The sequence below is a fragment of the Bos taurus genome, chromosome 1 (genome assembly GCF_002263795.3).
Source record: "Bos taurus isolate L1 Dominette 01449 registration number 42190680 breed Hereford chromosome 1, ARS-UCD2.0, whole genome shotgun sequence".
Lineage (NCBI taxonomy): Eukaryota > Metazoa > Chordata > Mammalia > Artiodactyla > Bovidae > Bos > Bos taurus.
Window position 1 is genome coordinate 97,511,589 of NC_037328.1, and position 144,179 is coordinate 97,655,767.

General features: G+C 40.6%; 5 protein-coding genes and 4 non-coding genes across 16 annotated transcripts; 4 read left to right on the top strand and 5 right to left on the bottom strand.

Moving 5' to 3' along the window:
- Positions 1-443: 443 nt before the first annotated feature.
- Positions 444-30,216, top strand: LRRC31 (leucine rich repeat containing 31). The gene is given in 10 exon segments (XM_059888690.1): positions 444-3,089; positions 10,200-10,338; positions 12,281-12,453; positions 17,475-17,642; positions 18,157-18,324; positions 19,106-19,205; positions 19,207-19,268; positions 22,456-22,623; positions 25,872-26,039; positions 29,224-30,216. Coding segments are annotated over 10 exon segments (1,782 nt in total). The 5' UTR covers positions 444-2,809; the 3' UTR covers positions 29,580-30,216.
- A 1,117-nt stretch (positions 30,217-31,333) lies between these two features.
- LRRIQ4 (leucine rich repeats and IQ motif containing 4) lies at positions 31,334-51,434 on the bottom strand. Of its 2 annotated transcripts, XM_059887205.1 has the most exons (7): positions 50,810-51,434; positions 49,926-50,170; positions 44,912-45,970; positions 39,429-39,602; positions 38,069-38,207; positions 36,383-36,579; positions 31,334-31,834 (listed from the first exon to the last, which is right to left on the bottom strand). In XM_059887205.1, exons 3-7 carry the CDS (start codon positions 45,929-45,931, stop codon positions 31,685-31,687), a joined length of 1,680 nt encoding a protein of 559 aa, XP_059743188.1. In that variant the 5' UTR covers positions 45,932-45,970; positions 49,926-50,170; positions 50,810-51,434; the 3' UTR covers positions 31,334-31,684. The 2 variants fall into 2 exon arrangements, with proteins under 2 accessions (XP_059743188.1, NP_001178314.2); NM_001191385.2 differs by lacking the exons at positions 49,926-50,170; positions 50,810-51,434 and adding an exon at positions 48,520-48,846.
- TRNAY-GUA (transfer RNA tyrosine (anticodon GUA)) lies at positions 49,104-49,193 on the bottom strand. The gene is given in 2 exon segments: positions 49,104-49,139; positions 49,157-49,193. It is a non-coding gene; the product is annotated as a tRNA-Tyr (tRNA).
- Positions 51,344-69,790, top strand: LRRC34 (leucine rich repeat containing 34). 2 transcript variants are annotated; one of them, XM_015472638.3, is made up of 11 exons: positions 51,345-51,492; positions 56,946-57,066; positions 57,551-57,669; positions 57,766-57,830; positions 58,945-59,028; positions 62,299-62,427; positions 64,313-64,408; positions 65,681-65,835; positions 66,198-66,353; positions 66,981-67,107; positions 68,726-69,790. In XM_015472638.3, exons 1-11 carry the CDS (start codon positions 51,393-51,395, stop codon positions 68,927-68,929), a joined length of 1,356 nt encoding a protein of 451 aa, XP_015328124.1. In that variant the 5' UTR covers positions 51,345-51,392; the 3' UTR covers positions 68,930-69,790. The 2 variants fall into 2 exon arrangements, with proteins under 2 accessions (XP_015328126.1, XP_015328124.1); XM_015472640.3 differs by lacking the exon at positions 66,198-66,353 and having other exon boundaries at positions 51,344-51,492.
- Positions 69,791-74,633: 4,843 nt separating this feature from the next.
- On the bottom strand, positions 74,634-92,551 carry MYNN (myoneurin). Of its 4 annotated transcripts, XM_005201694.5 has the most exons (9): positions 92,485-92,548; positions 91,668-91,887; positions 91,230-91,526; positions 86,785-87,575; positions 85,647-85,806; positions 81,688-81,866; positions 80,749-80,832; positions 79,786-79,872; positions 74,634-78,138 (listed from the first exon to the last, which is right to left on the bottom strand). In XM_005201694.5, the coding sequence occupies exons 3-9, from the start codon at positions 91,493-91,495 to the stop codon at positions 77,876-77,878; spliced, it is 1,830 nt and encodes a 609-aa protein (XP_005201751.1). In that variant the 5' UTR covers positions 91,496-91,526; positions 91,668-91,887; positions 92,485-92,548; the 3' UTR covers positions 74,634-77,875.
- Positions 92,552-92,638: 87 nt separating this feature from the next.
- Positions 92,639-98,132, top strand: ACTRT3 (actin related protein T3). 3 transcript variants are annotated; one of them, XM_005201673.5, is made up of 5 exons: positions 92,639-92,784; positions 93,038-93,193; positions 95,473-95,616; positions 96,183-96,423; positions 97,000-98,132. In XM_005201673.5, exons 2-5 carry the CDS (start codon positions 93,178-93,180, stop codon positions 97,916-97,918), a joined length of 1,320 nt encoding a protein of 439 aa, XP_005201730.1. In that variant the 5' UTR covers positions 92,639-92,784; positions 93,038-93,177; the 3' UTR covers positions 97,919-98,132.
- TRNAV-AAC (transfer RNA valine (anticodon AAC)) lies at positions 94,488-94,560 on the bottom strand. The gene has a single exon. It is a non-coding gene; the product is annotated as a tRNA-Val (tRNA).
- Positions 98,133-101,202: 3,070 nt separating the features above from the next.
- Positions 101,203-101,644, top strand: TERC (telomerase RNA component). Its single transcript, NR_001576.1, is given in 1 exon segment — positions 101,203-101,644.
- A 15,693-nt stretch (positions 101,645-117,337) lies between these two features.
- On the bottom strand, positions 117,338-117,444 carry LOC112448275 (U6 spliceosomal RNA). Its single transcript, XR_003036646.1, has one exon. It is a non-coding gene; the product is annotated as a U6 spliceosomal RNA (small nuclear RNA).
- Positions 117,445-144,179: the final 26,735 nt, after the last annotated feature.

Here is a 144,179-nt window from a genome sequence, read left to right on the forward strand (position 1 = left end):
AATGCCAGCCATTGGTTTTCCCAAAGAGCTTTTAAGTGAATGCCTCTGATTAAGAGAGAAGAGGCAAAACCTCAGTTTTCTTTTGTGGCTATAGTCTAATTATGCTATGATCTGAAAGTTCCCCAAATTCAGTTTCCAGGGTTTGTCTACCTTCACCGTGTAAAACCCAGCACAGAGATGAGGGGGAAGCCAGAGTTTGAGTTGCTTGAGTTGCTGTGAGAAAGCCTGAGAATGTTCAAGTTTGTATATAAAGAGGAATTTCCCCAAGACATTTTGAAAGTATTTCTAAGCATGAGCATGGTAACTGACTGCTTAACCCACAGTGTACCAAGAAATAGGCGGGTGCTTTCCCCTTTGCTCTCACAAGCCCGCCTTCCTCATACTTGGAATTTTTCTGACTCCCTGTTGGCTCTCAGCAGCTTTCTTCTCCTTTCTGCTTTTCTCGTTCCCCACTGTGTGTTGTTTCCTCTGCGTAGTTTCTAACCCTTCCTGGCTCCTGGCCCTTCGCATTCTGCTCTGTCATGTCCTCGTGTACACAGAGAATCCAGCAGGGCCTCACCAGCCGGGCAGGGTTTCTTGTGGGTAAATGACCACATCCTGGAACACCATCCAGCAGTGTTTTCTTAAGACTTGGGAGTTGAAGTCACAACATTTAAGGAGGAGGGAGAAAAGGGGAAAGCATTTACTGGGATTGCTCTCCAGAGAATGGCTGTGTATACACTCCAAAAAGTGAAATTGAGTGAAAGTGACCATGGAGGTAAGTCTTGGGTGGGTGCCAGAGCAGCAGTGAAAGGAAAAGGGCCCTTGGGTGATGGTGGAATTGAAACGGGGCAGGCATGGCTGCAGGTTGTGGCTGGATTCACAAGCTGAAGGTCTCTCCCACCTAACCTTCTGAGGCTTGGTCAGCTGTGGGGCTGTAGCTGGACAACTGTCTGGTCCTATGGCTGGCTGTTCCTGTATAAACCTGGGCTGAATCCTGCTCTAGTTTGAAAAGACCAAAAAAAAAAAAAAAAAATACCCCTAACTGTTACTTCTAAAATAGTACTCCAGGGGACTTCCCTGGCAGTCTAGTGATTAAGACTCTGAGCTTCCACTGCAGGGGGCATGGGTTCCATCTCTGATCAGGGCCAAAAATAAATAAATAATTAAAGTAGCACTCTAGGTATTAGGAACATTCCATCCCTCAAGCATGGAGGTGGGCTCTGCAAGGTCATTGAAAATCCCCTGTGTGCAAAATGTTTCTTGAACCATTCTGGAATGCAGTATTACAGAAAGACCTATTTTATAGGGAGGGAGCCATGAACATTGTTATTTCAAGAATATCTATTAGGCCCTAGCCTAAGGACAGAATGTAAACTTTAATAGCAGAATCTAAAATTCCATTTATAGTTTTATCCCTTTAGTTTAAGTCTTTAGTACTTAATTGCTTTGCTCAGTTGTGTCTGCCTCTCTGCAGCCCCATGGACTGTAGCCCTCCAGACTCCTCTGTCCATGGGATTTTCCAGGCAAGAATACTGGAGTGGGTTGCTATTCCTTATTTCAGGGGATCTTTCCTACCCAGGGATGGAACCAGTATCTCTTGTGGGTCTTCTGCATTAATAGGCATATTCCTTATCACTAGCACCACCTGGGAAACCCTGTTTCAGTCTTTAATCCTCCCTTAAAATGTAAGGAGATCCCAGGAGGGACTATAGATTAAACCTTCATGAATCTTGAGCCTCAAGTCACACCAGACCCACCCCTAACCTCCATCCCCCACATCCCTTGCTCCAGGCACCCAGAATCCACTCCTAGAGGCAACCCCAGGCTCCTTTAGGTCTTCATCTTCTTCTTCCCTTCGCTCAGTCGTGTCTGACTCTTTGCGACCCCATGGACAGTAGCCTACCAGGCTCTGCCGTCCGTGGGATTTTCCAGGCAAGAATATTGGAGTGGGCTGCCATTTCCTTCTCCAGGGGATCTTCCCAACCCAGGGATCGAACCCAGGTCTCCTGCATTGCAGAGAGATGCTTTACTGTCTGAGCCACCAGGGAAGCCCTCATACCTGGAAGCTTTTGAGCCTGATTTTTCCTACCTGGGACACTTTCCCTTCTCTCTTTTTAACTATCTCAAAATTGAGGTAACGTCACTCATTGCTCAGAGTTGTGCTCCAAGCCAGGCTTAGTCCAATGGTGGGTCCCCTGACCACAGGGGTCTCTCCTCCCTGACGGCCCTTGTCCCAGGGTAATTGTTGGCATATGGGGCCATCTTTCTACCAGGTTAAGACTTAAGTAACATGAGCTGTGTCTTGTTGGTCATTGACTCTCTTGCATCAAGAACAGTATCTGGCCCAGAGTACGTTCACTTCGTGGAGTGAATTCATTCCTGACTGCTGATGTGTTTTTATGGGAACAAGTGCAGGGCTGAGTAGTGAAGGTGAAAATGCCGAGAGGAAAAGAAACAGCATGCCAAGAGATGCACCTGGAGTTCCTGAAGCAGTTTCCTCTGGGTGACAGTTTGCAAAGGGCCGGGGAGCTTAGAGGCATGCCAACTTCTCTACAATCTCTCAGAAGGTAACTATGACTGTTGAAATTTAAAAAGTATCGACACATTCAATGCACTTGTTGAAGAGGTGTTTAAAGAATCATTTCTCACAATAAAATAGGGCTAAGTTTCAAACTCAAATTTGCTTAGGATTTGTATCTGCTGCCATCTGTTAGTTCCAGGATCCTGGGATACGTCCTTCTTATTTCTATGTTAAACATTACCAGCAATAAGAACAGAAAGGGGAAACAAAAACCTGTGTAGGGAAGTTGGATTTCACAGAGGCTTGATGGTCTTATTCTCTTCTCTTTCTGAAATCCTAGAAAACAGAAAACCACAGGAAGATGGCTTATTGAGAAAGACCCTATTCAACTTGACCATGAGTCAAACAGGGAAGAAAAGTTCCTCAGATGGAGAAACTACACCCCAGGCTCCACTTGTCAACGAGAGCATCAGGGGGTCAAAATCCAGGTTCCCCAAAGCTGGAAGCAGAAAAGAGAGCATTGACCCTAAAACAACTGATTCCCAACCCTAGGACAAGACACTGAAGACAATCTCTTTAGACGCTAGTGAGCTTCTGCCTGATATTTCTTAATTTTTTAGATCAATTTTCTCCCCTAAGGGCTTCCCCTGTGGCTCAGAGGTAAAGAATCAGTCTGTAATGCAGGAGTTGCAAGAGAAGTAGTTTCGATCCCTGGGTTGGAAAAATCCCTGGAGGAGGGCATGGAAACCCACTCAAGTATTCTTTCCTGGAGAATCCCACGGACAGAGGAGCCTGGTGGGCTACAGTCCATAGGGTCACAAAGATTTGGGCATGACTGAAGTGACTTAGCATTCTCCCCTAAAGAGATGACATGAGTTAAATGACACCTAATATAATGAAATCTGTTCTAAACATTTATTTTGTTGAATATTTTAAATAATTTGCTCATTTTACTTTTAAATTATCAAAAGTAATTATGTTGCAGAAAGGTTTAGAGAAAAATACGCAGTTTCCTTTCATTTTAACACAAAGTGCTATCTCTTCAAGATTCTTTTCAGATTCTTTTCATATGCATATATTTATGGTCAACCAACCCTATGTGCCAGTCACTTATTAGAAATACAGCCATGAAAATATTGAGTACCTCCTATGTGCCAGTCACTTATTAGAAATACAGCCATGAAAAAGAGAACCTCATGTACACAAAGAACGAAAAGCAGGCATACTTTTTGTGTGATAAGTCATATGAAGACCAATAAGCAATCTAAGGAGATAGTGAATGATGGGCTGGGGTAATTTTAGATGCAGTTGGCAGGAACGAGTTTCTGATTTAGTAACAGAAACTCTGAGTGGAGATCTGAAAGGCAGCCACGTAGAATGAATGAAGCCAGCCATATAGATATTTTAGGGAGTAGCTTTCCAGGCAAAGGGATCTGTAAATGCAAAGGCCCAATATGGGAGTGAGCCTGGAGTGCTTGAGAGCTGGCCCAGGAGGTTAGGGATGCTGAAGGAGGATGAGAGAGGGATAGAGGATGAGAGTAGTAGGAGAGGTGCTGCTGCTGCTGCTGCTGCTAAGTCGCTTCAGTCGTGTCTGACTCTGTGAGAACCCATGGACGGCAGCCCACCAGGCTCCTCCATCCATGGGATTTTCCAGGCAAGAGTACTGGAGTGGGTTGCCATTGCCTTCTCCAAGTCAGAGAGCTAGCAGAGGCCAAACGGACATACTTTGTACAGTTAGAAGAGCTTATAAAACCCTCCTGAGCTGTGATCCTACTTCTGGGATTTATTATACTGTTCAGTTCTCACATGGTTACATGACGTTCATGTGCCTACTTTTGACAGTGGCATAATATTCCATTCCATGCCTATGGCATAATTACTTAAGTTCCTTTTTTTGCCCTTTGGGGAATATCTGGCTTTCCCTCTCCCTTGTTTTCTGCTTCACTGTGTTACACTAAACAGCTGAAAGTTCCCAGCACAGAGATTACAAATTCAAGGGTTATGAAAATATTGCCTCTCTCTCTCTAAACTCATGACACATACAGTGTCATCAGTATATTATTCAAATAAACGTATTTTTAAAACATTTATGCTTTTCATGCAAACACACATAAAAGAGAGAACAGTATGAGTCCCTGATTACCACCCTCTAACAATTATCAACCCACGGCCAGTCTTATTTCATTTATACCTACCCCCATGTCTGTCAGATTATTTGCACCAAATACCAGAAATATCACTTTACCTGTGAGCAGTTTGAACACATTTTTGAAAGTAGAAAATTAAGAAGTCTATCTTTAAAAGAAGGTAATCAGAAGGTTGTTGCTATGTTCTAAAGCATGATTTGGAGCTTTAGGAACATGGTTAATGGATACCCATGTAGTAGTGCTCAGTCATGTCTGACTTTTTTGCAACCCCATGGACTGCAGCCTGCCAGGCTCCTCTGTCCATGGGATTCCACAGGCAGGAACACGGGATTGGGTTGCCATTTCCTCCTCCAGGGGATCTTCCCAACCCAGGGATCAAACCTGCATCTCCTCCATCAACAAGCGGATTCTTTACCACTGAGCCACTTGGAAAGCCCCAGTGGATACCTATTATCATGATTAAATTAACAGTGCGGTCAGCTGGTTATCTCAGCTGGCCAATACCAGCCCCTCAAGATGTGTGCGGTGTCTCTATTTTCATTTCATTTCTCCCCAAACTCAGTGGCCCCTGGAGTTACATGAATTGTCCCCCAAATGGCTCTGGGGCCTAGCTGGTCCTCTCTGTTGCCGTCCTGGATTTCTTGTCTATTGCATGGACCGCTGTTTCCTACCTGGTTTCTCTCCTCCTGGTCTTGCTCTCTTGCCAGCCTGTCCCCAACACTTCCGCCAGGTGCTCTTTCTAAACCACAGATGTCTTCCACCAGTTTGAAATTCTTCACTGAGTCTTTCTTGCCTTGAAGAGAAAGTCTATATTCTCAAGCATGATCTTCATGGTGTTTGTGGTAAGCTGAATATCTCTTCACGGCCTCTGCCTTCCCCCAACCTCACATTCATCCTCTACTGCTGATATTGTGATTTGCCTGCAGTTTCCTGATCTGGCCACCTTCCCCCGGAGTGGTTCCCTGTGCCGAAAAAGACCTTCCCTGTGTCTCTACCCTCCCTCTGCACCCCTCCCCTTATTCCTCCCTCCTGACCGCCCACCTGGCTGACTCCAACTCATCTTTAAGGTACAATTTATCTACCACTTTCACTTAGGCTTCCCTGGTGGCTCAGACAGTGGAGAACTTGGCTGCAATGCAGGAGACCTGGGTTTGATCCCTGGGTTGGAAAGATCCCCTGGAGAAGGAATTGGCAACCCGCTTCAGTATTCTTGCCTGGAGAATCCCATGGACAGAGAAGCCTGGTGGGCTACAGTCCATGGGGTTGCAGAGAGTCAGACATGACTGAGCGACTAATACTTTCACTTGGAAGTTTGCCAAGACCCATCCCAAGAACTGAAGCACTTACTGTCTCTACCCTGAGCCACCTGGCACCCCTGCTGGCCTCCACCATTGTACTTCTCCTCTGCACTGTGACTGTGGCTCTTTCATCTGTCTCCTCCATCAGACAGGTAGCTCCTTGATAACAGGAACTTGTTATCTTGATTCCCTGTACCACACCACCCACGTTACAAACAGATAATCATGTTTTATGAGACCATTAGGATTCTTGGTTGTAAACAACAGAAGCCAACCTCTCCAGGTTTAGCTTGGAAAAGAACCTAATGAGAAGATCCTGCTTGGCTCACAGAATCTCCCCAGAAGCAAGAATTTGGTTCAGCAGAACAGCAGCCAGAAAAGGCCCCTAATTGAGCAGGCCACGGAGCTGCTCACATGTGGTCACTTTGCCCCCTCCACGGAGCGCCAGCCCTCCATTAGCAACAGCCAACCTGTAGCAGATCTGACTCATCTGTTATATATATTGAGCTGTGACATAAGATATTTTTTGAAGGAAAATTTTCATAGATTAAAAAAAACATACATATGGTATGTAAGGCGATATGTGGGGGCCTCAAAAATGGGTACTCATATTTGTACTTAGGTGTTATAAAGATTTATCATCTTGATTTTGGTAATTGAGGAACTATAAAGCTAACATTCATTCATTCACTCATTTAGCTATTTGTTCATTCAACAGTGTTTACAAAGTATGTATCATGTCAAAGGTATTGTAGAGTCCCATCTTCCTGGGAAGATTCAGCAACTTTAATTCACTACATGCCTGATAAATGAACCAGGTGGGAATTATAATTTCCATTTTATAGATTAGTAAACCAAGGCTCAGAGAAGTTAAATGACTTGGTTACCTGACAGACCCATGAGTTGATTTAGGTTTTCCAGTTGTGCTGCCTTGGACTTGCCAATCATATAAAACATATATTACAGAGCACGCAAGTAGGATGTGGTCTGCAAAGGGATTGCAGAATCTGTCAGTTGGTTGGTTGTTGGGCTGCACCCCGCTGGCCTGCAAATCTTGTAGTTGCCCAGACTTAAGACCAAAGAAAAAGCCTGGTGACAGCAATAGAGACATCAGTGTTCATTGGTTAGGGGCATCTTACACAAAGGTCCTGGAGTTACACCCCACCATGTGTGACAGACAACAGGCAGAACATGGCAGCAGTCTTTGATATTCACCAGGAGAAGGAGGCTACCATCTATAGGGGAGGTGGGCTCATCAGTAACCAGGGAAACCAGCAGCTGGGGCAGGGGGCAAGCAGGCAGGCAGTTACTGATTAAACCCTGTAATTAAGAGGATTGGTGAAAGTGAAAGTGGAGAGTGAAAAAGTTGGCTTAAAGCTCAACATTCAGAAAACGAAGATCATGGCATCCGGTCCCACCACTTCATGGGAATAGATGGGGAAACAGTGGAAACAGTGTCAGACTTTATTTTTGGGGGCTCCAAAATCACTGCAGATGGTGACTGCAGCCATGAAATTAAAAGACGCTTACTCCTTGGAAGGAAAGTTATGACCAACCTAGATAGCATATTCAAAAGCAGAGACATTACTTTGCCAACAAAGATTCATCTAGTCAAGGCTATGGTTTTTCCTGTGGTCATGTATGGATGTGAGAGTTGGACTGTGAAGAAGGCTGAGCGCCGAAGAATTGATGCCTTTGAACTGTGGTGTTGGAGAAGACTCTTGAGAGTCCCTTGGACTGCAAGGAGATCCAACCAGTCCATTCTGAAGGAGATCTGCCCTGGGATTTCTTTGGAAGGACTGATGCTAAAGCTGAAACTCCAGTACTTTGGCCACCTCATGTGAAGAGTTGACTCATTGGAAAAGACTCTATGCTGGGAGGGATTGGGGGCAGGAGGAGAAGGGGACGACAGAGGATGAGATGGCTGGATGGCATCACTGACTCGATGGACGTTAGTCTCAGTGAACTCTGGGAGTTGGTGATGGACAAGGAGGCCTGGCGTGCTGTGATTCATAGGGTCGCAAAGAGTCGGACACGACTGAGCAACTGATCTGATCTAAGAGGATTGGATAGTCATGTGAGGGAAGCAGGGCCTGGTCAAGTAGGGGATGGATAGAGATCAAGAGAACAACCATCCTTAATGGCCTGACAATACATACATCATTGGTGGTGGTGACCTTGGAGAAACAATTTATTTGGCCAGGTGAGTGTGGCAACTAGAATGTAGAGGACTAATTGGTAACTGTTGAAGAAGTGGGGCCAGCAAGCACACTCCACTCTTTTCAAACATTTGACAGTAAAGGAAATGATTGACAGAACAGTGGCTTGAGAAGAAAACAAAGAAAAAGAAGGCTTGGTGAAGCTGGAACTTGAGCATGGTTGTAGGCTGAACCTACAGAGATAAAAAAGCTAAAAGACAAAAAGGAGTGCAATAAGACACAATGCAGAGAAAAAATTTTTAAGCACAGAAATTTGAAAAGCACACACACATAATGGGCTTTCGAGCAGATTGTTCTGGGTTCAAATTCTGACTCTGCTGCTGACCAATTAACAATCTGAGTCTTGGCTTCCAAATCTATGAGACGGTGTGCTGATGACTCCTTGCATCAAGTGTACACAATATGTTCTGTCCTCACTGGCATGTAAGAGGCAGTCCCCTCCTCGTCCCCCTCATCCATAACTCTCCTCTGATCCACCCCAAATTAGGGTTGTCAGAAAAAGAAAAATACTTGCATTATTTGGGATGTACTTTTACTAAACAATGATTCTTTGTTTACCAGAAGTTTAAGGTTAATTGGACATAGTATTTTTGTTTTTCTTAAATCTGCAACCCTACCCAAAATAAAATACCTTGTATACAACTTACTATAATAAAAATTGAAGGCCAGAGTGAAGAGGTAAACGGGGGGTGGATGATGCTTCCTCTTACTGGTAGAATGTGGCAACACCAACCATCCTATCAAAGAGGTACAGCCTGTAGGCGGTTTTCTTAAGAATGGCAAGCCACTAGACCCGCTGCAGAAGAGAGATGGAGTCTATTATCCTGCTAATATTTTAGTCTAAATTTACTACTATGGTAATGCTGCTATCTTTTCATTTTCACTGGTGCCAATATATTTCACTTTTCTCTATATGATTTGTATACTTTTTTCTCAGGGTTAGTAGAGTATTACTGTACATTTGGAACTTATGCTTTCCTACTGGATTCCAGTGTGCATACTGTTTGTATATATTTTATTTATTTATTTGGCCTAACCACACAGCATGCAGGATTTAAGTTCCCTGACAAAGGATTGAACCCATGCCCCCTGTGGTGGGAGCCTGGACTATTACTATTGCACCAACAGGGAAGTCCCTATATGTGTTATCACTACAGGACCTCATTAAAGTCACTGTCTGTACATGCTTATTCATTTTGTCTTACAAAAGTAAAGTATGTTTTACACGTGGCTTACATGTTGACACATGTAGTAGTAGACAATAAAATTAATTATTAATAAAATTAATACAGTCCATGGGGTCACAAAGAGTCAGACACGACTGAGAGACTAACACACACACAAAATTATAGCTTTTTATTTTTATTTAATCTTTTTAAATGTTAGTGACATAGTACAGCATTATTACAGAGGAACTTGGCAAGGGTGTCACATATGTCCCTAAAAAAAAAAGTACCTAATAACAAAGACAAATGAGGTTTTCTGAATATATTCTCTGGCAGGAGTTGAGAAAATACAAAAGCTCTTCTAGGCACTACTGTCTCTGGATTTGTTAGTTGAAGGGTCTAGGAAATGAGCAGCAAGTGCTTCACTTGCTTCCTTTAGCCATCTGAGGCTCATCAGGGGGTCTGCAATGTTCCCCTTTCCTCGTCTGTCCTGTTAGGAGGCCAGCATGTGGGCACGTCCCCCAGCAGTGCGTTCACCAAAGATGTCTGTGCATCCTTCCACCAGAGCTGTCTTAAACGCCGTGCTAACAAGTTTACCGCTTCGTCTAGGAACATGATTCAGTCTCCATGCAAGAAGCCCAGGTCAGGCCATGAAAGAAAAGCCCCTGAGCTCCTCAGGCTCCATTGTAGGAAAAGGGTCCCTAGAGCAGCCAGTGTTGAGCACCAGCCACAGGGACAGAGGTCAGGTTTTGTCCCCTTCTGAGTTGAGGTTTCACAAAGAACTAGTTCACAGTTGTCTGTCTTCTCACGTGTCTCATCTTTTTACTGTCATTCACGGCAAATTCTTCGTTATTCTTATCATACAGCCAAGACTCTCACTGCAGAAACAGAACTGGGATCCAGGATGGAGGAAGATGAGCGGTTTCTGCAGAAGCTCGGCAGAAAGGCCGTCAGCAAGTGTCTGGACCTGAACAACTGCAGACAGACAACAGCGGATGTGAGGAACACGGGTCTGTATGGAGTTGACCTTATCCAGGGGCACGGGGGCACAGAGGGCTGAGATGAGCAGGCAAACGCTCCATCCTCACTTGGTAACCCGAGGTCTGCAGGGTGGCCTAGAGAATTCGGGAAGAGCAGCTACATCACTATTAAAAAAAAAAAGTCAGTTGATTCTTCCTCAAGTTTCAAAGATTTGAGCCCAAATTTAGGAGGGAGCTTTGTTTTTTCCTAAGCGCTTTTACCTCTCCACTAATTAGCTCTCTCTGAAACTCATCTCCTCCTGTATATGATATGAACTCATCCATAAAACCAAGCCCTGCTGGGAGTTTAAAGGGGCATCATGTTGTCTGTGGAATGAAGAGTATCATTCCCAGTGATTATTGCTCACACCTTTTTTTACACAAAACAAGAACTACTGTTTGTGACACTCCTGCAGGAATTTGATTGCAAAGAACCCTCTCCCCAAAATACCATCATCACCTTCTTAAAGATTCTCTTTTTTTGGACATCTTAAGTCAAGTATTTAATCACATTAAATGTGTCTACCAACAGAGGAATCAAAAGAACTGCGTTTTGAGTGAGGGGGCGCTGTCCTTGACTATTTTAATTAAAATCCATGCCATTACATTTGAGACAGATCTCTTAACAGGAAACTGTAACCGTGCCTGTGGTTCTCAAATGCCTGTGTACATGTCAGAATCTTGCAGAACCTGTGGAAATGCATAAACTTGAGTCCAATCCAAACCCACTAAACTGAAATCTTCCAGAGCGGGTCCCAGGAATCCTAGTTTTTTGCCTTCTAATGTGTTCAATAGACTTTCGTACTTTGTAAAGTTAAGATCATGGTAAACAAAATTAAATTGCTGAAGTGCTTTGGGCTTCCCTGATGACTCAGACAGTAAAGAACCTGCCTGTAATGTGGGAGACCTGGGTTCGATCCCTGGGCTGGGAAGATTCCCTGGAGAAGGAAATGGCAAACCACTCCAGTATTCTTGCCTGGAGAATCCCAAGGACAGAGGAGCCTGGTGGACTATAGTACATGTAGTTGCCAAGAGTAGGACATGACTGAGTGACTAACACTTTGAACACTGGTAAAAAGAAAACATAAACATATTTTTTTGCCCCTAAGTGCGTCTTCAGAATTTCTTCAGAATGGTGGAAGGTCAGGAATTGCTGTGCCTGTAACTCTAGAAGCTCACCATGTGAGGTCTAACTGCTGCCACTATTTTTACATCCAAGACAGATTTAAAAGCAAGCAAGCAAAGACACCTTCCAGCCTTGACTTTGGCATTTCCACTCAAGTCTTGTTGCCGCAGGAGATAAAGATAACCTTGGAGAATTTTATTCACAGAGAGTAACTTCATTTTTCGTGAGCAATGGAGGAGACTCAGAGAAGGTTCTGGTCAGGCTTTGTACCTGTCTAAACCTCCACATGTTGGCCCATGTAGGTATAAAAGGAGTTTTGTAAGATGGTGATACCCAGGTGATCTAGATAAGAAAAAAATAGTTAACGGGCACTGTCTGAGCAGTCCTGGCCAAAAGAGTGTTCCCCGGCCTTCGGCCTGAGGATCCAATAGAATGACAGAGAGATGGTTGTTAGAGGGCTTGCAAAATAAAAGGACCAGGATACACATTGTAGTGACGGCGGTAGTAACAGTTGTAGCTGAATTGCCATTTCCTCTACAGTAAAGGAACTCTTATGAAATCTCACAGAAACACCACTGCCTTTTCAGAATGCAGTTATTTGGCAGAAATAAAAAAGGTCCCAAGAAATAGGATATGTAATATCACAACGTCTCCAGTTGCACACCTGAGGGAGCCCTGCTGTGCGGAAAGTCAGCCTGTCCATCCTCCTTCTCTCCTGTTACAGAGCAACAGGCATCAGATGAATCCTGCTTACTACAGATCACAAATTCCACATGTAAATCTGTCTTTTCTTGTGTTCACTTCTACTTGCTTTGCTGCCTTCTCTCCCAGACTTGGAAAAACTGGATATTTCCTGGAATGATGTCACACGTGGAAACCTCCATGCACTCACCCAGCAAATGCATCTTGTCAGCAAGTTAAAAATCCTGAGGCTGAGTAGTTGCAGATGTACCGCTGATGATGTTTGGGCACTGGGTATGATGAATGCTTCCCTTGAGAGAGTGCTTGCCTGGAAGGATCTCTGCAATCCAAACCCTCAAGGGCAAATTACCTGGGTGACCACTCCCCTTGGATTCCCATGGACGAGGACGAGAGCGCTGTCAGTACATGATGAAATGCTGTGTTGAGCATTTGCACTTTCTAGAGAACTATGTAACCTGTACCCAGAATTGCGCTAAGCCCTGGGATAAAGAGGGGAACAGGCTGACCAAGCCTCTGGTCTCAGGGAGTTTAAATGGAAATGATAATTGCAAAATTTGCTCTCTCTGGATCCGTTACCTCATCTGTAACACAGAGAAGTTAGGATAGATAAATTAAGATCCTTTCCAATCTCAAAATGCTTTTCTCTTTTCCCATTCCTATTTTTTAAAAAATTGATCAAAACAAGATTTTTCAAATAAAAGCAATGGTTTAAGTAGAACCAGAACCTCAATTAAGTTAGTTTTGTATGTTGAACACTGAATAACCTAAAACGTAGGCTAAAATTTGTCATGCTGCTAACCCAGCTGCTTTACTGGAACGCTTGCTGATTTTAGATGCCAGACATACTTTTTTAGTCTTCTTTTCATCTCAAGTCTTTATTTCAATTATGTATTTGATCATTTACATCTCGGCAAAGATTTCTGTAAAAGCAACAAAATTTATGCCAATGTCTTTTCTCTAAACTGGAGGAGGAAATGGCAATCCACCCCAGTATTGTCAGAAATATCCCATGGACAGAGGAGCTTTGTGGGCTACAATCCATGGGGGTCACAGAGTCAGACACGACTGAGCATGCACAGATGCACTTCTTTCTAACCATTCCCTAGAAAATGGCCAGATCCTAGTTCAAATCCTGGTCCCACTTCTAACTATTTTTGTGACCATGGACTAAACAACCTTTCCCAGCCTTGGTTTTATTATCTCTGAAATGAGGATGATATCCACCTCAAAAAATTGTGAGAATTAAATAATTTTTATAAAGTACCTACTACATGCTTGACACATAGTAGGCACTCAATAATCGATAATGCCTTCTTTCCCTACTTCCCCATCCAAAATTACCTTTCTGTGGTTTTCTATGATCAATTTAGCCTCACAGGTTCAGTTCAGTTCAGTCGCTCAGTTGTGTCCGACTCTTTGCGACCCCATGAATCGCAATACACCAGGCCTCCCTGTCCATCACCAACTCCTGGAGTTCATCCAGACTCACATCCATTGAGTCAGTGATGCCATCCAGCCATCTCATCCTCTGTCCTCCCCTTCTCCTCCTGCCCCCAATCCCTCCCAGCATCAGAGTCTTTTCCAATGAGTCAACTCTTCGCATGAGGTGGCCAAAGTACTGGAGTTTCAGCTTCAGCATCATTCCCTCCAAAGAAATCCCAGGGCTGATCTCCTTCAGAATGGACTGGTTGGATCTCCTTGCAGTCCAAGGGACTTTCAAAAGTCTTCTCCAACACCACAGTTCAAAAGCATCAATTCTTCAGTGCTCAGCTTTCTTCACAGTCCAACTCTCACAGCCATACATGACCACAGGAAAAACCATAGCCTTGACTAGACAAACCTTTGTTGGCAAAGTAATGTCTTTGCTTTTCAATATGCTATCTAGGTTGGTCATAACTTTCCTTCCAAGGAGTAAGCGTCTTTTAATTTCATGGCTGCAGTCACCATCTGCAGTGATTTTGGAGCCCAAAAAAATAAAGTCTGACACTGTTTCCACTGTTTCCCCATCTATTTCCCATGAAGTAATGGGACCAGATGCCATGATCTTCATTTTCTGAATGTTGAGCTTTAAGCCAACTTTTTCACTCTCCTCTTTCACTTTCATCAAGAGGCTTTTTCATTCCTCTTCACTTTCTGCCATAAGGGTGGTGTCATCTGCATATCTGAGTTTATTGATATTTCTCCCGGCAATCTTGATTCCAGCTGGTGCTTCTTCCAGTCCAGAGTTTTTCATGATGTCCTCTGCATATAAGTTAAATAAGCAGGGTGACAATATACAGCCTTGACATACTCCTTTTCCTATTTGTAACTAGTCTGTTGTTCCATGTCCAGTTCTAACTGTTGCTTCCTGACCTGCATACAGATTTCTCAAGAGGCAGGTCAGGTAGTCTGGTATTCCCATCTCTTTCAGAATTTTCCACAGTTTATTGTGATCCACACAGTCAAAGGCTTTGGCATAGTCAATAAAGCAGAAATAGATGTTTTTCTGGAACTCTCTTGCTTTTTCGATGATCCAGCGGATGTTGGCAATTTGATCTCTGGTTCCTCTGCCTTTTCTAAAACCAGCTTGAACATCAGGAAGTTCACGGTTCACATATTGCTGAAGCCTGGCTTGGAGAATTTTGAGCATTACTTTATTAGCATGTGAGATGAGTGCAATTGTGGGGTAGTTTGAGCATTCTTTGGCATTGCCTTTCTAGCCTCACAGGTTAGCAGCTGGTTATCATGTAGCAGAGTCTCAAATTTAACATACTGTTACTCACGCATGAAAAGAAGTATAGTTTCTTTATTTTGGACTAATCTAATCTTTTTCATGATCCTCCAACCTAAAGGAACCAGAGATTAAATTTTTTTTTTTAATGTTTAAATTTAATTAATTTTAATTTTATTTTTGCAGGCACTGGGTCTTCGTTGCACAGACTTTTCTCCAGTTGTGGCAAGCAGGGTCTACTCTCCAGTTGCAGTGCGTGAGTTTCTCACTGTGGTGGCTTCTCTTGTTGAGGAGCACAGGCTTTAGGGCGCTCAGGCTTCAGTAGTTGTGGCACAGGAGCTTAGTTGCCCCGAGGCATGTGGAATCTTCCCTGACTAGGAATCGAACCAGTGTCCCCTGCATTTCAAGGAAGATTCTTTACCACAGACCACAAGGGAAACCCAGCAAGTGGAATTTCTACCCTGGGATTCACTCCAAACTCATCTCGTCCAGCAGAGTCTGCAACCTTGTCACTGATGTTTTGTGTCCTCTTCCCTCTCCTCAAGAATTTATCCTCTCTGGAAGGACTTCTGTATCTTCTTTACCAGGAGGAGCTTTCTTATCATCCATACTCTGCTTAGCCTTAATGGCAGATGGGGCATAAGAAGAGTAGGAGAGTAAATGGTTTATTGTTAAGAAAGCATAAATCAGGAGTCATTGCAACATTATTACACCTGTTACAATTGCTTAGTGTAGGATGGCAAGTGTATAGTGCTCCAATATTAGATGTACTACAGACAATCATGCCCTTTCTCCCTGATCCTGGACATGCCTCAGGGCTATTCAAAGCCACACCCCATTGACTAGCTGCTGCTGCTAAGTCGCTTCAGTCGTGTCTGACTCTGTGCGACCCCATAGATGGAAGCCCACCAGACTCCCCTGTCCCTGGGATTCTCCAGGCAAGAACACTGGAGTGGGTTGCCATTTCCTTCTCCAATGCATAAAAGTGAAAAGTGAAAGGGAAGCCACTCAGTTGTGTCCGACTCTCAGCGACCCCATGGACTACAGCCTACCAGGCTCCTCCATCCATGGGATTTTCCAGGCAAGAGTACTGGAGTGGGGTGCCATTGCCTTCTCCACATTGACTGGCAATGGCATACAAAATGATACATTTATCGGCTTATGTTGTTAAACTTCCTGAAGAATTTGCATTTTTAAGTGGGGCTCTTGGACTCCAAAAACCTTAAAGTGAAAGTTGTTTAGTCAAGTCCAACTCTTTGCAACCCCATGGGCTGTACAGTCCATGGAATTCTCCAGGCCAGAATACTAGAGTGGGTAGCCTTTTCCTTCTCCAGGGGATCTTCCCAACCCAGGGATCGAACCCAGGTATCCCGCATTGTAGGTGAATTCTTTACCAGCTGAGCCACAAGGGAAGCCCGAAAAACCTTAAACCATAGAATAAATAATCAGTGGCAGAAGTTCACACCCAGTATCCAGCAGTAGAATAGAGGTTTCTGGACTCAGTGGACCTTCCAACACTCTTAACTGGTGTTCGGATTGACTCCACATGTTGAGAAAGTACATTTTCCGTGTGTGCAGCTCACCATTCTGTTCTGCCCCCAAAGCAATGACAATCATTCCTAAGGGCTGACCCCCCATTCTCTCCCGGCTTCCACTCTGTAGCCCTCAAGTGTTTCCTGTGTGAAGTGGTCCCGGGAATGTTAAGTTTCATCCCTGCTCACCGCATCCTTCTTTACCCCAGGGCTGTCATGAGCTGCTTGCATCCTAGGGCATTATGAGCTGCTAATGCCTATTGTGCTCTCTTACTCATTCCTCCCTGCCGTGGTTGGATCAGTTGTATGTGACATTCTTGATGTCAGAGTGAGCTTTTCCTCTGTGATGGCCAGTGCCCTGCTTTTGCTCCTACCTCTGGCTGAAATATAACAGTGTTTATGTTGGGGAATAAAATTATGGGTGATTTAAATCTTCATGTTTTATTTTCTAAATCTTTTATATTTCTACCTCTGGACAAGCTTCTCAGCAATAATGATCCCTAAAGAGGATGGATGAGAGAAAGTAGATGGACTGGTAGAAATATTTACTACCATAAAAACGATTTGGTAAAATCATGGTGGTTCAGGTAAAGAATCTGTCTGCAATGCAGGAGACCTGGGTTTGATTCCTGGGTCAGGAAGATCCCCTGGAGAAGGGAATGGCAACCTACTACAATATTCTTGCCGGGAGAATTCCACAGACAGAGGAGCCTGGCGGGCTACAGTCCGTAGGGTTGCAAAGAGTTGGATACAACTGAGTGACTAAGACACACCCATACACGCATCTTACCGACAGGTGGATTTTTTTTTTTTTTTTTTTTTAACAAGTTTTGCTTATAAGCGTGGTTTCAGAACTCTGGCTGTGCCTAGAAGCTCACCCTGCTGGTCATGGGTAGGAACTGGGTCCTTTTCTCCTCCCTGTTCCCTGGCATCTAACCAGGACCTGGCCCGGCTTCAATAAATGATGGTTGTATTGACTTTGAAATGAATTCCCTGCTTTGTGAACCTGGCAACCAACCTGATCTTTGGACCATTTTTTTTTTTTTAAACAGGAGAAGCACTTAAAGTGCTGCCTGAACTTGAAGAGTTGAATTTGTCCTGGAACAGTAAAGTGGGAGGAAACTTGCCTCTGATCCTCCAGACGTTGCAACAAGGGAGGAAGATACAAACACTTGAGCTCGTGGACTGTACCCTCACATCAGAAGATGGGGTGTTTGTAGGTAAGTAGAATTTGGTAGAGTCCTTCCCAGGGAAAATGTGAAGATGCCCATAACTGGAGAGCTTGGGAGCTGATATGGCCATGTTTCCTCTCACCCTGAATTGAAAAAGTAGCTCACTATATCCCAGGTCACATGAAGATGTAACACTCCCCCCACCCCACCCCCACCCACCCCAACCTTCATACCCACATCTGTTTTTTTGGCTGTGCTGGGTCTTCATTGCTGCAAGTGAGCTTTCTCTAGTTGCAGTAAGTGGGGCCACTCTTTTTGCAGAGCACTGGTTCTAGGGTGCATGGGCTCAGTAGTTATAGCTTGTGGGCTCCAGAGCACCGGCTTTAGTATTAATAGTTGCAGCTTGCAAGCCTAGTTGCCCCATGACATATGAAATCTTCCCAGACCAGGGATGGAACTCGTGTCCCCTGCATTGCTGACAGAGTCTTAACCACTGGACCACCAGAGAAGTCCCACACCCTGCATCTTTACTGAGTTGTTCTTTGGATTTCTTTCCTTCCAGGTCAGTTGCTACCTAGACTGCAAAACCCTGAAGTACTCGATCTTTCTATTAACAGAAACATTGGTGGCAGTCTCAATAGTATTGCTCATGGACTAAAAAGTACTTCAAACCTGAAAGTCTTGAAGTTACATTCATGTGGATTGTCACAAAAGAGTGTCAAGCTACTAGGTGAGTTAGCAATGACTGAAGCTTCTATATAATTTTATTTTATGTTCAATTTTTTAAGCTGTTAGGAAATATAACAAACTAGAAACAGAGGTTAGGTTGGGGAACGAGATCATGGGTAATTTAAATCTTCAAGTTTTATTGATTTTCCACGTCTTTTACAGTGAGTATGTATTTTTACAATTACAAAACTAAATGGCCAGCTCCGAAAAGGCCAGGGTATTTTAGATTTGAGAGAGACAGTGAGCAAAATAAAAGTGTGCTACTAAAGCTCTCCATTTCTCTCTTACTTTTGAAAGTGCCAGCATTATTTTATGCTTAGTAGTAGGAAGGAATTGGTGCTGATAAAAACAACTTCAGTGACATCTGTAGTTAAAATTTACTCTGCTATATAGAGTACCCACATTACATGAGAATACGAAGTGAAATGTATTTTTATCCTTGCATCTTCTAGAGCCTGTCCTATCCTTCTCCTTGGCAGTTTAAGTCTAGAATGCTGCTAATGTACCAATGCTCAAGGATAGTACAGGAAGAGCCATTAGTTGCAGAAATCTGAGCAAAAGCACTAGCAATCAATGCAGGTCATAGGGAGAGTGTTTGAAGCCATTGTCAGGTCCAAAGCGGTTAGTGGTGCAAAGCAGACAGTTATCCCTCCATTTGGGCTTTTGTCATCACAGTGTATGTATTTTCTTAGTCTCGCTTCTCCATGCCTGCCCCCTGCCCTGCTCCACTCCTGCTGCCTGTCCTGTAATATGTCAGAGTGGGATTTTGACCTTCTTTGTAGATGCTGCCTTTAGATACTTGTGTGAGCTGAGGACACTAGACCTTTCCTGCAACAAGGAGTTGGGTGGAGGGTTTGAAGACATCACAGGGCTGGCCACGCTGGAGCCTGGAGGGGCTGGATGTCCGCCAGTGCTCGCTGACGGCTGACGACGTGTTGTCCCTGAGCGGGTAGGTGCTGCAGAGCTGAGGGAGGGCTCTCAGAGCCTTGGCATATGTTTGAAGTGAAGTGAAGTCGCTCAGTCGTGTCCGACTCTTTGCGACCCCATGGACTGTAGCCTACCAGGCTCCTCCGTCCGTGGGATTTTCCAGGCAAGAGTACTGGTGTGGGTTGCCATTTGGGAAACTGGCAAATCTGAGATGTACTGTTTATGAAGTTACTGGGAGGATCACATCATAAAAGTTCTGTGAATGTCCCAATATAGTATTTGGCAAATATTAGGTGCCCAATAAATGTTGTTGTTCAGTTGCTAAGTCATGTCCGACTCTTTGCGACCCCATGGACTGCAGCAGGCCAGGCTTCCCTGTCCTTCACCATCTCCTGGAGTTTGTTCAGTTGGTGAATGTTAGTGAATCTAAACTCCTATACACATCTGTGAAGGATAGATGTGGCACTCGAGGAAGAAATCTGAATTCCTGTGGCTGTTTAGAAATGAACCTGTTAATGTCACAAAGCATATTACAAAGAAGGATGTAGAGGGAAAGCCAAAACGAAGGGTGTTGAGGCACTCTCTCTCACAAGTTATGCCAAGGCACTTAGATAAGATGAAGTTACAAAAAGTCCATGGACAGTGCATAATTACAGTTTTAGGTCAGTCACTACCTTTACTTTCCTACCACAGATACAGTCCTGTAACAGGCAACATATATGCAATTTCCCCTAACAAACAGCAAGCATAGCCATAGAGATGAAGGGTTTTATTCCATCTGCAGCCACAATAAACCTTCAGGATATACCCTGAATCTGACCATGGCTCACTGTTTAGACCTCTACCTCCTGCTCCAGCCCACTGTCAGTTCATGCCTAGATTACTGCAAGAGTCTAGATGGCTTTCCTGCTCCTCTGACTCTGACTGCATTCTCTATTTCTTTCCCCCGTCAACTTCTCCAACTACACTGTGCTGACTCCCACGCACACCAGCCATGCTCTGCTTTCTCTCTGAACTATGGGCTCCTCCTAGGTAGGGATGGCTTTCTTCAGTATCTCTCTATTGCTTGTGCACAAGGTCTGGCATGTAGTTGGCACCCAGCAAATGCTTGTTGAATGTATGACTGAATGAATCAATCAATAAAGAACGAGAAAAAGAAATTTTTGTCATTTTTCATACAATTGGGGGAAGAAAACAGCAAAATAGGTCTTTGGGTCTAATATCAATTTTTTTAGCCCTGCTAATTTGTTTCTTAGATGCTTATCCTTCAATTTGGGAAAATGAGATGAGTTCGAGTCTTTCATGAAGATTTAAAAATAGTAAACAATACCTTTTTGAGCTTCAAATGGAGAGTGTGATGGGATCAGCATCTCTTTTACTTATGAGTGTCATACCTGTGGAGACACTCCTGAATTATCAGTCCATCGGATTCCAAATAGTGAATTTCCCCTGCTACAACTGAATAACACAAAACCTCACATCTCATCCTGCTGCTCGGATGAAGATTAAAGTGCTAGAGGACTTGAATTGTCACCGCTAGTGCAATGGAGAGATTAGCCTCTATTATCTGGATTCACAGCCACCAACAGGAGTAAATGGCCCCAGAAAGGTAATGGTTATTTAGTAAGAATTTCATGGTCCTCCTGCTTAATTTTAAAAAGGCAGAATTGCAAATACATCCTGTTTTCTACCTTGTGATGTTAAAGAATTGAATGGTTCTTTTATCTGACCATCTCAATGGCTTCAAAGAAAGGGAATTATGGATCACTTAGCCAATGATATCTGATTAATCATCTAATTGTTCGATGCCCTGTGCTGCAGGCTAAGGGCAATTCAGAGTCAGGAGCTTCAGTTTGGAAGGGGGCAGAAATAAACCAAATACATGGTGGAGATCCCCTGGAGAAGGAAATGGCAACCCACTTCAGTTTTCTTGCCTGGGAAATCTCATGAACAGAGGAGCCTGGCGGGCTACAGTTCATGGAGTCACAGAGTCAGATGCAACTGAAGTGACTTGGTACACATGGTGAATACAACGTGCTGTGGGCATCAGATGAGGGAGAGATGGTTGCATCTATGGGATCACAAGTACCTGCCCTCTTTTTTCCTTTCCTTCCCTTCCTTTCTCCTGTCCTTCTCTCCTTCCACTAATGTTTGTGCCTCAGATTTCCAGACTCTGATGCACATTCTGGGCAGGAAGCAGCCGCTGCACAGAGTTCACCTTCAGTGAGGGAGGGCGGAAGATTTGCATATGAACAATAGATACACAAACAAGTCACGTAATAGGGGTGGTGGGAGGAAAAGAGAATAGGATGATGTAATTGTGACCACAGGGTTCCTGTGGCTTTGGTGGCCCTGGAAGGCTCTGAGGAGGTGAGTCAGCCCCACAGGGGTCCCAGGAAACTCTATTTCCCACACTGGGAAGAACTAGGGCAAAGGCCTGAAAGAACAAAAAGCAGCAGAAAGACAGGGAAACAGGGGTCCCTCTTGGCACAGCAGGGGCCCTCAGGACCCCACTCTGGTGCTGTTACCAACAGACATCTGGTTATTATTATTTTTTTTAACCAATGTACATACCTTAATTTAAAAAAAAATGTAGCCACATGTGGGATCTTAGTTCCCCAACCCGGATTGAACCAGGGCCCCCTGCATTGGAAGCGTGCAGTCCCGACTACTGGGCTGCCAGGGAAGTCCCAACAGACATCTGTTCTAATTGCTTGATTTCATTGCCTTCCTAGTACTTCTGACTTATATTCTGAGGAAAGAATGATCATATCAAACATTCACTGAGCAGTTAATGTGAGCTGGGCACTGTACCAGGCACTTTATTTATACCAAGTCATTTTATCTTCCCGTTGTCTCTATGGAGTAGTTATTGTTCTTATTATCATCGAGAAAACTGAGGCTCAGAGAAGTTAAGCAATTTACCCGAAGTCACACGGTTCTTTAGCAACAAACAGGATGAGAACCCAGTTTCCTCTGTCTCCGAAGTCTTTGCTCTTTACTTCCAGCCTGGAGAGAGGCTTAGAGAAGAGCACAAGCTGCATGCTGGGGAAAGTGGCTGGCGTGTGTGGTGAGGAATGGTGTGTAAGGAAGGGCAGGGGTCACATAGGCAAGAGCCATGCTTGTTGATCAAGAAGACTGTGGCACTTCCCGAGACCCTTTGTGAGATGCTGCCTAAGCCATGTCACCCCTGATGTTTTAACAGCTCAGGTTATCCCTTTACTCTCAAGTCTTCAAGAATTGGATTTATCTGCCAACAAAGAGATGGGCAGCTATTCTGAAAACCTACTCAGCAGGCTCCGATTTTTACCAGCGTTGAAGTCATTGATAATCAGCAACTGTGCTTTGGAGAGTAAGACTTTTACTGCCCTGGGTAAGCGATTCTCTGGGTACCTGCAGACACTGGCACAGTAACACCCGAAAGGGAGACCTCTGTTTCCCTCCAAGTGAATTTCATTCCAAGACTCAGCCATAGGCACATTGAAGTATCAATCCGTCTTCTTTTCAAGAAATACGCTCTTTTAAAAGTGACTTTCAAGGCCACACGGATGATTTCTGGCTTTTGCAAATTTAACCTTTAACATTTAAAGTGTGCAGAGTTGACCCTTTGTATCCAGGGGTTCCAAATCCGTGGATTCAACCAACAGCAGGTCAACAATAATTTGGAAAAAATTTCTGGAAAAAAAATTTTCAGAAAGCTCCAAAAAGCAAAACTTGAATTTGCCTCATTCAGGCAACTATTTATATAGATAGAATTTATATTGTGTTAGGTATTATATAGGTGGTGCTAGTAGTAAAGAACCCACCAGCCAATGCAGGAGATATAAGAGTTTCGAGTTCAATCCCTGGGTTGGGAAGATACCCTGCAGGAGGTCATGGCAACCCACTCCAGTATTCTTGCCTGGAGAATCCCACGGACAGAGGAGCCTGGTGGGCTACAATCCATAGGGTTGAAAAGAGTTGAACACAACTGAAGCGACTTAGCACAGCACAGAGATGATTTAAAGTATATATATGGGAGGGTGTGCATATATTATGTGCAAATACTATGCCCACGTTACATAAGGGACTTCAGTATGGATGGGTTCTGGAAACAATATCCCTGTCTATACTGAGGGATGGCTGTATAACCAACTTTGGAGGTTCACATTTGTAGTACCTTGTAATTTCACTGAGGTCAATATAAATTGGGATTGCTGTGAGTCTGATGGGCCATCAGAAGGCATAACTCTTTTCAATTATAGCTACACAATCAAAAAATCATAATCAAGTAGATATTACACTAAATTGCATCATGTGACATGAATCTATAGATAGTCCCTGACTTACAACAGTTTAACTTAAGAGTTTTTGACTTTAAGATGATGTAAGGGCTTCTCTTGGAGAAGGCAATGGCACCCCACTCCAGTACTCTTGCCTGGAAAATCCAATGGACATAGGAGCCTGGTGGGCTGCAGTCCATGGGGTCGCACAGAGTCAGACATGACTGAAGCGACTTAGCAGCAGCAGCAGCAGCAGCAGCAGCAAGGGCTTCTCTGGTAGCTCAGCTGGTAAAAAATCCGCCTACAATGTGTGACACCTGGGTTTCATCTCTGGGTTGGGAAGATACCCTAGAGAAGGGAACAGTTACCCACTCCAGTAATCTAGCCTGGAGAATTCCATGGACTACATAGTTTATGGGGTTGCAAAGAGTTAGACATGACTGAGTGACTTTTACTTTCTAAAAGCAATATACATTCAGTAAAAATCACACTTAGAAAATTTTGATCTTCCCCTGGGCTAGTGATACATAATGTGGTATGATACTCTCTCATGTCATCATAAAGGCAAACTTAACAACCACTCTATACCCAGACAGCTCTGTTTTTCACTTTCAGTATAATAGTCGATAAAGTATATGAAATATCTAACACGTAAGTATAAAATAGGGTTTGTGTAAAATGATTTTGCCCAACTGTGGATGAATATAAGTGTTCTGAGAATGTTTAGGTAGGTTGTGTGCATGTTTGCTAAGTCACTTCAGTTCTGTCCAACTCTTTGCAACCCCATGGACTGTTGTAGCCCACCAGGTTAGGCAAAGCTATACTGATGACCTAGGTGTATTAAATTCATTTTTTACTTAAGATATTTTCAACTTATCAGGATGCTGCTGCTGCTGCTGCTAAGTCGCTTTAGTCGTGTCTGACTCTGTGCGACCCCATAGATGAAAGCCAACCAGGCTCCGCCGTCCCTGGGATTCTCCAGGCAAGAACACTGGAGTGGGTTGCCATTTCCTTCTCCAATGCAGGAAAGTGAAAAGTGAAAGTGAAGTCACTCAGTCGTGTCCGACTCTTAGCGACCCCATTGACTGCAGCCTACCAGGCTTCGCCATCCATGGGATTTTTCAGGCTAGAGTACTGGAGTGAGATGCCATTGCCTTCTCTGTATCAGGATGCAATCCCACCATAAGTCGAGAAAGATCTGTTTTATTCCATTTGAATTAAGAAGTAAACCAACAATAAAAAAGAAGTAAATCAAGTAAATATACACATATTTCTCTATATCATTTTTAGAAGAAAAAGTTCAATTTCTTATTGATAGGTCTCTATCATATGAGTGGGAGAGGTGTTCTTATTAGATATTATAAAAAGAATATATATCTACCCCTCAAACATTTTTTAGAAAGAAAATATAAAATGTAATTAATGACTATACCTTGTGAATAAGTTGCTCTGGTTAGTTTTAATGTTAGGGGAAACTGGGAACTATGCAGAAAATCTTTCAATTTCCTTTAAACATCTTTCCAAGATACACTATTTCTTCCTTGTTTCTGTAACTGCAGTTAAGTAAACACAATACATTTTGGTGTTTCAGAGTTCTAGGAAGGTGTGGCCTTGTCTCAGTTTCAGAAGCCAGTGGGATATGTAAAACCAGGACACACTCTGGAAATATTGACTAGATGAGAAAACTGTTTATCTCTTTCTCCTTCTTAAACGTGAGATGAAGGAGAGAAATGCCAGTTGATAGTGAATTAACCATTTAACCAAGTTTTACTTTTCTAAAGTTTCCAAATTTCTTCCAAATGAAAATAGAAAACATAAATTGAATCCATGGATTTCAGGCAGGAGAAACAAGGAATTGTGGAGGGTACTGCCCACACCCAGAAATGATGTCCCTCTTTCACCCAGTTCAATCCAAAGACTGCTGGATCTCAGGACGCCCCTAGTGGTCCCTGGGCTAAGATTCCACACTCCAATGCAGGGCACCCAGGGTCGATCCCTACTCAGGAACTAGATCCCACATGCTGCAACTAAGATGTCTCTGAAAGTGAAAGTGCTAGTTGCTCAGTCATGTCTGACTCTTTGTGACCCCATGGACATAGCTCACTAGGTTCCTCTGTCCCTGGGGATTCTCCAGGCAAGAACACTGGAGTGGGTCTTCCAGGGGATCTTCTCAACCCAGGGATAGAACCCAGGTCTCCCACATTGCAGGAGGTTTCTTTACCATCTGAGCCACCAGGGAAGCCCACAACTGTCTTAACTCAGTGATAATATGTTGCCTTAGCCTAGGTTGCTCAAGTTCAAAGTTTATGACCTCTAAGGAAGTCTAAGTTATTACTATTCTTATCGCTGTCAATTTCAGCTGAAGCCTCCATTCACCTCCCTGCTCTGAAAATAGTCAACCTTTCTTGGAATACGTGTATTGGCGGTAACCTGAAGCTGCTCCTGGAGACATTAAAGCTTTCAATGTCTCTTCAAGTGCTGAGGCTGAGCAGCTGTTCCCTGGTGACAGAGGACATGGCTCTCTTGGGTTTGTATCTTCTGGTTCCAAAGCTGTCCTGACACTCAGAGCCCAGTGTGCCTGCCCTGCCAGCCTGGGGGAAGGGAGGCAGAGGAGGCAAGGAGGCCTGTGCACATTCTCTGCTCCCTGACATCTGCTTGGGAGAAAGCTGGTTTGTGCTCAGTCACTGCAGTCATGCCCAACTGCTTGCAACCCCATGGACTGTAGTCCAACAGGCTCCTCTGTCCACGGCATTCTCCAGCAAGAACACTGCAGTGGGTCGACATGCTCTCCTGCAGGGGATCTTCCCAACCCAGGGATCGAAACTGCATCTCCTGTATCTGCTGCATTGCAGGTAGATTCTTTACCCACTGAGCCACCTGGGAAGCCCTAAAATAGACACTGCTGCTGCTAAGTCACTTCAGTTGTGTCCGACTCTGTGTGACCCCATAGACGGCAGCCCACCAGGCTCCCCCATCCCTGGGATTCTCCAGGCAAGAACACTAGAGTGGGTTGCCATTTCCTTCTCCAATGCATGAATGTGAAAAGTGAAAGTGAAGTTGCTCAGTTGTGTTTGACTCTTAGCGACCCCATGGACTGCAGCCTATCAGGCTCCTCCGTCCATGGGATTTTCCAGGCAAGAGTACTGGAGTGGGGTGCCATTGCCTTCTCCGAAAATAGACACAGGCAATTCTAAAACCAAATACACAGTAGAGACTGGTTCATAAAATGAGATGGAGGAATTCCTTGTGGTCCAATGATTAGGACTTCATGCTTTCACCTCTGAGTGTGCAGGTTCTATTCCTAGTTGGGGAACTAAGATCCTGCAAGCCACCAGGTGCAGCCAACCATTAAAAAAAAGAAAAAGGAGATAGATACAGATATGGTGGTGGAAGAAGGGTTATCTGACATAGGATAGAAAGTTGGAACCGGATGTGGACGGGCAAGGCTCCTTGTCCTTGGGAGGGCTGTGCATGTGTGGATTTTGTTTACGCCTATTCCTGGCTTTGCTCAGCTGGGTGTAGTTTTTTCTGTTCACCTGGTGTTTCCTGTGGATGAATTATGTGTAAGCAAACAAGAAATTCGTGTTACGTCCACACTGTTCTCTGATATTTCAATCTAGTTGGAATAAATACGTGTTTTCAAAACAAGTGTTATGGCCAAACACTGTAATTAGAAGATGGGGACAAATCACTGTGATTTTATTTTGGATTTCCCTAATGACTAATGGGAGAAGGCGATGGCACCCCACCCCAGTACTCTTGCCTGGAAAATCCCATGGACGGAGGAGCCTGCTAGGCTGCAGTCCATGGGCCGGCTAAGAATCGGACACGACTGAGCGCCTTCACTTTCACTTTTCACTTTTCACTTTCATGCATTGGAGGAGGAAATGGCAACCCACTCCAGTCTTCTTGCCTGGAGAATCCCAGGGACAGTGGAGCCTGGTGGGCTTCCGTCTATGGGGTCACACAGAGTCGGACACGACTGACGCAACTTAGCAGCAGCGGCAGCAATGACTAATGAGGCCTTCCCACGTGGTGCTAGTGGTAAAGAATCTGCCTGCCAATGCAGGAGACACAAGAAACGTGTGTTCAGTCCCTGGGTCGGGAAAATCCCTTGGAGAAGGAAATGGCAACCCACTCCAGTATTCTTTCCTGGAGAATCCCATGGACAGAGGAATCTGGCAGGCTACAGTCCATGGGGTTGCAAACTGGTCAATTGATTTTTGACAAAAATGCAAAAGCAATTCAGTAAGTCTTTTCAACTAACAGTGCTTGATTAACTGAGCTATCATACACAAAAATACTAACTTCAGCCTATATCTCACAACTTGGACAAAAATAACTCAAAATGGATAAGCAAAATGTAACTGTAAAACCTTTAGAATAAAATCTAGGAAAAATACTTGGGAACTTGAGTTTTGCAAAAAGTTTTTAAGATATAACACAGAAAGCTCTGCCCACCAAATTAGCAAATTGATAAATAGATCTTTATCAAAACTGTGAGTTATGCTATGAAAAAGATACTGTTAAGGGGGGGTGAGAGGAAAATGTAGGTAAGTTCTTTACCACTGAGCCGCCAGGGAAGCCTCCATTGGTCTATGCATCTATTCTTTTACCAATTTCATACTGTCTTGGTTACTAAAGCTTTAGAGTAAGCCTTGATGGGAATGGAGCATCCTGCTTGGTCTGGAAACCATGATGTGTGGCAAATGATTGAAGGGCCAGGGCATGTTTAGTCCTAACAGGGGGACATTGAGGGGACCTGTTGTCCAACACTGCATGGTTGGCACGTGGTGGGAGCTGAGATTCCCAGCAGATAGGCAGTGGCAAGGTCAGATGGGACCCAGAGGCATGGCTTCCTCCAGCTGAGAGCTGCTTCCCTCTGCTGGGGCAGCCTGAAAGGGGCCTAAGGCAGAATTGGGCTGGTCCCCCTTAGAGAGGCTGTGAGAGGGATTCTTCTCTGATCATCCATCTAGAGGTTGAATGAGGAGCCCTCCAGGGTCCCTTCCAGCTCTGAGATTCTGCCCATCTCATCTCTGTAACCCATTCCTGCTTTTGGCTGAAAAGGGAAGCACATGTCTGCTCTGGCTGTCTCTCCTTGCTCCTTTTCTTAGCTTCCTCATTAACTATTATTTATTAAGAGCCATTTTAGGTAGCACTGTGATACTACCTAATGTGTGCTATTCAAAGGAAAAATTGGCCCATGTGTGAAAGGTTCTAATTGACCCATGAATTAGAAATTATCCAAGTATATTTTGTCCATGGAAAGTACTCAAATAACTGTTGAATAAAAAAATGAATAAATAAACAATGAATAATGAAACAGCATTAAACAGCAAGAAGCCTATTCACAAATGATCCTGAGTTAAAGCCAGTGAGCAGTCACTCCTCACATTTAATTAGAGAAAGTCTGCAGCAAGAGCTGGGGCTCCAGGAGAGCAGAGAGCATGAACTCAACCAGAAAAGACATTCTTTGGGTTGGAATTTGGAAGGAGAAAAAAATCCATTTTCAAGCTGTACATGGAATGCAGAGAGGTGTTACCAGAGTAATTTTAAATGCCCTGAAAAAAAAACTGCTAGCTAATAACATTCTATTACTTAGTGCCACTCTTATTACAAATCCTGGAGCCAGTGTGTTGTGTTATTGGAAGTGGGAAACAGTTGCACTAGAAAGTGTTCTTGGCTTTTAGCAGAGTGATTTTGTTTTTCAGCATCGGTAATTCAGACAGGTCACCTGGCCAGGCTGCAGAAGCTGGACCTGAGTTATAACGACAGCATCTGTGAGGCAGGATGGACCATCTTCTGCCAAAACCTGTGGCTCCTCAAGGAATTAACTGAGCTGGATATCAGCCTTCGGCCATCAACTTTTAGGAAGTGCGGACAATGGTTTAGACACTTGATAAGTGCCGTGACCAAACTTCCCAAGATCACTGAGGTAGCAACGAAGAGGTGGCTTCTCCCAGCTTCACAGGAGGAGGAACTACAAGGCTTTGACCAAGATCACAGAAGCAGCATTCACTTTGACCATGGTGGGTTTCAGGAAGCTGACTTTCCAAGGCTCAACTAAGCTACACGTCACCCAAAGGAAGAAGAAAAGAACATGAATGAATCCTGGTGAAGTCAAAGGAATACCAGCTTCTGGGCTGTTTAATGTGATTTATGTTACAAGAGCTTTGTAAATATATGCCTAGGATAATCTAATATGAACATGCCTTTATGCTCTATTTTATGAAACAATGGTGACATTTTTCAATGGGTTTTCATTTGTTTGGATATATAGTTAGTTCACTTTCTATTTAGAAGGACTGACAAAATGTTTAGATTCCAGTAACGCATTTCCTTTTTTCTTTCCCTAGAATTTTCTGCCTCTTTTACTAAATGTTTTAAATATAAGGGTGTGTATTTATGTGAGTGTGTAAAATGTGAAAGGCACTAACTGTGGAACATTTTAATATTATCTTTATCATTATATGTGTCTCAATGTGGTCTGATGGAAATGTAATTTTCATCAGAAAGTATGCCCTTCAGTTGTTTATTGTTTTATGTTCTCTTGCCTTTTATCTCAGATACAAACCATGAATACAAATAACGGTCAATGACACACAGATCTTCATTAAAAGTAATCAAAAATTCAACACCCAGTAACAAAAACATACCTTGTTAAAGTAAAATATTTTGTTGCTAAAATAAACAAATTAACATATTATTAATATTTCTGAGCATTTCTTTGACATGGAATTTGCCTCATAAAATCTATTTAATTCATTAAAATTCCTGTGTTGCTGTCCGTGATTTGGGAAATTTCTGGTTTTCTCTTACTAGAGCATGAAATTCATTGCATGGCAGAGGGATCTGCTCACACATTTCTATTCTGATATATTCTAATCAGATTATGTTTTGCTTTTTTCTTGCTACACTAATAATTCACATTATAATCATTGCTTGAAGGACATGTTGAATTTGAAATCAATATTATTCCAAAAGAAAAAGTCATCAGGGTGAGGGGGTCTTGATTAGTATAAATGGGGATGTTTTAGGTAATAATTCTTCATTTCTCTGAATAAATGTTCGGAGCAACTTTATTCAAACCAGCCAAAAACTGGAAACAGAGAAACACCTTTCAATGGGTGAATGATGAGCAAACTATGCAATACCGCTCAGCAACCAGAAAGGATGAACTATTGTTACATGCACCACTTGGATGGGCTGGAAGTGAATTATGCAAAATAAAAAGGCCGGTCCCCAAATGTTACTTACTATGTGATTCCATTTATATGAGCCTCCTCAAATAACAAAACTACAGGTTAGGGGCTGGAAGAGAGAGAGGTGGTAGGTGGGACTGAGAGTAATAGCACAAGTGGTGATAGAACAATTCTGTATCTTGATCGTGGTGGTGGCTACACAAAAGCTACATGTAAGAAAATTGCACTGGACTACACACACACACACACACACACACACACACACACACACACACACACAAGTGACCAGTGCGTGTATAAGTGATGGAATCTGAACAAGCTCTGTGGATGGTACTTCCCATAGTCATGCAGGATGTCAGCACTGAGGAAGGGTGAAGGGTGCGTGGACCTTTCTGTACATTTCTTTGGAACGTCCTATGAATTGTTTCATAATTAAGAGTTTTTAAGGTAGACATGATAGTATAGTGAACCTCCATGTACCTATCACATGCTTTTACAATTACCAATTTATGGCTGATCTTGGTTCATTTTAGGGCTTCCCTGGTGGCTCAGACAGTAAAGAATCTGTCTGCAATGCAGGAGACCTGGGTTCGATCCCTGGGTAGGGAAGATCCTCTGGAGAAGGAAATGGCAACCCACTCCAGTATTTTGGCCTGGAAAATAATCCCACGGACAGAGGAGCTTGGTGGGCTACAGTCCATGGGGTCGTAAAGAGTCAGACATGACTGAGTGACTAAGCACACATATTGGTTCATTTGGATCATTTACACTTATCTCTCTCTGATATTATTCTGAAGCAATTCCCAGACATCAAAGCATTTTATCCATAAACATTTCAGTAAAAGAATCTTTATTTTTCTATGTAACTGTAACTCTGTGAGTAATTTTTGTATGATAGGCATCTAATTCCTAGAGATTTTGCCTTCTTAATCCACCAGGTTTCATTACCTCAATTCGTACATTTATAGGATTATTTATTTTTCTTTACAGGTTTTCCTTTTACATCTTTCTTTCCTTTCTTATCTTTTGGAGAATTCCTTCCCTTCTTTTGCAATTTTAGCAGTTCTTCAAATCTCCCAAGTCCTTTGCGTACCATCATTCCACGCCACCAAGCCTGAATCTGAAAATAAGAACAGCATCAGCTCACATCACAATGGACTGGGGACGGTTACAGCTCTTTGTTCTGGTATGCGATATGTGATTTTCAAAATACGGAGAATGGAATATAGCTAGAACTCTAAACCTTATCTTCTCTCTTTTTCAGTTGGCCAGTCATCCAGGCAAAGACCTTTTTTGAAGTATTTGGTGCTCTTACATGCCAGGCATGGTTCTAGGGAAACAGCAGTTGAATTATCAGTATCACTTAGTCGGTGGAGCTCACATTCCAGTGAGGGGAAAAGACGATAAACAAGAAACACATGACTGTATAATCTGACAGATGGTGACAAGTGCCACGGAGATAACAGTGCACAGCAAGGGGAATGGGTGTGCCTGTATTCTGCCTTCTCTCTTGTTCTGGGACCACCTGTGCTCCTACCTACAGGTAATCATCGCTTGTTCTTTTTTTTTAATTGAACTTATTTTATATTGGGGTATAGCCAATTACTATTTTGATAGTTATAGGTAAACAAAGAAGGGATTCAGCCAAACGAATACAAATATCCATTCTCCCCTAAATGCCCCCCTACCCAGGCTGCCACATAATACTGAGCAGAGTCCCCTGTGCTATACAGCCCTCACTTGTTCTTGAGATCTTCTTTCCTAATATCCACTCAGGAACATCCCTTCTCTAGTAGACTCTTCATACCTGCCAGTGGCTCCCCATTTCTCTCAGAATAAAACTCAAGTCCTGGTCTCTTGCCTTCTGAGACAGCCCATGCTTTCTCTGTGGAGTGTTTCTCCCAAGGTCCTTTTCACCTTTTGAGACCAAGAGCATTTTGTCTGTGGAATGTGTATATGTGTGTGCTCAGTCAGTTCAGTCCTGTCCAGCTCTTTGCAACCCCACGGACTGTAGCCCACGAGGCTCCTCTGTCCACGGGATTCTCCAGGCAGGAATACTGGAGTGGGTTGCTGTGTTCTTCTCCAGGGGATCTTCCCAACCCAGGGATTGAACCTGCATTTCCTGCATTGCAGGCAAATTCTTTACTGACTGAGCCACCAGGGAAGCCCATAAATGGACAAATCAATGAATTTGCATAAACTGACTACACTAGGGTAACCAGCACACAGATTGAGAGACAGAACACCACCAGAACCAAAGAAGACCTCAGTGTTACGTAACAACCTAAATGGGAAAAGAATTTGAAAAAGGATATTAACACATGTATATGTATAACTGAATCACTTTGCTGTAGACCTGAGATCAACACATTATTAATCAACTAGGCCCCAATATAAAATAAAAATTAAAAAAAAATAAAAAGAAGCAGCAGCTAACAGAGCAAGATCAGATGGAAGGAGACTAAATAGAGTAAGTGGCTACTTTCGTAGTCCAGTGAAATGGAAGAGCAGTCTGAACCCTACCAGGGTTTTCCTATCTAAATACATGTTTTGACCAAAAAATAAAATAAAATAAAATCCCTATAATACACACACACACACACTCACACACACACACACATACACACACACAACTTTTGGCAACCTCAGTTCTCCTTAGCTTGAACTTTTTTCCAATACCACTTAATCACTTTCTAACATATGATTATGTTAGAAACAACATAATCACTTTCTAACATCACTTAGAAATCACTTTCTAACATATATTATGTGTTACACTTCATGTTCTTACTCTCACCACATCAGGCTTTAAGCAATAGAGGACAGAAATATTTGCCCATTTTGTTCAGTAATGTATTTCCAGTGCCTAGAACGGTGCCAGGTACATAGTTGCAGCTCAGTAACTGTGTTGAATGAATGAATGAATGAGGTGGGTGGAGGTATGCTGTTTTATATAAGGGGGCTTGAGGACAGGTGTATGGATATTTGAAGAGACTGAACTAAGTGAGGGCCACAGTCTTGCCCACACCTGGGGGGAAGCACCTCTGGACAGAGAGGCAGAAGCACGCACGAGGCTTGAAGTAGAGCGAAAATGGGAAGGATGAGACGGAACCTGAAAGCAGCAGACCAGCTAAGGTGGTGACTTTCCAGGGCAGCAGCAGTGCCCAGGAGAGGGATTCTGGAAATTCACAAGGCTTTTTGCGTGTTAAGATTCAACAGAGTTCAATTGTGCACCCCTTACTTTGGTCCACAGAGACTTTCCAAGCTTGTGCAGGCTTGGATATGTTAGAAGCAACTCATTTCCAGAGCTTAAACTCTCATCCGTCCCCCTCCCTAAAATGTGTCTGACAAGGAACACAACTGCTGACCCTCCAGTCCCACCTCAAGTCCCACTGCCCCTTCACAACTCCCCATTTGGCAGCCCCTCATCCATTTGAATCTGACCAGGGTGGGTTGCCCAAGACTCCAAAAACCTTGGGGGCACTGAAAAAGGGATAATTCAAAACAGTTGTATTGATGTTGGCTCTAAGGACTGGATAACCAATCCTTTTATAAGAGAGGTGATTTCCAGCTCTTTGCCTTCAAGAAAATTGAAGTTGATTGGTCAGCTGAGAGCCTACTATCTAATTTCTGGGGGCTATATCTGGAAGGAATTCAGAGATGTGTGAAGCACTGCCATTTAAAGCAAAACAATACAGGCAAACAAATTTTTTCCATTCTTTTCCTTGTCAACTTATGAATTTGAACAAGCTTTCTCAGCATTTCTTCTGTAAAATAAAAAATAGGAATGGAACTGATGCCAAACCCTATTTCATTCTAGCAATAAGTAATATTTATGCAAGGACATATAAACTCTTAAAAGTCCTTTGGACTGCAAGGAGATCAAACCAGTTAATCCTAAAGGAAATAAACCCTGAATATTCACTGGAAGGACTGATGCTGAAGCTGAAGCTCCAATACTTTGGCCACCTGATGTGAAGAACTGACTCACTGGAAAAGACCCAGATGCTGGGAAAGACTGAAGGCGAAAGGAGAAGAGGACAGCAGAAGATGAGAAAGTTAGATAGCTTCACCAACTCAATGGACATGAATTTGAGCAAGCCCTCGGAGATAATAAAGGACAGGGAAGCCTGCCTTGCTGCAGTCCAGGGGGTCACAAAGAGGTGGACACAACTTAGTAATTGAACAACAACAATATATAAACTATGTGAAAAAAAATCTTTCCAAAAATCCTATATATCAAATAATTGAATATCAAAATTTATACCAGATTTTATATTGTTTTGGTCAATTTTATACTACTACTAATTGCACAAAGACTCAATCCAGAATGTTAAAATGCTATGATCATAGAAAAAAAGTTTAATTTACATAAAACTTTTGTAGCCTAGAAATATGAAAGGCGATCTGTAAATTATTTAGATTATATACACACACACACACACATATTAAGGTCAATTCTAAAGGGAAAGTAGAATGGAAATACATGTTCAAGAAGAAAAATAAATGACAAAATTTTTGCATGTCAAGTAAGAGTTTGTTCAAATATTTTGTAAATTGATGTTTACTGATATCAAAGTCAATCCTTTGCAATGACTAAACTTAATGACACAAAAAGGTCTAATCTCAATTTTAAAATGTGCAAGAGGGCACATTGTTCAAAATACTTCTAGGAAGTATCCTAAAAATGGTTAAGTAATTTCATTCTTCCAGTGTAGTCATCCCTGAGTATATACATACTAAAATTAATATTTCAATACAAACTACTTTTCTTTTGTATTACAGTTTGGGCATCATTTTGATTTATTAAAATTATGTTTATGGTAGTTTATGTTATCTATGAGTCTAATTTAAAAAGAGTAAGGGAAGTTTCACATAATATTTATTAGAGAAGGGAGGGTGTAAGGTCTGATTTGATTGAGGGCCATTGATAAAGAGTCTTACAAACCAAAGACTAATTTTTATTCGGGGTAAAATGGAGAGTTGTTGATTTCAGCAAAGTACAGCAAGATTTGACCTAGGTTTCAACAGCGTAGGTCTGACTGCTCAGTGGAAGAATATATGGTAGGGGAAGCAGGCAAGTAACAAGGGACACTAGTTGGAGGACTAATGCAGTCATCTGGGTGTGAGATGACGCAGGCCTGGACCAGCTGAACGGAGAATACTGAATACTGATTGTAGTGGACACATTCCTGGGCTCTGGGGTATCCTTATGTCTCCACTGGCTTAGTAGGCAATGAAGATCTTAACCCTTTGAAGCTATGTTGGTGGCAGAGCACAACTCTGGCCTCTAGACCTGTGCTCCACAGTGCTTTCATTTTTAACTTTTCAGGCTTATCTGACTGAGTTAACATAAGCCTTTCACTCCAGTGATTAGTCCAACAGTTTTAGATCATTTAGGGGTTTGAAGTTTTGGTTTCTTTTGCCTGTTTGTTGGCTTCTTATCTGACAAAGAGAAAAGGAACAGAAAAGACAAAAACATGCTAGGATTTTTGTTTAAAAATCTCTTGCTTAGGCCTGGGGATGTAAAAATATTCAATAAGTAAGAATCACAATTCTCAAAATGTAGATGTGCAAAGAGCAGCCCTATAGGATAATCTGTAAAGTTTAGCAATACCCTACTCCGAGCAACTGTGAATATGTTATTCAAAATCGTTGCTTATTTTACCTTTGTTGCCAATTCTTTCATATTTCTCCTTTCTCTAAGGTATTCCCACACAGCTTCAGTGCCTTTGGCACACACCGACATTGGGGGTTCTTCCATGGGGTTGCCCGTTAGTGTCAGAACTTCTAGATTCACTAGACTATCCAAATTCTCTGGAAGATAAGTGATCAAGTTGTCCTCGAACCGTAATTCTTTCAAAGCTGAAATTAATTTTTAAAAAATAATGTCTTAAAAACTAGCAAAATTAAAGCATGCATTGCTTAGTCCAAACACTTTGAAATGTGTATGTCCTGTTAGACCATGTAACAAAAAAATTTAATGTTTTATAACAACTCAGAGTTGTTGAAGTCAGTGTAAATAAGTGTTAGAGACAGGAAAATAGTAAATACTAAAAAATGTTGAGACTGTTCCATTCCTCCAGAGATTAAGGACAGAATCAGGAGATGACTAAGGAGTGTCGCAGATCCAACCCTGTGGCCATGCTTTTTTTTGAATTTATCTTTTGCTGCGCCGGGTTTTGGTTGCTGCATGTAGGCTTGCTCTTGTTGCAACAAGTGGGAGCTACACCCTAGCTGTGGGGCGTGGGCTTCTCTTTGCAGTGTCTTCTCTTGCTGCAGAGCACTGGCTGTAGGGAGCTTGGGTTTCAGTAGTTGTGGTACATGGGCCTACTTGCTTGTGGGATCTTCCCAGACCAGGAATTGATACCGTGACTCCTGCATCGATAGGTGGATTCTTAACCACTAGACCACTAGGGAAGTCCTGCTGCCAATCTTGGAATGGCCCATGAGTAGGCAACAGAATCCACTCATATTCCTTCATCTTTTTTTCATTAAAAAATAGTCACAGTTTTAAAATATATCTATAAACCTGAAGATTCAGCACAATATGGCAAATAAACATTTTTTAAAATCTGGTTCTAGGAGGATCTCAGCAAAAACCTGTTATTTTACAAACACAGAGTGGTTTAGCCTAGTGGAAAATCTTTGCATATTCAAATATGAATGATGTATGATTTTTCATGGCAATCAAATAGGTCCACCCCCCTCAGCCCCAACTGCCTTGCTAATATTATTACTCTGGGTCAATCCTTTTCCTTTCTCTCATAAGTGACTTAGTGATCTAATGCAAATTTACTACAGGATCCCCAAGCCCAAATTCTGGCAGATAATAGGTATTCAGTAAGTTCTGGTTCACGGTATAATGGCTATGAGGATGAATGCCAATCTTCAAAGCAGTTGATATTTTCTTTTCAATTCCCAATAAACTAACTGCCTTTGTGTGGCTTTTAGCTGTACCAATCAGGTACATCGCCTTCCCCATATCACCAACTAAGAAGCTCTGCAAGGAGATTACGGGGTAGGTCTAAACTCTCAACATTGAAAAGTGAAGTTGCTCAGTCATGTCTGACTCTTTGTGACCCCATGGACTGTAGCCTACCAGGCTCCTCCGTCCATGGGATTTTCCAGGCAGGAGTACTGGAGTGGGTAGCCATTTCCTTCTCCAGGGGATCTTTCCAACCCAGGGATTGAACCAAGGTCTCCTGCACTGTAGGCAGAAGCTTTTACCGTCTGAGCCACCAAAGAAGTCTCCTCAACATTCAGACTGATCTTTAGTAGTACAAGGATGCCTTCCATCATGGGAAATGCTAGTCAAACTCCACTGGGTTGTAGATCTACAAAGATTTCTCACCTTGTGCTTGGCAAATAGCATCTGGGAGTTGCTTAATTAGATTGCAGTGGCAATCAAGAATTTCCAAGTTAGGCATTGATCCCAAGGATACAGGCAGGTATTCGAGATGATTGTTCTCAATATACAGCTCTTTAAGATTCTGAATAACAGAAGAGTATGTTATCATACCATAATAAAAGAATTATGGTAACTAGAATCACCTATGAGTTCCCATGTTCTTTCAATGAGAATATTATTCATTAGGATTAAGGGGAAAACACATTTAAAGAATCATCAACAAAAAAAATATAATTATTCTTAGTTAAGCCATTAGTCATGGTTCCAGGTATGTAGGGAAAAGAGAACATGGGAATCTAGTGTTTATTTGTTTCACTATAACTTAATGCAGAAAAACAATTTGGATCATTTAAATACAAATATAATTTGTTCCCTTTTAATAGTTAATTATCTGTGGCAGTTGCTATAGAACTGCAATTGCCTCAGTTATCAATCCAGCATTGCCCATGCGGAAGTAGCCAAAATGTACAGAGAACAGGTTGACTATTTTCAGATTCACTGGGTAAAAATTTAATGTTTGCATTTCACCCTAAAATTCTGGAGAGTGTGGCATGACACGTATAAGGAGCAAATTGATGAAAGGAGTTCTGTGAACACAGAGCAAAGGAACCAAGAATTAGGAACAGGTGAGAAGTACCCGCGCTGTGTATGTCATCACTCAGTCCATGGCTGGGAGCTATGTAGTGGCTTACACCTACTTGATTATTATTAAAAGTGTAGCACCAGGAACATGAAAAAATCATGCTTTAAAGCATGCATACATAAAGACACATTGGTATAGCTACTTTGAATAATGTTATGTTGCTCTTCTGGGGTTTAGCATAGTTCTGTGGACCCATCTTCAGCATGAACCTGTTGCAATGGTTAAATAAACCATGATATGCTTTCCACCATGCAGGAAGGGGAATCAGACTCATGCAAAATGCAGATTCCTGGCCACATCATCTATATGACACTTTAACTTCAAAGTAGTACAACTTTCAGAGAATACTTTTTAAAAGTGGAAATTAATTGGAGAGTGATATGGCTCAATTTTGCAAATAAAACATGCCAAACCACACAGAAGGAATGAGTATGCCCTGACATATACAAGACCAGTCACAATAAAATGTTCAAGTGTGGATCCTGTGGTTGTTCAGGAAGACAGTGGAAGCCTCAAAGTGTAATAATGACTTGTTGGGAGCTAGAAATCTAGTATAGATGATTCCACATGCAACCTGTGAGAATACAACCATGTTTTCTCATATCAGCCAAGGAATCAGTGGGCATATACTTCTTTGCCTGCTCATTTGGGGAGGCTTACCTGTAGTCTCTTAATGCATTCTGGCAGATGGGTAAGCTTGGCTCCCTCATCTTGGCCAATGTATAATTTCTCTAAAGACGCTAAAGAAAGGATCTCTTTTGGAAATGAAGAGAACTGATTTCCCGTTAGTCCAAGAATCTTCAGTTTTGAAAGTGAACCGAAGTCTGAAGGTAACTGGAAATATTTCAAAAAGATAAGTTTCAGATCAGGATTATTTTTAAAAGTAAGAAAATAAACTGGGCTTTTAGTTTTGAGGAAGATTTTTTTTTTAAAAAAGGGAGAAATTTAGCGTCTCCGGCAGATGCAAAGTTGGCCCATATGTTTGCATCTATGGTATTTGTACTTGTAGATCAAAAGTCTGGAGTTCTACTTTTCCCCCAACCTCTGTGCTCTTTACTTGCATGCTCTGGATAAAGTTAGAGCAATTTTTAACCTATGTTATTGCAAATTTTTCAACTATGGTATAGCAAATGCTTGACACTACTGAAAGAAAAAGTACAAAGCTTATTAGTATACTATTGCAACTATAATATTCATAATTAATTCAGTTATTGGCACTGATCAATTTAGTGACGTAATATCCATCCTAAAAGGCTTTAGGTCAGCAATTTTGAAACCTTAGTTAAAATACCAGTTGGAAGGAAACAATGAAGACCATTATAATCATATCTTCTTCCCTGCAGTGAATCACAAGGCTATGTGCCCTGGTATTAGGCAGGCATTGCACAGATTCCTAGACTTTCAGAGTTGGAAGGCCTTAAAAAGGTCCCTGTTCTTACCCTCTTCTATGGTGGTTGGATATGTTACATAGCTAGCCATCCAGCTCTTACTTAAACACTACCTCCTGGGATGAAAAGATCATTGGATAAAGACCACTTGGATTTCCTTCTACATACTCAATTTCCTTCTCCTGTCAAAATCTGTGTCACTAATACATCCCCTATTGACCTCTTGCTGGACCTCTGGAACCACATGGAAAATCTCATTCTTTAAATACATGACACAATCACCCTACTGAATAAGTTATGTAGATGCCTATTTTCTTGTAGGAAAAAAAGGCCCAACTCTTGAATGTTAATAACTTAATTCATTTTGAACCACTTCTGTTACCTGGCTTGATTCTTCACTGGGCAACCTTTCCTCATAGGTCCCTGCTTAAACCTTGGCTTTCCTTCCACCCATTCCCTAACCTGCCATTCTATTTTTCATGAGAATGGTTAGTAGAGTTCAGCTCAACCCAACCTCTCCCTAGATGGGTGGAATAGGTAAATAATTAGTGAATAGATTATCCCCATAGTAGGCTTTCTTTTGACCTATAGGCAAAAGTTTCAAACACTTGGAATAAACCATAAGGCATTTTCCTCTTTGTTATGTAAGGTGAGGGCTTATTTTCTTAAAAAGTTATAAAACATTTTCAGTTTTATTTACATCTAGAAAAAGAAAACTCAGAACAAGTCAATGTCCAGAGAAACTGATGTTTAAGCTTTCCTTCTTTGCTATTTCAAAATTCTTCATCAGGCCCTTAGATCCCTTCAATGCAAAGTGTCTGCATTTAGTGCAGTCCTAAATAACAGGGAAAGATTTATCAACTTAACCACTTCATTATAACCCAGTCATTTTATTCGTACTGCTATATTCTTAGTTCATGGGTTTAGCATTACTTTTTCAAAAGCCCACTGAATATCTAAAGATTTTTTTCCCAAGATATTCAAGAGCCAATAATTAATACCATCATAGTCATATTATAGCAGAAATAAATTTGGATGTACAGAAAGCCTGCAGAGAATCAGGTGAGAACAATTATTGCTGACAGTATAACTGAGCCGTAGCCATTCTGAAACTTGAGTTTTCTCCCTTAATTGTGTGCATGTAAAGTGTTGCCTGCCAAATCAGTAAACAAAGGATGTAGCAACCATTGAGCCACTGCAACCACTGGACCATGAACCCTGAGGGAACTCAGGATGGGAAGAACACAATACTGGCCTTAGATAGCTAAGGCTCATATCAAAAGAATGATTTCAATGAAGTCATTGAAATACATGATTTCCACGAACCCAGACTCTTGCATCTTCCCATATATAGAAAAGTACTGAATTCATTAACTTGAGAATTTGGTTTTCTTTAGGGATGAATGTTTTTGTTTTGTTTTTGTTTCTTGACTGTACCTGGTGTTAGTTGTGGCATGTGGGATCTAGTTCCCCAATCAGGGATTGAACCTGGGCCCCTGCATTGAGAGCACAGGATCTTAGCCACTAAACTACCAGGGAAGTCAGAATTTGTGAATTAATTTCTTTAATTAACAGTTAAATCATATGAAGTTTTGACTACGTGTTCTTTGTTGTGAAAAGTCCTACATATCCTGGCTCCTCCCTTATCTCGGTGGAGCAGTCCCTCTGAGCTATCTGAGAGGCTGCTTTCTGGGCTTAAGTCCTCAGTTCTGTCCACCAAATAAAACACAGTACTCAACTTTTAGGTTGTCCATCACTTTTGCAGTCAACAATAGGAATGGACCATACACATAAAATCCATGTAGGTTTACATGAAAAGTCAGCTATTTTTGTCTCCACCTAGGCAAGAAAAAGCTACTGGCTAGGCTTCAAGTGCCAAAAGTCCATGAGGTAAATTGGGGTGGGAGAGAGAAAGTGAAAAGTGAAAGTGAAATCGCTCAGTCATGCCTGACTCTTAGCGACCTCATGGACTACAGCCTACCAGGCTGGTGGGAGAGAGAGAGAGAAGAAGCTGGCTTAAAGGTCACATGTCATTAGAGAGAGAAATGACTGGGAGGTTCCTAGAGGAACTGGAATAATAGGAAATTTAGAAAGGAAGACAAAAAACACAGTAATACCATCATAAGAACTGAAGAATCATAAATGCTGGTACATGGAAATTTCCATGTTCAACATAGTAACACTGAACATATCCACGTTTCGGTGCAGTCTGACTTGCAGTAAAGCTTGGTATTGGATGAGGCTAATCTTTGAACTGTGGTGTTGGAGAAGACTCTTGAGAGTCCCTTGGACTGCAAGGAGATCCAACCAGTCCATTCTGAAGGAGATCAGCCCTGGGATTTCTTTGGAAGGAATGATGCTAAAGCTGAAACTCCAGTACTTTGGCCACCTCATGCGAAGAGTTGACTCATTGGAAAAGGCTCTGATGCTGGGAGGGATTGGGGGCAGGAGAAGAAGGGGATGACAGAGGATGAGATGGCTGGATGGCATCACTGACTTAATGGACGTGAGTCTGAGTGAACTCCGGGAGTTGGTAATGGACAGGGAGGCCTGTCGTGCTGCGATTCCTGGGGTCGCAAAGAGTCAGACACGACTGAGAGACTGAACTGAACTGAAATCTTTGGTGATGGACAGGGAGGCCTGGCATGCTGCGGTTCATGGGGTTGCAAAGAGTCGGACACGACTGAGCGACTGAACTGAACTGAATCTTTGCTAATCACACACACACATCTGTGTGTGATTCTCTCCTCCACCCTGACCTCTTAAAAAGTCACAGGAGAGGATTAGGTATCATTCATGACTCAACAGGATTTAAGTGAACTGTGTTATACTTCCCAAGGGCACTTTCTATTCTGATACTTTCACTCCCACTATGGAATGACAGACTTTGCTCACTGTAACAGGAATTCTTACATCGGCAGCAGAAGAGTTGGGGATGGGCAGAGGCCTTCTCGTAGAACCTCTAAAATCCTCCAAGATGGGTTGCTACCTATAATAAGTCGAAATTAAGTACTAGATCCTCTTCCCAAATCTTAAAGTCAGCATCAAAATGTTTACTTCCAGTTTTGAAACTCTCTAACAATGAGGAAAACAAAACAAAAAATCCCAAAGTTCTAAAAGTTGAAAATCAAGTAAAAGATTCAAAAAAAAAAACACAAAAAACAACTTTAAAGCTACGACTTTTATAATGTATGAGATACACATTAAGAGTGTTGTTCACAACCAGGAAAAACAGACATGATATTTGGTTAGCGTTGTTGGTTTCTAAACCTTCTGTTCTTTCTCTCCAGAATAGTCTTTTGCTTTTAACAGAACTCTGTTCTTTCAAATTTTCAAATATTAAAAAACAATAAGGGGCTTTCCTGGTGGTCCATAGGTTAAGAATCTTCCTTGCAATGCAGGGGACATAAAATATGTTTTATATGTTGTGTATGTAGTTTTGTGTGATTAAAGATTTCTATGTGGCATAATATTCTGTAATTTGGTATTTTACTTTTAATAAACATCACAGTTTTGAGATCTATCCACATTGGCACATACAGCTCCAGTTCACTTAAATTATTGTATAGTATTCCATTTTATAAATATATCACAATTTACTTGCAAATTCCTCTCCCAACTGACATTCACATTATTGCCCATAAGCCATGATTATTAACAATACTATGATGAATGTCTGAACACACCACCCTGCACACGTATGGGAGAGCTTCTCTGGGGACTGATCTGGTTTTGCAGATATCTGATTTTGGAACATTAGGGCCTAAGGTTGCATGTGTCAGAACTCTGGAAGATGAACCCTGCAGTCCAATGCTATGGATTGGTATTCTGACTCTATCACGTACAGGTGTGTGGCCTTGACACATTAAAAGCCCCATGCCTCACTCTCCTCCTATATCATTGAGGATAATATCACTCACATCAGAAAATCATTGTGAGTAATGTATGCAATTTAAGAAAAAAATCATGCAGGAAGTCAGAAGATCTCAGGAAGGAAAGCAGAGTGTAACAAGACAATATAACTGTATTACAAATGTATAAATTAATTTCCTCCCAATAACCAATAACTCCAGTCTTATGAGAAAAAAATCAAACAAATTCCAATAGTGGGGGCATCCTACATCCTCAAATCCTACAGTTTTGAGATGTACTGGCAAGGTCATCAGATACAAGGAAAGCCTGAAAAGCTCTCATAGCCAAGAAGAGCTAAGGAGGTGCAAAAACTAAACGTAATGTAGAAACCTGGATGGGATCCTGAACGGAGAAAGATTAGATCAAAACTAAGGAAACATGGATAAATTATGGACTTCAGTGAATAAAAGTGTATCAATATTGGTTTATTAATTGTAACAAATGTACCATAGTAATCTAAGATGTTAATTGTTGGGGAATCTCAGTGTGGGATATATGAAAGTTCTCTGAAATATGTTCTCAATTTTACTATAAATCTGAAACTATCCTAAAAAAGAAAGACTATTTAAATTTTTAAAAAGTCATTGTGAGGATTAAATGTGATAATACACAAAAAACATTTAGCCCAGTGACTGGCACCTACATACTGCAAATAAACATCAGCTACCATTATGATTACTACTGCTATTCAGGCGGGAAAAGTAACATGATGACCTTGTTGGAGAGATCTGTCAATCCCGATTTTCACTCATAAACTCAGCTCGAATTTTCTGATGTTTAGACACGGAACCACACCAATGTAGGGCCAGGCAGCATAGTGACAGCCAGGAAAGGAATCAGTACCTGGCATATTTTATTATCATCCAGGGCCAAGACTTCCAGGTTCTTTAGCGAACAGATCTGCAACGGACAATGTTCCAGAAAGTTCTGGCTGAGGTCGAGAAATTGCAGGTTAACCAGGCGCCGGAAGGAGCGGCGCAGCACCCGCAGGCCGGTGTTATGCAGGTAGAGCAGGAAGAGCGAGGTCCACCTGCAGAGGAGGCGCGGGATCTTTTCCAGGTGGTTCCCACTCAGCCCCACCTCCGTCATCTGCGAGAGCTCGCCCAGGGTGTGCGGGAGGGCGTGGAGGCGGTTGTAAGAGACGTCCAGCACCGACAGCCTGGTGCACCGGCCCAGCGACTCCGGGAGAACAGCCAGGCTGTTGTAGGACACGTAGAACTTCTTCAGCTTCGTCAGGTTCCCAATCTCTTCCGGGATGACCGTGAGCTTGTTCTTATCCAGGTCGATGATCTCCAGGTTGTAGAGATCACACAGCTCCAGAGGGAACGCTGCAAATTGGTTATGCTTCAGGTGGATCTCCCTCAGTTTGGTCTGGTTCACTATTTCCTTGGGCAGAGATTTCAGGTGGTTTCCGGCCAGTCCGAGCAGCTCGAGATGGTGAAGGAGTTTGCAGATGACAACGGGGATGTCCGCTAGGTCGGTGCGGTAGAGGCGGAGCTCGCGGAGCTGGCGGATGCCGCTAAGCACCGGCAGGGACGAGGCTTCTAGCGGGTTGTCGCTCAGGTCCAGGCCCTCTAGGTTGCTCAGCCTTCCCATCTCCGGGCATAGATTCTTCAGCTTGTTCTTGTTCAGGTAGAGAACCCTGATCTTCCTTAAATGCTGAATATCCTTGGGGATTTCTGCAATCAGGTTGTTTTCCAAATGCACTTCCTCTAATTCTCTTAATGCTAAAATGTCTTCTGGAATAGTAAGCAAGCTCTGATTCGAAGCGTCAATGAAAAATATCCTATCAGAGACCTGCTGTGGATCACTTTTCTGCTGAATTCTAGACGAATGTTCATATTTTTCGCTGTCACTTGACATTATTCTGATGGAAAGTTCAAATATTCAAAATCTGAAATACTGTGAAAAGAAAGAAAAATGTATGAGTTTTACCTGTCACCAGATTTAGTATCCTTAAGAGAAACAAATTAAAATCTAGTTGATTAAATTTAGTGCTCACTGTGACACAACATAAAATGTAGGTTTTTGTGTTTCATGTTGGAAGATAAATCGAAGTGTAGATTCCTCTTTCTCCTAACCTAGGTTGACTCATATTAATAAAAAAAATTGTCTGGCTTGTCTAATTTCAGTTTTTAGAAGTGCCTATTTTGATTCTATTTTCAGGTTGGAGGTATAGAATGCTGCAAAAGATCATTGCTCTTACCATAAACACTGAGAAAACACTAGGAAAAAATAGCATTTTAAAATATTGCATTTGGGGGAGTTCCCTGGTGGTCTAGGGGAGAGAATTCCAGGCTTTCACTGCCGTGATCCAGGTCCAATTCCTGGGTGGGGAACTGATATCTTGCAAGCCATGCAGCCAAAAAACAAAACAAAAACTGCATTTTCCCTTAAATCTGGCATAAAGTTGTAGATGTAAAGGCCAATAGAATTAAATTCAAGAGATGAACTGCCCTTCTAAATAAGGAGAGACCAGTGGGCACTTTCGTGCCTGGTAGAACTTTTAAGTTTTAGGACTGGCAGGTGGATGATCAAGCCTTCTATAGGCATAGGTAACAGCCATGTGTGAGTTGGCATGATGGATTAGAATCTGTGAAACCAAGGGTAGTTATCAGATCCATTAAACTATAACTTGCTTAATAAATAAAAAACTAACCTGTTTTCACCGACCAAGCTCACTTTGTTTTTGTTTTTAACAAAAAGCATTGTGTAGCCTAAACAATTTTAACAGACCCTTCACCATCACTGTGGATTGTATCTCTCACTAAGTGTCTTGATATGTTTGCCCAGTTTGTTTTTCAGGAACTTGGAGTCAGCTGTTGACCAGTTGGCACCCCAGCCAGTTAAGACTGGTTGGCAGTACTGACCATGTACCTGGGTATGCGTGTTTGATCGGTGACCATTTGCCATCAGAAGCTCGAGAACTCTACCCCCAGAGTGAGCTAATGCCACCAAATTCTGAGCATGTATCCCAGGAGGCAGCGGTTAGCTTAGTTGTGCCTGCACAGAAGGACAATTATCTCACTTTTTAAAATCTACAATCACCTTTCCCCATGCTCCCCATACCTCAGGCCACCCTGCTTCTTTGTCTCATAAATATCTCATAAATATCCCCTTGTCTTTGGGGAGGTGGATTTGTGATTTGTTCTTTCTCCTCGCTTGACTGATTCATGATAAACCCATTTTTTGCTGCAAACCTCCACCTCTCATTGTTTGCCTTGCTTTGTTCTCAGGCAAATGAACCTGGCTTGGTAACAATAGGTCCGCAGGGTTGCAAAAGAGATAGACAGGACTTAGTGACTAAACCAAACCAAGCCCTTGGTTATGAATACATGCCCACACATACACACGCACAGCCTAAGGGGGAAGGCAGGAAGGACTATGACATGATGGTGGCTGGGTTGACTGTGGCATCTCTGACTTGCCTTCTAGGGTGGGGTCTTTTCTGCTGGAGGACTAGACCTCCCATCCAGCATAGAGGCCCAGTCAAGATGGAGAGGGGTGAATTCCCAGCCCCACACTTAATGTTTTTGCTCCTTGCAGCACAGCAGTGTGTGATTCAGATCCTTGTTTCTATATACCTAGCACCCCAAACAAAGAAGGCAACGACACCCCACTCCAGTACTCTTGCCTGGAAAATCCCAGGGATGGAGGAGCCTGGTAGGCTGCAGTCCATCGTGTCGCTAGGAGTTGGACACAACTGAGCTACTTCACTTTCACTTTTCACTTTCATGCATTGGAGAAGGACATGGCAACACACTCCAGTGCTTGCCTGGAGAATCCCAGGGACAGGGGAGCCTGGCGGGCTGCCATCTATGGGGTCGCACAGAGTCGGACACGACTGAAGTGACTTAGCAGCAGCAGCAGCCCCCCAAAGAGTTATGAGGTGGTGTGGCTGTTATTTAAAGAAAGAAAAAGATGGGGAATTCCCTGGTGGTCCAGTGGTTATAGGACTACTTGCTTTCAATGCCATGCGCCTGGGTTTGATCCCCTGTTAGGGTTTGATCCCCCAGTCAGGGAATCCCACAAGCCACATGGCCAAAAAAGAGAGATGATGTATCATGGATTAAATTATGTCTAGGACTAGTTGTCTCTAACATTTTTGTCTTTATCTAACAGTGTAGAGTCCTGCAGGATAAAATCTCATTTCCTAAATACAAATGACTGACAATGCTGATGGCTTTTAGGCAATCGACAGTATTCAGACTGAGGTGATAATATAAATAAGAATAAGAAATTATAAATAAAAGAGAAATAGAGAATACCAAGGACAGTTACTTGTTCTAGGTTTTACTTAACCTATTTAATCCTCACAAGAACTCTAAGAAGGAGGTACTATTACAATCCCTGTTTCACAAGTAAAGAACCACCGAAAGGCTCTTCTCAAGACACAGTAGGAAGTGGGAGAAGGAGCAGAGCATTTGACTGACCCTCAGTCACTTCCTCACCTGGGTTTTTAACATCATTTGTTCTCCAGAAACCTGGTTTTAATTAAAATCTTCTTGGATGTAAAGGTTCAGGCTTGATTTTTCTTTTTCAGTCTTCCAACAGAGTTATCTGGGGAAAATCTGTGTGCACTGGCCACTCTAATTAAGGTTAGACACGACTGAAGTGACTTAGCAGCAGCAGCAGCACAAGTATGTCTGGGCTTCCAGACAGATAAAAGAACTTATTTCTCTTAACATTCATCCTGTTCCATGATGAGACCTGCCTAGAAGGTCTCTGTGTGTGTATTAGCTCACATTAATCATATCCCACTTGTGTTTGGAATCAAGTTGATAGCCCTATGAAAGCTGTTTATATTGTATATGCATTATTGTCAGTTGCTCAGTCATGTCTGACTCTTTGTGACTTCATGGAGTGTAGCCTACCAGGTTCCTCTGTCCATGGAATTCTCTAGGCAAGAATACTGGAGTGGGTTGCCATTCCCTTCTCTAGTGGATCTTCCCAACCCAGGGATCAAACCCAGGTCTCCTGCATTGCAGGCAGATTGTTTACCTTCTGAGCCATCAGGGAAGTCCAAAATGTCAATTCCTTCGAGCCGGATTCGAACCAGCGACCTAAGGATGCCTGAGAAACTTCACACTACAGTCCTCCGCTCTACCAACTGAGCTATCGAAGGAATTGCACTGTATGTGCATTTTTAGTGGACTTAATAAAAGGAAGTTATAAAGCCAGGATTTACAACAGCTGCCAGTAAATAAGAATAGGGAAGATTGATTCTTTATTGGCTATTTTTAACTAGGGATTGCTTTCTGGATGTACTTTTACAACCCAGTATATTACTGAGAAGTTTATGAGTGGAATTACTCTTCGAGGGCCTTCCCAGGTGTCACTAGTAGTAAAGAAGACACCTGCCAATGCAGGAGACACAAGATGCAGGTTCTATCCCTGGGTTGGGTAGATCCCCTGGAGAAGGAAATGGCGACCTGCTCCGACATTCTTGCCATGGACAGAGGAGCCTGGCAGGCTACATTCCATGGGGTCACAAAAAGTCAGACACGACTTGGCGACTACGCAGCAACAGCACAGGGAAGGGAGTGTGCCGAATGGTACCTACATTCACATCTCAGGATTTCAGGCTACCTTTCAACTTGGCTGGTAGCACATGGGGTAAATGAAAACATACTTGTCTTTTCTACCATCATGTTTAATCTGAAGAACTACTTGCAGTGGTGCTTAAAATCTGTGGGTTACAAAGTGTTTCAAGAGACGTCTACCTTGCCTAGCACAATTTCTCAGCAGTGGAGCACGGTCTGGAAATGCCTGGCTGGGTAGTGGGAGGGACAGAGGACTCAGATATTTTCTTTTTCACCTTGGAAAATAATAAACTTCATAAATGACCTGTTTTTACCTTGAGGATCTTCCTTGAACATTTTTCAGACAAGGAGTCTCTGGCTCCAGAGTCGTCTGCAAGGCCCTTTCACTTCCTTCTCTTTGACCTGTGGCAACCCCAGACAGAAGGCCTTCCTTTCTTCCTTCCTTGTCTCCTCTCCCCCAGGTCCACGTACCAAATCCTGACCCATTTACCTGGTAATTAACGCTGGGTTCTGTCTCCTCACTCCTCAAACTCCTGAGATGTTTCAGACCTCTTCTCCCCTGCGTGTGCGAAGTCACTTCAGTCGTGTCCGGCTCTGTGCAACTTTATGGACCGTAGCCCGTTAGGCTTCTCTGTCTATGGGATTCTCCAGGCCAGAATACTAGAGTGGGTTGTCATTTCCTTTTCCAGGGGATCTTCCGACCCAAGGATCAAACCCGCCTCTCTTATGTTTCCTGCATTGGCAGGCGGGTTATTTTTATTTTTTTAAACTACTAGCGCCACCAAATCCACCCTCCATCAGCTGTTCTCAATCTGAGAACTCCCTGCCCCATAACAGCTGTGCTTCTCAGAGGATGCACAGGACTCCACGTGGATCCGGTCTGACTGACTTCGCCTCTAAAACACACCCAGTCTGTTCATCTGGGCAGCCCTAAGTACCTGCCACTCCAGTACTCTTGCCTGGGAAATCGATGGATGGAGGAGCCTGGTAGGCTACAGTACATGAGGTCGCGAAGGGTCGGACACGACTGAACAATTTCACTTTTACTTTTCACTTTAATGCAGTGGAGAAGGAAATGGAAACCCACTCCAGTATGCTTGCCTGGAGAATCCCAGGGACGGGAACCTGGTGGGCCGCCGTCTATAGGGTCGCACAGAGTCGGACACGACTGACGTGACTTAGAAGCAGCAGCAAGTACCTGCTCATCTCCAAAACGCACAAAGCAGTTCCGCCCTCTGGCAAGTTCACCTGGACGGGTCAGGACGACACCTTCTCCAAGAAGCCCTCCCTGATGGCCCGGCCCCTCCACAAGACAGATCAACTAGCCCCTTTAAGTTCCCTTACTTCCGTCCATCCTAGCTGTGGTGGGCAACTCAGCTTTTGCACCTACCCTCTGCAGGTATGAGCACAACTTGGGGAGCGGACTGTGTCATAATCATCTTTGTATCCCCGGCCCTTAGTTCATCAGTCATGCCCCCTAAACCTGGAGAACTTCTCTCTGCAGAAGAACCAGGATGCCCTGCCTCCGTGTGTCTTTAATCCACGGCAAGGGACCAGGACCCAGATGGTGAACAAGGAGCCTCCACAGCATCGGCGGTCACTACCTGCCCAACCAGGCCTCTGGGACCGAGAGGGTAATGACAGAGGTTTGCACAGCATAGGCGCTCGGGGTCGCGAGGTGGGGCCACACCGCTTGCAGCTCTTCGGCTGAGGCGGACGGAGCTGGAGCACGCGCGTGGTCGTCATGACAACGCCGCCGCTGCCGGCAGGATGTAGGGAGCATGGAGCTCAGCCAGAAGCAGGCCGGGCCGGCGTCCGGGTCCCCACTTCCCGCTTCCTCTAGGACCCCGACGCCGGCCTGGGCTGCGGCGGACGATAGCGGTAAGAAACAGGGGGTCCCTTCGGCGCCAGCCTGGCCGGGAGGAAACGCGCGAGGGGCGTCATGGCCAGGCCGAGTCCTCCAAGCAGACTTTGGGCCAGAGGTTGCCCGGCGGGAGAGGGCCCCTAGGAACCCTAACTGAGCCCGGAACTTCGGGGCGCCCCCAAACGTGGGCGAGAGGGCAGCCCCAAGCTCCCGCGGTGGGTGCGCGGTTCTCGCGGTGGGTTGTCCTGAATTCAAGTGTGTGTGTCGCTCTCTTCTGTCTCCATGCACTACTTGGGCCCCCTTTTATGAAGTCTCCAGAGAGCAGGGCCCAGGTGGGCCAGAGGCTCTGGAGACCACTCTTTGCACGTTCACGCCTGCACGGTTTTAAGTATTTCTGCACCCGTGAATTATCTGGTAGCATGTTAAGCATTCTTGCCTGGAGAATTCCATGGAAAGAGGAGCCGGGCAGGCTACAGCCCATGGGGTCACAAGGAATCGGACACGACTGAGTGACTCACTTTCACTCTCATGTGAAGCGGAAAGTGTACACCCCTCTCCCTTCACAATTTACATTTTGGATGCTTGTGTGCTTGTAGATAGGGAATTATGCCATAGGCCTTACATATTCCACGCAGCACTGTGAGGTGGGCATTGACATGCTCTGCTTTTAGCATAAAAGGGAATTTAAGATCGAAGAATTTCAGTAAGTTGTTTGACATCACACAGCCCGTCCGGATTAGCACCAAAGTCTGACTGACCCTCAGTCCTCAATCTCCCAGCACTTGACTGTTTCAATAGAAGAGGGTGAAGGTTAAAGTGAAACTGAAGTCGGTTAGTCGTGTCCGACTCTTTGTAACCCTATGGACTGTAGCCTACCAGGCTTTTCCATCCATGGGATTTTCTAGGCAAGAGTGCCAGAGTGGGTTGTCTTTTCCTGCTCCAGGGGATCTTCCCGACTCAGGGATCGAACCTAGGTCTCCTGCATTGCAGGAAGAGGCTTTACCCTCTGAGCCACCATAGAAGAGGATAACCACCTCCAAAATAAGTCCTTATCTAGTAATTTTTAAACGGGATATTAGGTAAAAATTATTTGGAATTCGAGTCAGATGTGGATTAAAAATGAATCTAGGTTAAATTCTTGACATTTTCTTGTAGAATTGTTATTCCTAGGTTTTTTTACCATTTGAAAACCAGTTTATTATTTTCTCCTAATATGAATACAGTATAGGAAATAAACTGTTGGTGCCATAGAATCCTGACATACAATACTTGGGTGAATTTTAAATAAAAGAGTAGCAGAAAAATATAGCTGATGCTCAAAAATACTTTGAATCCATGTCCAGATAGTTAAATATACATATTCTTTGGCTTTGTTTAGCCTGTAATATAAGATTCCTTCATGCCTTCACATAAACATGACTTGTAGGTCTACATCTGTTTGCATGTCCTGGATATGGTTCTGCCAGCTGAGGGCAGGCAATGAACCTGAGAAATTCTCAAGGCAACCCTCTCTTCTCTTTGATGACATATTTAAAATTATTTAAAAATCAAAATGGAGTAACTGTAGTTCAGGCATAAAAAATGGAGCCGGGTGGCTGTTGTGGATATGATTTCAGATGTATTCCTTTCATCACTGAGAACTTGAATTGGCTTCCCTCGTAGCTCAGCTGGTAAAGAATCTGCTTGCAATGCAGGAGACCCCAGTTCGATTCCTGGGTCGGGAAGGTCCCCTAGAGAAAGAATAGGCTACCCACTCCAGTTTTCTTGGGCTTCCCTGGTGGCTGAGACGACAAAGAATCCACCTGCAATGTGGGTGACATGGGTTCAATCCCTGGGTAGGGAAGATCCCCTGGAGAAGGGAATGGCAACCCACTCCAGTATTCTTGCCTGGAAAATCCCATAGACAGAGGAGCCTGTTGGGCTACAGTCCATTGGGTCTATACAGCACAGTGTCAGACTCAAGGACACTACTAGCTATTCTCCAAATAGGAGCTGCTAGCTACACCCTTAGTTTCAAATTTCTTCCCACCATTGCAACTTTGTAATCATTTAAAACTCCCAGTCATTCCTTGCTTAACAAGCAACCTCATTTCTTGCCAGCTCAAACCCCAATCCCAATTCTTGATGAACCATTTATGTAACTTCCTGGGTTTTTTGCCTTTGTAAATCGCCACCATTTTGTAGTCTGTTGGAACACAGTTCAAGTGCTTCTTGGATCTGTGTCTCCTGGATTACATTTTTAACAAACACCAGATAATTACCTCTGTTTCAATTGGGTCTCCATTTCTGAGATTTTAACATTTTTAATACCAAGGAAGGTTAGGAGCCAGAGGAGAGGGAAGAAACCCAGTGGGAGCCCAGTTCCAACAAGTAAATTCATTTGAGGTCTACTTGTTTTATTTTCTGTTGAGGATGCTAAAGGAGCGTTTTTTGAATTGTATTCCATGTGAACCACAGTCTCCTAAGTCCTAAGTCTATGTTATGCTATGCTAAGTCACTTCAGTCGTGTCCGACTCTGTGCGACCCCATAGACAGCAGTCCACCAGGCTCCCCCGTCCCTGGGATTCTCCAGGCAAGAACACAGGAGTGGGCTGCCATTTCCTTCTCCAGTGCATGAAAGTGAAAAGTGAAAGTGAAGTCGCTCAGTCGTGTCCGACTCTTAGCCACCCCATGGATTGCAGCCTAACAGGCTCCTCCGTCCATGGGATTTTCCAAGCAAGAGTACTGGAGTGGGGTGCCATTGCCTTCTCCGACTAGGAGCATTTTTATCCTCCTTCCCCTCCGGGCTCAACAACTTGAGGAGTCCTTGTGTACCTGAGAGTTTTAAATGTCCCGAGAATTACTGTAGATAGGAATCTGTTTAGCATTGTTTAACTCATCATTTCTCAAATTTATTTTACAATAAACCCCATTCTATTTAGAATATCTTTGATCATGCAGTAGATTAGTATTCCACAGAACACAGTTTGGGAAATACTGTGCTAAAAGTATTATTTAATACATGAAATAAAGTATTTCATGTATATGTAAAGTATTTCATGAAATATATAAATACATGTCCTAAAATAAGTGAAAGATTTCTTTAAAAATTGTTTTTAAGTTGGAGTATAGTTGATTTACAATAGTGTTAGTTTCAGGTATACAGCACAGTGATTTAGTCATACAGAATATATATGTATGTTCTTTTGCAGATTCTTTTCCATTATAGGTTACTACAAGACTGAATATATTTCCCTGTGCTATACAGTAGGTCCTTATTATTTTATGCTTAGTAAGTGAAAGATTTCCTAAGTACAATTATGCTGTTAAAAATTTTCAGAGGGTATCTAATGAAATGGGAAAGATGCTCATAATGTTAACTGAAGAGGAAAAGGATATAGAAAAATAATAGGGAACACTCCCAGACCTCAATTGCAGTGGTTCTTTGGGAGTGAGATTGCTGATCAATGTCTCTTTTTTTTCTTTTTGATATTGAAATTTCCAAGTTATTTGAAATAAATGTAGGTTAAATTTATTTATTTAGGCCACACCATGCAGCTGCAGGATCTTAGTTCCCTAACCAGGCATTGAACCAGGACTCCTGGCAGTGAGAGCACAGAGTTCTAACTACTGGACTACTAGGGAATTCCCCTAAATTTATTTTTTTTAAGTTTATTTAAAAAAAAAACTGTAAGAAAAGATTATTTGCTTTCACTTTTAACATAATGCTCTTTCTCTTGAATCTTGTTTTGTACATTTGTTTAGCAAACTCTTTAGTTCATATAGTGCAGAAATCCACTCATGAAGGAACATTTTTGAGATGAAGAGACTTAGAGAAGCTGGATCCTCAAGATCTCAGGGTGGTTGAGTAGTGAGATCACTGAGCTCTCTTAGAGAGACACAAACACAAAAGCTAAGACAGAAAAGAGACAGGGAGCAGTTTGTGCTTGTAAGAAAAGTGTTAGCATACCTTCTACACTAGAAAGCCTGGTCCTGGAGAAAGATGCTTTTAAAATAATAACAAAGGGGAGGGGAGAAGGGATATACTGGGAGATTGGGACTGATATATACACACTTCTATATATAAAATAGATGAGGACCTACTGTGACTCTACTTGATACACTGTAAATTATATGGGTGAAGCGAAGTCAAAGTTGCTCAGTCGTGTCCGACTCTGCGAGCCCGTGGACTATGCAGACCATGGAATTCTCCAGGCCAAAATACTGGAGTGGGTAGCTTTTCATTCTCTAGGGGATCTTCCCAACCCAGGGATCAAACCCAGGTCTCCCACATTGCAGGCGAATTCTTTACCAGCTGAGCCACAAGGGAAGCCCAAAGCAACCAGTACCTCCTTTGAGCCAGAAATGAACCAGGGACTGAAGGATAAGAACCTAAAAAGAGTGGATATATGTATGTGTATGTGGGCTTCCCTGGTGGCTCTGATAGTAAAGAATCTACCTGCAATGCAGGAGACTCAGGTTTGATCCCTGGGTCTCGAAGATCCCCTGGAGAAGGGAATGGCAATCTACTCCAGTATTCTTGCCTGGGAAATCCCATGATAGAGGAGCCTGGTGGGCTACAGTCCATGGGGAGTCCATCCTTTGCAGAATCGGACAGGACTGAGCAACTAACACACTACACAACACACAGTTTATGTACAACTGATTCACTTTTCTGTACACCTAAAACCAACACAACACTGTCGATCAACTATATTCCAATAAAAGTTTTTTTAAAAAGTAGTATAGAAAATAATAAGATGATGCATCAAGGAAAGCTGCAGGTATAACAGAGGAAGAAGACTTCAACTCCTGTTTTGTTTGTCTTCCCTATTAGCGACTGACAGGGAAAATCACCTTTAGAAAGAGGAAATAGAAGACAATGGTAGGTAAAGCACTTCTATGAGTGAGGTCTCAACTTGGAGAGACCTGTTCTTCTAGGAAGAACAGACAGAGCTGTATTCAAAGATGCTATAAACTTACAGGGTATAGAAGGTCTTCAAGAAGCCTGTTGGACTTGATTTTTCAGATCCCTTTTGAGTTTAGACTCTATGATTAAACTGTCTTTATCTGAAGCCATTATAAGCAAACATGAGTTACCCTAATCCATTATGGAAGAATGGAAAGAGGCTTTGGAGTCGTTTGATTCAATACTCTGCTGTATGATTTCAGGCAAAATACTTAATTTTTCTGGACATCATTTTCCTCAGCTGCCAGGCCTATTACTTAACGGAAGTTAGTTCTCCTTTTGTGTCACTTCCAAGTTAAGTGTCTGCCCATCCTCAGTGGGTACCTCTATGGCCCTAGTTCTCCAAACAGTATTTTTCTTCTCTCCCATTCCTTATTTTACTTTCTCTATTCTTCCTTTTCTTCTCCTCACCCCTGACTCTCCACACATATTTGTATCTTTGAAAGAAATCTAATTTTGGTGGGAGGAAGCTCCTGGGATAATTTATATGTGATGAAAAGTATTGCATTTATTTTTCAAAAGTTTCAGCATCTATTGGTGGTCTCCAGGAATATTATTATGACCTATGTATGGAAAAGTCCCAGGAAATTAAACCTTTTATATTGCAAATACTCCAAGAAGTGGATAAAGAAATTGAAAAAGGGTAAGGAAGACATATACTTGATTACATCAGGAACAGTCACTGATACTCACCTGTGTGAAAACTCTTGGAATACTGAGTGATTTGAAAGCCATGTGCAAATGCTGGATGAAATGGACATGCTTTTTTGATTCAGCATAGATGACTGACACAGGTCTTGCACTAGACTAGCATTCTCCAAGTCTGAGTTCCAGATTGGTCATTAACTCCTGTGAGCTGGGTTTATTTATGCAAATCACTGAATGACATTTGTCAATGTCATTACCTGTCAAGTGGGAATACTTTGTTTTTTCTGTGGTTGAGAAATTAAATTATGCATAAAGTCCTTTTCAAAAGCTGTAGTATATATTCAGTAGTTTTAAGTTACACTTGATAAAAATCTGTATTGTGGTACTTGGTTCCAGTAAATACTATCCAGTGATGTCACTAAACATGAAGGGAAAATATTTTTATTTCTTTACTGGATTTCCTTTTAATATTTTAACAGATCGGTAGGAATCACATTAAATATTGCTGGTAACAGTCGCTCAGTATCAGGAGAAAGAGTAACAGGTGAAGATTTCTGGATCCTTTGCAGAGTTTTAAAGAATAATTCATATATTAATGGTATGTTTCCTTAAGCATCATTCCTTCCTGTTCTCATTCTCCTGATTAAGTATTCATTAGGAGGAATATCAGCTTCTACTCATCTGTATTCTTCAGGTCTGGATGTTAGATACAACCTCCTGAGTGATGTTGGCGCATACTATGCTGCAAAACTGCTCCAGGTATCTTACTGCAAAATGTTCTTTGTTCCTTTTTTTTCCTTCCAGGACCGAGTTAAGAACCAGCCTTTTCTTTGGAATGTGCAGGGTTTCAGCAGCCCTAGCCTGCTAACTAACCCTTTATTGTAGACTTCACTTTGGAGACACCCAAACTGAAATGCTGCTTTATGGCTGCATTTTATTTAAGAAAGGTAGTGTGGTCCACCAATAAGAACAGGTGTCCTCAAAGAAAAGGCTTTGTTTCAACCTCAGAAGATTGGCATATACATGTGTGTGTCTGTATTTTCAGTTAAAATGTTTAAAGCAGCATATATCATTTTTTATTCTTCCCTTAAATTGGCTTTTTAATTTCCTAGCTATTTGTCCCATTCTCATGTGCTGCAAGTGTCTCTACTGAGCCAAAAAAGATCTTAAAATTCTCATACCCATGAAATAGCACAGAATATAAGGATGGAGTGAAGATTAAAAAACAAACAACTAACCAAGTTATTTTCAACCACAAATCAAAATGCTGCAAAAATCATAGCCACCAACATGTCCTCAGATCTGTTTATGGTGAAATCACCTAGTCTAGAGACATATACACAAAACATAGTTTTGCAAAATATCAAGGGTCTTGACTGTGCTAGAACACTTGAAATACAGTAAAAACACATTTGTGTATATGGTCTCAGTAGAGCTCATACCTAGGGCGTCTTGAGTTATCTTTTGCAAAGTGACACACTATGGTTCAGTACATAAAGCACATCCATACTTTGAATCATTGATGAAAAATGAATATAGTGGGAGGGAGGCTCAAGAGGGATGAGTGTATGCTTAGTGGCTGACTCACATTGTTGTACAGCAGAAACTAACACAACAGTGTAAAGCAACTATCCTCCAATTTAAAAAAAAACAAAAAAAATGAATAGGCTTTCACTTTATCCTGTAATTATATTTGTTTAAATGAGAATGTTGGTTTTTTCCCCTTAATCGTCCTTTGTTTTGCTGGACCTTGAAATTTCCTGGTTATAAAGATTTTCTTTGCTGGTAAACACTTTTACTTAAAAAGCAGCTCATATATTCTTGATTGATTTCTAGTAATACATGTATAATAACTTCTTTTCTCTTATTTTAGAAACAACAGAATCTCATTTACTTAAATCTTATGTTTAATGACATTGGGCCTGAAGGTGGAGAACTGATTGCTAAAGCCCTACACGTAAGCATTCATATACCTCAAACTAACAATTTGGGGATTTCCATTTCTTTAATTTTAGCTTGAAACCAACAGAAACAAATGTTAATGTCAACTTATTTTAATATTGTGCAAATGTATATTTTTTGTTGCACTTCATTTAGACACCACATGAGTACTTTTGAACTCACTTTTAATACAGTTTTATGGATAAACCATAATGGAAAATATTAAAAAAATGTATATATAACAGTTTGCTGAACAGCAGGAATTAACACATTGTAAATCAACTATACTTCAATAAAAAAAATCAAGTTTTATTAAGACATCATTCACATACAGAATTTATCCTTTGGAAGTGTTCAGTTCAGTGGCTTTTTTAGTATACAATGGACACCTTGAACAGCACAGGTTTGAACTGCATGGGTCCACTCATATATGGGTTTCTTTCACTAAATACATGCTGCAGTACAATGGTCAGTCGAACCTGAGAGTGTAGGACTTGGATATGGAGGGCTAACTGTGAAGTTAAACTCATTTTCAACAGCACAGAGGGTCACTGCTCCTAACCCCTGTGTTGTTCAATGATCAGCTATCTTCAGTTTTGCAACCATCACCACTATCACTGTTGTTAGAACACCTCCTCCCCACAGAAGACAGACCCTGTTAGAAATCCCCCTCTATGCTTCTCTCCCTCTCTCTCCAGCACCCTGCAGTCATATCTACTTTCTACCTGTCTATTCTGACCATTTCATATAAATAGAATCACCATATAACATGTGGCCTTTATTGACTGGCTTAATGCTTTCAAGTGTCATCCATGTTGTAACATACTTCATTCCTTTTTATTGCCAAGTAATATTCCATTGCACATTTCATTCATCCATTAGTTAATGGGTATTTGGGTTTCCACTTTTTGTCTATAATGAATAATGCTACTATGAATATTTGCACACATTTTTCTGTGTACTTGTCAGTTTTCTAGGGTATATACCTTGGAGTGGAATTGATGGATCATTTGGAAACTGTTTAACATCTTGAATGACTGCCAAACTGTTTTTCAAAGTGGTTGCCCCTTTTTATGTTCCACCAACAATGTATGGGTATTCGGATTTCTCTATATCCTCACCAATACTTGGTACTTTTTGATTTGAGCTATCCTAGTGGGTATGAGAAGGCAATGGCACCCCACTCCAGTACTCTTGCCTGGAAAACCCCATGGACGGAGGAGCCTGGTGGGCTGCAGTCCATGGGGTCGAGAAGAGTTGGACACAACTGAGTGACTTCACTTTCACTTTTCAGTTTCATGCACTGGAGAAGGAAATGGCAACCCACTCCAGTGTTCTTGCCTAGAGAATCCCAGGGACGGGGGAGCCTGGTGGGTGGCCGTTTATGGGGTCGCACAGAGTCAGACACGACTGAAGTGACTTAGCAGTAGCAGTAGTACCTTTAGAAGCACACAATTTTAGAAGTTCAATAAAATGCATTTTGTTTTTCTTGTTGTTTATGCTTTTGGTGTTATATCTAAAGTCATATCTGACCTACAGTCATGAAGATTTACACTTACATTTTCTTCTAAGTTTTTGACTCATTCAGTTATTTGATACATTTTAATTTTTGTATATGAAGTGACATAGGAGTAATTTCATTCTTTTTCATGTGGCTATCTAGTTGACCCAACACCTCCTTGTGTTAAAACTGTTCTTTTCCCACTAATTTTGACATCCTTGTCAAGAGTCAGTTGATTATAAACGTGAGTTTATTTCTGTACTCTCTATTAATTTATATATCTGTTCTTAGGCCAGTCCCACACTATCTTGGCTACTGTAGTCCTGTAGTTAAGTTTTGAAGAAGTGTGGGTCTTTGTTTTTTTCAACGTTGTGTTGGTTCTTCTGGGTCCCCTGCATTTTCACATGAATTTTGAAATCAGTTTATCAATTTCTGCAAAGCAAACAAACAAGCTGGGATTTTGAGAGGGATTGCTTTAAATCTTTAGATCAACTTAAGGAACAGAGCTGTTTTAACTGCAAGGAGATCCAACTAGTCCATTCTAAAGGAGATCAGTCCTGGGTGTTCTTTGGAAGGACTGATGCTAAAGCTGAAACTCCAATACTTTGGCCACCTCGTGCGAAGAGTTGACTCATTGGAAAAGACTTGATGCTGGGAGGGATTAGGGGCAGGAGGAGAAAGGGACGACAGAGGATGAGATGGCTGGATGGCATCACTGACTCGATGGATGTGAGTTTGAGTGAACTCCGGGAGATGGTGATGGACAGGGAGGCCTGGCGTGCTGCAATTCATGGGGTCGCAAAGAGTCGGACACGACTGAGTGACTGAACTGAACTGAACTGAACTGAATAGTCTTCTGATTCAGAAACATGGGATGTGTTTCTTCATATATTACTTCTAACAGGTCTTTTTTTGTTTTGGTGGATTCCTTAGAATTTTCTACACGTAAGATTGTCATATGCAAGAAGTTTTGCTTCTTTTCCAACCTGTATGCCTTTTTTTCTTGCCTTATCTAGCCCCATCCAGTACAATGTAAAATAGAAGTGGTGAGAGTGGACATCCTTTCCTTCTTCCCACTCTTGGGGTGGGGTGGGGGCAGGGCGGAGTTTGACTTAATTTTAAAGGTAATTAATCCCAGGGACGGGGGAGCCTGGTGGGCTGCCGTCTATGGGATCACACAGAGTCAGACACGACTGAAGGGACTTAGCAGCAGCAGCATGTACACTTATGGCTCAAATATTTATTCATTAGGACAATGAAATGTCTGTAATTTTGTGAACGATTTATCGAAAGAATGAATTACGAGAAGGAATTAAACTTTGCAAATGTCTGAGAAATTGTGTCATTTTCAAAGTAATACAGGGAAATGTGAAGTGAGTGTTTAACGGGTATAGGGTCTCCCTTAAGGGTAGAGAATGTTTTGAAATTAGAGGTGATGGCTGCACAACACTGTGAATGTAGTGAAATCTAGTGAGTTGTACTTTCTGGCTGCACCATGTGGCTTATAGGATCTTAGTTCCCCGGCCAGGGATTGAACCTGAACCCCTCAGCAGTGAGTGTGCAGAGTCCTAATTGCTGGACCACCAGGGAATCCCCAAATTGTACACTTTATATTTTTACCTATTATGGGAAATTGAATATTACCTTTATGGAATATATTCTGTTCAATCTCCATGAAAAACTGACCGAGTCTGCAAATAGTAATACAGTCTCCTAACTCCCGTAATCTGAAGAGAATTCTGTGGGTTAAAATTTTAATCCAGTTTTGCCTCTCTTCCTTTTCAGAAGAATAGAACTCTGAAACACCTAAGAATGACTGGAAACAAGATTGAAAATAAGGGTGGAATGTTTTTTGCTGCAATGCTACAAATTAATTCATCCTTAGAGAAATTAGATCTGGGTGACTGTGATCTGGTGAGTTAAACTGGTTATGAGAGTCACTCACGTATTTGATCATTCTCCCTGGAAACTAGCACAGAGAAGTGTCAAGAGACCAGCTACATGACAGTCTTATGAATGATTTAAGCTCATCTCTAAGATCTAGTATCAGAGAAAAAAAAATCTTTAAGTAAAAATCAGATTATAATAATTTTATGGAAGAATATCCAGTGTAATAAAAATCTTCCTAAATTTCCATCTATTACCCTTCTTAACTTGCATGGGATTTTCTAAAGAAGAATCTTATGTTCCTTTTAATTAAACAAATACTTCATTTGTATAATGTAAATTTTTTATTTGTGGAAACATTTTTCAGTGAGTACTTATAGCATAAAACCTAACACAATTCTAAGAGCCCTCATCTGACCTGATATGTCTTCAAAGTCCGGGCTTCATTTTTTCAAACATGCCTTCAAACCTTCAGGCCTACTGTTAGGAACCTAGTTAAAAGGTTAATGCAAAATCACTGGGACAGGATGTCAGTAAGATGGGCCAAGGAGGCTCTAAAGTTTAAGTGGGTAGATACAGTAAGTAAGGAATGGGGAAAGCATTAATTCAATATACAGTTGACTCGACAACATGGGTTTGAACTGCTGGGTCCAGGTAAATGCAGACTTTTTACAATAGTAAATACTACAATTGCTACAGGAGTCAAGGTTCTTTGAATCCATGGATACCAAGGTATACAACTGACCCCTGACCCTTTAGGGTCAACTGTGTATTTTCTGCACGTAATAGTCACAATCCTAGACTCTAAGGATACAGGAGTGCATCAGATATAGTCTCTGCCTTTATAAAGGTTATATTTTAGTTGAGAAAATATCAGTAAATTAGAGCAAAGTGCTACAAAGATGGCAAAGTACTCTGATAATGGTAGTAGGTCATCTGAGTGATAGGATGGTTATCCCTAAGACCTGAGGAAGTAATTCTAGGATGAAGAAAGCTGCCTCATCTGTGAAGGATGAGAAAGAGCTGCATTCAGGAGAGATATGGCAGAATATTCCAGGCCAGGGATCCAGAACATGCAGACCCTAAGAAAGTGCTTCCCCAAGTGTGGTGTGGTGCTAAGAGAGTGCTTCCCCAAGTGTAGCATGACTGACAGAGACTGAAGTAATTTTAATACTCATGTATTTATTTTTACAAATGCTTTCTATTTATTTCAAGGGTTTATGGTTTCCCATTTACAGAAGTGAAACAGTTTTAGGAAGTTTCTGCACTAGTTCAGGTGGGTGATGAGAACCTGGGTGAGGTGGTAGCTACAGAGATGGACTAATTAGAGACGTCTTTTGGAAGCAGAATCTGTAAGATCTGCTTCTAAGATCTGGCAATCAACTGATAGGAAGCTAAGAGGACTGGTGGAGTGGGAAGAGGTTTTCTGGTGTAACAACTAGGTATGTATCCATCACAGAGATGCGAGAGGATCAGGCCCTTCCAAAAGCAGAGGGGGCCAAATGGAGTTGTGAAAAATGTGATTAGTAACGGTTTGCTGCCATAATCACACATTTAAAGTGTGTTAGTATGAATATAAAACGAGGTTTGCATTAAGGATATGTAAGTAGCATAGAGCCCTAGCTGGGATCCACTTGTGTGTCCACATGTCTGACGCCTGCATCATATGGAATCTTGAAGATTTAGGAGCAAATCTAGAGGTAAACATCCGAGGAAACCTTAAGAAACTCCCCGTGCATGTTAAAGATGGATTTTTTTCTGAATTTTATCAACCTACATTCAAGGACTAGGAAATTAAACCTTTAAGAGCACAGTTTTGATTTATCAGAGCCCAGTTTTACTGATCCTAAAATATTAAGGAGGTTACTTTATATACTTTGTCAGCTTCCTTAATGAATTTATCTGTTTTTAGGGAATGCCAAGTGTGATAGCATTTGCTACAGTCCTAACTCAAAACCAAACAATTAAGGGATTAAACCTAAACCGACCCATACTGTATGGTGAACAGGTATGTATGCTAAGTGAGCAGTTAATAATGCTGTATGTGAATAAAACGAAGGTACTGAGGGTTATGTCAAGGTTCATGAATGCACTGTATTTTTAGAATTGTAAACTACCATTTACAAATGAAAACTTGAATGGAAACTTTTAAATTCTGGGTAAGAGTTTTATAAATATGGTTTTAGATGTTGCTTATTTAAGCAAATATGTTGTCTTTTGTTCTTATAAACTCATTCTCAGTGGGTAAACCTGTGAGGGGCAGAGTGCTTAAGATGAACACATAAATGATTAAAGTTTAAGGGCTAGAGAATTGTAAGAGCCCAGTGTGAACTGTTTTGTCACTTGTTTTACTGATGTGATGAACCACTGCATCTTTGAAATCATAAGTAATAATGGCATACTGCCTAAGAATAGCAGTCTGGGAGATCTGGACTTCATCCTATAGATAAGCTGCATTCTGTAGCTTGAGGGGTCTCCGTTCCCCAACCAGGAACTGAATCTGGGCCCAGTAGTGAAAGAAAGTCCTATCCACTGGACCGCCAGGGAATTCCCTCATGCTCAACCACGGTACCAATTATTGTGTTTTTCTTCCCTTCTGGGATGAATGATATTTTTTAAATAATTATTTCTGTTGTTGCTGTTCAGTTGCTAAGTCGTGTCTGACTCTTTGCCAATCCCATGGACTGCAGCACGCCAGCTTCCCTCTCCTTCATTATCTCCTAGAGTTTGCTCAAACTCACGCCCATTGCGTCAGTGATGCTATCCCAGCCATCTTATCCTCTGTTGCCCCCTTCTCCTTTTGCCTTCAATCTTTCCCAGCATCAGGGTCTTTTCCAGTGAGTCAAGCTCTTTACACCAGGGGGCCAAAGTACTGGAGCTTTAGCATCAGCCCTTCCAATGAATAGTCAGGGCTGATTTCCTGTAGGATTGACTGATTTGATCTCCTTGCAGTCCAAAGGACGCTCAAGAATCTTCTCTAGCACCACAATTAAAAACCATCAATTCTTTGGTGCTCAGACTTTTTAACTAACCTCTTTTACATCACTTAGTCATTGTACTTTACAAGTGCCCACTGCCTATTTCTAAGATGGTAAAGGTATCATTTGTGACAAAATGATTTCTTTTTAAAAGCCATGCTAAACAAATAGCAAATTGTAGACTAACAGTCTTAACTGATAAAATCTTCTTAAAAAGCTAATTTAAATAACTGACCATGTTTGAAATAAACATGTACTGCTTTAAAATTATATTTTAGAAAAAAAGACTTATCTATTTTTAGGAAGAGTCTACAGTTCACTTAGGCCACATGTTGAAAGAAAATCAGTGCCTTGTTGAATTACACATGTGTAAACATGATATAAAAAATTGTGGTATGAAACAGTTATGTGATGCACTGCATCTGAATAGGAGCCTACAATACCTTGATGTAAGCTGGTAAGTGATAATCTGGATAATCTATGTAACGATTCATAGTAGGTATGATTCTGTGTTAGACACTAAATCCAAAAATTAGGAAATAAAACCATTTTTATCTTTTTATCTTGAGCTTCACTTATTATTCAGTTTAAACCGATTTAATATCTCCTAATAACTGGAGTGAGCAATTTAAATACGTAAACCAGAACAGAAGCAACATTTTATGGCAAATTTTCATTAACATTTTTAGAAACTGAGTGATTAAAATAAATCTTAACTAAAATAGAAAGTACTGCTTAAAAGTTTCTAAGCCTGCGATCTCAATGAATAAAAGGGCACTTCATATTTTAATATATAACTACATATTTTTCCTTTCCCAGCAATAAAATAACTCAGGATGGAATGAAGTGTTTGGCCGATGTTCTGAAAAGCAATACTACCCTGGAAGTAATAGATCTTTCTTTTAACAGAATGGAAAATGCAGGAGCAAACTATCTCAGTGACGCTCTTGCTTCACACAACAGGACTCTTAAAGCGTTAGTATGGTTTTACATTTAATCAAAATAACAGAAAAAAAGCTGTTTAGAACTCTAACCTTAAACCTCTTACCACTTACGATTCATGGTGAAATATGAAAACTCAGTTTCTAAACTGACATATTAAGTTACAGAAAACATTTCAGTATCTTCTATTTTCTTTTTAAAGGAATGTCTTTTTAAAATTAGATGGATACCAGTTATGAATGCTTAAGGTTAATGAGAAAATTCTTATCACTTATATTATTTATCCCGAATTCTAACAGAAAAGTTATAATCACTCAATATGACATTGACTTTAAAATAAGAATGAATCAAGAAGAAAATATTACTCAGGTGACTTTATCCTGAAAAATGTCTGTAATCCACTCCAAACCTTTACTAAATAATAATTAGAACAATAGTCTGTTTATTTCCAAAATGTAGGTAGCTCTACTTAGGTACATGAAGAATCCAATTAGAAAAGTTTCTTGGATTTCAGGAATTATAAGATCAGTATTTTAACTACTACATTGAATACATTGAATGCTAAGACAACACAATAAGATGTGTGTAATAAATGCTGTTGGTAGCTCATCCATTCTCTCTGTGGAACTGTTTCCAGGGTTACTTTTTGTTTCTCCACAGGTTGTCTGTGGTGAGCAACAACATAGAGGGAAAAGGACTTGTTGCACTTTCACAATCAATGAAAACAAATCCTACACTCTCTCATATCTACATCTGGGGAAACAAGTTTGATGAAGCTACATGTGTGGTAAGTTTGTCTTCACTGAGGTTTTTTCCTGGGGCTTTCCCTACAACATCAGGTGTTATTTACTGATGATTACAGGATTACAAAGTATAGTGAGACACTTCAGTTTTGATAAATTTTAACATACATTCTAAAAATTAGCTACTGGAAAGTTCTGTGGTTCAAACAGTGATAGATATCAAATACTACATGTTAGTATAAATATCACTAAGGGACTTTTCTGGTGGTTCAGTGGTTGAGAATCCACCTTTCAATGCAGGGGACACAGGTTCAATTCCTGGTCTGGGAAGATCCCACATGCCATGGAGCAACGGAGCCCATGTAACACAAATACTGAGCCCGTGTGCCACAACTACTGAAGGCTGTGCGCCTACAGCCTGTGCTCCACAAGAGAAGCCACCACAGTGAGAAACACACACACCGCAGTGAAGAGCAGCCCCTGCTTGCTGCAACCAGGGAAAGCCTGTGCACAGCAACAAAGACCCAGTGCAGCTGAAAAGAAATAAGTAAATAAAACGATAAATTATACAGTCCTAATTTTACTCCAAAGTTAGCTTTGTAAAAAAAAAAAAATCACAATTGTTGATTCATTATAAATTTGATGTGGCACAATCTCTAATCTGCTACTCAATAATTAAACCAAGACACAAAATTTGAAAATACAGTACAAGTTGTCAAAATATTTGGTATGTTGCTTATGTAAATATATAGAACCCTTAATACTGCTTTCAAAACACAAAAAGCATCATAATGAATAGTTTTCAGTTAGAAAGAATAGAAAGAAAAATAAAGTATCAGAATTCTCAAAAACTGCCAAAAGGCTAGTCAGAATTCTATCACTAAAAAGATGAATAACATGTACACTATTTAAAAAAAAAAGCTTGATTTCAGAAAAACACCATATCCACATTCTGTAACACTAGAAGCTGAATTGAGTTGGACTAATAATGACAAGCTATAGCAGAAAGCAGTTAGACTTGAATCTTTTACTAATTTCTCTTTTTCTCTACAGTAATCACACCCTTACTGACAAATTAGTTTAACATGTTTGTATGACACGTTTATGTAGATGTCAATGATCCATACAAGATATACAAAGAAAATTCTACAATGAAGAAATAATTATGTGGCCAGCTACACCAGCATCTAATACTAAGGGAATGGTCTCTAAGCCTAAATCTGTTGGTTACCTTCAGGGAGTCCATGAACTCAAAAGTTTTAAGCCAAAATCTGTGGGTGTTTATTTTTCTAAAAACTGGATCCCCAGCTATCACTGGATCTTCAGGGGCATATACCACAGCACTCCACCCCTATTTATGAGTCACCTTGGGACTTGAAAATTTTGACTTGAAACCTCTGGTCCACAAAATTGGTAATATATGTAGAATTGTTACCTCAGTGAGTCATAAGACAACAAAACATACTTAAAGTTAAAATGCAGAAATAAGTTTTATGAGATTGTAATTTACACATTGTGTGAACAATACCTGAAAAATATTAAAATTCAGCAGTTAGTCAGAATATTTCAGACTATAAATTATCATATCTAAATGTGAATGTTGAAATTTGTAAAGTGAATAAACTATTTTCTTAATGATACAGTTTTTCTTAAAAATCCTAGGCATATTCAGATTTAATTCACACAGGCCGTCTAAAATCAGACAATACAGATGTGGAGCCGTTTGTGGTAGATGGACACGTGTACCTTGCAGAAGTCTCCAATGGCCTTAAAAGGCATTATTACTGGACACCAGGTTATGGAGAAGCTTGCAGCCCGTCATCTAATGCAGGTTTTTCTCTTGCACCAGTAGGTCAACATCTATGAAAAACAAACTTTAAAGTAATTTTCATCTATGTCTTATTACTTTTCAGATATTAATATTTTATTGTCTATTAAATTCTTTCAAAGATTATAATGTTATTTTTGTTAGACAAGTAAAAGATACTAAATTCTAAGTAACTGTCCATTGTGAAAAACTGAGTAATTTTTTCAAAAAAATTTTACAAAATAGGGACCAAAATTTGAACACTTGGAGAAGGAAATCAAGGAACTAATTTCTTTTTATAAAGAAAATAAACCCAAACAGTAAAGCAGTATAGAAGGAAAGGTCATTTTAGGTATCCTAACTGAAAGTTGTCATGAAGTAAAAAGGTTTCAGGGGGCAGAATCCAGGGACCATCAAGGGGTTTAGAGATTGAAAAAGAATTTAAGGTATTTTATAGATGGGTTTTGGTACAATTTCACAAATACAGGCAAATATATATAAACAGACACACATATAAATACATATAAATGTATACTTTCCAAACATGTCAGTGCTGCCAGTGAATATTTAAAGAGAATTCTCTTTTGGAGGATGCCACTAACATTTTAATGATTTGATGGCAAATAATTACCCTTGTTTGTGGCCAACTGTTTTCAAATTAAGATTTCTACAAAGTGGCAATAGACACTACAATCCTTTGATTACAGACTCATGTTCACAAATTAATTAATTCATATATACCACTTAACTGTTTAACCTGAATGATTTATTACTGCTAAAGCCAGGCAAAGTGTGAGAAAAAAAAACAACTGTGGACAATTTAAAGAGGTTACTCTAAGTTTTGCATCTAAAAGGAAAAACCATCTGTCTCTAAATGTTGTGAGTAATGAGGTGAAATAAAGGTGTTCAGTTTTACAGTTGTCAAAGTATTGCCTTCACTTTATTATTATGAATTCCTCATATCATAGCTGTATTTATTCTAAAAATTTAACATTACAAAAAACCCAAATCTGTTATTCTCCATTCCTTTAATAAAGAATTAAGATAAAAATTTCCTATTAATGACTTTTAAAATTTATCAGGCTTTTCCTTATATTCATCACCTAATACCACATTTCCTTACTCCCCAGGGAAATGTGTGTGCGCGTGCAGGGGTGTTGAAGGGTAGACACAGATGGTGGTAATGGTTATGAAATGGGAAGAACATCTGAGTAAATCATACAAGCCATTATTTTTCACTTAATGTTCTAGAGTTACTGAGCCAGAAAAGACCTAAATGCCTTACGAAATCCATTCTCACGCTTTCAGAGAGATGAACTTGAATCATCCAGGACAGATGGTTGCTATCAGGTTGAGTCTGTGCTGAAAAACAAAATCTTAAAAACATCTGCAGTTGTTTGAGAAATACACTCATTAGTTGATGTTAATAATAACAATGTGTGAAATGGGTTTCAGGGCTTTTTTTGAAATAAGTATTGTTCATATGTTATATTAAAACAATACTACAATCTGATCATGGAATTTTAGAAATAACATGACTTTCCACTGTTTGCAAAAAACACTTATTGAAAATCTTCTGTCACCAAATGTTTACAATGGAACCAAAAAAACTGTACAGACTACAGAATTCTAAGTATGACTTTATGTATCCTGACACTTATGACTGATTTGACTTACTGATTTGACTCTTAGTTTAGTTCTTAATCAAACTTTAGTTTCCAATTTGCTGCATGTTTCAGATTTTATTTTCTTTTCACTTTAAGGCTTCTTCTTTGAAGACATAAAGACTTGGTTTTTTACAAAGTTCTTTTACATTCAGTTCAGTTCAGTCGCTCAGTCATGTCCGACTCTTTGTGACCTCATGGACTACAGCACGCCAGGCCTCCCTGTCCGTCACCAACTCCCAGAGTTTACTCAAACTCATGTCCATTGAGTCGGTGATGCCATCCAACCATCTCATCCTCTGTCGTCCCCTTCTCCTCCCACCTTCAATCGTTCCCAGCATCAGGGTCTTTACAAACAAGTCAGTTCTTCTCATCAGGTGGCCAAAGTATTGGAGTTTCAGCATCAGTCCTTCCAATGAATATTCAGGACTGATTTCCTTTAGGATGGACTGGTTGGATCTCCTTGCAGTCCAAGGGACTCTTGAGAGTCTTCTCCAACACCACAGTTCAAATGCATCAATTCTTTGGCACCTTTACATTACATGCTGAATATAGCTAGAACTAAATAACTGTTATCTAAAAAAAGTTGCATGTCAGAGGAAAGTCAGGTTTCTATATTGTTAAAAATGCAATAGGAAATAAAACTTTTTTGATCAAATCTGAAAAGCCACAGAATTCAAGGTGTAAGAAAACCATGCTATAAGAAAAAATAAAAACATTTTTAACAATTGTCATTACATTTGGAAAACATTAAGCTGATGAGGAAGTGCTACTCTTAGCAATTAAAACAGCCAATAAACTCAGACTTGTGTAATAGTATGACAGACTTCTTATGCTCAAACATCTGTCCAGAGTATAGTTTAAACTGAAGATGCTAAATCAGCATTTTTTTTTTAAAGTATGGAGAATGAGAATCAAATGGGGGAACTGTTAAAAATAGATTCTTAAGAGTCAGACCTACTGAATCAGAATTTCCAAACAGTCTGGGGAACGTGCATTTTTACAATCCAGGTCATCTTTAATCTCACTGAAGATTATAAACCAACGTTCTGGTTTTCTCATTCTTCAAATTAATTTTTTTTTAAATATATACTTCTCTTAAATGGAAGTATCTAATAGTTAAATGAATTATCAGAAAGCTAACCCATCTGTGTTAACCACGATACAGATAAGAGTAAATGTCAGAACTGCCTCCAACCATCTTCCCCAATAGAACCACCATCATGATGTCTAACACAACAGTTTTGCATGTTTTAGAATTTTAATAAATGGAATCATATATATGCTCTTTGTATCCAACTACTTTTGTACATTAGTGCAATTCATTCATGTTGTTTAATGTAGCAGTAATCCATTCAGCTTTTGTTTTGAAATATTCCATAATATGCTGGTTAGTAGGGGTGTCAATAGGATTCTGAAAGAGATTCTCCCAGGCTAGGACACAGTCACATCGAAGTAAACCTTTGTGATGCAGTTTACTTTCCCAGGCTACTCTCTGTTCCTCTGTGCAATGGAGGGGACCCACAAGTTCCAATATTCTCCCAAGAGGAGACTCATAAGGTAGCTGAATGGGAAGCAAATAGGTTAATGTGAAGAAAGTAGGCTTATCTGGAGCCTGCAGTGGGGTGCCATGTACTAAACCTGCAACCAAACAGGACTGTTTGAGGCATTTATGCAGAAGTCTCAGGGCTCTCTTTTTTAATATCCAAGAGAACTAAAGTGAAGCCAGGTCAGCCAAGAAGTACTGGGCTCTGAGCAGGCTAGGAAAACACTTGATCACATATTTTATAAGCTGCTGCCTACTGCATCAGAGGCCAGCAGGATGTCCAGAAAATGGAAAAGAACGAACGGTGTTTTCCCTCATGCCTCTTGGTTATATAAGCCTCTCGTCCTCCACATAGGTGGACACCATTTTAGAGAGAAGACAAAGGGTAGAGATAAGACAACAAGTTTTAAAATGTTTAAGCACTCCCTTAAGATATAAATTGTCTTTGTATCAGACTAGGTTTTTAACTTTTTTCCAGACTTCCCACTGGGTGGGAGCTCAAGGGGACGAACATGTTAAATTCTGTAGGAAAACTCTACTTCTTCTGCACATCTGAATTGTAATGAGTAGATTTGCAACTACTTCTTCCATTCCCTTCTTGGCAGTCATCCTTTAAGATCCAATGCAAATCCAGACTTCTGTTACAGTGCTGCAGACTCTATTATGCTCATCACTTATCAATGTTTCAAGTTTGGAAGCAATCAAGTGGTTTATACTTTTCAGATATTTGATAAAATGATTGTTTGCTGTACTCTGCTTTTCAAACTAAGTAGTCTGAAAAATCCTTACATCTACTCAAACTGTATCCACCTGGCTTCTACCCATGATTATCACTGCAGCTGCCTTTCTCAAAGGATCATCATGCTCCAGTTACCCAACCCAATTTTGTCTTTGACTGGAATCCGATTTCTCTGTACTATGTGCTCAGTACAAAGCCACTTTTGTCTTCATGAAATCTGCACCACCCTCGTTTTCTTCCTGTTATCAATTTCCATCTCCTGTTCTGTCTTTTGCTCATTCTTAAGAATGTATTTTCCCCCATGATTCTGTCTTCATCTTTTGTTCTTCCATATCATCTCCCAGGGTTGCCTAAATTATTTCTGTCACAATAATTATTAGCCTTATGCTGCAAGATCTGTATCTCTAGCTTTAACTTCAACTGGGTTTCAGTCACCATTTCCAACCACCGCTAGACATTTTCACATAGGTGTTTCACCACCAAATTCAGCAGATAAAGTCTTCTCTTCCATAAACCTCCATCTTATCTCCCTATCATAATTAACAGCATCACCATCTACTCAATCACTAAGGATCAAAACTTAGGTTACTAAGTTGAGGATACAGGAAGAGAAACTGGCTCAAGTCTGCTTAAGAAAAGGGGGATTTAGGGAATTTGCAGGTTCAATCTGTGGCTGGGGAACTAAGATCCCACAAGGTGAGCAGCAAAGCCAAAAAAAGAAAAGGGGTATTTACTGTAAGGATTTAATAGGCAAAAATCATGGGCATTCAGGCACAAGCAAACAAGCATAGCTATACCACCTCAAGTGGGACTGGGGACTGCAAAGCCTCAGGCCACTTTGGTTTGTCACAGGGTCGTGGTCACTTGGTTCTACAAACCTACTTCATCCCCTTGCTTTGTTCTCTAGATCAGCTTTCTCTGCTTCTTCACTATTTCCTTTAGATTTTTGGCTTGCTTCACTAACTATGGACCAGATCTAAATGATCTTTTTTATGTACACATAAACCAAGTGTCTGAAGTAGCTTGTTTGGGCTAAGAACTGTTTTCTTCCTGGTAAGGTGTTCTATAAGCTGTGATCACAAGCATGGAATCACAAGCATGTTAAAACGTGGCCCTTTAGCATTCAACTGTAGTTCAGGGTGTGAGATCCTGGAATGTAAACCTGGCGATCTAATCCCATTCTTCCAGCACAAGTGAAAGGCAGAGGACTCTTTCAAGATGGTAGGGGTATAGTCCTAGATGTGTCTTTGATGATTCCGATCTCTGCCAACACCTTTGAGATTTTCTCTCCATTCCCCTACCTCAGTCAGCTGTGAACAAATCCCTCCCAATAGCTATCTCCTCTTGCCTGCCTATCCAGGAGAGCAACAGCTCTTTCTCTGTCCGTTCAATTTCTACTGACTGCTTGACATTTCCTTTCCTGCCTTCCTCTGTTATAACACTTGGCATTCAGGCCTGTCTTTCCCATTTGACTGTAAACTTAAAAGAGGAAATCATCTTGTTCACTTTATGTATTCTGATTTCAGTAATTTTCTAGCATTTCAAGTAATAGCCAGATATTTTAATTCAAATACTTGATTCATATCCATGGTGTTTATTTCAGTATATACTTCTTGAAAATAAATACCCTATTTCTGAATGACTACTATGTTTACATGATAATTATCCAAATCCCTTAAGCAAATACATCACATCTCTGCTGAATGAAGTGGGGTGGGGGCTGCAGAGGACAGGTAAGTAAATCATGTCACTGTCTCAAGAAATGCTCTGATAACTATCAATAATGTTCATAAATAATGAGTAAAAACATAGAATTTACAGAAATGGCATTAAAATACAATTTATTTGGTGGTATTTCTAGCCAAATTCCAAAGACTCAAAATCTGAGTAAAAAGTGGAAAGTCATATTAAGAGCTTCATTTATCAAGAGACAATATAGGAACTTCCCTAGCAGTCCAGTAGTTAGGACTTCACACTTGCACTGCCGAAGGCCCAGGTTCAATCCTTAGTCACAGAACTAAGATCCCACAGGTTGCAGGGTGCAGCCAAAAAAAAAAAACATAGTGCCCACATAACCACATATTAAGAGCCGAAAGGAAGAACACCAGGAAGTGTTTAGGATAATCGTTTTCTATGTTTGGTATGCATTAAGACCACCTATGGAGCTTTTCTAGCATGTTCTGGAGACTGATGCAGAGGGCCCCAGGTGTGGTGGGGCTTGGACACAACTATTTTAAAAACGTTTTTGATGTGTATCAAATGTTAGAGCCATCGTACTAGGATATTTAAATGAGTACACGTAGATTAACTGTCTTTATATAAGCATATTTCAACTATCATTTGTATAATTTCTGTAGACATGAAACATACAGAAAAGTGACAAACTACCGTTGCAACAGGACAGGACCTTTTCTTTTGGAAAAAAATAAAACACTTTTCTAAAATCTGTCTATCAAAATCAGTCTATGAAACGAAACATAAAACATACCAGCAAAAAATCCTTTATATATAATCTATGGTTTCTTTTTTAAAAGCCTAAAATCTAACAATACAGAAGGAATTATCTAATACAAATACAAAACAAAATTAATTTAGAAAATAATTTCTTAGTAAGATCTTCAGCATTCTAAAAAGACTTTCAAAAAATGTAGTAATACTTACATAATTTAGAATAGACCTTTCCCAAAACACTGCACTGTAACAAATATATTTAAAGATGAACTTAACTGATAATTTTGAGTGTTACAATGATAGCAGATACAACTAAAATACACGCATATGATAGTAATACAGCATTAGAAGATGACAGGAGAAAAACTCAGTCTTCAAACTTTCTTTACAAGTCATTCTGGAAGAGTGTCATGCCATGGCAATTTAAAATAAAATTATTTTAGCTAAGAAGCAGATAATGTGATGAAGAAAAACACAATAAATCAACCTTAGCCACTTCAATCCTTTAATGTGACAAATAATAAATGTAAAGGCTAATTTATGTAAAGACAAAATACTAATTACCATCATGTTAGAGGAAATCTGGTAACTACTACCCTTACACAATTATGACATCACTGTAGCAGTTTTTAAAAAGAAATTTTGTTCATTAGATGCTTGGATTAATGAAGATGTGAATTAAATATAGCCTCTCCATTTCAGCAGAGTTCTTAAAAAGGCTGTCTTAATTTTCTTTAATTTCTTCACATTCCAATAAATTCCTATTGAATTTAAGCCAGAATAGATTAGTTGAACATTTTTATAACTTTATAAATTGTATTTAAATCCTGTATATTATATTAATACATATGAATGATTAGACTTCTTAGATAAATTAAATACTAAGTTTGATGTACATTGTACAAAGGCAGTATTTCAAACTCTAAGTCAACCCCACTGGTGGCAGTTTATTGTGAAAATGCTGAGTGTGCTGTGAAATGGTGATGATCTGTACAGTTTACAAGAGTTTAGTTTCTAGTTGGTTCCTATGACTAGGACCCCAGAGAAAACACAATTAAAGAAATCAATACCAATAGAAAATATATTAATTTTATTACAGGTGTAGTTTAAAAGCAGAAAACAAATGAGCCATAACTAATGCATGGCAGAAATAGGAAATAATGTCACCATGGTGTTTAATCAGTAGTATAGGAACAGACTTTGTGGAACTAAAAATTTAATGTCCAAAGACTAGGCAGTGAGACTAAATCAATACGTGGGGAAAATGGAAGGGGCAAGTGGTAGTATCAGAATAAATTTGAATTTTCTAAGTTCATTAAGAAGGGAAAGGACTAATGTGAAACTACAGCCACCACCAACTGTTATGGTTTAATCTATAAAAATTTTAAACTTGAAACTTATAAAAAAAACTCAAATATAAAATGTTTAATAAACTGGCTTTCTGATAACTCAAATGTCTACTTATAATTGAAGTTAATTTTTTAACAATTTATGAATATAATGTACCAAATTCAGAAGTCAAGTGTTTTATACTATGCACTAAGTTTCTATTTAGAAAATTCTTTAGGGTTTTATTTTTTAAAAAGTGCATAAGAGGTATAAGAGAAGCTTATCAAAACACAACTCAGTATATTTCCCTCATCTCCAATAATCTAGAAACTTATTAAACAGTCTGCATCAAATTTGAAACTGCTTTTAATAAGATAAAAACACCAAATATCTATCTAAAATTCATTTTGAAAATGTAGTCTCAGACAACTTAAATCAAAAAAGTATTGACCACTGATTTTCTCCAGAATTCTGAGTTCTACACAACAAAATTTATATCTAGTTTTCTAGTTTTTAAGAGAAGCACTTTTTGTTTCATTAGAAAAGTTACCTTCAGTGCACTATATTAATAGAGAAATAGCACAATTCTTATTCAGTACCTCAATTTTTATAGTAGAAATATGAATTTCCCCCCTCACAGTTTGAATGTGAAAGTCTTCCCTTGTGGCTCAGCTGGTAAAGAATCCGCCTGCAATGTGGGAGACCTGGCTTCAATCCCTGGGTTGGGAAAATCCCCTGGAGAAGGGAAAGGCTACCCATCCCAGTTCTGGCCTGGAGAATTCGCCAGAGTCAGACACGACTGAGCAACTTTCATAGTTTATATACTGGTGTATGGAGCTTGCTAACAGCACTGTCATGGGCTGATACTATTATGGATTTTGTTTAAATTTTGAGAAGAAAATAAATATATTTTACAGGTCAAAACTCAATCATAAACTGATAGATTTCACTTCAGTAAATGAAAGGCAATCTGAAATGAAAAACAGAAATGGAATTAAGGCAGCTCTAAAACAAAGTTATACTTATTCACCCCAAATAGTGCTACTGCAGTATAATTCATTCCTTTAAAAGTTGTGTGTATAACCTAGACATAAAAGCCAAACATCAAAACAAGCATTGCAGCTATGATGCAGCATCAGGTGCTTTTACTTTGGTGAATGAGAATAATGGTCACAACTCAAATGAATGGTCAATTTAATATGAATATATGCACCTTACCAGCAATGTTTATGTTTACTACCAGAGACGTCTTAGCAATTCCATATTCCTCACAAAGTCAATATAGCTGTTGTAAAAAAATCAACTGTGGCTCTGAATACCCATTTGCGGCTGGCCTCAGCAACGCGTCTGGAGCAGGAGGCTGGCTGTCTGCGACAGGCAGCAGCAGGTGGTGGTCCTCAGCCCCCAGTGGGAGAGTCAGTGGCAAAGTCACATCAGAAGGTTTCACGTCCAGAGTTTCTGACAGAGGACTTTTTTGTATGGAGTCTTGTTCATTCAAGGGATGATCCTCTATACTGGAATCTAGAATTTTATCTGCACCTGAAGAAGGGAAAAAACTCATTATCTTTAAAAACAAAACAAAAACCCCAAGGAAGACTCATCTACTTACCATTCCCATTCTAACCCCACCTTTAGTCACACCATTTCTCTTTTGCTGATCTGCCCTTCTCCTTACCTGCACAAACCCATTCTGGACCTCAAGACTAGGCTCACGCATCAACTCCATTACAAAAATGGACTTAATTGCTCTAGACCAGGGTAAGCTGTTTCTTAATCACTCATTTGTCAATACTTCATATACCATCTCCGGACACCTAGCTATCTATCTTACTGCTATGTAACATCCTACTTAGGTATGCCTTGAATGCTCAACAGACTATATATTCCTTAGAGCAAATGTCTAATTACACTTCACTACTTCCAAGTACCTCACGGTGCTACATAGATAAGTACTCTTTTTAATTCACTGAATGTATTAGTGAATAATTCATATCATTCTGTGAGTTCAAGTTCAGAAGTATGGCACTTTCATTTATTTTCAGAAGAAATTCTGCATTACTCAAGGGATTAATTATCCAGCTGACTAAAGACACACTTTTCTCTTCAAATTTTCCACTAGCTTTCCCATGTTGTCACTCCAAAAGTATTAACATGATTTCAATCTCACTACCCTCATTAGACAAACTTGCATACTTTTGTAAAGTTATAACTCCTATTTTTGCCAAACTATTCTTCGGTTCAACCAGTTAAGAATACAACCTGCAGTCTCTTGTTGCAGTGACTCTCTTCACAATGTTCTCTCTGCCTGGATGAACATTTCCTTTCCCATTTCCATCCTCCATGTTTCAGATTCTCTAGAATTAAGCTTTCCCAATACTCATGTCAGGACTTAATCTCTTCTTCAGTACTCTTGTGTCTTTATCATATCCTACATTTTGTCTTGTAATCATAGTTATTTATTTAGATTTCTGGATTCCCACACTAGACTGTAAGCTCTTTGAGGACTAGGACTACACTTTCCTAGTACCTGCATGGTTATGTGTACTTTAGAGGTACTTAATAAATGCTTGTCGAATTTATGACTCACTGAAGTTTTCAGATGTTACTACCTTAATCTTTATGATGTTTATGTTTACTACCAAAAACTTACTATCATCTCTACACAGTGAGGAAGATTAATGGTGTTTCTAGGCATAAAAGAATTGTAAGCACGGTGAAACTTTTTCAAGGATTCATTTCTAAGCAACAGACTAAAAATTCTGTAGTATGGTTTTCCACTCCACATATTATGACAATTTGGGGATATCTGTTTCCCTATTTCCTCTCATACAATTTTTGGACTAGTGTTCATGATGCTCCTTTCTCTGCATAACTACAATAAACCCCAGGTAACCCAGACTCTAGTATGTGAAAGAGTGATATACAGTTGTTTATGTATTCTTTCATTCTTGAAATTGTTCATACATCAGGTTTTTAAAGGAGAAAATATTTTAAAGCAATGTTTATTACAAGGTCAATATGGAAAGTTGAACTCACCTGCACATTACAAAGCTACCTTCCTCATATGGGTACACCTTGTTTTAAAAAATATATGTCTAATTTAAACTGTTACAATGTGTATCTCAACATTTTTAGGAATAGCACAAATATGAGAGCTCCAAATTTTTAAAAAACACAAGCATTTACCAGAATGTACTTTTGTTTTGTGCTTCTTTAAATTTTTAATATCTGTGTAAGAATTTCCACATAATTCGCAGATAAATGGTCTTTCTCCTGAAAAATAAGTTAAAAAATCAAAGCCTCAGTATTTCAGAAACTGAGAAGGCAAAAATATCAACGTTCATGAATACAGTGCTAACATTATTACATTACTTTAATTTCTTTCAAATTACCATTTTAATCTCTTGGCTCTAACATAGCAAAATAAAAACTTCCACACATAGGCACTCCTTTCCTTTATGCAAAGCTTCCCTATTTCAAGGAAAAATGAAGCATTTTCACTAACAGAAACCTCAAACTAAAAAATTAACTCTATCAGACATTTAGTGAATGCCAATCATATGCCAGACTCTGGCTAAGAGATGTAGCTGAGGGGGAAAAATGCATAATTATGGTTTCTACTCTCAGGTAGCTTATAAATTAGAAAATCCTTTCTGTTATGAGGAATAACTTTTAGAAAGATAAAGAACAGTACATTTTCAAAGTGGTCTTTTCGTTTTAAAAAACCTTGAACATTTAATATGTTCTTATACTATCTATATACTGCCTTTTAGAATAACCATGTCATTGTTAGAATATATCCCTAAAATTTGCATACTGAATATTGTTTCATAAGAAAATCTGATATTATCTTAGTATTACCTATCCCTTTTCATTTTTTGGCATATCTGTGCAATTTTACCCAAATCATTTAAAAACTACTGATTACCTGGAACACATCTTAGAAAATCTACATAATTCTTGACCCAATTTAATCCATACTCCAAACAACAACAAAAAAACAAATAAAAACTGATACTCATACATTAAAATATAGCTATAGCTAGAGTATGACTAGATACCATATAGTCCATAATGGTTTAAAGTCAATGTTTACATAAAAAGAAATTAGAGAGAACAAAAAATAATACGTTCTCCCTAAACACAGACCTGTATGGGATCGAAAGTGTTTGTTGAGCTCTCCTGAGGAAATAAAACTTTTCCCACAAATACCACATATGTATGGTTTTTCACCTAGATGGAAAATAAAAGATAGCGAAGTGGTGTACTATACCAATATAATATTTATCAGTTACAATAATCTATAGTAAGCTGTTCTAAAGTATTATTTAAATTAAGACCTCTTTATATTGTATTTTAGAGGTATTTTCAGTGTGATCCAACTTAAATGAATATTAGTAATTATTTTACACTGTTCATATAACCTGATACTTTTTCATATAATAAAACTTTCTCCAAATATCCTTCCAGTAGACTAAAAATGGGCAAGAAGTCTGATTTTTATAAAATTAAAAACATGAGAATTCATCAATCCATATTTCAATTCTTGTTATCTACAAGATTATTAAAGGGGAATTAAAATCACTTAGGAAGATCTATTAAAAATTACAAAAAAAAGAAAATCTTTGAACAACAGATTTTGCTTCAAAATTGATACTTTGGGTTTTAAGTATCTATTCAATTTACAAATCTTAGAATGTTTTGTAGAAAAAGTCCTAAGAACAATTTAGTAACTACTAAATTGATGTTCTATCCAAACTCATCCCAACCCCTTAACTTTACAGCTTTATTCCAGGGAAATGAAGCTTCAAGAGGCTAAGGAGTTTTTCTACCGCCATAAAAAATGTCTTAACTCAAACTTACATACTGTCAAAATTACCTGATTTTCATGTACGTAAGTTACATGGAAAAAAAAATTTCACCCACTGTGTATTATTCTAGAAAATAAGTCTGTTTTTACATCTAATATTTATGTGAAAATCAGAAACATAAAAAGCTTCAAGAAGCACAATTTCAAAGGCTCAATTTCCCTTTTTCTTTTATTTACAACTGTCCTTATTTTAGGCAATCCCTGTGTCACATTCTTACCTGTATGTTTCCGAGAATGAGTGATAAGAGAACTAGAGACAGCAAATGCCTTCCCACAGGTATCACACACATAAGGCTTTTCTCCTGTATGCCTTCGAACATGGTAGGTCAATGTGCTGGCTTGGGCAAATCGCTGTCCACACCTATCACAGACGTATGGCTTCTCTCCACTATGCTTCCTATTAGTAAATAATTATAGAGATATATAATGGCAAGTAAAACAATCTGAGGATCATATAGCAAACTTTTCTGTACAATTTTTCATGCAGCATTTTCATTTCATCTGAACAGATCCAGAATATGTATTTTAAATCAACCGTTTTCCCCAGAAATAAAGCCATGCATCTATGATCAATTAATCTGTGACAAAGGAGGCAAGACTACACAATATTGGAAAAACAGTCTCTTCAACAAATGGTGCTGGAAAACTGAACAGCTACATTAAAAAAATGAAATGGATTAAAGACCTAAATGTGAGACCAGACACTATAAAATTCCTAGAGGAAAACACAGGCAGAACACTCTGACATAAATCTCAGCAATATCTTTTTTGATCTGCATCCCAGAATAATGGAAATAAGTACAAAAATAAACAAATGGGACCTACTTAAATGTAAAACCTTTGGCATAGCAAAGGAAACAATAAATGGAACAAAAAAGACAACCCACAGATTAGGAGAAAATGTTTGCAAATGATGTGACCAACAAGGGATTAGTCTCCAAAATTTGCCAACAGCTCATATGATGCTTAACAGCATCAAAACAACCCAATCAACAAATGGGCAGAAAACCTAAATAGACATTTCTCCAAAGAAGACATACAGATGGCCAAGAAGTACATGAAAAGATGTTCAATATCACTTAGAGAAATGGAATTCAAGACTACGACATAAAAAGAAAAGAACTACAACATATCACATCACACCAGCCAGAATGTCTTATTATCAAAAAATCCATGAACAAATGCTGAAGAGGGTGTGTGGAGAGAAGGGAACCCTCCTGCACTGTTGGTGGCAATGTAAATTTGTACAGCCATTATGAAGAACAGTACGGAGGTTCCTTAAAAAACTAAAAACAGAGCCACCATAACCCTGCAAGCCATACATCTAGAGAAAAACAAGATCCAAAAGGATACATGCACCCCAATGTTCACTGCAGCACTGTTTACAATAGCCAAGACATGAAAGCAACCTAAATGTCCATCTACAGAAAAATGGATAGATGTGATACTTTTATACAACAGAATATTACTCAGCCATCAAACAGAATGAAATGCCTTTTGCAGCAACAAGATTGGACCTAGAGACTGTCACACAGACTCAAGTCAGTCAGACAGAGAAGGAGAAATATATGAAATCCCTTATATGTGGGATCTAAAAAGAAATGATACATACGAATTTACATACAAAACAGAAAGAGGATCAACACACTCAGAGAAAGAACTTATGGTCATGCGGGAGGGGGGTGGGGGGGAAGGATGGGAAGAAACAGTTAAGGAGTTTGAGATGGGCACGTACACACTGCTATACACACTGCTATACTGAAAATGGATAAACAAAAAGGACCTACTGTAGACAGCATGGAACTCTGCTCAATGTTTTGTGGTAGCCTGGATGGGAGGGGAGTTTAGGGGAGAATAGATCTATGTATATGTATGGCTGGGTCCCTTCCCTGTTCACCTCAAACTATCACAACATTGTTTATTGGCTATATTCCAATACAAAATAAAAAGTTAAAAAAAATTTTTTAATAAAATCAACAGTTTCAATGTATAATGTCAAGAATAAATGTTTCAGTTGTTATGAAAACATTAGTTCTGAGATTAGTTCAAAGTTTTCCCATTAGGTATATGTGGTAGTCAAGTATGCCCACAATACTACAGGCAATGATTTTTGCTTGTCCATTCACTATCCTTAAACCTTCAGCACCCATCCTCACTCTCAGCTGATGTCCTTGCTTCCTGTTTTGCTAAGAAAAATTTTAGCAATCAGAAAAAAATTTCTACATCACAAACCTCCACCTATAGGCATCTGTATCTACAGAGTTTGCTTTTCTTTAATACAAGAACGGTAGTTCTTCCTATTTGTATACTTAGGACACTATCCCCCTTGCCTACTCCAGGTTCACTCCTGAAATTTCTTCCATCCTGTATCATCAATTTCCTCCCCTCCTTTGGATTATAGCATACAAATATACTGATACATCTCCCATCTTAAAAAAAAAAAGATCCCGACCCTACTTGTTCCTCTATTTTTCTGCTCTCCTTTTAGTAAGATCCTGAGTCTCCAACAGTTCTACTTCACTTCTTCCCCACTAGTCTCTGCTAACCGGAGAAGGCAATGGCACCCCACTCCAGTACTCTTGCCTGGAAAATCCCAGGGATGGAGGAGCCTGGTAGGCTGCAATCCATGGGGTTGTGAAGAGTTGGACACGACTGAGCGACTTCACTTTCACTTTTCACTTTCATGCATTGGAGAAGGAAATGGCAACCCACTCCAGTGTTCTTGCCTGGAGAATCCCAGGGACGGGGGAGCCTGGTGGGCTGCCATCTATGGGGTCACACAGAGTCAGACACGACTGAAGTGACTTAGCAGCAGTAGCAGTCTCTGCTAACACTGCTTTCGTCAAAACCACTGCGAACCTTTTACTTTGCCAAATCCAACAGTCAATTCTCGGTCCTAATCTCCCTATCATCAGAATTTGACACAATGACAGCTCTCTTCTGAAATCATTTCCTCCACCTGGAATCCAAGACTGCCCAACATTCTGGTTTGCCCCTATTTTTGCTGTTTCTTCCTAGTCACTTCAGCTGGTTCTTGCCTATCTCTCAGAACTCAAAGTTAGTGTGCCTCATGACTCCATCCTTTGATGTCTTTTCTGTCCATCTTCATTCTCCTGGTGACCTCATCTCTAACATTATGCCTTTAAATACTACCTACATGCCAATGACTCCGAATTTATGCTGCTAAGTCGCTTCAGTCGTGTCTGACTCTGGGACCCCATAGACGGCAGCCCACCAGGCTCCCCCGTCCCTGGGATTCTCTAGGCAAGAATACTGGAATGGGTTGCCATTTCCTTCTCCACTGAATTTATGTCTTCAGCTCAAACCAGTCCCCTGACTTCCAGACTGAACCATCTCTTACACATTTCTATTCAGGTATCTAATAGTCATCTCAAATTTAACACGATCAGAACTCTACTCCTAAACTCCCACACTCCTACTTAAACTGCTCTATCCACAAATTCCCATTTCAGTTAATGGTAATTCCATCTTTTCATATGATCAAGCTCAAAACCTGTGTATTGTTTTTAATTCTACTCTTTTTTATACCTCACATCCAAATGTGCTGAGAATTCTGTTTGCTATACCTTTAAAGTACATGCAGAATCTGACTACCACTTATCTCTCCCACTATTACTTTTTTTTTTTTTACCGGCTTCCGTCCACCACTTCCGGTAGGATCGGCCGCCGCGCCAGGAGGCGGTGAGGTCACTTCCGGGAGAACTAGTTGCCGACTGCCTCCAGGTGACCCACTATTACCTTTCTGACCTGAACCATCATCCCTCTCACTCGGGTTTTATCTATAGCTTCCTAACTGGTAACTTTGCTTCCACTCTTGCAATCTTACAATCTTTTGCTAAAAAGCATCCAGAGTGATCTTATAATGCAAGTAAGTTCACATCACTTATTTCTTTCTCAAACTTAAAAGCATCATAATGGCCTACAAAACCTTCACCTTCTGAACACCATAACACCATTCAGACCTTACTTCCCTCCCTTACTTATCCCCCTCCAGGCATTATGGCTTCCTTCTGGTTCTTTCACTGTGCTAATAATATTGTATGACGGTACCACAATTAGAACTCTACTGTCCTGAATTCTCATGTAATAGTCTATTTAAGGCTACTTTGAATGACAGACTTAAAGATCAAATATCCTTTTTTGCTTTTATTTTTACCTTGCATGAATCTTGAGATTGCTAGAAGTTGCAAATTGTAAATTGCATACATCACATTTATAGGGTTTTTCCTCACCATGATGCATGCGACTATGGAAGACTAGCTGGCATTTCTGAGCAAATCCTTTATCACACAATTCACATTTGTATGGCTTCTCACCTAAAAGAAAAGTAAATAAAATTTTATTTAGAAGGAAATATTGTTTTAGTTGCTTAATTCATACAAACTTTCAAAAGACTTCAACAGTATTAGTAGTTTCAGTATTCAGAAAATACTAACTGCTAGGAGAAGGCGATGGCACCCCACTCCAGTACTCTTGCCTGGAAAATCCCATGGAGGAGCCTGCTAGGCTACAGTCCATGGGGCCGCTAAGAGTCGGACGCGACTGAGCGACTTCACTTTCACTTTTCACTTTCATGCATTGGAGAAGGAAATGGCAACCCACTCCAGTGTTCTTGCCTGGAGAATCGCAGGGACAGAGAAGCCTGGTGGGCTTCCATCTATGGGGTTGCACAGAGTCAGACACGACTGACGCAACTTAGCAGCAGCAGCAGAAGTAAAAAAGCATATAGGATCTTTTTCCAGACTGATTATTGAAAACACCAACAGAGTTAAAAGAAATTAGTGTTTCTTATTTCATAACAGTGAAAGGTGATGAGAGAAATATATAATGCTTCTAAAAAGTACAAATCTAGCATACCAATAAAGGTTGAGGAAGGACTGTACATATAATTTACGTTCAGAAGTTGAAAAAGTCTAAGGAAGCAGGTAGTGAGATATGTTGGCAAAATCTGATAATCAGCCTGAGCTGTAATTACTTTTTCTCTTTATCAGTTTTAATATATTGTCTGTTAAACAGTTAGCAAGCTAGAACTAAGTTTATGCTTATTTTAACTGTGAGGAAAAATGATTTAGAGTTCACGCACTGGGACTTCAGAGTACCAATTACAACAAAACAAAGAGCCATTAAATATTTGGTCACAATTACAAGGTATTTTCAAGTCTAACATGCTCAATATTTTTATGAATATAAGTGTATACTAAATTTTGGACATAAATAGTCAACACTATGTATTAATGTCTATAAAAACATTTCAGTCACAATATAAAAACTATACTTCCCACAAACAGTCTTACCTGTATGAGTCCTTACATGAGTTTTCAGCTGGTTACACTGGGTAAATGCCTTTCCACATAAGTGGCAGACATAAGGTTTGACTCCTTTATGTATTCTCATGTGTCTTCTCAAGCTGCTGGCTTCCGAAAACACTTTCCCACATGTGTTACACATTGGTTTGGCCTTAGAATACCTCTGATCCAGCTCTTCCCCAGAGCTTTCCAGTTCATAAGAGTTCTTGACACTGGCTATATTAGACATAGAGTGTTCTTTCAGAGCACAGTTTGGCTGTGATTTTCCACGTTTCCGTTTCACCGTAACAGTCTGCACAATATCTTGTGCTGGGAAAGTATTTTCCACAACTGATGTCAACTCAAGTTCTGAATTACTTCTTTGTGCAACTTGTTCTATTATAGGTGTGGACAACTTATTTGCATCGAGAAATAATTCAACAGATGCATTCTCTAAAATGTCACTGGGATATTGCACTGTTTTATTCTGCCCTGTTTTCTGGGAATTGAAGGCCTTCTTCTTCTTTTTAGTTTGAGATGACTTCTTTGCTAAAGCTCCTTGTTTAGGATTTGCCTGAACTAAATCTGTAGACACTTCTGATTTCTCCCGACTGTTATAATCTCGCAGAGTCAGGAGACAAGTCTGTTGATTCAATTCAATGTTTCCAGTAATACTAGATATCTCTGTAGAAGAGGGATTAGCAATAAAAGCAAAATCTTCCATCTTTATTTTACATTTAGTGACCACCTCTTCCACTTTGAGATAGTCAGCAGCCTGATGGATTTCTTTAACATTCCAACTGTAAGGAAACAAGGCTAAATGACAATATTCTGATCAAAGAAAAAACGTTTCTGAAACACAACTACGCAGATATTTCTGTCTTTTAAAGACCTAATGAAGTAGAATGATGAAAAATGATTAACAGAACAAATTTTTAAAATTTATTCACTCAGAATGTTTAGGAAAAAATCTTCAGTTTTACAGAAGTTGAAAAGATAAAAAAGTAATGGATCATTCATATGTACAACCATGGAAAAACAAAAATGTTAATATCTCTACTTGTTAAAAAAATACCTGACACACAAAAAGAGTTGTTGGCAGCCTACTGCCTCCTCCCATTTATCCTGAGGCCTCTTCAGATAGCAACCAACTTTTCTTTATTTGTAATTAGAAGAGTCTTAAAAAACTATTATCTTCCTCTGCTCCTCTATGAGGAACCTGAACAGTATTTCTTGAAACTTCCTGTGCACTTGAATTACCCAGGAATTTGTTAAATGTAGATTCAGATTCAGTAGGTCTGTTTTGGGGCCCAAGCATCTGCATTTCTAACACACTCGCTGGTGATGCCAATGCTGCTGGTCCATGGATCACAGCTGAAGGAACAAGGTTTTAGAATGCACTAAGCTCTCTCTAGAAACCTTCCCACCTTTTTCGTGTCTGATATTCAACACAAATTAGCTGGAGAATTTGTCATATTAGAGTTATGTAGAAAAATTTAACATTCAATTTGAATGTTCAACATTCAAATCAATATTTATTGAGCATCTACCATGTGTAGTACTCAGAGGGATATTAAGACATATCAAATAGTCTCTGCCCTCCAGAAGTTTACAATGCAGGGGAAGGCTGGTTGTTTACTTACGTTAGCAACGGCTCTGGACTACTAGGTGACTTAACTAGGGTTAAGTCAGCATCTTTGGGGGCTTCAATTTTCTTAGTTGTAAAGTTAGAGAGCTGAGTTGGTATTAATACCAAAAACACACCCTTTTAATTATTTGAGAATGAATATATACTTACACACACACATATATATATACCCTCAAGTAACCTTCCTTTTTGTCATTTTTCCCCAGAAAGAAATTTTTTTCAGAAAACATTAAGTAGATTTATAGACTAGTCTGGAAACCTAATCACCAGTTTTAGTGAACATTTTATTCTGGGAAAATCCATCCCAAATTCCTAACTATACTACAAACTTTTGGACAATCATCTGTTTGCAAACTGACTTCCTTAGCTAAGAATACATTACTTACTCTATTATTATGGCCTTTGGCTATAATTTGGGGAACAAATAAGGAATGATCCTTGCAATCAAGTTAACTCTCTGTTTGCAAAAGTACAATATGAATGCCCCCAAAATAAGTAAAATCTTATTAGTCTTGCATATGAATTTCTGTGCATGTACATACCACTTAGTCTGTAAAAACACTGTTTTTTAAGCATTTTAATTGATTTTTGTTACACAGTTTATTATTAAGTTATAAAAAGTGAGAGACAGTATTAGAATGAAACCCAAATTTATTCTATCACTTATTATACCACGGTCTCAAATTACAATTGTTCTTAGTAAATGAACCACAAACTAGATGAGATAACCTTTCAGACCACTACAAACTAGTACTGAATCACACACGAACTGTTCAGAACTGAAACAGTAATTCACACAAATTATTTACCTATTTCACTGACAGCCTATAAGCTCAGTTACAGTTAAGAAAGTCAGTCAGCATTTATGTCAATAACTGATTTGCTTTTGTTTATAAGCATGAAGTTAAAAGTGTCTGCAAACTTGCTTTCACTTTTTGAACAGTCACTAAAAATCATTTAATTACCTATGCCAGATTTATGGCTAACTGCTTTATATGAGTAATTGTAATCACCATTTTACATACAAAGGATCAGAGGTTTCAAAGAAGTAACTTGTCCAAGATCACAGAGCATTAGAACTAAGATTTGAGCAAGGAAACTAGCTCCTGAGTCCACTTAATTCTTTATTATTCTGTTTTCTTAATAAGTTGTACAGACTTTCTATTTTTGGTCTATATCTTCTCTTACATTTGTGGCTGGGCTCAAACAATTAACTCCCCAGCTCTTCAGGAAAGATGTATAGCAAAAAAGATTGAATCAAACATCTGGCTCTTCACACTGGTCCTCTGCATGAAGGCTCAAAGTAAGGTGCCCTTCAGTGTGTTCAAATCAATTCAACATTTTTCTGGCAAAGTTAATTGAGAAAGGGAAATCACTAAATTAAAGATCAACCAAAATTCACTGGTTTTGTGATTGTTTACTTTATATTACGCATTCTAAATTTTTAGATCAAAGGCACTTGTATAGCCAAATATTCAGTAAACTTAAATAATATCATGTGACATTTATCTGTGACACTGATGTTCCTTTAAGCAACTTATACAGAACTGACACAAAAATGTCATTACATCAAAATTTAAAAGTAATCCCAAACAGCATGAATGCTTCCTTTTTAATAGGATTAAGGAAAATCCTGATTCCAGCTTTTCAGAGAAATATATTTTCATGATAAGCTGCAATGTAAAAAGAGGGAAGGATTTTGTTTAATGTGTACATGTATGTATCTATAGAGATCATCTGGAAAACAATTAAAGAATATTTATCAAAGTGTTAAGAGTGATTACCTGTGTATGGCAGAATTTCAGATGTTTCCTTTTTTGTTTTTTTCCTTAAATTTTCCCCAATAAATGTAGATTCAAAGGATTTGGAGAGTGGGATAGAAAAGAAGAAATAAAGGAAGGAAACTAATGTTCACTGGGAGATAATAAATCCTAAATTTTCACAGTAACAACCCATGTAGTTATTATCATCTCGTTTTTTCAGATGGAGAAACTGAGGCCTAGAGAAAATGTATATTGATCCAAGAGACACAGTGACTGACAGGCAAGATCTAAAGTTCATAACTGTGCTATGTCAGATGGTGACCTATTCATGTTTACACTTTCAAAAAAGCTGGAGAAAAGAAGGCAGGAGTAATTTTATGGATTTCTCTTTCCTTTTATCCCCATCGCCTTTCTCTACAACAACCAGTAAACATATTAGTATTAATCTAACTACATAGTTCATCGAAAATGAAAGACAAAATGCCTGAGTTATCAGGTTCTTCAGAACCTACTTCTTGTCAGTGCAGTGACAGCATTCAACATCTCAGAGAAGCATTCTAGCTGACTTAAGCATTGTATTTTTCTGAATCAAGATCAGGAAGAGGTCCTGAAAAGAGGGCACTAATAAAGAACAGATTCTTTCTTCTTTCTCCACCTATACCTCCCACCCAAACATCTTATAAGGTAGGGGATGAAGAGTGAGAGAGAAGACCAGAGGGAACCTAAGACCAAAAAGCAAGGGCAAATTGGAATTCAATGATCTTTAAGTTTCCATTCCTCAAAATACACACTTTATTTCAGTAGATAAGTCAAATATGTCAAAAACCATGCTGTAATCCTATGAACATCTGTACTTTTTGTGCTTATGAAATGTAGTCTGTTTACTGCAAACCAGTGATATTGATCTCTTTATTAAAAACAACACTGGGCACACCAGTGTTTGAAGACTGAGAGTTCCGGGATTGAATGGAAAAAATACTAATCTGCTTTAGCTCAAGACTACTGACCAGCTTTTGTAAGTGGAAATAACATAGGTACCTTACCTGTCAAGATTTAAAGTTCCTGTGTATATAAACTCCAACAGTTTCTGAAATCCATCAGCCTTCACCTGACTCTGATCAAGAAAGACATTGTTCTCAGAAGTGCTCCTGTAGATTGCACCAAAATATTCACTAAACGAGGCAAGCACATTCCTGTGAGCTTTAAACTGGAATTCCCCAATCACTATGGTGCAGTCACAAAGAAAACCTGCTTCCCGTTGTTTGTTCAGTCTCTCTAAAAGGTGCTCACAGTGGTGCGAATACTGCATTTTGATATCGGAATCGAATTCTATCCTTGTTCTAAAAAAACGAGAGAGACAGTAAATCAGTACCACTAAGTTCTCATCAAACTTTTCTCCCAAGCCACTGGTGAATAAAGAGACATAGAATCCAAACAAGAACAAAGTCTGTTCTCATTTTACGCCCCCAGAAAATTCTTACCAAGCAAGTACGGATAAAAATGCCGAAGGGATAAAAATCGTTCCTAGTTTTTATTTCATCTTGGTCAACTAACACAATCCTTTGGACACGTCAACAAATGACGATGTGTGAAAACATTTCCACAAAGTGAAAAAATAAAGCACCGCAAAATTTCACACTTCTCCATCGCAAAGAGTCGGACACGAATGAGCGACTGAACTGAACTGAAGATCAGTTGAACCTTCACAGTTTCAAGTTCAGTAGGCACGTGTAAATTACGGAAAAAAAACAAAAACAAAATTAATAAACCACTAAGAAATGATTCCTTGGGACAAAGGATCAAAGGACATGGTACGAGTTCTTTAAAATTTTCTCAAATGCTTCTCTGCCTTTCGATCAAGATTAAGTGTAAAACTGCTCTCAAATCGCCGAAACCCGTTACCTTCCGCAGAGCATACAGTGGCTTAAAAGCAAGGCGGGTGGCGAAGGGGGCGGAGAACTAGCACCTGGGCCAAGTGTTGTCAAAGATCTGGTCACCCGCCCCGAGGAGGCCACGCTCCTCCCTACCACCACCCCAATCTATTCGAGGCCGCAAGGGAGTGACAGTAAAAGCCGGTCTCTCCCGACTTTCGCCTTCCTGCCCTGCGCCCAGCTCCCACTCCCCCAATTCCCACGGCAGAGGCTGTGGCCAAGGCCAACATCGGGGCTGCCTCGCCCTAGCTTTCCACCCTAACACCTTCACTCCGGCCTGAATGCGAACTCCACGGAGCCTGCCCTACAATGCCCCAAGGTCTGGAGAGAGCGGGAACAGAGGCCTGGGGGCAAAGACAGAACTCACCTTATAGAAACCCGAGGGGGAAAACAGTTTCTTCACTCTCTCTCCGCCATCTTGGAAGGACGTCACCACGCCACGCTCCGCCTTTCCCTGCTTCCTCCACGATGACGTCACATCCGGTTCCGGGCGTTTCGCGGCTACGCGGTAGGCTCTAGGACCCTGGAGGTCCAACAGCAGCCTGAGGGTAGCAGGCTGGTGCCTAGAGACCCCGCTACTTAGCATGCCGGGAACACCCGAAAACAGGGAGAGTCTTGGCTAGGAGACTAAGGGCTCGCTTACGGAGCAACGCCTGTCGTCCTCACCGTGAGCATTCTAGATAGTCAGCATCTCGCGCTCGGCCTGCGTTTTGCGCGGAGGCTGAGCGGCGCTGCCCTGCGGGCCTCTTTCCAGGAGCCAAATTGTGCATTGTATGCTGGGGCTTGTAGTTAGTTGCTCGTCTTCTCCCATTATCCTCCACTTCCTTGAGGCCCCAAGAGTGGGAACAGCTACTTTGTGTACTCGGGCTCTCGGCCACGGGAATTTTGGAGCTGAGACTGATCATCCTTTTTTATTTTAGGTACTACCCGAAAGCTCTTAGGAAACTATGAGTCTTGTTTGCATCAGCCAACTGGAGCCCAGTATCCAGGATACCCTTACCTGGTGATATGGAAGTCTGAGATGCAAGAAAGCGGCGCCAAGTAGTAGGGCACACTGGGCATGCGCTTGGGGAAAGGTGGGCTTTATTCCGGAAAAGGTTCTGCTTGTGGACTGCTGCTGCTGTTGCTGCTAAGTTGCTTCAGTCGTATCCGACTCTGTGCGACCCCATAGACAGCAGCCCACCAGGCTCCCGCGTCCCTGGAATTCTCCAGGCAAGAACACTGGAGTGGATTGCCATTTCCTTCTCCAATGCATGAAAGTGAAAGTGAAGTCGCTCAGTGGTGTCCGACTCTTCGCGACCCCATGGACTGCAGCCTACTAGGCTCCTCCGCCCATGGGATTTTCCAGGCAAGAGTACTGGAGTCGGCCTGTGGACTAGAAAATATTTAATGCAATTATTTGCGTTCTATTCAGATTTTGTACAGTGAGGGAACCTTGGCAGGCTACATACAGTCCACGGGGTCGGAAAGAGTCAGACAGGACTGAGCACGCAGTCAACCACAGTGAGGGAAAGGTGTGCTAGTTATCTCCGTGATTTAAAAAGACGTACAAACGGTACCTGCTGATAAGTTAGGGTGAGTTCTTTCGTGCTACTTGCGGACATCAAAAATCTAAGAAAACCAAAACTTAACAATTTTTTTTCTTGTTAAAAGTTGTGTCAGGACCATGAGAAATTTACTCACGACTTTATTTTAAAGAACATTGTAAACTTGTTTTTTTTTCCTCGAGATTTTTTTTTTACAACCAGATTTTGTTTGCTCTCCTTGTAAATTCTTTTTTCTCGGTAAGAACCATGTTTATGGGGGGTGGGGGGGAGCCCCACAACCGTTAGGTTTATAAAGGAAAAAAATGAGGCTAATTCTTTCTTGATTTCGTCTTGTCTCTGAGTATAATTTTCTGATTATTTTTGTCGGAACCCTTTTCGGTAATTTATTAATTTAGGCATAGCTGTGAGTCTCTACTAGGTTTCAAACAGATAGGAAGTATATGAAAGTGCGCAAAACATGATCTCTGGCGTTTAGAAAAATCAACAATCTCAATGGGAAAACTAATGGAAAACCGAATGACTTGTAATACAGAGTGGTGAGATGACAGGGTTTACCAGTTTTTACCCGGCGTTTAATTACTCTTACTAGGCTGTACATTATTTTTTCAGTATCAGGTTGTGAGTTGAATTTAAAAACAATTGTTTAAAGTCTGGAACCCTTCTTCCACGTGCAAGCCATTAATAAGAATATTTGTTAAACAAATAACATCCACGTTGAAAGTTCAAATTCCCAAGGTACTGCAAATTATCAGAATTTTGCTTTTTAAAAGGGTAAGAAAAGGAGGATCACAGGCTCCTGTTAAAAGAGAAAATATACGAACATTGTTTCCGCCCGGTTTCGAACCGGGGACCTTTCGCGTGTTAGGCGAACGTGATAACCACTACACTACGGAAACCTATCTGCGAAGGGTGGTTGAGAAACTCCCTCATAGTTCTCCATAGCTCTGTTTTACCATGCGGTCCACAGAGCTGGCCGTAACTTTTAACAAAAGAACAAAGAAACCCAAACGGGAAATACCCATATATCCAGTTAAACAGTGCTACCATTTCTGGAATTTACGTACATTGTGTTCAAAGCCCCTAGTTAGAAACTGGGCACCCGTTAGTTGGCCCTTCTTTGAGGTTTACTTTCTTCTATGGAAAAGAAGTGTATTAGCTTGTTTGTTGCTGAGTGTCTCGGGTGTGTTCTGGGGCTTTGGCTGGCTAGGAAGAGGCTACTGCGCTTGGGTCCTGGAGTCCTCGCTCACGCAGGGGCGGTGTGGGGTGGGGTGGGGGTGGGTTACCAAACTCCCCAGCCCTGAACTTAGCTTCTAGAGAGAAAGCGACGCTTTCAGCCTCTGGTTTGGTTTTGAATTTCCTTCCTTGCTTCTGTACTAGTTTTAGAGAGTACTTAGTTTTAAAATCTTCTATAGGGTGTGCAAAATTCAGGTTTTTGTTTTTTTTTTTTTAAATCAGACATCAAGATGCACTTTTTGCCGCACAGCGTGCATTTTCTAAGCCTGAACTTCTTATGACCTAAGTAATATCGTTTACCCTGAAAAGAAGCAGATACACCCTGATACCTTAAAAATCAGTAATTTTTTAGGGAATGAGAGTGAGCTTCCATATTACACCGGGGGTGGGGACTGGAGGAGTAATCTGATGGGATTACTAAAAAAAATTTAAAAGTGAGATGGCACTATTTCGGTTTTGAGTACACTTTGTTTAGAAACCACGGGGAAAGAAACAAAGTATTGCCGATTATGTATAGATGTAATTTATGTTAAACCCACTTTAAATCCTGGCACTTTCCCCCTTTTTCCTTTTAGAAATTGACAAAGTTCTCTTTCAAGAATTTGAAAAGCATGAACCTTGCCCCGCCTTATACGACACTTTCCTGGTTCAAATCTCTGCACCTTTTGTCGATTTCAAGGGCGCATCTGATAACTTCCCGCAGGAGCCTGGACAGGCGTGTATGTATTAACCAGAATGTAGATGGTAGAGTCTGCCTACAGTGCAGGAGACCCGGGTTCGATCCCTGGGTCGGGAAGATTCCCTGGAGAAGGAAATAGCAACCCATTTCAGTATTCTTGCCTGGAAAATTCCATGAAGGCGCCGGTATAGTCCATGGGGTCGCAAAGAGTCGGACACGACTGAATGACTTCATTTTAATGACGTTCAGAAATAAAAGGTTTTACAGCTCATGGAGGTATTAGAGATAGCCTTTTGTGAAGCCTTTTTTAATTAAGCTTTTGGGCAAGAAAGTCAGGTTTTCCTGATATTGGTATTCCTGGATTCCAAGGGGGTGAGGAGTGGTCCAGGCCGAGTGAGACGCAATTGTAGGTGGCACTTTAGAGCGCACTTTGCATCCATTGAGTCCTCTGCCTGGGACTCTCTAGCCCCCAACCCCTCCCCCGGTCCCCTCTACCCCTTCCTTATTCTGCCCGGCTCAGTCCCGGTGGGGCGGTGCCAGGGCCTCTATGACGCGGGGTTCCAGGAGCTGAGACCCCGCACATCACTTTCCGCGCTCTCCGCGCAGCCCGCAGCCAGGGCAGTCCGAGCAGCCGGGAGACAGGAGGCGGCGGCGGCGGCATGAGCTACTACCAGCTACCAGTGGTGATCGACAACGGCTCAGGAGTGATCAAGGCGGGCCTGGCCGGGTCCCGGGAGCCTCAGTTTGTCTACTCGAACATTGTGGGCCGCACCAAAGGCCTGACGTGCGGCGTCGAAGTGTGCGTGGGAGACCAAGCGGAGCAGCGGAGAAGCTCGCTTTCCATCAGGTACCGCCTTCTCCCGGCGGGCAGGACCAGGTGGAGGGGAAGGCAGGAGAACGCAGAGGAGGGACCGAGGCTAGAGAAAGGATAAGAAGCGAGTAACGAGAGTCTCTGCCAGGCAGCGTTATTGCAAACGCTTGAGCACAAATCTCTGAGGGTACCACATACCTAAAGAGTGAACATTATTTGCTCTTTGTATCTATTCGAATATATTCAAATGTATAAACATTATCGTTCATAAAATACAAGTTCATTTAGAAATGTTAATTCCTGGTACCTTTGTCATTTGGGCTATTTGTTTTCAGCTAACTGATATGAAAACTACTATTATGTGAAGATTTCCCTATTTTCTTTTTAATTAAAAAGGGTATTCCAAAGGGGCAGGGAAGATGGAAATCAACAAAAAAATTTCAGAGGAAGGTAGTTAGGCTATTTTTGCTGGCAGTTACCATCTCTAGAGGCGCTGGCAGTCACCGCCCATAAAGGGATACTGTTAATAAATATGAGGATTAACCCAGGTTTGAAGAGAGTAAAAATTGGTAACATTTAAAGCTTCCATTTATATTATTGCTCTTCTTACAGCTACCCAGTGGAACGTGGTCTCATTACTTCATGGGGGGACATGGAGATCATGTGGAAGCATATCTATGACGACAACCTCAGGCTAAAGCCCTGTGATGGCCCAGTTTTGATTACAGAGTCAGCACTGAACCCACTGGCCAATCGGCAACGGGTCACTGAGGTGTTTTTTGAATATCTGGAGGTTCCTGCCTTCTTTATGTCCGTCCAGGGGGTGCTAGCTCTCTTTGCTGCTGGCTTCACAACTGGCTTTGTGCTCAATTCAGGTGCTGGGGTTACCCAGTGTGTACCCATCTTTGAGGGTTACTGTCTGCCTCATGGTGTCCAGCAGCTAGATCTGGCAGGTCTTGACCTCACCAACTACCTCATGATGCTGCTGAAGGAGAATGGCATCATGCTGCTTCGTACTTCAGAAAGAAAGATCATCACGGACATTAAGGAAACCTATTGCTATGTGGCAATGAACTTTGAAGAAGAAAAGGCCAAGAAAGCTGACTGTATAGAGAAGATTTACCAACTACCTGACGGGAAGAGGTTCAAGCTCCATAACCAGCTCTTTTATTGTCCAGAGGCCCTCTTCTCTCCAAGTCTTATGCACCTTGAGACCCCTGGCATTGATAAGATGTGCTTCAGCAGCATAATGAAATGTGATGCAGATCTGAGGAATGCTTTTTTCTCCAATATTATCCTTGCTGGGGGATCAACCTCTTTCCCTGGTTTAGAGAAACGTCTAGTTAAGGATATAGCAAAGATGGTGCCTGCCAACACCCCTGTGCAAGTTATTGCTCCCCCAGAAAGGAAAATATCAGTGTGGATGGGAGGTTCTATTCTTGCATCCCTGTCTGCCTTCCAGGACATGTGGATCACTGCTGCAGAATATAAAGAAGTTGGATCCAATATAGTACACCAGAGATGCTTCTGACTACAGATAACATGGTTAGGAGAAAATGTTTTGAGCATATGTGATAGAAAACTTTGGATATTATATGTTTCTGGGAAAACAGAAATTATTTCAGTTACTTGAATGTCCATGTCTCTCCTGCATTTCTGTAATGGGGGGAAATAATGGAGAAGCAGTCAAATAACAGATGCTTACTGAGTTGAACCAAATTAAATGCTCATGCTAAGTTGCTTCAGTTGTGTCTTCACTCTTCATGACCCCATAGATTGCAGCTCACCAGGCACCTCTGTCCATGGAATTCTCCAGGCCAGAATACTGGAGGGGGTTGTCATGCCCCACTCCAGGGTATCTTCCTGGCCCAGGGATTGAACCCATGTCTCATATCGCTTGCATTGGCAGGCCAGTTCTTTATCACTAGTGCTACCTGGGAAGCAAGTTAAATGCTAGAGGAGACATTATTCTTGGCCTTGGAGATCTCACATTTCCTTTAGAGGGAGAGAGCAATTTGTGGTACAACATAGTATGTGCCAAATGAGTGATATAGCTTTCAGTTTGTTGAAGTTTATGAAAGGAAGGTTGCTATGAGGGAAGATTTCATAGCAGAGGGAAGCCATCATGAATAAGGTAGCATTAGGATGGGCATGGCAGGGTGAAAAAAAAAGGGCAGATATTCAGAAGAGCATAATGGAAATGAGTAAGAGTCTAGATATGAGGATGAACAAAGCATATTCAAGGCATGTTTAATACATTGGTTTAGTTAAAATGAAGAGCTCTTATTGAGCAGACTAAGAGCAATGACTAGGAATGTAAATTAAGGCCAGAGGCTGGAAGGCTTTGTTTTAAATGTTGTATAGGCAAAAGATTTGAAAACAGGAGACATAAAGAAATTAAGATGAATGTGGTGGTAGTTGGGAGGATAAATTGCCCTGGGAAAGGCCCTGTAGATTCAATGATCAATTAAAAAGTTATTAGTCTAGATATAAAGAAGTCAAGTCTCACACTCAAGATTATAAGCAAGAAATGAAAAACTGACAAGTCTTGGTGCTTAATTAGTTATGAAGGGGAAAGAAGGGTCTGAAATGACCAAGATGGCTGAGAGAATGTTGGCAGTGTTGACATGACTCAAAGTGTAGTACCTGCCCTGTGCAAAGCACTGTGCTAAGCACAGTAAGTGCTCAGTCAGGGGTCAGATTGTGTCCTGTGGAATCCAGCAGTTCAGTGTAAGAGATGAAATTCATACCCGCTACAATAAGATGCAAAGTGGGTTACTGTCCTAAGAGAAATGTGAAATGGGGTTTCATAGGAGGGAAAACACCTTGAGTGCTCAGGAAGACTTTCTGATAGATTTGGCTTTGGGGCTGAACTTGAAGCTGGAATATAAATCTAACAGATTGCCTATCCCTCTGAATTTAGGGGCAGTATATGTGGATTCAGGTCCAGGCCCTGCCAGCCTATCAGCTGCATTTCAACAAATTGTTTAAACATTTTGAATATCAATTTCCTCATTGGTAAGTGGGGTTGCTAATCCTGATCCCTATCTGTTTCACAGGGTCCTTATGAAATACAAACGAGATAATGATTCTATAAGCGCTTTCAAAATGTTACTTTGCTTATAGAATTAGACAATTTATAGGTCCAGTTCATGCTAATTCCTTCGCAGAGTCAAAAATCAATTGTGTCCTTCAGCGCACATTATATTACTTGAACTTTCATTGATCACAATTTATGCAGGCTTTTCTTTTGGTTTGCTTGTCTTTCTCCCTTACTAGATACGTTCTTAGAAGACGAGTTGTGGGCTTTCTCTTCATCTCTGTCCCCTTCCCTCATGACTTCTATAGTAGGTATGCAGATATAGAGAACTGACGAAAAGCACACTGATGGCAGAGGGGAACATTAGGGCAAAAGGCTCCAAGGTGTACAAATGATGGTATGTACAAGCAGCAGGAAGTAATTCAGTTGGCCTGAAGGAAACATTTGTGAAGAGGTGCATTTCATTTTTTTAAATGTGTTTCATTTAAATGTGTTTCCCACTTAATTAATAGTGATTGTAAGCCAAACTACTAGATAGCATATGGTGTAGGATTATCTGAGAGCAGTTTTTGAACATTTGGTGAGGTACTCACTAGATTCACAAGCACTGTAGAGAGAATGATCCCAACCCCCTCACTTCAGAGTTCTTAAAGTACTTTTTTCCTATAAGAAATCTCAGCCAACGCGTTACCTTAATTTAAACTTCAACAGCTCAGAGAGATGGGCAAGACAAGTAGTATTCTCATTTACAAATTAAGAAGCTGAGATTTAAAGAGATAAAGAGATAAAAATTTAAAGTGATTCCCAAAGTAGTTTACTGGGTTAACTAACTAATTTAACTGTGGCTTCTTAGGCAGTTAACCCAACAACTAGCCTGGTATAGACTCCAGCCTCTTAGGATTATGGATGATCCTTTTCGGGAAATCTAGGGAAGGGAAATGTGAAAATTTTCGTTTAGTAGTTTTCGTTGTTCCCGTATCAAATCAATCCCCATAACATTTTACTTTTCTCTTATATAGAGGTGCCAATAGTAGCAGCTCCATGGAGTTTACCCAATTGAAAGTTCAACTTTTAAGATCAGCCAATTATGTGAAAAACAGCATGGTACCAGCGAATATGAAAACCTGCTACAATTTATGGTGCATTGTTCTTTCTTAACGTGATCATGACACATCAAAGCAAAGTCCATGATTGAAAAGCCTTTATTTCCTAATAAAAGGGAGATTCAGTTCTTAATGTTAAGATCAAGAATGAAGTAGTTATATGTAATAAAAACATCCTCTGCTCAAAAAGTTGAGAGGACAGTCTGAGGAGAACAGGTTAGGATCTCAGAGGCAGCCTAATGAGCCGAACCAAGATTCTGATTTACTCGTGCTGCTAGGGAATTTATTAAACCTCTCTATCAAATGTGATGATCAGAACTGAGCATCATTGTATTGGCCCTGAATTTTTTCTAAGAACTCCATTTCTTTAAGATGATATCGTGCGCCGTACCTGGCTTTTAAGAGGTGGAAAACAGCGCTCAGAAACAGCGCTCAGAAGCACTCAAGTTAATTTTCAAGTCACAAGGTCAGACGTCGGAAGTAAAATATTCAAATCTGCGGATAAAAAACGTGAGGTAGGGCGGCGACTATCCTTTTGGCCGGAAACAGAACTTTTGAGAAAAAAAAAAAATTGCGAGACCGGTTATCGCGAGAGCCGCTGTGGACAGGCTCGGCCAATCAGCGTAGGCGCCGGCTGCTGCATTCATAAGGAGACGCAGCCGGCGGCGCGGCGGGTTGCGGAGGGTGGGCCCCGGGTTGGTGGCAGCCATTTCTCATCTAACCCTAATTGAGACAGGCGTAGGCGCTGTGCTTTTGGTTACCGCGCGCTGTTTTTCTCGCTGACTTTCAGCGGGCGGAAAAGCCTCGGCCTACCGCCATCCACCATCCAGTCTGCAACAAACAAAAAATGTCAGCCGCTGGCTCGCTCACCTCTCCCGGGAACCTGCGGTGGTCCGCCCGCCCAGCCCCAGTGCCCCGCCTGAGGCCGCGGTCGGCCCGGTGCTTCTCCGGAGGTGTCCATTGCCGCCGTGAAGAGTTGGGCTCTGTCAGCCGCGGGTCGCTCGGTGGGCCGAGGCATGGCTGTAACCGCAGGGAAAGGAACGGAGTGGGGTCCCCGCGCGCGGTGCGCTTCCCTGAGCTGTGGGACTTGCACCCGGGACTCGGCTCAGACATCTGCAGTCTGAGGGACTGCGGGGGGGCGGGAAGTAGGAGGGTAGCGGGGGGGTCTGTTTTCTCCCTAAATGGAGGGGGTCCGTCTGTGTGCGTTTGTCTTCCCTGCCATCAGTGGACTTCGAATCTTGCAGATTGGACCGGAGAGCGTGCAAATAAACTGTCAGAAGGACAAGTGGAGGCAGCTCAAAAATCCGTCCAAATGAATGGGCAATGAGCCGAGTAGTCGGCTATCTTACAGGGTTTTTTTCCTCCTCCCCTCCTTTAGTTTTATTGCCCTTTATCAGTGTATCACAACCTAGTTCCTGCTCTGCAGATTTTGTCCAGGTTTTTTGCCTCTGCAGAACTTGATCCCCATCAGTCCTGGGATGTGGAACAGCGGTGATTTTTTGTATGTGTGTGTGAGATCATTAATTCGTATTTGTTAACAGGAAGATCTAGTGTGTTCTCAAAACAGTGGAAGTCATATTCTTTAATGGTCGTTGCTTTTCATCTTTGTCTCCATCTTTGGATGCAAAGTATTAAGGGACGATAGGAATTTAAGAAGAAATCTATGCCCCCACGCGCAAGAATTAGGTTTCTTTGCCAAAAGGGAAGGAAAAAAAAAGAAAACGGCCCATTAGGAAACAACCAACAAGTCATCCTGCCCTCTTGTCATAAAACCTAACTTTCAAGTTATGTGAGGATTCATCCGAAGTCAATGAAAACATTTTAATTGGCGAGTAATTGGTTTAGTGTTGTAGTGGTTTCTGCTGTCCAGGAGAAGTGCATCAGCCATATGTATAAATCGGTCCCACTGTCTTGAACCTCCCCCAGCGCCCCACATCCCACCCATCTAGGTCACCACAAAGCACCAAGCTGAGCTCTCCGTGCTATACAGCAGCTTCCCACTACCTACCTTTTGATATTTTATACATGGTAGTGTGTGTGTGTCACTGCTGCTCTCTCAGTTTGTACCCCCACTCCGTCCGGATTCCTACCCTGCAAACGCGTTCAGTACCATTTTTCTGGATATCATACATATGTTAATATATGACATTTGTTTTTCGCTTTCTGACTTAACTTCACTCTGACAGACTCTAGGTTCATCCACATCACTACAAATGACTCAATTTTGTTCCTTTTTATGACTGAGTAACATTCCACACACATATACACACCACATCTTTATCCATTCATCTGGACATTTAGGTTTCTTCTATGTCCTGGCCATTGTAAATACTGCTGCAATGAACATTGGGGTACACGTGTCTTTTTTGAATTGTGGTTTTCTCAGGGTATATGCCCAGTAGTGGGATTGCTAGGTCATATGGTAGTTTTATTCCCCGTTTCACAAGGAATTTCCATACTGTTCTCCATAGTGATGGTATCCATTTACATTCCCACCAACAGTGCAAGAGGGTTCCCTTTTCTCCACATCCTCTCCAGCTTTTGTTTGTAGACTTTTTGATGAGGGCCATTTTGACTGGAGGCCTTCACTCTCTTAAGACAGCTATTCTGGTAGCAGTTGCTGGGAGAGAGTAGCAGGCAGCCTGCATTACAAAGGCAATCAGTGTGATACCCTGTTGGGATCTTGACCCTTGAAAAATAGATCAGGAGGACCATGGGAGTATATGTATTTATTAACATGTCTAGCATTTCATCTTATTGCCTGAAGTAGGTCCCTCAGTGTTGTCCAATACAATTCTTATCCTTCAGTTAAGAAATGTGGGGAAAACTGCACCGTTCTTGGTAATGTTCTCTGTGTAAGAAGCAAAAAGAATCTTCCCATCAGCATGGTTTTGTGGAAAGAACATGGAGTAAATTAGTGAATGAGGTTCTAGTTCTGATTTTGCTAAAGATTTTTCTAGGTTTTTGAGGTAACTCAGCTAGCTTTACTAAGCTTGCATTTACTCAGAAAGGGATCTCTTAAGATTGCTTTTGAAGACTGCCAGTGTTCCTTGAACTATAAATAAATAGATGCCTTTTGTTCCTGCTCCATCTAGTGGTCCTTTTGCTTCTCCACATTTACAAAATTTGTGATGGAGGCTGGTCTGAAGTGAGCCTCCTGCTGGGGAGGTTCTTTCTCTCTCTTTTTTTTCTGTTTGGCTGCTCTGTAAATCAGTGGGGTTCCCCAAACCCATGCCCCCTGCAGTGGAAGTGCAGAGTCTTAACCACTGAACAGTTAGGGAAGTCCCTTTCTCTTTTTTTAAAATTTTCTTTCAAAAATTTTTTTATATTTTAATTGAAGGTTCAGTTCAGTCTCTCAGTCGTGTCCGACTCTTTGCAACCCCATGAATCACAGCACGCCAGCCCTCCCTGTCCATCACCAACTCCCAGAGTTCACTCAGACTCATGTCCATCGAGTCAGTGATGCCATCCAGCCATCTCATCCTCTGTCGTCCCCTTCTCCTCCTGCCCCCAATCCCTCCCAGCATCAGAGTCTTTTCCAATGAGTCAACTCTTCGCATGAGGTGGCCAAAGTACAGGAGTTTCAGCTTTAGCATCAGTCCTTCCAAAGAAATCCCAGAGCTCATCTCCTTCAGAATGGACTGGTTGGATCTCCTTGCAGTCCAAGGGACTCTCAAGAGTCTTCTCCAACATCACAGTTCAAAAGCATCAATTCTTCGGCGCTCAGCCTTCTTCACAGTCCAACTCTCACATCCATACATGACCACAGGAAAAACCATAGCCTTGACTGGACGAAACTTTGTTGGCAAAGTAATGTCTCTGCTTTTGAATATGCTATCTAGGTTGGTCATAACTTTCCTTCCAAGGAGTAAGCATCTTTTAATTTCATGGCTGCAGTCACCATCTGCAGTGATTTTGGAGCCCCCCAAAAATAAAGTCTGACACTGTTTCCACTGTTTCCCCATCTATTTCCCATGAAGTGATGGGACCAGATGCCATTATCTTCGTTTTCTGAATGTTGAGCTTTAAGCCAACTTTTTCACTCTCCTTTCACCTTCATCAAGAGGCTTTTTAGTTCCTCTTCACTTTCTGCCATAAGGGTGGTGTCATCTGCATATCTGAGGTTATTGATATTTCTCCTGGTAATCTTGATTCCAGCTTGTGCTTCTTCCAGCCTAGCGTTTCTCATGATGTACTCTGCATATAAGTTAAATAAGCAGGGTGACAATACACAGCCTTGACGTACTCCTTTTCCTATTTGGAAGCAGTCTGTTGTTCCATGTCCAGTTCTAACTGTTGCTTCCTGACCTGCATACAGGTTTCTCAAAAGGCAGGTCAGGTGGTCTGGTATTCCCATCTCTTTCAGAATTTTCCACAGTTTATTGTGATCCACACAGTCCAAGGAGATACCCCTCGTCCAAGGTAAGGAGCAGCGGCTGCGCTTTGCTGGAGCAGCCGTGAAGAGATACCCCACATCCAAGGTAAGAGAAACCCAAGTAAGACGGTAGGTGTTGCAAGAGGGCATCAGAGGGCAGACACACTGAAACCATACTCACAGAAAATTGAAGTAATTGCTTTACAGAATTTTTTGTTTTCTGTCAAACCTCAGCATGAATTAGCCATAGGTATACATATATCCCCTCCCTTTTGAACCTCCCTCCCATCTCCCTCCTCATCCCACCCCTCTAGGTTGATACAGAGCCCCTGTTTGAGTTTCCTGAGGCAAGAGCAAATTCCCATTAGGTGTCTATTTTACATATGGTAATGTAAGTTTCCATGACACTCTTTCCATACATCTCACCCTCTCCTCCCCTCTCCCCATGTCCTTAAGTCTGTTCTCTACATCTGTTTCTCCATGGCTGCCCTGTAAATAAATTCTTCAGTACTATTTTTCTAGATTCCATATATATGCATTAGTATACGATATTTATCTTTCTCTTTCTGACTTACATCACTCTGTATAATAGGCCCCTCTCTCATTTTTAAAAAGGAAAGTAGTGAAAATCCCATGGACGGAGAAGCCTGGTAGGCTGCAGTCCATGGGTTCACTGAGGGTCGGACACGACTGAGTGACTTCACTTTCACTTTTCACTTCCATGCATTGGAGAAGGAAATGGCAGCCCACTCCAGTGTTCTTGCCTGGAGAATCCCAGGAACGGGGGAGCCTGGTAGGCTGCCATCTATGGGGTCGCACAGAGTCGGACACAACTGAAGTAACTCAGCAGCAGTGATTTAATAAGTACAGTTCAAAAAATACTACAGTTATTTTCTTGTTCTTACACTTGAAATCCTCTCCTTGACAAATGTCTTATAAACATTCCAAAGGAAAATTCTCAGTAGTATGAACATTTGATATCCGATGAGATAATTTACATGACAATGTTTTGTAGATAATAATTATGACAAATATGACTTCTTATTCCTACAAGATTTTATCCCTTCACCAGATGGAGAAACTCCCTTATCTAAGTTTATTCTTTGCTGAGTTGGGACCAGCAACCAGCCCCTTGGACTTTTCAAGTGCAGTGTTGTATTTACTATGGGCCACCTTAATGCTTCATTGGCTTGCTGGCAAAGATTATTAGTGTTAGCCCCACCATCATTTTCTGGCTTAAAATAACATCCTTAAAGATTACTTACCTATGACCTTAGTTTTAATTACTTATGATGAATTTCAAGTTATAAAGGGGAATGTGAGAATTTAAAATTACTGAGAAACATGGGTTTTGTTTTGTCTTTAGAAAGAGAGTCTTCTTCTCTAAGGTTGGCTATAGTTTTTGATTTGAGGATGTCATGAGTTTTAATTTAGTTTGTCCTGGTTCTGCAGTCAAAAATTTCATATTGGCCTGGCTCAAGATGTAAGAGACAAACAGAAGATACCTGCACCCACACTCACACGAAGTGTAGAGAAAGAGTGGTTTTAAATTCAGGTGAGAATGAAATGACCAAAGGTAACTGCCATTCCTTCCCCATTTATTCTTTTAAGGTAATAGTGTGTGATGGAAGTTAAAAACAGCAAAAATATCCAAGACTTAGGCCAAGGTTCGCAATTAAAATCTCTGCAGTGCACCAGACTGGAGAAGGCAATGGCAACCCACTCCAGTACTCTTGCTTGGAAAATCCCATGGATGGAAGAGCCTGGTAGGCTACAGTCCATGGGGTCTCGAAGAGTTGGGCATGACTGAGCGACTACTTTCACTTTTCACTCTCATGCATTGGAGAAGGACATGGCAACCCACTCCAGTATTCTTTCCTGGAGAATCCCAGGGACAGAGGAGCCAGGTCGGCTGCTGTCTGTGGGGTCGCACAGGGTCGGACACGACTGAAGCGACTTAGCAGCAGCAGCAGTGCTCCAGAAGGAAACAAAAGGAATGAATCACATCAAGGTTAAGAAAATAGACTGTGGATATAGTGGGAAAACTATCCCTTTTAAAGGGGAGGTGGCCTTGTGGGAATGGAGCACCCAAATTGCAAATATTTCAGGGGGAGACAAAAAGTAGAGATATTTGTGTGAAGACTGAGTTCAAAATGTTGATAGCTAATTTAAAATAAAATTTAAATATTGTTACTGAAAGAGTGTGAGGTCCAGCTGCTTACTGCTCAAAAACTCATAAACAGGCAGGTTGGTGGAAAAGAAAAGTTGCTTTATTTCATATGCTGGCAACTGGGGAGGAAGGCGGGGAAGGCAAATATCTGTCCAAAGGCCAACTCCCACTCTGGCAACCCGTGGGGCAGTCTTTTTTTTAAAGACTGAAGGAAGGGGCTACATGCAAAAACAGAACAGTCAGCTCTGACAGTCATCTTCAAATTGGCCATCCGTGGTCTGACCAGCGTAATCTTGGTTGTTTTAGGTACAGTTAATATCTTCAGTTCCAGGGTCCATTTGTTCCCATTTCTTTGAAGCCAGTTCTCAGAATTGTGGCAGCTCATGTCATGGGTACAGTCTGGTCATCTTGTAGTTAACTTCTCCACCTGATGTTTTGCTGTCTACAAGACAGCTCACAGGATATAGCTCAGAATATTATTTATAGCCCTTGAGAAAGAACTAAAGGTCCTTGACTTTGCTTAATGACTACATTATTATTACTTGGTCTTCTTTCTCTGTTTTGTTTGTGCATTTCTCACTTCTCTGATTAAACTTATTCTTTGACTAAAGTTTTCCACAGACATAAGGCAACCAGAAGACATGCGGGGGTGGGTGGTGCGGGGAAAGACCACAGGGTTCTGCTCCATTTCAGTACGGTTGTATAATAAAGAATTTGTTGTTGTTATTGTTAAGTTGCTAAGTTATATCAGCCTCTTTGCTACCCCATAGACTGTAGCCCACCAGGTTCCTCTATCCAAATACTGAGTGGGTTGCCATTCCCTTCTCTAGGTGATCTTCTGAACCCAGAGATGGAACCTGAGTCTTCTTCATTGGCAGGCAGATTTTTTACATCTGAGCCTTGGGAAAGCCCCAATAAAGAATTTGGATGGCTTTTATTCCTGAATCCTATATCCTTGGAATTTCCTAGGAGTGCCTTTCTTATTCATGGTGGGCCCCCCAGACCACACCTGATAGCTTATGGGATGACCTAGGATGGAGGCTGGTTACACCAGCGATCCCAAACATGTCCTCATCAGCCAGACCTCTCAAGAGAGTAGTGGGGTTAGAGACTGACCAATGACTCAACCAGTCATGCTGACATAATGAAGTCCCAATAAATACTCTGGACATTTTGAAGCTTGGGCAAGGAAGCTTCACTTTGGGGACCCTCCCAGACTTCACCATACACAGCTCTCTCTTTGACTGGTTTGGATTTGAATCTTTTTTCTGTAATAAAACTGAAATCGTAAGTATAGCACTTTTCTGAGTTCTATGAGTCACTCTAATGAATTATCTAACCTGAGGAGTAGTCGACTGAATTGTAGCCAGCTCGTCAGAAGTGAGGATGGCTTGGGGAAGCCCTGTATCACCCCTTATATCACTAAGGGCAGCCTTATGGAGAACTGTGCCCTTAACCTGTGAAGTTTGGCCTAACTTGGATGTTGGTGTCAGAAGTCATTGCAATGGGCCACTCAAAAATATTTTGAGGAAAAATCTGGCCCACTCTACCTACTAATCTGTGACCTTTGGCCTAGGTAAATTCAACAATACTGAAGGAGGAAACAGAAAAGGCTCTATCTTGAAAGCAGGACTCCATCTTGGGCTGGACTGTGGACTTTGAGCTATATGCCCAGTGTCTATGGAAATGACATACCAACTGGAAAACCAGGCCCGGGGAAGGGAGAGCCCCAGGGCTCTCCGTTGCTAAAAGAATACCCTAATTATCTGTGTAACGGAATAGAATCATACATTCTATTATGCTTATTGGGGTATGACCACAGGCCTATTGATAATTGTCCACTGTTGACTGCCTAGGCTTAGGGCATATGAAGCACGGGTTAACTTTGATTGTCAGGGAATTTGGGGAGGTGGGTTTGTGCATGTACACTTAGGGTATATAAGGTTTTCACAAAAACTCGCTGGGATCCTCGGCTAAGAGGAGACTCTGCCTTGGGCCCGCCGGTATAATAAACTGTACTCCACTATCTGCATTGTCCTTCTGAGTAAGTTTGTTTCCTGGAATGTGTGGCTAGAACAATACCAGAAGTTAGGAATGATTTTCCTAACTAGGGCAGTTTGGGCCATCCCACCAGTTAAAGGCCTATGCAAGATAATTGTGTTTGAGAGGAGGCTATGCTTGTGGCAACTTTTATAGGCCCCCGGAAATATCACTAAAGACAGAAATTTCAAAATAAAACTTTAATAACGTTGTGAAAATAGAATTGGAACTCCTTCCCCACTTAGGACCTAGGTCACGAAGGACATTTGTTTTGTGAGTCAGCCTGAGGGACAGGCCTGTCCTTCAGTGTCCCTCTGTCAGATCCTGGTGGGGCGTGAGGAGGCTTCTACCATGTCTTGGTGAGGTTGAGGCTATTTACCCCCATACCCTTTCTCCACCTTGGTTTAGATCTTCCTTCTTAGAAAGTCATCAAAATGTGCAGTATTGAAACCGAGTAGAACTCTGTGGGGCTCCCAGGTTCAACTCCTCTCTGGGTTGCCCTTTTCTAATTTGTAGGAAATAGGCTTCATTCAGCCTCTGTGACCTTCCCTGAGCTTCATAGGGCTAATCAGAGAGGAGAGGGAATGCATAAACAATGGAGGGGCAGTCAAGAAACAATAGTCTAGCCTGGAGGCAGAGTTCTGTGGCCCTGGGGCAGGGTCCTCAAGGAATTTTTCTAACAAGATCTTTGAATTCTTCTGCAGAACTAAGTCTCCCACCCAGGTGGAGGGTGGGAACTTCAGGCTCACCACCAGATGCCTGGAGTACTGCCCTGTTACCTCACCAACCAATCAGAAGAAAGTCACACACCTTGCAGCCCACACCCCAAACTTGGCCTATAAAAACTTTCCCCCCATAACCATTGGGGAGTTTGAGGTTTTTGAGTACAAGTCACCCATCCTCTTTGCTTGGCCCTGCAGTAAACCTTTCTCTGCTCCAAACTCTGACATTTTGGTTTATTTGATCTCACTCTGCATCAGGCACACGAAATTTGTTGAGTTACAGTATCTTCAAATTCTCATTTCTTCCCCAAGAGAAGGAAACAGGAAGAAATACTCAAACATTTTAAGCCTGGGTTCTAACCTGGCGGAAAGAATCTAGTATAAGTCATCTAACTGCAAACTCGACATTTATCAAATGGATATACTAAGACTTAAATGGTTTTACTTAAGAGGAGAGATGGGTCTTATTCTCATAGTTTGCAAGAAATGATTTTATAGCATTCTGTTGGGAGCATTGTGTCTACTCCAGCAGAAAGTGGTTTTGATTCGTGTTGGGTATACAGGTAAAGGATGTATGGATAAGGGTGGAAGTGCTAATGTCAGGTTTTTTTTTTTTTTTAATCCTGCGGGAGCCCACTTCTTCTGAACCCCCAAATAGGTTTCGGCTTCCTCCTGGGAAGCTCTGAAAGGGAGAAGGGGGCAAAGGTGGGCAGGGCCGCAGAGAGGTAGGTCACGAGTTCTAATGTCAGGTTTTTTATGTCACACAGATTATGAACTTGATTCACATCTGCAATAAGACATACTGTTCTAGGGACTTACCTGGTGGTCCAATGGTTATAACTCCATGTTTCCACTGCAGCGGGGAATGGGTTCAATCCCTGATTGAACAGGGGGAAGTAAGATGCTGCATGCATGACCAACAAAGAAAAGAAAAGAAGTTGTTCTAGAAGATGTTTACTATCCTATGTTTTGTCTTGAGGGCTGTAGGTCTTTATTTTGATGATATTTATGTGTCATCATGGCTGTCTATGTTAGAAATGTTAAAAGAATAATTATAGCTATTAAACCCAATTTTAGGAGAACCCATCAGAAAAAAAAATACAGCAAATGAAGAAATAAAAATACTGAATTTTTATATCAAGTTCTGAGTGAGGATTTTATAGCTAAAATGAAATGCATTATTTGTACATATCATTTGAAGAAAATAGTTGAGTTCATCTCAAAATTATTTAAGATGTAAGTAGCTTACTAAAGTGAATCATTGACTTATTTTCAACCTTGGGAGAAAAACTCAATTAAAGCTGCAATTGAACTGTAATGGCACCAAGGAGTTCAACTTGACCTCATATGCCAGATGATAATCATCTTTCAAGTGTACAAACAAGGAAGCACAGTTATCAAAGAATGAGAAATACATTTGTTCAAAGACCATTTACTGCTTTAACAAGAGGTGAAAGCTTGCCAGAAATGTATAAACACCTAACACAGTGCTATTCATAGGCTTAACATGTTCAAAGACTTGGGGGGCAATTTAAAAATATCTTTGAAGTTGTGGGTATTCATCATCATATGTAATAATGCTTACTTTCTAAAGCCCCTCTCTAAGGAGGGCAAAGCAATTTATCTGACTTATTTTCATGACATCCTTGTGAGATAAGGCAACTACCATTATCTCCCTTTTGCAAATGGAGAAAACTAAAACACTGGGAGGTAAAAATCACTTGAAGAAGGTCAGTAGCAGGCCCAAGAATTTAAACATACACACTAAAGCTTTTAACTCCCATTTTAGTTTAACTACAGAAAACTAAACAAACAAAGAATTACAAAAATAAGCATCTTAAACTTTTTCTTTTTCAATTAAAGAATAATTAATGGTCAACCACTTTTTCCTTGTCTGCCTTGGTAAGGGAAACTGTCTAAAATCAGGCTTTTCACAATAAGTAGACTTTTACACTGGAAGGAATGAAATATTTGCAAAACTGTGACATTCATTTCACACTTACTAAATGCTTTGTCTGTAACATGTTGCATTGTTGAGACTTCAGAGGTGAAAAACATATTCCCCTCCTCAAAGATCTTCCTGGAGGGTAAGATTATATAAACAGGTAATATATTGCATCTGTTTTTTTTGGCCATGCCACATGGCATGTAGGACCTTGGTTCACCAACCAGGGATTGTACTCATGCCTCTTGCATTAAGAAAGTGGAATCTTAATCACTGGACCACCAGGGAGTTCCCACAGTGTTATTTAAGTTTAACTAAATTCTTCATTTTATTTCCCTAATTCTTATTCACTTTCCCCATCTCCGTAAGTGCCATTGCTGTACACTCAACTGCTCAAACCAGTAATCTGGGCCTCACCCCTGACTCATTCTCCCCTCACGTCACCATATCCTCTGGTCTATCTCTAATTCATTCCATTACCACCACCCTAATCCAGTTCACTGTTTTTCCTGCAGAGACCTTCTGACTAGTTCTCTGCTTCTTATCATCACCTGCTGCTGCTGCTAAGTCACTTCAGTTGTGTCCAACTCTGTGCGACCCCATGGACTGCAGCCTACCAGGCTCCTCCGTCCACGGGATTTTCCAGGCAAGAGTACTGGAGTGGGGTGCCATTGCCTTCTCCAATGCATGAAAGTGAAAAGTGAAAGTGAAGTCACTCAGTCGCGTCCAACTCTTAGCGACCCCATGGACTGCAGCGCACCAGGGTCACCACCAAATCATTCTTTACAAAGCAGCCTGAGTGAACTTATTAAAATGCAAACCAGACTATGTTTCTTCTTTTCAATAGTTTCACATTGCACTTGGAATAAAATACAAAATTTTTATCACGGTTTTGCATGGTCTGGTCCCTCCTTACCTTTTCAACCTCATTTTCTCCCCTCTTCTCTCTTTTTCTGTGCTCCAGCCCCCCAGGGCCCTCCTCCTTTCAGTTCCCAGGACTTGCCAAGCTCTTAGTCACCATAGTTCCTCTGCTTGCACTGCTCTGTCCCTGTACTTGGAATTTTGGGCACCTTCTCAGCCTCATCTTGATTTAGATACTCACTCCTTGGAAGCCTCTGACCCCCTTTTAAAGCAGCATCCCCTTCCTTGTACGACATTTTGTTGGTTACCTTCATAGCATGTTTTCCTGATTTGTAATAACTTATTTGCTTATTGTCTGTCTTCCTCACTGGGCTATAGGGACAGAGGCAGGGACAAAGTCATTTACCTCACTGAAATATCCCTGGTGTCTAGTACATAGCAGGTAGTGAATAATTACTCAGCAACTGTTGAGTAAATGAATGAGTGCTGTTGGGACAGACCACAGACCACCAGTTGTAACTACTCTTTTATCAGCACAAAGGCCAAATGCTAAGTAGATATCTGCCAAGTAATAATGCTTTCTAATTTTTTTCAGTTATAAATGAATATAACAGTATTACAAAAAACATTGAGAACTAGATGACAGTATTTCAGTAAAACTCAAGTACCATTCAGTATATTTCTTTTTAGTCTCTTTTTGACTGTATATTTTACATAATTATATCTGACATGTAAATTTTACAGAATTATTTTTCAAATTCTGCTTTTTACACTTGGTGGTAAAGGCAGCACAGGCATTGCTTTTTGATATTGCAGATCCTTCAGAACTGTTATTTAATACTGTTACTTAATGTTCCATTGAATGGTTGAACCATAATCTACATGACATTTTATCTACTGATGGATATTTAAGTTAATTTCAACTATTTTCCTGCTATTGTGAATAATTATTATGCACATTTGCCATATTTTGATTTTTTTCTTAAAAAAAAAATTTCTTTTTGCCACACTGCACTACATGTGTGATCTTAGTTCCCTGACCAGGGATTGAACCCGTGTCCTCTGCATATGGAGTCTTAACCATTGAACAATCAGAGAAGTCCCTACTATCTTACCTTTATTTTTATTTTTGCCTGTATCACACAGCTTGTGGGGTCTCAGTTTCCTGACCATTGATTGAGCCTGAGCCATGGCAGTGAAAGCCTGGAATTATAACCACTAGGCCACCAGGGAACTTCTTGACATATTTTTAGGCTACTCATTTACTTAATTACTGAGAGTGCATGACTAACACAAGCAATAGTATTGGTTTGAAGCAGAATTGTCCAAACTGGTATAGTACCTCTAGGTAATCTACCTATTTTGCTTTCTCGTCTAAAGTTTCCATAATAAATTTTTTCTGGATCACCACACACTTTGCTAATGTAGGGCATGAGTTTGGACCACAGTTTCAGACTTTGGGTAGCTGTGTAGATTTAATCATTCATTTCTCAAGTCTAGAAGTTTTCTAGAGTCCTTCTACTAAAATGAAGGACATGTATCTTTTTTGTCTTTTCCTCGTCCCTTTTCCCACCTTGCTTTCACTGCCAATCAGTTTTCACAAGGCAGAAGGTAACGACGATATGGAGAATGAGAGAAAGAAAGAGAGGGAAAGAGTGGAAAGAAAGAGAGAGACTAACCAAGAACAGAGTGCGTCTCTTTCTTGGACGGCTCTGACGTTCTAAGTTACAGGGACAAAGAACATCCGCGCAGAGGCTGGACAGGGAGACAATGATGCCATTCCTACATCACACCTGACTCATGCATTCAGCTGCAGCCATGCACTGCAGGTGGGATAGACTGACCCTGGCCTCTTTCTGGAACGGTTCTAATCCCATCTCCCTTATCATCATCGTGGTTCTAGGATGGTCCAGCTGATACAAGTCCCGCGCTTCAGTTTAGTGGTTAAGTGAAGTAAGGGTCTCTTCCAATGGGAACGAAGAAGCAAGAAACTGATGTTGCTTCTCTTGGTAACAAAGAGGGAAGCCATTCTGAGGACAGAGTCAACACATAAAGAAAAGCAGAACCCAGAGACACACAGAGAGAAAGGTGGAGTCCTTAATGGACTGTACTGTACTGTACTTCTGGACTTTTCAAATACATGAGCTGATAAATCACCATATTGTTCAAGTCAGTTGGAGTCGAGGTTCTTGTTGCTTCTACTAAGATCAGTGTAATGATGCAGGAGGACTGGCATGACTGCAGTATGATTGCTATCTTGCCAAGTAATGGTACTGTGTTCCTGTTCTAGGTGGCTTCTGTCCTAGAAGGAAATGTTCTGCATGACATAGGAGGCCTGCCTCAGAGATCTCTGGGGCCTGTTCTTCTTGCACTGGGAACTCCCACAGCCTGGATGCCCAGTGATGAGGGCATTGCCCTTTCTAAAGACAGGACTTGCAACTTTCAGATACAATATTTGCAAGTAAATTTTCTCCTGTTAGGGATGTTTTGTAGCTACCACTACCATGAATGTGGCATGTGATTATTTATAGTATCAAACAGCAGAGGTACAGATGCTGAAATGCAGAGGCAGCCCAATCTTGACAAGAGACTTATGCTATTCAGGGATATAGGCCCAAAGACTAGGAAGTTGGAGCCAACTTCCTAAGAATGCTTAGACTGCTTATTCTAAGAGAAGAAAGAATCTTTTCTTCTATGTGTGTGTCTTGTGTGTTGATGTGTAGCTTTTCAATGAGATATACAGTAATGAAAACTTGAATTTTTCCATCTCCCAATTGCATTCCTTCCTTTTCTCAGAATAGGCTGTCTCTTTATTGGCTGGTTGTTTATTATAGAGAAGTTCCTATGAATAATGTTATATCCGAAGTCAGGATATCCATCTACTTTAATTTTTACCTAAGAGTTAATGTTTAGGACTTCCCTGGTGGTCCAGTGGTTAAAAGTCCACCTGCCAATGCAGGGGATACAGGTTCGATCCCTGGGCAGGGAAGATTCCACATGCCTTGAGGCCACTAAGCCAGTGTGCCATAACCACTGAGTCTTCCTGCTCTAGATCCAGTGCTATGCGACAAGAGAAGACACCACAGTGAGAAGCCCAAGCACTGCAACTAGAGAGCAGCCCCTGCTTGCTGCAAATAGAGAAAGTCCACACGCAGCAACAAATCCCAGCACAGGTGAAAAACAAAAACAAAAGTTAATGTTTAAAAAGAGTTAATACATGCTGTTGGATGATTGTCTAATGTGCTATTTCTGTGTGGAACAAATCTTCCTTTGGCATTCATCACAACAATCTGAGTCTAGAGAACAGCACTGTTGATGATACTGCTTCTGAATTGTTGACTTTCAAGTCAACACATCTTCCCTTCTGCATCAGACAGGATGGTGTTCCAGAAAAATTGTTCTTACCTGTTCAAGTGTAATTTTCTCTGCTAGCACAAGATATGGAATTAAAACAGAGTTATATGAAGGGCAAAGGAGAAGACTAGAGGGGATGGCTGTTTCTTTTTTTAAATTTAAAAAGCTATTGTTATGGAAAAAACCCAATTGAAATTTCTGGTCAACCCAATAAAAATAGGGTTGGCATATGATCCTATAATCCGTCTCCTAGGCATATGATCTGGGGAAAACTATAATTTGAAAAGATACATGCACTCCCATGTTCACTGAAGCACTATTTACAATAACCAAACAGGGAAGCAAACTAAATGTCTGTTGACAGATGAATGAATAAAGATTATGTGGTATATTTATACAATGGTCTATTACTCAGCCATAAAGAAAGATGAAATAATGCTTTTTGCAGCAACATGGATGGACCTCAAAGTTATCATAGTAAGTAGAGGGAATGGTTTGAATTTACCAGTTCTCTCTGCTTTTCTCCTCTCCTGTCTTCTTTCTTGCCTTTCCCCACTTACTTGGTTGTTTGGTCTTTGTCTTAGAGATTCAAATGCTGATTTTTTAATAGGGCACAAAGACTCAGCTATATTATTTTGAATTTCACACTATTTATGCTAGTATTTCTTGAAGGTGTTTTGCAGGTATTTGCCTTTTTTTTTGCATCTGTTTATTCATGTATTCATTAATCCAATAAATATTTATTGAGTATCTGCTACGTGTCATCATCATGCTGGGTGCTAGGAATGCCAGGCACTGGGTGACCAAACCTCAGGGTCCCAGGCAGTAAACTAGGGAAGACAGACAGTGACAAATAAACTAATAAATACATAATTACAGAGTGTAAAGAAAATGAACAGGGGATTATGCTAGAGAATAATGAGTAGGGGAGAAGGACTTAGGTAGTAGATGGAGGAGGAGAGGACTGCATATTTTCAGATGATATTTTGTAGATAGGTCTGTGATAGGGATTTTATGACAAGCATATGAGAGAAGGGAAGGGAGAATTGGTCATGATTCTTAGGTTTCTGCCTGAGCAAGTGGGATGAATGTAGATGAGATTTAATAATATGAGGAAGAATAGGTTTCGTAGGAATGTCAATGCTTCAGTGTTTTTATGTTGAGTGAGATGTGAAACATCCAAGTGAAAATAATTAGACAGTTGTCATTAGTTTCAGTTTGTGTATAGGACAGGCCCTGCTTGTTTCCACCAACCAGTGTAATTATTTTTTAATTAATTAATTTATTTTAATTGGAGGCTAATTACTTTACAATATTGTGCTGGTTTTCACCATACATCAAAACTTATGGAATGCTTCATGAATTTGCATGTCATCCTTGTGCTGGGGCCATGCTGATCTTCTCTGTAACGTTCCAATTGTGGTATATGTGATGCTGAAGCGAGTACCATCCAGTGTAGTTATTCATGTTACCTTTCACTCTCAAAAGTTTTGGTTTATAGAATATTTACACGGTCATCCCATGTATTGGTGAAAGTAGTTTCAATGGATTAGGGAAGTATGATATTGTAATTTAGAATTAGAAACCTATATTTAGTCTTCCTTCCTGTTCCTGCTCTTAAAACCCTTGGAATTTCCTAAGTGGTAAGAATGACAAAGATGTCTTGATATTCACAAGAAATTCCTTTCAGCCACACCTGAGCTTATGTTAATAAGATGATCTTTGGAAAACACCTAAAGTTGCTACAGAAATCAACCAGGTGATTAGGGGGTTGAAACTTTCAGTCCCACCACCCTTGACTCCTCTAGTCACAGCCTAGGTTATGTGCAAGCGTTCCTTCATTCTTCTCATACTCAAACAACACTTTGTTGAATACTTTAAAACAATTATTTTGTTAGTACAAGACTAATGGTTGTTGAATACTTTAAAATGATTATTTGTACAAAAACTACTATTGTAACTACTACTATCTGGATTTTATATAGGATAAAATTGAGGGTGAGCAAGGTCTGTGATCTCCTCACTTAACTAATGCTGCCTCTGTACTTCCAATATCACTATGCCCCACGTAATTTATTTAACTTTTCTCCTTTTGACTCTTTTCTTTTTTGGCTCTGCCGCACAGCATTTGAGATCTTAGTTATCAGCCCAGGGATGGAAACTGTGCACCTGCCGTGGAAGTGAGGAGTCTTGACCTCTGGACCACCAGGGAAGTCCCAGGCTGGGCTACTATGGCAGGTCTTTAAGCTCTTCCTGGCTAGAAATAACACCCAAAGGCACAGGGCTTCACAGAAGCAGCACACAGCAGAAAATAGATAAAAACAAAAAGTTTATGTTCTAGAATCAGAAATTCATCCACCCCACGTGCTTTATCTATTCTGCGATCTCCTGATAGTCGCTTCTCATTGCCTGGACTTAGGTATATTTATGCCTTTTTTGGCTCTGCTGGCCTCCTTGAACTTGACTATATGTTGTCAATTTGACCTCTGCTTCAATTTGACCCCTCTGTCTAGACTCCCACCTAGATCTGGCCCCTCTTAAATAATCATCTCATCAATGCTATCCCCACTCCAGTTCAGTTATTTTTTATCTTAGCTTTAAACCATATGTGGAACATGAGTCATACATTCTGTTGATGGGAATTTCCTGGTGGTCCAGTGGTTAGGACTCTGAGTTCTTACTGTCAAGGGCACAGGTTTGATTCCTGGTCAAGGAAGATCCCATAAGCCATGTCTCATGGCCAAAATAAATAAAATAAATTTTGCTGTATTGATCATACATACAAATATTTTCTCTTCCCCATTGCTTCTACCCGTGAATTCCTTACAACATCTGTAGCTTAAAAAAACACCAGTCACAGAACCCTCCTGGACTGTGTGTCTTTTATTAAATCGCATGTGTGCATGCTAAGTCACTTCAGTCGTGTCTGACTCTTTGTGACCCCCTGGACTATAGTCCGCCAGTCTCTTCTGTTCATGGGGTTCTCCAGGCAAGAACACTGGAGTGGGTTGCCACGCCCTCCTCAAGGGGATCTTCCCGACCCAGGGATCAAACCCATGTCTCTTATGTCTCCTGCATTGGCAGGCGGTTCTTTACCACTAGCACCACCTGGGAAGTTCCTTTTTTTTTCTTTTTTCCCCTCCTGTGTGAGTCTTGAGACTGGACTTTTCTAGATTCTCTTTCAGCTGCCCAGTTATGAGTTAGCCAACTCCTCATTCTCCTTTCCTGTCTGTCTCCAGCACACTCCCTGCTCATCTTAAATAAACACTGACTCATCTTCTCTAGATTCTCATTAGATTGCATTCTAATGCAATCTAATTCTCTCTAGATTGCATTCAGCCCAGCTTCTCTTTTCCTTACTTGATAATTGGCACATTTATACATTTCATACCTAGGAATTCTCAGTTCAGTTTAGTTCAGTCTGACTCTTTGTGACCCCATGGACTGCAGCACACACCAGGCTTCCCTGTCCATCATCAACTCCTGGAGCTTGCTCAAACTCATGTCTACCGAGTCAGTGATGCCATCCAATCATCTTTTCCTCGGTTGTCCCCTTCTCCTCCTGCCTTCAATCTTTCCCTAGGAACTCTACCTGTCTGGTATTCAAGTAAAGCAGGAAATTTTCAATCTGGTGCTATTCCGAAGCCATTCAAAGATTACAGAAATCTACACATGAGAGAAAATGACATATAAATATAGCAGAGTTAATTACTTTACCAAGTTTCACAGTTGATGATGTCAGAGCCATATTGAATCCCAAGTCTATTTGTTCTAAAGCCTGGGCTGCTAATTACCATGCTTCTTATTTCTTACTTTCAAAAAGTTAATAAAATTATATTTATGTTGAAAGATAACTCTTAAAAAACTAAACATACTTACCACATGTTCCTGCAATTACACTCCTAGACATTTATACCAGAGAAATGAAAGTTTATGTTTTTACAAAAACCAGTACATGTGTTCATAGCAGCTTTATTTATTTATTTTTTTTAAAAAAAAAAACCTTTTTATTTTGTATTGGGGTATAGCTGATTAAGTATTCTTGCTTGGGAAATCCCATAGACAGAGAAGCCTGGCAGACTGGATGGAGTCCATGAGGTCGCCAAAGAGCCGGACCGACTTAGCAACTAAACACAACAACAAATCGCTGGTTAACAATGTTGTGATAGTTTCAGGTGAACAGGGAAAGAACTCAGCCATACATATACACGTATCCATTGTCCCCCAAACTCCCCCACCCCATCTGGCTGCCACATAACATTGAGCAGATTTGCATCATAGCAGCTTTATTTTTGAGAGCCAAAACATTGGAAAAAAGCTAAAATATCCTCCACTGGGTGAATGATTAAACAAACTGTGGTACATCCATACCATGGGATGTTACTCAGCAGTAAAAAGGAACCACCGATACTTGCAACAATTTGAATATATCTCTGACATTATTCTGAGTGGAAGAAGCCAGTAACACAAGGTCATAGAAATATGATCGCACTTATATGACCTTCTAAAAATGATAAAATTATAGAGGTAGAGATTTGTGGTTGCCAAAAATAGGGATGATGGAGGGAAGTAAGGGTAGATGTATCTGCAAGTGGGTAGCATGAGGGACATTTTTGTGAAATGGTTTCAAATCTTGATTACACTGATGGCTACACAAATCATATTTGATAAAATGACAAAGAATTATACATATACATTACCAATATCAATTGCTTGGTTTTAATATTTTGCTATAGCTGTGTCAGATGGTCCCATCGGGGAGACTAGGTGAAGAGTGTATGGGAGCGCTGTGTAAGATGGTCCCATCGGGGGAGACTAGGTGAAGAGTGTATGGGAGTTCTGCGTAAGATGGTCCCATCGGGGAGACTAGGTGAAGAGTGTATGGGAGCTCTGTGTAAGATGGTCCCATCGGGGAGACTAGGTGAAGAGTGTATGGGAGCTCTGTGTAAGATGGTCCCATCGGGGAGACTAGGTGAAGAGTGTATGGGAGCTCTCTGTACTGTGTTTGCAACTTCTTATGCATCTATAATTATTTCAAAATAGAAAGCTAAAAAAATAGCCGGATTGTCTTTCATCTTCCTCCTGAGTCTCTCTTCTCCAATCCAGCTTGTAACTCAGCCAGAGACTAGGTAACATTAGACTCTTCTTTCTGTCCTCCCAGATCTAATCAGCCTTGAAGTTCTGTTGGTTCCACCCTGAGTGTGCATCTCTGTATTCTGACTGTCCTCCCACCCTCTCTGACTTTGCTTTTTGTCAGATCCTCTAGTCTGATCTTTTGCAATAACTCTTGGACTGGCCTCCTATCCCCTACCTATCTTTCTCAATGCTGGTGTCCTCTGTAATTTATGAATCAAATCCTGTTACTTCTCTGCCCATGAACAGTTGGTAGTTCCCTGATGCCCATAGCTTCAAATCAACTCAGTGTGGCCAACAGGAGCCTTCAGTTCCTGTTCTCTGCTCCTCTTAGGAGCAATAAATCTGTGTGTCCTGGAGGCTCTTCTCCACTCTGTTTTTGGTAGATTAGTAGATGGTTGGTTTAGCAAGGCAGAGTTTGCATGCAGAAGAGGGTGATACCAACCTGTGGGCTTTGGAGGCCCTCCCTTTCCATCAAGGTTGCTTCTCTGTCCAGGGAGCATGCAGGGAGCAGAGACATTCCCTGTTCCCCAGAACATTATGCAGTGACTCCTCTTTCTAGTGGTATGTTAGCTGTTGGGGAGGTGGACTTTCTATGCAGGGCCTAACCTCTGGGATAATGAGAGTCCAGGGGATTACAACACTACACCACTTCTCTGCTTATAATCTGTTCTTCTTATAACCTTTATATCTTCCCTGCATATAAGACACTATGCATATATGCCTGGGGCTCCCACATGACAATTCCTTCCTAGATTCACCTGCTGGTGCCTGCTGAGCGTGTGGCATGCCACAGTGACCTTCAGTTCTCAGAAAGTGTCCTCTCTGCTGGCTCATGTACTGTTCAATTTTCTATCACCTGCACCTTTCTGATTCCTACTGCGTCCACCAAGCAGAAACAGATCTGGTATTGTTCATGTTATTAATGCCTAGTGCTTCTTCATTCTTCTCTCAGGAAACTTCTAACAGTGTTTTGTAGACCCAGCTGTGAGTTGCTTCCTTCTTACCTCAGCTGGACTTCAAGGCTCTTTGAAGGACAGGCAAGCCTGTCTTCCAGCTTTGCATTTCTGATGCTTGTGAGAGGCTTGCACTTGGCTGGTGCTCAGTACACATTTGTTAAATGAACAAATAAATTGTGACTTGAATGAGGGCCCCTCAAAAGCAGTAAAGGCTCTACCAATATTAAACATGATGAAAATACCTTAAAGAATCCAGCAAAGTAAACCATAATGGTTGGAACCAGAAAGGTTGATAAAGCAAAATCAATTAATAGTTTTTACAAATGTTCAGTCCTCTACAGACATACACAACACACATATACATAGATATACATCACACACAGTGGATGGTGTGTAGTCAGCTTTCATACTTGGATTAACACACTGCAAAGAGTAAAGGTCTCTTTTCCTTTCGTTTATTGGGCTTGCTTGGCACCATCCACGTATCACCCTTCACATCCACTCCTCTTCAGCGGGAGATAGCTGACATAGGCCATCGCATAGTGCTCAGCTGTTGACAGTTAAATAAATACTTTTTAAAGGGAAAAATACTTTCTTAGGTACAAAAACAACTGAATTTCCGCTACCAGATCATTTCCTCCAACTTGTCACCAGGAAAACGACAGGTCATTCTTCATGTTGATGGACCTGGAGGCACAGAGCTCTATCTCCCCTTACCAGCAGGAGAGTTAAATGTGTCTGGATTTCTTGACTCAGATGCACTGCTTTCCTGGTAGGTTTTTTGTTTTTCTTTTTCTTAAATTAGAGGATAATTGCTTTATAATGTTGTGCTAGTTTCTGCTGTACAACAAAGTGATCAGCTATATGCATACATTCTACCCCCTCCCTCTTGGCCTCTCTCCCTTCCTATTATCCCAGCCCTCTAGGTCATTACAGAGCACAGAGCTGAGCTCCTTTGTGGTAGCTTTTTGCTCTAAAAGGGCTTTCTCTACATTTGAACTTGTATACTTCAGTCATGTGTGACTCTTTGCCACCCTGTGGTCTGTAGCCTTCCAGGCTCCTCAGTCCGTGGGATTCTCCAGGCAAGAATACTGGAGTGGGTTGCCATGCCCTCCTCCAACATTTGAGTTTAACTATGTACTGTTAGAGGCCCCCCAAAAGGCTGAATTGTTAACTACCCCATTTTTCTGGAGAATATTTATAGCTAAATCTGAAGTTAAAACTGACTTTGTCTTATGCACTTCCAGTGGCTTTATGAGAAAACAAAGGAAATAAATTAATCTGTACCTTAAAACTTCCATGATAGGTCAGCAGGTAAACAATCTGCCTACAGTGCAGGAGACACAGAAGACGTGCATTCGATCCCTGGGTTGGTAGGATCTGCTGGAGGAGGAAATGGCAACCCATTTCAGTATTCTTGCCTGAAAAATCCCACGTATAGAGAATTTTGGTGGGCAACAGTCCAAAGGGTCCGAAAGAGTTGGACACAACTGAGAGTCTAAGAACACATATAAGTTAAATTTTTAAATGAAGAAAGATGATTATAAAGGGATGATATTTATATTTATTTTTCATGTTAGTATCTAAAATGATGAGCCAAATAGAAATCTATAAAACAGTGATTTGCTTTTAACTTTTAATCAGAAATAAGAATAATTGCACATAGCACTTTTTGTGATTTTAGGGAAGAAAGTTTTGTTTGTTATATTTTCTATTCTCCTTAGTTTTCAAATGACTTCTGAATACCAAATCCTATTTTCATAAGGTCACTTTTTTTTCTGTTTTAAATTTATGCCCTGTCAAAACCTTAAGGCTGAAAACTTTGAGCTTAACCATTTTATTTTTTCTCAACAGTAGATGGCAATATCTGTTCATCTGTAGCAAAAACCTCAATCATAGTAATGACTATAGACTTAGCGTTTATATTTTTCTCTCACCCTGTAGAATGAAATCAGTCTATTTAAAATGGTAAAACTGAGCACAGAAACAGTTTGCATGCCAGTATAATCTTACTTTAAAATTTTTGGTTGAAGGGGTACAGAAGTATATGAGTAGATGAAACTATGCCTTTTTTCACTCCAGGGTAGAGAGGCTGGCAGCACCAAGAAAAGGCTGCTAGACGCAGTGAATCTGAGGCAAGAATGAGAGAGGTTAAGCTAACAGTTTTTAGCTAGTTCTGTTAAAATTTATGCTCAGATCCTGTTACATACCCACAAAGGTTTTTTGCTTATTTTTTAAAAAAAATTTCAAAGTGTGGTTTTGCCTAGAAATTTTTAAACTTATACTTTTTGGGGGGTGGGGATTAAGTAAGAAATAAAGGAAGAAAACAATTCCAGTTTTGTACCCAAAGCCCACATTTACACTTTCCTTCTCCAGAAAGAAAAGGAGTAGGGGGTTGAGACTAGGATTTGGGAGAGGCTTCCTTCAGATCCAACCCTGCTCTGATCCCCTCAACTGGAACATTTCTTATAAAGTAGGTTTCTAATGTTTATTTGAAGAAATGGCCTTGTAGCTTCAAAAATTTCAAAAATTCCAACTGATGGCCTAACAGAATTGTGCTTTACAGGTTCCACAGCACTACTTCTGAGATAAATCAATAGATAAGCTTTCTTACAATTTTTTTTTAAATTTCATTTATTTAACTGTGCTGAATCTTAGTTGCAGCATGTGAACTTCTATCTGAGGCATGTGGGATCTTAGTTCTCTAACTAGGTATCAAACCTGGGCCTCATACCTTGGGAGCTTGGAACCTTAACCACTGGACCACCAGGGAAGTCCTCAAGCTTTCTTAAAGATAGGGATAATATGCAGTTGTATCCTCCCAAGCATCTAGCATCATCTGTGCCTTGGAAGTGCTAATGTATAGTGTTGTGCACCATGATGACAGAAACACACTGATATACTCTCCAACTTTTACTTTAGGAATTCCCAGGATGCATATTATCATCATTAAAATTTATATTTAATAATTACCATTTGGTACTAATTTGATTGCTTATGAGCTATATCTTTTTGTTTTTGTTTTTGACTGGTGATGGAAGTAAAGTTCGATGCTGTAAAGAGCAATATTGTATAGAAACCTGGAATGTTAGGTCCATGAATCAAGGCAAATTGGAAACGATCAAACAGGAGATGGCAAGAGTGAACATCAACATTTTAGGAATCAGTGAACTAAAATGGACTGGAATGGGTGAATTTAACTCAGATGACCATTATATCTACCACTGTAGGCAAGAATCTCCAAGAAATGGAGTAGCCATCATAGTCAGCAGAAGAGTTCAAAATGCAGTACTTGGATGCAATCTCAAAAATGACAGAATGTTCTTTGTTCATTTCCAAGGCAAATCATTCAATATCACAGTAATCCAAGTCTATGCCTGACCAGTAATGCTGAAGAAGCTGAAGTTGAGCGGTTCTATGAAGACTGACAAGACCTTCCAGAACTAACTCCCAAAAAAGATATCCTTTTCATTATAGGGGACTGGAATGCAAAAGTAGGAAGTCAAGAAATACCTGGAGTAGCAGGCAAATTTGGCCTTGGAATTCAAAATGAAGCAGGTCAAAGGCTAACAGAGTTTTGCCAAGAGAACACACTGGTCATAACAAACACCCTCTTCTAACAACACAAGAGAAGACTCTACACATAGACATCACCAGATGGCCAATACCAAAATCAGATTGATTATATTCTTTGTGGCCAAAGCTGGAGAAGCTCTATACATTCAGCAAAAACAAGACTGGGAGCTGACTGTGGCTCAGATCATCAACTCCTTATTGCCAAATTCAGACTTAAATTGAAGAAAGTAAGGAAAACCACTAGACCATTCAGTTCAGTTCAGTCACTCAGTTGTGTTCGACTCTTTGCAACCCCATGAATAGCAGCATGCCAGGCCTCCCTGTCCATCACCAACTCCCGGAGTCTACCCAAACCCACATCCATCGAGTTGGTGATGCCATCCAGCCATCTCATCCTCTGTTGTCCCCTTCTCCTCCTGCCCCCAATCCCTCCTGGCATCAGAGTCTTTTCCAATTAGTCAACTCTTTGCATGAGGTGGCCAAAGTATTGGAGTTTCAGCTTCAACATCAGTCCTTCCAATGAACACCCAGGACGGATCTCCTTTAGGATGGACTGGTTGGATCTTCTTGCAGTCCAAGGGACTCTCAAGAGTCTTCTCCAACACCATAGTTCAAAAGCATCAATTCTTCAGCACTCAGCTTTCTTCACTGTCCAACTCGCACATCCATACGTGACTACTGGAAAAACCATAGCCTTGACTAGACAGACCTTTGTTGGCAAAGTAATGTGTCTGCTTTTAAATATGCTATCATATTTATATATCAAAGTTGGTCATAACTTTCCTTCCAAGGAGTAAGCGTCTTTTAATTTCATGGCTGCAGTCACCATCTGCAGTGATTTTGAAGCCCCCCAAAATAAAGTCTGACACTGTTTCCCCATCTATTTCCCATGAAGTGATGGGACCAGATGCCATGATCTTCGTTTTCTGAATGTTGAGCTTTAAGCCAACTTTTTCACTCTCCTCTTTCACTTTCACCAAGAGGTTTTTAAGTTCTTCTTCACTTTCTGCCATAAAGGTGGTGTCATCTGCATTATAAGGTTATTGATATTTCTCCCAGCAATCTTGATTCCAGCTTATGCTTCTTTCAGCCCAGTGTTTCTCATGATGTACTCTACATATAAGTTAAATAAGCAGGGTGACAATATACAGCCTTGATGTATTCCTTTTCGTATTTGGAACCAGTCTATTGTTCCGTGTACAGTTCTAACTGTTGCTTACTGACCTGCATACAGGTTTCTCGAGAGATAGGTCAGATGGTCTGGCATTCCCATCTCTTTCGGAATTTTCCACAGTTTATTGTGATCCACACAGTCAAAGGCTTCAGCATAGTCAATAAAGCAGAAATAGATGTTTTCTGGAACTCTCTTGCTTTTTCTACCATCCAGAGGATGTTGGCAATTTGATCTCTGGTTCCTCTGCCTTTTCTACACATGGACATCACCAGATGGTCAACACCAAAATCATATTGATTACATTCTTTGCAGCCAAAGATGAAGAAGTTCTATACAGACAGCAAACAAGACCGGGAGCTGATTGTGGCTCAGATCATGAATTCCTTATTGCCAAATTCAGACTTAAATTGAAGAAAGTAGGGAAAACCACTAGACCATTCAGGTATGACCTAAATCAAATCCCTTATGATTATACAGTGGAAGTGAGAAATAGATTTAAGGGACTAGATCTGATAGACAGAGTGCCTGATGAACTATGGAATGAGGTTCGTGACATTGTACAGGAGACAGGGATCAAGACCATCCCCATGGAAAAGAAATGCAAAAAAGCAAAATGGCTGTCTGAGGAGGCCTTATAAATAGCTGTGAAAAGAAGAGAAGTGAAAAGCAAAGGAGAAAAGGAAATATATAAGCATCTGAATGCAGAGTTCCAAAGAATAGCAAGGAGAGATAAGAAAGCCTGCCTCAGCGATCAATGCAAAGAAATAGAGGAAAGCAACAGAATTGGTAAGACTAGAGATCTCTTCAAGAAAATTAGAGATACCAAGGGAACATTTCATGCAAAGATGGGCACAATAAAGGACAGAAATGGTATGGACCTAGCAGAAGCAGACGATATTAAGAAGAGGTGGCAAGAATACACAGAAGAACTATAGAAAAAATATCTTCATGACCCAGATAACCACGATGGTGTGCTCACTCACCTACAGCCAGGCATCCTGGAATGTGAAGTCAAGTGGGCCTATGAAGCATCACTGTGAACAAAGCTAGTGGAGGCGATGGAATTCCAGTTGAGCTATTTCAAATCCTAAAGATGATGCTGTGAAAGTGCTTCACTCAATATGTCAACAGATTTGGAAAGCTCAGCAGTGGCCGCAGGACTGGAAAATGTCAGTTTTCATTCCAATCCCAGAGAAAGGCAATGCCAAAGAATGCTCAAACTACTGCACAATTGCATTCATCTCACACGCTAGCAAAATAATGCTCAAAATTCTCCAAGCCAGGCTTCAACAGAACGTGAGCCGTGAATTTCCAGATGTTCAAGCTGGATTTAGAAAAGGCAGAGGAACCAGAGATCAAATTGCCAACATCTGTTGGACCATAGAAAAAGCAAGAGAGTTCCAGAAAACCATCTACTTCTGCTTTATTGACTACGCCAAAGCCGTTGACTATGTGGATCACAAAAACTGTGGTAAATTCTTCAAGAGAAGGGAATACCAGACCACCTGACCTGCTTCCTGAGAAATCTGTATGCTGGTCAAGAAGCATCAGTTAGAATTGGACATGGAACAACAGACTGGTTCCAAATCAGGAAAGAAGTATGTCAGAGCTGTATATTTTCTCCCTGCTTATTTAACTTGTATGCAGAGTACATCATGTGAAATGCTGGGCTGGAGGAAGCACAAGCTGGAATAAAGATTGCTGGAAGAAATATCAATAATCTCAGATATGCAGATGATACCACCCTTATGGCAGAAGGTGAAGAACTAAAGAGCCTCTTGATGAAAGTGAAAGAGAAGAGTGAAAAAGTTGGCTTAAAACTCAACATTCAGAAGACTAAGATCGTGGCATCTGGTCCCATCACTTCATGGCAAATAGATGAGGAAACAGTGGAAACAGTGAGAGACCTTATTTTCTTGGACTCCAAAATTATTGCAGATGGTGACTGCAGCTATGAAATTAAAAGACACTTGCTCCTTGGAAGCAAAGCTATGATCAACCTAGACAGCATATTAAAAAGCAGAGACATTACTTTGCCAACAAAGGTCTGTCTAGCCAAAGCTATGGTTTTTCCAGTAGTCACATATGGACGTGAGAGTTGGACTATAAAGAAAGCTGAGCGCTGAAGAACTGATGCTTTTGAACTATGGTGTTGGAGAAGACTCTTGAAAGTCTCTTGGACTGCAAAGAGATTGAAAGGTTGTTGCTGAGCTACAAAAGACACCGGCATTCCTGGCTTTTGTAGGAGAAGAATTAAATCCGGAGCCAGTGACAAGGCTTGATCACTCAGAGCTTTTGTGTAATAAAGTTTTATTAAAGTATAAAAGAGATAGAGAAAGCTTCTGATAAAGACGTCAGGAGGGGGCAGAACGAGTGCCCCCCTGTTAGTTTTTAGCCGGACGTTATATGTTACTACCAAGCTATTAATTATAGAAAGGAGATGTCTCAAAACTCAGAGGGGCAACAGGCCCCTCAGCCACAATGTGCATTTTGAGATAACATTGGCACCAGGTGAATCGTCCCAGGTCATAACATGATTGACGTGAATCTTGAATTTCTTCAAGATTTACTTGGCAGGTTTCCAAGTAAATATATAGTTTCGTTAACACAGATTAGGAGAACAATGTGTGAGTAAAATATGCAGATTTGTCAAGTGGGTTCTGAGTCTTAGGTGGAACTGACTTGAAGAAAGACAGAGTCTAGGGTAAATTCATACTTCATTAACGTAGCTTAAGACAAACACTTCCATAAGAAAAAAGCATTGGTTAGCTCAAGGTTTGAGAAAAGTTAAGTTCATGTGGAACCCGGTGTCCTTATAGCAACACAGAATTTTAAGAGAAATCTCTTTTTAAATTTCTATAGAGAAGGGGAAAAAAATCTAACACTTGTTTGTTTCCTCCTGCCACTTAAGAGAGAGAAAAAAAATGTCTGCCACTTGCAGCCTATTTCCTCCCTTTGAAGACCCCTGGCCTTCCTGCCTGTTACCCTCTCAAGATCCAACTAGTCAGTCCTAAAGGAAATCAGTCCTGAATGTTCTTTGGAAGGACTGATGCTGAAGCTGAAACTCCAATACTTCAGCCACCTGATGCGAAGAGCTGACTCACTGGAAAAGACCCTGATGCTGGGAAAGACTGAATGTGGGAGGAGAAGGGGATGACAGAGGATGAGATGGTTGGATGGTATTACCAACTCAATGGACGTGAGTTTGAGTAAGCTCTGGGAGTTGGTGATGGACAGGGGAGCCTGGTGTGCTGCAGTCTGTGGGGTCACAAAGAGTCGGACACGACTGAGCGACTGAACTGAATTGAACTTGCCTCACCACACATGGCATGCAGGATCTTAATTTCCAGGTCAGGGGTTGAATATGAGCCCCCTGCAATGGAAGCTCAGAGTCCTAACTACTAGATTTCTAGGAAAGTCCCTGTAACTTTCCTTTTTGTATTTTAAAATAAGTTGTCCTTTTGTCAAACTAGTGCCATTGAGAATTTGCACCTTGGAGGACTGTGCATGGGAAGATAGCTGTTTTCAGACAGGACTGCTGGGAAGCGTGACAAGAGTCTACTACTGCACCACCAAGCATCAAGCCATATATGACATCAAAGAAAAAGACAAAATGGGTCACGCATGCATGCTCACTCGCTCAGTCGTGTCCGACTCTGCGACCCCATGGACTGCAGCCCCCCAGGCTCCTCTGTCCACAGGATTCTCCAGGCAAGAATACTGGAGTGGGTTGCCATTTCCTACTCCAGGGGATCTTCCCAACTCAGGAATTGAAGCTGCATCTCTTGAGTCTTCTGCATTGGTATACCTTGTGTCAAATAGGTCTAGCTTCCATGACATCATACTGACCCAGACTTCAAATGTTTCTATGGCCCACATTAATATTGGGCCAATTTTCATAACAGAGGAAATGACTGTTTCCTTGTTTTGTGATTGACAATCAGCCTCTCAGAATCAATATCTGATTATAGTCTTTTTGGATTCTTTTTAAAAAATGTTTCACTTGTACCTATGGCTGATTCTTATTGATGTTTGATAGAAAACAACAAACTTCTGTAAAGCAATTATCCTTCAGTTAATAAACAAATAAAGTATAAAAAAAGGGCTCACTTGAAGTAGCTAGATTTTGGAAATAAATGTTTTGAGGTGCCAAGGAGAAATAAGATATAATCTCAGTATTTCTAGGTCAGTCTGTGTTGGTGACTATTGATTTCAGAAGAAAATTCCTTAGGATTCTGGAGATTTACATTGATACTTGAATTCCTATTAAAGAATATGTCCCATGGTTGTCTGTCTCTCTTATTATTTAAGAAGGTTATGGCATGTGTGGTTAACTGAATGCAGTTACTGCATAAATAAAGTGACCACATTCCATGGAGTTTTGATGGGTTTATGGTCAAGTGAAGGAAATTGTCTTGGCTATTTCTTGGTGGATCTTTTTCATAGAAGATGCTGTGCTTTATTTCCTGTGAAGTGATGGATTTCACAGCAGAAACTTACCTGCTTTTAGGATCACTGGACATCTGGCCAATTTTTTTATTTATGAGAAGTCTTCCTCGAGGCAAAAAACTACATTTCATCTTTTCTTTTATCATATTAACATGCTTGTAAACTAATGCTTTATGGGATCTACTGCATGTAGCTGAACACAATCTGCAGTGTATATCTATATATTTTTCATCACAAGAAGCAGCTTGAATTTCTTTATAACACATGAGACTCTCATCTATCCTATTTCACAACAGCCTTTTGCTGTTCACCTGGTTTTATGGTCCTTACTATGTACAAAGAAAAGTGTGGACCTAAGTATAGGCCTTATGATTGTAAGCTCCCCACATCAGAATACGTTAAAGATTCGACTTAATATTACCCACTTGTAGGCAGCTTTGAACAAACTAAGAGTGATGATTATGAGTGTGAACTGGTAAAGCCTGTTAATTTCACTTTCTTTCCATTCACTCTTATCTCAAATTCTCCAAGGTGGGACTTTTATCTGCATGTTTCCAAGAAGGTGTTCAATTAATAACAGAAAAGAATTAAGACTGATACAATCATTTCATGGCTTAAATTATCTCTTTTAAACAGAGAGCAGGGGGAAAAATAGTACAATTTTCATGTTTGCTTGTTTGATCCAGTTTTTTTCCCATTGTATTTGCCATGTAACAGATTTAGTAGTTTCTTCTCAGTAATTTATCACAGTCATTTGGTTTTTGGTCACTTACCACATGGCATATACCAAATTTAACTCTAAGTGAATAATATTTGAAATGTTAATTTGTAATCTGCACAAGTCTTACTCAAACCACAGGCACCTTGTCTATTTAGAGCAACTATCTCCTGCCAAGGTGTCCACATGATATGTCCCTTACATATCCCTCCCATGTTTTCTCCTCTAATCTTAAATTGTGTTACCCTCCTCCTGTTAGCCCTGGGTTCTAGGCCCTCTGTGTCCTGTGTTTAGCTATACCCCAGCAGTTAAAGAGTTGGAAAGAAAAAGAGCTAGTGCAACTGACACGCAGCCAGATCACTCCATCATTTGAGACTTAATTAAATGGACCCAACCTCTAACCCCATACGTGGAGGGAATGCAGGGATCTCTTAGCCCCACCCCATCCCTGCTGTGTCTGAGGATTCTTACAGGCTATGCTCCAGACAGAGGCCCTTGGATTTTTGCCTTTCTGCTTCTGGAAACTTTCTCCACTGTACATTTATCCTTCTCTCTGTGTTTTCTGCCTGCTTTTGTAAGTGTAATCTTCCTGGACATCACTCAAATCTTCTGCTTAAAGTCCTGACAACTCAAGTTTGTGCATAAGATGTTATGAAGGGCTTGGGGCCATGAAGGCATGCAAATCACTTACAAGTGGACTTCAGATGTTCCTGTTCTCAAAAACCATTGGCTATGTGGCCTCTGGGCAGCTACAGTCTTCCAGACTAGGAGGATGCAAAGTTCCCTTTCTCCCTACTTCTAAGTGGCTTTTTTCCCTGTGACCAGTGCCTGCTCCCGAAGTCCACAAATCCCTGTCTGCTCTTATGCAGGACAGACTTGCTCCTTGGTCTTTTCCTGCCTCATTAACGCTGTGCCCCAAGGATTCTTTTCACAGCCAAAATGGCTGTCTTCACCAAATAGTCTGTTCTCTAAGATGACTTCTGATACTAGCAGTAAAAGCAGTGTTTGTTTAATGTGCTATGCTGAATGTGAATGGTTAATGGATAATCCCCTTCTGGAGACATTTGCACGTTCACAGGGGATTAGCTTGAGGAACTGGCTGACTTAGACTACATAAGAGTAGAGGTAAGAGTCTCACCTCTCTCCCTTTGGTGAGAGGTGTCTGATTAGGAGAAACTTTTTAAACCCCACAAATTGTATTATAGAAGCCACTGATTTCTCCAATATTCTACCTGTCTCGTGGTCTCCTTATTTTTCTCTCTGCAAGCATAGAAAGGAATGCGGAGACATTTAAAGAACAGAGAGTTCATAATTAGAGTTTAAGTTGATGTCTATGCTACCTATTTATATGCATTATTTTATTTAATAAAAACTCACACAAATAAGGAACTTGTGTGATAGGAAATTGTTGTTGTTCACTGGCTCAGTCGTATCCAACTCTGCAGCCCCATGGACTGCAGCATGCCAGGCTTCCCTGTCCTTCATCATCTCCTTGAGCTTGCTCAAACTCATGTCCATTGAGTCAGTGATGCAGTCCAACCATTCCTCTGTTGTCCCCTTCTCCTCCTGCCTTCAATCTTTCCCAGCATGAGGGCTTTTCCCAATCAGTTGGCTCTTCACATCAGGTGGCCAAAGTATTGGAGCTTCAGCCTTAGCATCAGTCCCTCCAAAGAATATTCAGGACTGATTTCCTTCAGGATTGACAGGTTTGATCTCCTTACAGTCCAAGGGACTCTCAAGAGTCTTCTCCAACACCGTAGTTCAAAACCATCAGTTCTTCAGTGCTCAGCCTTCTTTATGGTCTAACTCTCACATCCATACATGACTACTGGAAAAACCATAGCTTTGACTAGATGGACCTTTGTTGGCAATGTCTCTGTTTTTTAATACGCTGTAGATTTGTCATAGCTCTTCTTCCAAGGAGCAAGTATCTTAATTTCATGGCTGCAGTCACCATCTGCAGCGATTTTGGAAATAGTCCCCTTTGAAGTAACTCACCCAAGGCCACAGAGGCAGTGGACAATCTAGATGGGTCTTACTTCAAAATCCGGTGCCTTTCACCATTAGGCACCACGGAACTTTTCTCCACACACAAGGTCAATACATTTCTTCAAGGGCAGAAGTCCGTTGACTTCAACGTGCTAATTTCCCCCTCTTGTCGGTAAAGACAGCATTATTTAAACACACACTATTTCTTTATACCTGAACAAGAATCAGTTTGTTGTGGGATATGTTGGCCTTGTGACAAGTTTAAATCAACGATAAGGGATTGAGGTAATGCAATATTGTCTAAAAATTAACCTCTCTTTCTTTATAAAAATATGTTGTATATATACATATAATATGAAATCTATTTTCCTCTTTATCTTCCTGTACCTGTCTCAGTATAAAGAGGGCTTGGTATATTAAAAATATCTGGAAATATTTTGTTTGCCAAATTACAGTAATGTGATAAACTTTGTTAAAATTAAATATGAGAAAACAATGACCATTTATAAATGAAATATGATGCTCTGTAATATGGTTCTCCTAAAAAATAGGGATTGTCATAAATATATTTACAAAATCATTTCCTGGTATAAAAAGGCTCATTTCCAAATAATTCATAGGAGAAAAAATAGTCCAATTAAATTTTAGTTTAAATTTTCTTGGTAGGTTATGCAGGTGGCACTAATGGTAAAGAGCCCACCTGCCAATGCAGGAGACATAAGAGACGTCGGTTTGATCCCTGGGTCGAGATGATTCCCTGGAGGAGGGCATAGCAACTCACTCCAGCATTCTTGCCTGGAGAATTCCATGGACAGGGAATGCTGGCGGGCTATAGTCCATGGGGTCACAGTCAGACATGACTGAGCTACTGAGCATGCATACATAAATATGTGTATATTTAAACACTCTCTTGTACTTTGCTTTCTTTGCTTAATAATATGTCATGGAACTTTCCCCATGTCAGTTTATAAAGAATTTTCCCCTTTTTTTTCAGTTGAATAATATTCAGTTGTATAGCTGTACCATATGTCATTTACTCAGTCCCCAATCAAAGGTTATTTGGCTGTTTTCAATCTTTTGTCCTTTTAAACAGTGTTTTAGCTATTAACTTTGTGTTGTTTTGCATGTATGTGAGTATATCTGTAGGAAGTGGAAGTGTTGGATCAGAGAATATATGCATTTACAATTTTAATAGACATATAATTGCACTCCATAGAAATGTAACTAATTTATAATATGCAAGGAATGTCATAATATTCAGCTCACATACAAGTGTTCCTATTTCTCTACAGGCACACTGAAAGGGCGCTATCAGACTTTGGTTTTTGCCAATTTGATAAGTGAAAAATGGTATCTTAGATGTGTATTTTACCTTTTCCTACTATGAATAAGCTAAGCTTCTTTTCATATATTTAAGACCAATATGTATTTCTTCCTCTGTGACCTGTCACATATTTTGTCTGTATTTTCCTATGGAGTTAGTTTTCTTACCAATACTATTCAGGAAATTTATCTATCATACATATTGCAAATATTTTCCTTAGCTCAACTCCTTGGCATTCCCTTCTCCAAGGGATCTTCCCAACCCAGGGATTGAACCCCACATTGCAGGCAGATTCTTAACCATCTGAGCTACCAGGGAAGCCCTCAACTCCTTGGAAAAGTGAAAGTTGCTATGTGGTGTCCGACTCTATGCGACCCCATGGACTATACGGTCCATGGAATTCTCCAGGCCAGAATACTGGAGTGGGCAGCCTTTCCCTTCTCCAGGGGATCTTCCCAACTCAGAGATCGAAACCCAGGTCTTCCACATTGCAGGTGGATTCTTTACCAGCTAAGCCACAGGGAAGCACAAGAATCCTGGAGTGGGTAGTCTATCCCTTCTCCAGCGGATCCTCCCAACCCAGGAATAGAACAGGGGTCTCCTATATTGCACGTGGATTCTTTACCAGCTGAGCTACCAGGGAAGCCCTGTAAAGGTTTGGCCTGCTTTAATTTAAGATTCCAATCTCACATAATCCAGTGAATACGTCTCATTCACTAGCTAAGGAGCGATAAGGTGAATCTTCCCATTTGGGAATAAAAACTCCATCAACATTAATCTCTTTTTACTTAAAGAGGGCTTTCTGTCTCACAAATCCTGCTCACAGTGCCAATTAATTTTTTGCCGAAAGTTTTCACTTTCATCTCAGGTTCAAAGGATTTGTTAACAAAATAAGCTATTTGTTATATACAATTTATCTAGCTTACTTTCAACACACTAAGAACAGAGAAATAGAAAAAGCAAAGAATACAGCACCAAATTGGGTTTTGACCAACATCCAGACTTAATCAGCACTGGGAAGTCCTGTGTCTCAGCACATCTGGAATCCCAATTGGAAAAGGGTCCCAGGCAGCGCATTTACTACATGAGTGAGACTTCAACTCCTTAGAGGTAAAATCAAGGAGTTGAACAGTTTGACTTCAGAATAAACATATAGATTAGATAGGTATCATTTGAAAATTTTTGAGAATTGCTTATTTCCTATCTAGGAATGAGGTCTGTCTTAGGTTTATTGTTTTTTTTGGTAGGTTTATTGTTGTGTTTACAGGAGTCCAAAACATTTCTTGTGCTTATTTCTAGGCATTTTATGAATTTTTGTTGTGACTATTTTCTTTTTGGTCCAGAAATATCCTTTCATCTCTCTCTCTCTCTAGTTCAATGTCTTACGGTTCTGGTATGTAGGTCTATTACTCTTAAACTGTTCTGAGCTGTTTTGGAGATGGAATATCCTGCCCCATGTAGTCGTTAGTGACTGAAGAAGAATAAAAGGGAAAGGCCAGTGTGGCTCTTATTACAGTCAAGTTGAGAAGTTTCATTCCCTTGTTGCGTTCTGTGATTTCAAAGGAAAGTTCCAACTCTAAAAGTGTGACTCCTCAATATGAAAGGACTAATCAATGCCTAAAATTGATTGTAAATGCAGTTCAGTTATTCCAGTTTACTTCAAGTGGGTTAAAATGGGTCAAATGGGTTAAAATAGGTTAAGATAGTGGTTTTCAAGTTTTCCCTTGGATTAATACAGACTGTAAAACTAGAATTTCTTTAATGAAATCAAGACTTTTCTCCAATGACCACATTTCTAAGAAATCTACCCCTTATTCAAAGAAATGTAAGCCCTAATTTTATTCTAAATTTCAGCTGTTTTGGGCAGCACAGTGTGCTAGAAATTCTCCAATCTCAGAACTGCTAAAAAAAAAAAAATGTTATTATGATTATTAGTTGGCCAGATGATCATTGACCAATTAAAGCAATTTCTTGTTCCTTGGGAACTCCTATGCACTAAAAACAAATAAAAATAACACACTTTTGGTAATGACAAATTCTTATGTTTTTCAATACCTATTTACCCTAATTTATCAATTCATAATATACAATAGTCTGTTTATATATACAGTTATAGATTTTTAAGGATTATGTCATACATTTTATTTATTTTTTCTTTTTCCATTTTCTTTTTATTTCAAATACAAACATGCACAAACATAAATGTATTGAAGCAAAGAAATGAAATACAAATAGTCACAGCTATCAGGACTGTGAATAATTATAATCTTTTTGTTTGACTTTTTTCCAGGAAGATATGGCATTCCTTTTAGCTTATATAAAATAGTGGTGGCTTAGACGGTAAAGCGTCTGCCCGCAATGAGGGAGACCTGGGTTCAATTCCTGGGTTGGGAAGATCTCCTGGAGAAGGAAATGGCAATCCACTCCAGCACTCTTGCCTGGAAAATCCCATGGACGGAGGAGCCTGATGGGCTACAGTCTATGGGGTCGCAAAGAGTCGGACACTACTGAGCAACTTCACTTTCACTTATATAAAATAGTAGCTGGAAAAAACTTTTGTTATTTAAAAAATCACCTGTGATAGCATGAGTTATAAAAAAGTTGTCCGTTTATTGTTGCCTTTTCCTTCTTTTGAAAATTCTTTGTACTGGGCATCTGTGATCAACTCCAGCTTTCCTCATGGTCCTTTGGGCATGCCCCTTCACTCACTATGTTGAGAACATGTTTTTCTGCAAGTGCTTGATCAGAGTGCAAGGATGTGGCTTCTGTGCTTCAAAACATGGTAGCTGGTTTAGTGATTTATCTGATGGGAGGTTTTCTCTGGAGGAGCAGTGCTGCTGATGTCTCTCTGATTCAGCCACCTCTGCTTCATTGAACACAGCTTACACCAGATTTGAAAGCAAATGGGAGACAGTGTGGTAAACCACAGGCAGAAAGACAGAGCTCTTGAGTATTCCTGACCAAATAAAGGCCTGACAAGGAAGAATATGTGTTGACAGCATTTCTTAGGACATGCTTCAAGGATCACATTAAAACATTTCCACAGGGTACAGGCTTCAATCAGCAGAAGATGTTCTTGTATCCCAAGTACCATAGGGTCGAGTTCGCCAATGACCCTAGCATAGCAGCCAATATAGGAGCTGCTAGAGCAATTAAACAGATTTCATTATCAGCAAAAGCTCATGGCCAACTATTAAACAAACTTTTATGCATTATTATAGTCAGGTCCCTTCCAGAAACATCCAGACTAATCTAATTGAATTGCATATCAAAGTAAGGATACATTTATTAAAAGGGAAGATTTGTTCTTCCATCCTATATGACATCTTAAGAAATTCTTCTACTTCATCCAATTAACAAAATATATAATTTGCTAAGGATAAATTCTCCCAAGGATACTTTTCTGAGAAACACATGTATTTTATTCCAGAAGTTTTACTGATTTTGGATTCATAATCACCTAATGTTAATTATCTACCATGTTAGGAATTGAATTCCAACAAACTATAACAGCCATTGTTCTTTAAAATTTATAGTTGAGAAAAGAGAGACTTAAAGAGGTTAAAGAATTTACCCAAGATCACATAAATAGTAAGTGGAAATAAACTCAGGTTGAATCATGCAAACTAATTATATTCCCTTCTTACAGCACTTTTATTATGTATTTATAAAAAGCAATTGTTATTTCACCAGATGTGTATTGTGCTCATCTCATTAATGAAGTCTCATTCTATTTGATGTGAAAAATGTTTATGCTAATCAAACTTACCAGGGATTTGTTCATAGAACAATAAAACTATTTTATTACCTAGTTATCTCATAAATGTTTCACATTGTCTTTACCAGTGTGGAAAAGATGGGAACAATTTGAATATGAAGCATTTCCCCCAAAGACAAGGTGGAATTTTTGGACTGTGACCATTAGCTTATAGTATTGTACTTCTCAGAGTTCATGGCTTTTATTTTCCTTTCAAAACTTGTGGGGTCTTAGGGAGAAGCGTAAGTAGGAACATGTAAAATTGCAATATGTGAGGACTAAAACTTGAGAGATTATAGCTTATAAACAATTTGGTTTCTCTTAGAGATACTTTGGATTTGTTTAATGGTGTCTCCCTCTTCTTTCAGTCTTGAGAGTTCACTGAACTCAGAACATTGAGAAGAGACTGTCTATTCCTCATCTTAAGCCATCCTTTAGTTAGCAATCTTGAATAGACAATTGATTATGTTAAAAATTCCAGAGGATTAATTTCTCCAGTTTCTCTAGTAACCTATGTAGTCCAGTGTCCATAGTTATTTTTTTTTAATGAACAGTGTCCAGAACAGTATCCAGCACATGATAGGCACTTGATAAATGCTTGGTGAATGAAAGATAAACCCATCTGTTATCCTCAGAGGAGATGGAAAGGCAAGAAGGCTCTTTGCAAAAGTGAGATAAATTGAGACTAAGAAGGAAAATTGGATTGAAATGAGACTCAAGTGGGGGAAGAATGTCCTTCATCTGTAGGGGCTTTTGGTATTAAGAAAAACAAAACAAAATTTTTAAACAAAATTATTTTAACAACAGTGAGAAGAAAATTAATTTTAGTAGTTTTGTAATTCAAATATAAATCACTATTAAGTTGAGCTGGTAGGACAATAACAACAAATGGCATAAAGGACAGTAATGGGAAAAAATATATATTTTATGACTATATTATAACAACTAAATAGTTCTTAGACTTGATGGAATGAAATAACATATTAGAATCTCATAACTTGAGCCTGAGCATTGCATGCACAAAAAGGTCCAAAGCTGTATAACAAAGGTATTGAAAAGAGACCTATGATATAAATTACTAAACAATTCAGTCACTAATCCCTGAGAAGCACACATGTGGCATAGAACAAAGCAGCACAGCAAGAGGTCTGAGAATAGAACTGTCATTGAAACTAATCGACTGAAGGAGAGATAGAACTTAAGAGTTTGAATCTAACCATGTTATTTGATTGTAAAAATTTTAAAAAGTTAACATTCCATAGAGGGTTCTAATAGGACTGGAGTTTCATAATATAACATGTATCCAAAATGTCTAGAATACAATCCAAAATTACTCAACATACAAAGGAGCAGGAAAATATGACCAATTCTCAAGTGAAAATGCAACCAACAGATTCAAACCTGCAGATAACCCAGATGTTGGAATTATTAGACTTTAAAGCAGTGATTATAATCTTCCTCCAAGAGGTGAAATTGAACACATTTGAAATGAATGAAAGATAGAAAATTTGAGGATAGAAATAGAAATTATATACAAAAGAGCCAAACTGAGATTTCAGAGCTGAAAAATACTTGTGAAAAAAAATTCACTGGATGGGCTCAATGCAGAATTGAGATGATGGAGAAAAGAGTCAGTGAATCTGAACATTAACCAATAGAAATCATCCAGTGTAAACTAACTGAGAGAGAAAAGGTTGAAAAAAAATAAGCAAACCATTAGTACTTACGGGACAATATTTTAAGACATAACATGTGTGCTACTGCAGTCCCAGAAAGAAAAGGAAGGAGAATGGTGCAGAAAAAATATTTGAGAAATAATGGCTGAAAACTTTCCAATTTGGTGAAATACATAAGGTTACAAAATAAACTCAAAGAAAACCACACCTGACACATTATAATTAAACTGCTGAAAACCAAAGGTAAAGAAAAAAAATTTTGAAAGCAGCCAGAAAAACATATTACACAGAGCCTAAAAGACAGTGGAATAATGTCTTTAAAGTGCTTAAAGAAAAGAGTTGTTAACTAACAATTCTACATCTAATGAAAATATCCTTCAGAAGTGATGGGGAAATATGGATATCCTCAGAGGGAGAAAACTAAAATTCATTGCCAGCAGATCTTTTCTAAAAGAAATGATAAAGGAAGCTCTTCAAGTGAAAGGGAAATGATTCAAGAGGGAAAACTAAAACATTGGGAATGAAGGAAGGACAAATACTTTGGGGGTAAAAGTAATAGCATATTTTTCCTAATAAATTCTTTAAAATATATATGACTATGACAGCAAAAATATAAAATTAGTGGAGGTTTCAATGTATGTAGATGTTGTAAATGGCAACGACAACATAAGAAGGGGGAAGGCTAAGGGGACTTAGGTAATTGTAAAGCTTCTACATTTTACAAAGTGCTAATATTAACTCTAAATGGATGCATATAAAATTTAAACCCAGAGTACTTTAAGGACCTTTATAAATAATTGAATTTGAAAGGAAAAAAAGTCAATTAAGATTTTAAAGTTTTGTAGCATTTGTTGAGAAAGGGAAACTTCATCAACTCAGGCCTAAAAATTACATACATTATTACTTTGAAATCAATGATTTACCCTCATATTCTTACTGCAGTCTACATGGCTTTAATTTCTTCAAGTTCAGCTCAATAAAAATGTCTGGCAGTTGGCATTATATACCTGGGCCAGATAATTAAGTAGTGTTACTTCCCATTATCACAGCTTTAAGAAAACCTTCAATTAAGCATTTCATGATTTTTTTCTCTTTGACCTTGGTTTCTGGTGACTTTTACTCCTCAGTTTTCCTGCTGCTGCTGCTAAGTCACTTCAGTCATCTCCCACTCTGTGTGACCCCATAGACGGCAGCCCATCAGGCTCCGCTGTCCCTGGGATTCTCCAGGCAAGAGCACTGGAGTGGGTTGCCATTTCCTTCTCCAATGCATGAAAAGTGAAAGTGAAGTTGCTCAGTCGTGGCCGAGTCCTAGAGACCCCATGGACAGCAGCCTACCAGGCTCCTTCGTCCATGGGATTTTCCAGGCAAGAGTACTGGAGTGGGGTGCCATTGCCTTTTCCATCAGTTTTCCTGAGGATTGAACAATTATTGGTCAGGAAAACACTTGAAAAAGATGAAGTTGGATTAATACCTTGAACTATATATAATAAGATAAATTCCAAGTGGATTAAAAAAAAAGTAAAAAAAACTATGCTAGTAGGGACTTTCCTGGTGGTCCAGTGGTTAAGAATATCTACCCTGCAATGCAGGGATGCAGGTTCAATCCTGATCCAGGAACGAATACCCCACATGCCATGAAGCAACTGAGCCCGTGTGCCACAACTACTGAAGCCTGAGTCCTGGAGCCCACATCCTGCAACTACGAAGCTTGCACGCCACAACTGGAGAGAGTCCATGCACTGCAGTGAAAGACCCTGCACAATGAAACGAAGATCTTGTGTGCCATAACTGAGACCTGATGCAGCCAATAAATTTAAAAAAACCCAAAAAACTATGTTACTACAAGGAAAAACATGATGTGTTCCTTTAGAAGTGCTGAATGGGGAAGGCCTTTCTGTGATTCAAAATTCAGAGACTCTGAAAGAGAAGATTTGACAAATTCAACTACATGCATAAAAAACGTCTTTGTAGCAAAAATAACATACCAAGTCAAAAGACAGTGAAAGTATTTGCTGCTCAGACACAAGAAAGCCTGAATTCCCAAAGAACTTCTAGAAATTGAGAGAAGTCCAAAAACTCAGTAGGAAAATAGGTAAAGAATAAGAACAGACAGTTCACAGAAAAAGAAATATACATTTCCCCTCAACTTATGTTAAGTTGCTTAACCTCATTCACAAAAAGAAAGTCACAAATTAAATCTGTAGAACTGAGATATCTTAAAGGAAGGGGAACAAAATGGCATCATCTCTATCTGGAAAAATTTGACAATATTTTGTAAAACTTTTTGACCAAGAAAAAAAAAGACCACACAATGGTGTTCATTATAATACTATTTGTAATAGCAAAAGAAATACTGGAAACAACCCATATGGCCATCAGTTAGAGAACGGTTGAATAAAATATGGTATATACACAAAATGAAGTACTAAGCTGCTGCAAAGGAATGAGGACTATCTCTACATACTGTTATAATAAAACTATTTCCAGATATACTATTAAGTGCAAAAAACAAGATGGAGAAAAGTATATATATTACATAGCACTGTTTTTTTGTTTTTTTTTTTTTTAATTCAAGGCAGGAGGAGAAGGGGACGACAGAGAATGAGATGGCTGGATGGCATCACTGACTCGATGGACGTGAGTCTGGGTGAACTCCGGGAGTTGGTGATGGACAGGGAGGCCTGGCATGCTGCAATTCATGGGGTCGCAAAGAGTCAGACATGACTGAGCGACAGAACTGAACTGAACTGATAGTCTATTTACAATGTTGTGTTTATTTCTGCTGTACAGCAAAATGACTCAGTTAAACATATACATACATTTCTATTTTTGAGTTGTGCTGAGTCTTTGTTGCTGCACTTGGGGGAGCTGAGAGTTGCTGAGAGTGGGGGCTATTTTCTGGTTGCAACGCATGGGCTTCTCATTGCAGTGGCTTTTCTTTGTTCCCATGCCCATCTCTGATGTGTTTACTGTTCCCTGGGCAGCCAGGCCTGAGTCACATACCCAGCTTTGGAGGAGGTGGGAGGCAGCTCACTGGAGCTGCAGGAACTGGGCATGGGAAGGGGTATTCCTCCAGGGAAAATTTGCATGTACTGGATCTGGGAGTGGGGTAAAAGCAACACATACCCACTGTAGGGGAAGTTTGGTGACCAGAAACTTGATCAGCATGTAAAGAAGAGAGTTAACAGTTCATCCTCAGGGTGCAAGGAGAAATTAGGAGGAAAGGACATTAGGAAGTCAAGAGAGAGGAAAACATTTGGCATCCACGCAGTGGGAGTCTACAGAGATTAGTAAAATAATCACTGAGCAGCCCTGAGGACCCAATTAAAGTTAGATAGTGTGGATTTGTCATTAAGTCATTAAACGTGATTTTCAGTAGCCTCATAGCAGGAAGGAAGAAAGGCCTTTTTACTGTAGTTTTCCCAGG

Bases quoted from the DNA above. Each gene is read 5' to 3' on its own strand.
- ACTRT3 (XM_005201673.5), top strand. The intron at 95,617-96,182 runs GTATGTATTAAC...CTCTCCGCGCAG, and splicing joins GCAGGAGCCTGGACAGGCGT to CCCGCAGCCAGGGCAGTCCG. The intron at 96,424-96,999 runs GTACCGCCTTCT...CTCTTCTTACAG, and splicing joins AGAAGCTCGCTTTCCATCAG to CTACCCAGTGGAACGTGGTC.
- LRRIQ4 (XM_059887205.1), bottom strand. From the start codon at position 45,931: ATGTCAAGTGACAGCGAAAAATATGAACATTCGTCTAGAATTCAGCAG. The intron at 36,580-38,068 runs GTGAGAAATCTT...AATTAATTTCAG, and splicing joins TGCTATTTGCCAAGCACAAG to CTTTGAAAGAATTACGGTTC. The intron at 31,835-36,382 runs GTAAAATAAGCA...TCTTATTTTCAG, and splicing joins TGAAAGAATTGGCAACAAAG to ATTCAGGCTTGGTGGCGTGG.
- MYNN (XM_005201692.5), bottom strand. From the start codon at position 91,495: ATGCAGTATTCGCACCACTGTGAGCACCTTTTAGAGAGACTGAACAAA. The intron at 80,833-81,687 runs GTAAGAATGTGA...TTTTCCATCTAG, and splicing joins TCATTCTCGGAAACATACAG to GTGAAAAACCATACATATGT. The intron at 78,139-79,785 runs GTAAATGCTTGT...TCCCTTCTTCAG, and splicing joins CAAAACAAAAGTACATTCTG to GTGCAGATAAAATTCTAGAT.
- LRRC34 (XM_015472638.3), top strand. From the start codon at position 51,393: ATGGAGCTCAGCCAGAAGCAGGCCGGGCCGGCGTCCGGGTCCCCACTT. The intron at 64,409-65,680 runs GTATGTATGCTA...ATCTATTTTTAG, and splicing joins CCATACTGTATGGTGAACAG to GAAGAGTCTACAGTTCACTT. The intron at 65,836-66,197 runs GTAAGTGATAAT...TTCCTTTCCCAG, and splicing joins CAATACCTTGATGTAAGCTG to CAATAAAATAACTCAGGATG.